Source organism: Myotis nattereri (genome assembly GCF_964212035.1).
Source record: "Myotis nattereri genome assembly, chromosome: 1".
NCBI lineage: Eukaryota > Metazoa > Chordata > Mammalia > Chiroptera > Vespertilionidae > Myotis > Myotis nattereri.
Window position 1 is genome coordinate 37,483,263 of NC_138075.1, and position 144,179 is coordinate 37,627,441.

The following is a 144,179-nucleotide window of genomic DNA, read 5'->3' on the forward strand; positions in this document are numbered from 1 at the left end:
CATTTTGGGGGAGAGTGGGCTGAAGGGAAGGTGGTGGGTTGACTTATCTGCATTCTTTCTTGCCCAAGTTGTGCTGAGCTTGGCTTTTGTCTAATTCTAACCCCTGACATTGCTTGAGTCAAAGGCCTCGTGACTAATACCCCCATTTTAGCTGTGTTATTTTCCTTAAATTATTATTATTTACTTCACCCGAAGCTCCATTTTCAATGATAAACTTAACCAAGGTGTCAGTTTTCACCAGAATTTCTAAATACATCTAGTAAAAATACAGCAATTTCATAGAAAATCCAAGCTATTGAGATCTAATCACTGCGTAAGCTGTGGCTTTATTCAAATCTGGATCACCAATATGGCTTAAGATGTAAATGAAGTGCACACAGTAATAAAGCAAGAAAATCTCCGATGGCCTTTCTCTCTGCTATTTGATGCCTGGGCCCTTATCAGTCAATTAATGCCGCTAAACTTCAGTGGCAGCATCCGAGTAAAAGGCCAATGGCGGCTGTCCTCCTCCAGCCTCAGCCAAACAAAACACACTTTCAGGAGCCTTAATATGAAGCGGAAAAAAGGTCAAAATAGACGGGCTTTGCCAAATAAATCCCGAAGATCCATTCTCATTTCCACCCGTGGATCTTTTAAGTCCTCCCGGATGCTCTTTATGATATGTTGATCCACACTTAGTTTCATTAAAACTTTGTGACTTGGTATTTTCCCCCCTGATAGCTTCACTAAACTAGTTCTCAGAGTGCTCGCTAAGCCGCTCTGCATAAAACTATTTTGCTGTCATGGTGGCTTCTAATATCACCTCAATGCAGGCAGCGGCCGTTCTGGAAATGAACCTGATCTACATGCATTCCATCTGAGCTTGGAAGTGCTTTGCCTTTGCTTTTACTGGGTGTCTCGGGAGGGAGAGGTGCTGTCCTCCGCAGCCCCCGCTCTAAGCCCTCCTGAAACCCAATGCTAAATGATATACCCCCATATTTGTTCTGGAAGCAATCTACACAGAACGAGACTGTTATCTTGCTTAGGTTTCCAACTGGGATTAACAGATGCAAAAACATCTGGGAGGAGGGAGAGAAGGAGGGGCCCAGAGAAGAGACAAGAACTAAAATGAAGGTCTCTTCCAACAATGGTATGGCAAATACACCGGAGAGTCAGACTAAGCTAAAGAAGCAAGAGGATTCCCAGAGGGGCACACCAAGAACCTGGCTTTACTGACGTAGATTTTAAAGTGGTAAATGGGGGGAAAAAGCCACTCTGGGCTCCTGGCTGTCCAAGCTGGCTGAGCCCGCCTCTGTGCAGGAGCTCCCAGTGTGTCCCTCCCCCCAGGATCTGACAGAAGCCTTTATTTCTTTATCAATCGCTGTGGTCAGTATGTGCTCCTGTAGTCCACAGAGCTACTAGCAAGGGTTTCCAAAGAGGTGGAGATTATTTTTCTAGGGGAAAAGGGGATTAAACATAAAATAAATAAATAAACCAGCAAGGTATAATAACCAGTTTTGAGTCCCAGCTGAGTCTGCAGTTGCCATGAGTCCCCAAAAGTTCCACCCATCGTGACAGGTGGACAGCCTTGGTTAGCGTCCACTTTCTGGGGTACAGCGTTGGAAACTGGGCCTTACTTTAGCTGACCTTGCCTTTCTCCATAAGCTTTGTGTCAGGTGTGGGAGGTGTTGGAGGTGTTGGCTAAGACCTGACCAGGCCTGCATATCTATACTAATAAAAGGGTAATATGCTAATTAGACCGGGAGACCTTCCGAACATTCTTCCAGACAAAGCCATGGTGGTGGGGCGGAGGCAGAGACAGTTAGAGGCAATCAGGCCAGGAGGGGAGGGCAGTTGGGGATGAGCAGGCTGGAAGGCAGAGTGGTTAGGGGTGATCAGGCAGGCAGGCAGGCAGGTGAGCAGTTAGGAGCCAGCGGTCCCAGATTGCGAGAGGGATGTCCGACTGCCGGTCGGCCATCCCCCTGAGGGGTCTCAGATTAGAGAGGGTGCAGGCTGGGCTGAGGGACACCCTTCTCCCTCCCTCCTTCCCCCCTGCATGAATTTTGTGCCCCAGGCCACTCGTATATTTATAACCATTCAGGCTTTGCCATCAAATCAACCTGGATTGGAAACCTGGCTCTTTTGGGGACTGGCTGTGTGACTTTCGGTACCTTCTCTGAGTCTCAGTTTCTCCATTTATAAATGCAGATGATAACAGAGCTCTCTGTGAGAGTTGATAACTTAGGTGGAGCACTATCAAGTATGCCTGGCACATACTTGATGCTTAATACATGACAGTTAATATAATGAAACTTATTGTTGTCTTATGACTCTGCAGATACAGAGAGCTGGGCTGTTCACGACTGTTCACTGGGTCTACTGAACAAAACAAGATGCATCCTGAAGCGTGAACCTCCACTCTGTTGTTGAACTGGAACCAAACTGCACCTGGACGCCCCATTAGTTGGCAATCACTCTCCACTCCCATCCCTCACCAGATTGTATGTTGTAGAAAGATATGACAACCAGAGGCAGGCTCGAGTTCCCAGGAATGCTGGGGGAAGGGGCAAAGGCCTTTCGGAGAACTCAGAATGGCACAGTGGGCTCTGCTCGGGGACTGTAGCTCCACCTGCCTTACCCTCTTTGTCCTCCCCAGGACCCAACAGCTATGGAGCATGCTCAATTCTGCTTTCCTTATTGAGAAGCAGAAACCTCTGGGAACCTGGTTCAGAAAAGTGAAGCCTTGTGATGAGAAATTGATGGGTGCCAAGGTCAGAAGGTTGGAGGAGGAATCAACCGTAGGGTGTGTCCTGTAATATGGAATAATCAGGTGTTGAGGTGTGGCTTCACCAGGGAAGCGTGCTGGCCACCCACGCATGAGAAATTGCTTAGTCACCTCCTTGTGGGTTGCATCAAAGTATCTGACATCTGGGGTGCTGGGAGAGGCCTCCTCAGAGTCCTAGGTGGAGAGAGCATTGGGCAGAGAGGTGGGGACCCCTGTCCTTGCTCTGCCACAGAAGGGCCGACTTCACTTTCTGAAGGGCCCAGCATCTTCAAAATGAGGTGGTTGGCCCTAGTGATGGATTATCTCTGAAGCGTGAGACTCTGGGGAGAGCTTCCACTCCCCGCTTTGAACACCTCTTCCTGTTCAAAAAAATTCTCTTTAACAACATAGAATCCTTGTACTATTTTTACAGTATAAACCTGTCTGTTATTGAAAATGATGCTAAAGGGCTAGGACTAAATATTCTATACCATCCAAAGAAAATGGCGGGTCTGGGTTATAGAGGCAGCCGGGGAAAGACAGCATTTGGGACAGGCCAGGAAGTCTCTGAGCTCTTGCCATGACCAAGGCAAGGTGGGACCTGGAATATTATCACCAAGAGCATCAGATGAAATTGGGCCTATAAAACCCAGATCCTATTGAGACCGGCTTCTCACAAACCGGATGGTCCTATGACCCATCCAGCTCCCTCCCCTAACTCTGCTGGTCCTTTCAAACATCTCCGGCCACCATGAGATGGCTTTCTTGGGAGGAAGGGGAGCTGCCCTGCAGTCTCTCTTGGCTTGGAGAGTGGGCCCTATTGCTCAGGCGAGGGGTATAGATGATCCTTCAAGGTCACTCTTTGTACTTTGCAAAGAGTGACCCTGCTTCCTAGCAGCTTTAGTCTATAATTGAGGCCATGGGTCTATGCCTTGTGACCAGCCTTTTCTGGACCGAGGTGATCCCCCCAGGGTACCCAAGCCCTTCTCCCCACTTTATGCCCATGTCCTTTCACCAAAAGGTCACCAAATGGTTTCGATCGCTAGTCTGCATATCAAACCCAGCTGCATATCAGAAGCACTTGGGTAGAGAGTTAACACAGATTCCTGAGTCCCATCCTAGGCAGTTCTGGTTGAATAGGTCTGGGTGAGACCCAGACACCCTCATTTATCATGAAGCGCTCCAGGTATTTCTGATGCCACCAGGCCACTGATACCTACTGTGACACATTGCCAGATGATTTCTTTAGGGCTTCCCAGGTACAGTGGTCTGGATGCAGACAGGTGAACTTAAAACACTAACCCCAACCTGCCAACGCACCACGCACAGGTGGGTATCAGCGATGAGAACTCCACACGAGGCTGCGGGTGTTTTGACAATGCTGAGGGTGCCTCCCACCTACCCTACCCACAATGCACCTCTTCCCCCCTGCCCTCTCCCCTCCACCCAATGGCAAGTTAATGCACAGATGGAACAAACCTCCCAAAGCAAGAAAAGCTCTGCATGAAGCATTCTTGGCTTCCGGAGAACGCAGTCCAATTTGCCACCAATATCCAGGCTGGCTTTTGATTATGTTGATGATTAGGACTGTAAACAAAACAGCCTTTCTCTACTAATTAATTCCCTTCGAAGAACTCTGAAGGTCTTTAATTACACAGTTTGAAAAGCAGCGGTTACCCGATCGGCCGATGGGCCTGTGCGCTCCTCTCTCTGCCCACCTGACGCAGTATTTTCTTGTTTCCCCTGCTTCACACACCTAGGATGGGCTGCAGCAAATCCTGTCAACTAAACGCCTGACAAAAGTGCTCTGATGTCAGGTATAAAGAATACCACCTCCAGCTTAATGTCTGAAAAAAATTCGGAGGGCTGCGAACAATGAAGGTTTTTGTCTTCTTAATGCCCAGCATGCAATCGAGTGGAAATGCTACTTCCATCTGTAATCTACGAATGAAATTAAAGTTGTTGAAAGACACAGAGTGAACCAGAAGCTTTTGTTTCTTTGCAGAACAGGAAAAATCTAAACCATTAAATGTTTTAGCAGATTTACTAAAATTCCAATTAAATCATGAAATCTATTATTGCAGAACTCTGAGAGAACAGTGTCTCCTCTCTCTCTCTCTCTCTCTCTCTCTCTCTCTCTCTCTCTCTCTCTCTCCCTATCCACCCTCCTTTCCTCATGCCCCTCCCCAACACACACATGATATCAGCAAACCAAAGTCTGCCCCTCCCATATTTAGCCTCATTCTAGTCCACCTGTGGGAAAATCAAGGCGCAGAGCGGGGACACGCAAGCTTGCCGGGGAAGGAGGCCAGCTCAGCAGTGGCTTTGCAGCATGGCCTCGGCCAGCCCTTGGAAAAACAAACAAACAAACAAACAAACAAACATGGCAATTTGCCCCACGTGAGGGTTCCAGGGCCCCCAGCGGGAGGAGGCAGCCCGGCGGGAGCAGGAAAGCATCGGGAGCTCATGCGTGGGGAGGGAGTCAGATCTGCTATACAAGAGCACCCTCTGTCAGCTGGCACAGAGGGCCGGCTGGAGAGGCCTGAGGCCCGAGTCAGGGAAAGGACCCGGGAGCCTGGGTACAAAGCTGATGGGGCTGGGGGCCAGGCAGGAGGGAGATTCTATCTTCAAAACTAGACAGAACACTCACCTCTGGAACAATAGGCAGTGCAGGCAGGGGCGATGCTGATTTTCCAAGGGCTCTCCATGCTAATCCGTCCCACCAAATCCAGCCACTGGGAGCCTGAATGGTCCTCCAGACACCCATTCAGTAGAAAATGACGGTGATTTTTGCCCTTGTCTCCGGAGATCTCCGGTGAGCGCCGCTCCTCTGGCTGACATGTGTTTGTAAAGATAAAGCACCAGGCTACTTTGGGGGCCCTCCCAGGCTATTACAAAGAGCAAGTGGTGCCAACTCGGGCTCTGCATGGCTTTTTAGACTTGAGCTGTTAATTTTTTTCATATACGCACCTCTTTCTGCAAAGGATTTGAAGCAACTTGCTGTAAAGGCAAACACAATACGTTTATTCAACTAAGGTTAGAAAAGCAAAGCCATGAAAAGAGGGAAGACACAGGCCCTGACTGTGACATGTCATAGTTACTGTGGTTTAGCATCATAGTAGGTTTGAGCTTCCCGGCAGCCACAGCAAAAAGGATACCCAGTTAGATGGTCCACATACCCTGCTAGAAGGAAGTGGAACAAGTAAGAGACATATACATTTTTTTCTGGCATTAAAGTTTTTTTTTTTTTGGAGACTTCATCTGGGAACACTGAAAACATCATACACTGGGTTTAACAATCATTTTATATACAAATGCAGAGGCCATTCTGATCAGCTGTTTCTTGCTATAATCCGTGGTGCTTGGCATACATCAGTCACAACTCAATGGTAAATTTTAATGAAAGAAAACAGCAAGGGATGAGGAGTAGCTAGACAAATGTGATCCAGATTTTAGCTCTTTGGTATTTCAATCGTTTCTTTGGTACATTAGGTGGTTAGGTACCTACTAAATGTCAGGTTCTAGATGTGGGGGTTAGAGCAGTGAACAAGCTGGCAGAGTCCTACTCTTGAGGTCTGATGCAGCATAACTATGAAAGAACTTAGCATCCTCAGGGGGGTGGGCAGATAGCAGGCAAGCTTCCTTTAGCTTAGTTGCTGAATAAGGACAGGTGCAATAGATAGGATGCTTTCAGACGTAAGTCTCAGAAATCCCACCTCATGTTGCCTTAAACAATAAGGAAATGTAGTGCCTTTGATTAGCAGCTCGACAATGCTTTGTCCACCTTCACTGTGGGCTCCGTCCTCAGGCCTATAGCAGTGTGGCTGAGGTAGTTCTGGGAGTCACACAGACATGGCGACCTTCAGAGCAGGGCAGGAGACCACTGCTTCCTGTGGCTCTCACTTGGGATGGAGGGAGTATTTCCCAGCTCCTGTCCCCACACCACTCAGCAGACTTCCCCTTTTGTCTCATCACCCAGAATTAGCCCACATGCCCATTCCTGAGCCAGTCCTGGCAAGGGGGCTGGGGTCACCCTTAGACCAATCAGGCCACCCCTGGAGCTGGGGCTGGAGTTGGCCTCCCTTATACTTGGCCAGGTGAAGAAGGAGGATACTTGAGCAAAATTGGGGTTATGTTAGGCAGGAAAAAGGGAACTTGTGAAATAAAGGAATGCTGGATAGGCAGCTATCACTGCCTTTTTTCATCTCTAATGCCACCTCCCCGGAATGTCAAGGTCAGTGTAGGCGAACAGTCATCAAGGGTTGGAACATCTGTCTGCTTGGCTTTCTCAGAAAAAGAACATTCATACTATTGCCTTCTTTTTTTGAGTTAGACTTATCATTTATTTCTTTAAAATATATTTTTATTGGTTTCAGAAAGGAAGGGAGAGGGAGAGAGAAATAGAAACATCAATGATAAGAGATAATCACTGATTGGCTGGCTCCTGACTGCCCCCTACTGGGAATCGAGCCCGCAACCTGGACATGTGCCCTGACTGGGAGTCAAACCATGACTCCCATAGGTCGATGCTTAATCACAGGCTAGATTTATCATTTCTCATACCTTCTGCCACTTCCTCAGTTTAGGTCTTTACTTCCATTTGTACACATTAAAAATAAATTCTCCTACCTCCAGTTTTACTCAAATCTAATCCACCTTCCACATTGTTAGTACAATCTTCTTAATAAAGCAATTATACGACATTACTCCTTTGCTTAGCAACTTCTTTGACTTCCTATTGCCTACAATATAACATTAACAGTCTTTGCATTAGCACACAAAAATGAAATGTTTAGGTATATACTTAACAAATATGTATAAGCTCTACATGAGGAAAATAAAAATACTCTGATGAGAGAAATCAAAGAAGATCTAAAAAATGAAGAGCTGTTCATGATTATGGATACTTACTACAAAATACTTAGGATGTCAGTTCTTCCCAACTGGATCTATAGACTTAATGTAATCTCAGTCAATATCCTATCAAGTTATTTTGAGAATACAAACAAATTGATTAGAAAGTTTATATGGAAAGGCAAAAGGCCCAGAAGAGTCAGCACAATATTGAAGAAGAATAAAGTTGGAGGACTGATTCAACCTGACTTTAAGACCTACAATAAATTGCGATAGTGTGGTATTGGTGAAAGAACCAACAAATAGACCAATGAAACAGAATAGACCCTCCAAAACACCCCAGACGCATACGAATATAGTTAACTGATCTTTGACAAAGGAGTGTAGGTAATGTAATGGAAAAAGAACAGTTTTTTAAATAAATGGTGCTGGAACAACTGGGCATCCACATGCAAAAAATAAATAAAAAATGAATCTAGACACAGACCTTACACCTTCATAAAGATGAACTGAAAATGGATCATTGACCTAAATGTAAAATGCAAAACTGTGAAACTTTTAGAAGATAACATAGGAGAAAATCTAGGTGACCTTGGATTGGGTGATGATGTGAAATATAACAGCAAAAGCACAATCCATGAAAAAATGGATAAGTTGAACTTTATTAGAATTAAAAAATTCTTCTCTGCAAAAGCTACTGTTAAAAGAATGAAGAGACAAGCCATGCATAGCTGATAAAGGACTTGTATCCAAAATATACAAAGAGTTCTTAAAATTCAATATTAAGAAAACAAACAGCCCAATTAAAAAGTGGGTGGAAGATCTGAACAGATATCCCGCCAAAGAAGATATGCATATGAAAAGATGATCTAAACCTTAGGCTTTAGGGAAATGCAAATTAAAATGAGATACCACTACACACCTGTTAGAGTGGCCCAAATCGGGAACACTGATAACACCAAATGCTAGCAAGGACATGCAACAACAGGAGTTATCATTCATCACTGATAAGGATGCAACCATGGTACAGCTGCTTCGGGAGACAGTTCTGCAGTTTCATGCAAAGCTGAACAGTCTTACTGTATGATCCAGCAGTTGAGCTCTTTGGTATTTTACCCAAATGATTTAAAAACTTATGTCCATGCAAAACCCTGCCTTTTTCGTAATTGCTGAAAACTTGGAAATAATCAAAATATCCTTCAATAGGTGGAATAAACAGAGGCACATCCATTGTTATTCTGCAGTGAAGCCACAAGAAGACATTGGAGGGGTGGGTGTGCCCTTAAATACACATTGCTATGTGATGGAAGCGTCTGAAAAGGCTACATGCTCTATGATTCCAACTCTATGACATTCTGGAACAGGCAAAACTATAGAAATAGTAAAAAGCTCAGTGATTGCCAGAGGTTTCAGGGGAGCTGGGGAAGGAAGAATAGGTGGAACACGGACGATTTTTAGGGAAGTGAAGCTATTTTGTATGAGACAGTAATGGTGGGTACATGACATCATGTATTTGTCAAAACCCATCCAACATACAACACCAAGATTGAACCTCATGTAAACTATGGCCTTTAGTTACTATTACTGTGTCAGTTCATCAGTTGTAACAAATGCACCACACTAATGCAAGATGTTAATAGTAGGGGGAGCAGTGTGCACTGGGGGAGAGTGGGGAAAGGAGGCAGTATGAGGAACTCTACTTTTTTCCCTGAAAACCTAACATTGCTCCAAAATCCAGTCTTTAGCATGATATGAAGATCCTGTGCTGTCAGGAAGTACCATTTCTTCCCAGCTTTGCTTCACAATTTCTCTTCATACAGCCTTTGCATTTTTAACTTACTGTTCTTCAGCATGCTATGCCATTTTGTGTGTGTCTAACATGTACTAATGTACTTTTCTTAGAATACTGTTTGTTTGTTTGTTTTTATTCACTGACTGGAAAACTCCTATCCATTTAAGTAAACATTGCTTGTAGGCCTACTATGTGCCAGACCTATCAAAGTCCCCATCTTAGAGAAGTCCACAGTCTATTGGAAAGACAACTCAGACAACCATTATAGCTATTTTACTGAAGTGTTCAGGTTCATTTGCTCTTGCTGATCAGTCTACAGTGTCAGAATTAGCCTCGTGGTTCTAAGATGGCTTCTGAAAGCTTCCATGTTTCTTCAGATGGTAATATCACTGCCCAAGGGTAGAAAGATAAATTACATGTTGGAGTATCAACCACTCCGTGTATTACCAATGTATATATTTCCAGGTAAGTGTGTGCCATCCTTCAGGGTAGCAAGTGAGGCGGAGGGCAGCTCAGGAATTTGGGTGATGTTGCTCAACTGGAAGAACAGAGACCTGGCTCCATGACCTGGGAATAGTCAAGCTGTCTGTAGGCCCTGAAAGTGAGGCAAGTTCACGGTGGCACACAAACTGAGTCTGAATCAGAGCTTGAGCCAGAAGAGGAGACAGACCAGCTAAGAATAAGGGAGGAAGGGAAGAAGAGTGAGAGGAGAGCCACTGCCAAAGTCTGGATCATGTGTGTAGCAGCCATGGGTTGTGAACGGGCGCTGAACGAGGGGCCAGGTCGCATTTATGACATCCTGTTATTCTTCAATCCTCTGTGGGGTGAATATCATTGCCTGCATTCTACAGATAAAGAAACAGCAGCTCAGAAAGGTTAGGTAACTGGTCCAAGACACCCCTCCTCACCCACGGCTCGTGCTCCTGGAAGAGGGCGCCCCAAGACACAAACCCACAAGGCTGGGGCAGGCAGGCTCAGGTCCATCTTAAGAATCAGGGAAATAGGCTATCATCTCAAGAAAGCAAACAGGCCTGGCAGTGAAACGTAGAGGCGTGTTAGGTAACAGACTTAGCGGGCAATGTTTGCAGGCTCACGTGGTTCACTGGCCTCCCCTAGAAACAGCTCAGTTTACAATAACATCACACGTTTCGCCCTAAATGTGTAAATAGGAAGCTGTGTGGGACGCTTGCTGCCAATCTCTCAAAGCAAAGAAACGGGGCTGTGGCCAGAAAGCAGTCCTGGAGGGAGTGTTCCTAAGTGGGGGCCCGGGGACTGCGGGAGGCTGGCAGCGCCCTGCTTCTGGCCAGCAGATGAGAGGGAAGAAGGCTGTGTCAGGTGTTGCAAGCACAGGGCCAGGGCGCGAAGGATCCAGGGGCTGTGGGGCAACGCTGTGAGCCTCTGGCACCCCTGCACTGAGCTGAGAGAGGAAGGGCAGCCGCGTGTGAACGATGCTGCAGAGGAAACAGTATCGCGATGCTAAGGCCTCCTCTTTTCTGGGTTTATTAATTCCATTCAGAACACACAGAGTGATGTGAGAGGTGACCCTGTGGTGGGGACTGCTAATTACCACCAGCCTCTGAGGGCACCAAAGGCTCCAAAGCGATCCTGTGGGTTTCTCTCCCGAGCTCCCCAAGGTTCCTACAGATGGTATCTGCAAGCACTTGGGAAAGATGGAGGAAGAGGAAATGTTTTTCATGCCTCCAAATCGGGGACAAATCAAAGATCAAGTGGCAGATCAAGCCGAAGTTAACAGGCCTGAAAGAAGAGTTCACTCCTTGGCTGCGAAAGGCAGGAATGAAGAGGGTCTTGAAGGTGTTGATGCAGCCCTTCCCCCGCATGGGAGTCACTGCCCAGTGTTCTGGGAGGTGGTCTGGACAGAGAATTGGGGATAGTCTGGGAATGGGAGCCTGCTAAGTCACCTCAAACACCACACTTTCAGGTCTGAGCGGAGGCATCCTAACCGGGAAAACAGGCTGTAGAATGGCCCGAGCCTCTCACTAGAGCAGCCGTGGGCAAACTACGGCCCGCGGGCCGGATCAAGCCCGTTTGAAATGAATAAAACTAAAAAAAAAAAAAAAAAAAAAAAAGACCGTACCCTTTTATGTGATGATGTTTACTTTGAATTTATATTAGTTCACACAAACACTCCATCCATGCTTTTGTTCCGGCCCTCCGGTCCAGTTTAAGAACCCATTGTGGCCCTCGAGTCACAAAGTTTGCCCACCCCTGCAGACGCTTAGCACGTGGCTGCTATTTGTGCTCCTGTCTCCTTCTGTGTCCTCTTCTCTTCTTATGAGGACACCGGTCATTGAATTTAGGGCCCGCCTTGTTCCCATATGACCTCATCTGAATTGATTATATCTGCAAAGACTCTGTGATCAAATAAGGTCACATCCTGACATTCTGGGTGGACATGACTTGGGGGGCGGGTGTGGGGAGAGAGGCACTATTCCATCCAGTACAGATGGTAAACCTTTTACAGAAAAATGGAGCAGTTTTTGCACAGGCCCTCCAGGTAGGAAAGAGGTTGGAGGTTTGAGACCAGGAATGGAACAGAATCAGGGGATCATGGAGAGAGAAGCAAAGCCAGATCATGGAGGGGAGAGGGAGAGGAATGAGACGCCAATGATGCAGGCGCGAAGAGGCCAGGAGGAGCAGAGACCTTGAGGAGGTGGCCAGCGTTGGCTTCCAGAGCTGGCTTGTGAAGGGGGAGGGTTCTGAGCTGGAGAAGGGGAACATGGGCACAGAAGCAGGTTGGCCTGATGCAAGGAAGAGAGAAGACATGCTTTCCAATGGCTTCTATTTTCTCAATTAAATAGGAGATTGTGAAGAGGTGGGGGAACAGGAGAGAAGAAAGCTTGTGGTGGCCCCAGGGAGTAGAGATGATGCTAACCAGGAGTGCCAGGCAGTGTCGGAAGCCCTTCCGAGGTGGGAGGGTCACTAGAATATGCCCATTCTGCTTCCTTCCCACTGTATGTACCTGGCTCAGACCACATCCCCACCTCTATGTGACTGCAGCCGCCTCCGATTGGTTTCCCTTCTCCCTGCCTTGCTCCTGCTCCTGCTCTACTCTCCACATTGTGGTCCCCCTAGTCATTCTACATTCACAGGGCATCACACCCCAGTTCAAACACTTCCCATAGTTTCCCACGGCCGCCAAGGTGCACCCACGCTCTTTATTAAAGTTTATTTTTAAATTACAGTTGGCATGCAATATTGTACTAGTTTCAGGTATAATCACCCAAAAACTCTTTCATGTGGCCCTGAAGATCCTGTAGGAGCTGGTCTGTGCTTGCTTTGCAGTTGCATTTCTTGCCACTTTCACTTCAAATTTGGCCTTTTAACCATCCAGCATGCCTGTAAGTTCCTTGAGTGTGCTGTACTCTCTCTCTACTCCAAGGCTTGGTACTTGGGGTTCCCTCTTCCCGAAATAGTTTCTCCTCCTGCTCCTGCCTCCTGCTCTGTCTGTCCTTCTCCTCTCCCCCTCTCATCCTGGTCTCCACCCCGCCCCCCCCCCCCCCCCCCCAGCTTGTTGTGACATTCCTCCACTTTGAGTCTGGGTAGGTCTCCTCTATGCTTCTCTCGTTAGAGCAGTCACTACATTATAATGGAAGCACATCTTTATTTTGATTTGGGCCTCATAAAATTAAAATCCCCTAAAATACCATACCTATCTGTAAGTACTTTTTAAAAATCTGTTAGCTTTATTTTTTCAATAAGTGAAAAGATTAGAACAGTGCATGTCTGCGCTGAAGGTAATTCAAAGCTGTAGAGCAGTGGGCTCAGCTTGCCCTCAAGGCCCAATGCGACTGAACCTTATCCTGGTGACTGTGTGGCCTTCGGGACTCAGCTACCATTTCAGCTCGGGTTCTCCGCTGGACTCCTGACTTTCCCCTGGGGGCTGATGAGCCTCTGTGAGGGCTCCCCTCAGGATAATTGCCGCTGCCTTTAGCTCCTGCCCACCTCCTGTCCCTTTAGCATCCGTGCTCTCTGTTATGCTCTTCTTTACAAACGGTCTTCCGGAGCAAGGCATGTGTGTAGTCTCTTGGGTCACTTGACTTTGAATTTCCAGAAATTCTTGTTTTTGCTGCTCTTTAGCATAAACAGCTTGGCCCCAGGTCTGACACTTGAGTGGCACGACTTACTCTGCCTTCCAGCGGGGTCCCCAGGAAACACTCCACCGACGCCCAGGTTGTCCTAGGATGGTTCTCAAATGCCAGTGGGAAAAGGGCAGATGTGTTTTGTCTCCTTCCTATTGGCAGGCCCTCTGAGTGTTATGGAAGCCCGTCGATTCTATGGCTCATGCAGACCCAGGTCCTACAGACCGACCAGATATTCCTTCCTCAGTTCCAGTCTTCACAGCAGGGAGCTCCCACCAGCTTCCGCGTTCTTAGCGGCTAAATTCAGCTTCCTTTTGCCCTTCTGCACCATGTTCTAGTCATGTATTGATTACCATGCGCTAGACATAACAAAGCAGGCACAATGCATTGGCCTTTGCTAGCTCATCTACTGCTGAAATGAAGGAAATCCTTCCCATCCCCCCGCTTTTGTGCGTGTCAACCTCAGGTCCTATAAACTCTTGTTGGGACAATCCTGCATGACTAATGTGTCCATTTCTGAATGCACACTTATTTTGTGGTTCAAAAGAAACTATTGGCTCTTTTTCCCTCCCCCCAAATGCAGTTTTCGTCTCTGCAATCTGAAGTGTCGTAGATGGCGTACGGATTTGACCATTTCCTCCAGCAGCCTCCGTGCAGCCATTCGCTCCAGGGCCCTGGACGTGAGCACGGGTGGGCCGCTCAGATGCACTCGTGGGAGCTGAAGGCGGCAGCGAGACACAGCCCTCGCCTCTGTGTGTTCTGCTGGCAAGCACCGTCACGACGCACATTTAGTTTCACTGGGTCTGATCACTAGCTTCGTGTGTGTTGAAAGCCGTGATGGGTCAGCCATTTGCTGGTGTGGATTCCAGTGGGCACGTGGGTGGCTTCCTGCAGGTGCCAGTGGTGTCGTGGTTCTGGAGTTGGGGGCAGGGCAGTAGCTTGGCTCTAGCCCGGGGCTGCTTGGTTGCAGAAGGCGCAGCTCTGTGGGTGACTGACTGGGTTCTGCAGAGCAGGATTGGGGGCATCCTGGGAAGGTTAAACTTAGAGCTTGTCTCTTCAACCCCCCCTCCAGTAATTCTGGGAACCTTTTCATGCCTTGTAATAAGTCCCTTTCTGCTGAAAGGAGCTGGAATAAATTCTGTTCATGGCAACAGGATCCTGGCTGATGTGCCAGGAGAGTAGTTATTTGCAATATTAAATATAGCTTCTGATTACAGAGATTTTTAAGGCAAGAGAATCTGTAGGGGGGCACGGGACTTGGTTGGAATGTCTGTAAAGAGGATTCTCCGAAAGGTCGGGGCCCCTTAGGCGGCAGCCCCTACCTTGACTTTTCCAAACCAGTCTGATCCCCGGGGTGTTTTGCTAGAATCTCTATGTTTAGTCTTTTAGACCCAACCTGTAGAAGCATGTACTTTCTCAAGGATGCTTACTTTGCTGATTGCATCTAGAGGTTAATTCTAGCTCAAGCTGTTATGACAATAAAAGCCAAAGGAGGCAGGCAAACAGGGCTACTTGGTGGCGATAGCCAAGTGGTGCCTCAGCCCTCTCTCACAGAAACGTGTGTCAGAGCAATCATTCATCCATTGCTCAGGGTCTGCCGGTCAGCCCCGGCAAGCATCAGCTATGTCAGACGGGAGGAGGATTTGTGCTTTTTATTGGTAGCTGCAGCTAAAGCCTGCCTCTTGCCATTTTGGGTGCATACACAACCTTCTGTGACAAACCACCAACAGGGTTTTTGAGGGGTGGGTGGGAGGCAGAGCTTTGGAGACCTTAACTTTCTCATGAAACTTGAACTCAGCCTTCAAGTTCATCCCCTAAAACTCAACTCTTAAATGTCTACGCCTGCAGGTGGGATTCTCCTGCCACGCCCACTGATGGTGAACGTGGAATAAATTCCACTCTCCCCATTCTCCCTGTTGTCTCCCCCTCCTTTCCCTCCTGCAGGAGACCTTCAGGACCACCCCTCCTCACTTACCACACACACGAGGGAGGAGTCCATCTGTAAAGAAACAGCACAATATAAACAGCTAACGTTTCCAAGGAGCAATGCTGACACGATCTTCAGTAGAGAAGGGTCCCTATTTTTAGGTGAAAAGTCCTGGAGCGAGAAAGTGATGCCCTTGGCGGGGAGAGGGGTTGACAAGGGCAGGTCCGGGAATGGGTGAGCCACTCTTTATCGATTGGCGTGGGTTCCATTTCTCTACAATTTTAACATCAGGAAATACTTGCTCATGGTACAAAAGTCAAAGCTAAAAAGGGGACACAGGGAGCCTCCTGCCTCCCCTGAGCCCCCCTGCCTGGCTCCCCACCCGGAGGCCAGCTCACGTTCCCAGAGGGTGTCTCTGGCCCTGGGACTGTGTGGGAGGCTCCACGATGGTGGGAAGAGCTAGGAAGAGCCTGTGGTGGGGGTGGGGGCAGGACGACAGGGAGTCCAGACCCACCTGGCTGGTGCCTGGCTGAGGGCCTGATCCTGCAGCGTGGACAGGACAGCGTGCCTGCCCACTCCTGGCCACTTGGTGCTTAGGAAATGGCCGATTCTCTGGCAGGAAGTAGGCCTGTGGCTTTTCCTTTAGCACTATTTTCTGTTGGGCTCTATGATGTGGTAGTTTACTCCCACAGCCTTCCCTGCAGCTGCAAACAAGCGTGCTTACAGACGAAGGTGTGTTTGTATCTGTCATGTTTCTGTCTTTTAGGATCCAAATGTGTGCACTGGGGACAGGAGACTGTTTGTTTTTTAAACTAAGTGGAACTGCCAAACATCCTTTACCTAAACCGTGGAAAGTTTACACAAGAGAAATCTGTGCCAGAGAGAGAGAGAGAGAACCTGAATAATCCTTTGGCAATTCCGGGTGTGACACAAGATTCTCTTCTTTCTTAGCATTTCTGCACCTTATTCCTGATCATTTCAGGGCCTGCTATGTTTCTTGCTATGAGAATTACCATCAGCAGCTTTCAAGATGACTTAGCGGTTAACCCCCTCCAGAAATCTTAAGACACTATTCTTTTCTTCTCCAAATTTCCCATCTCTAAGCCTTCTAATTCTCCTTCAAATATCCATCTGTAAAGTTAATACGATCCAATAAGAAAATAACGTGCTCTTGAGACGCTGACATGCTCAGAGCCATTTTATCCTGCCTTAAAGCCTGGAAAGTTTGAATTTTCCTTAGGCTAAGAAGAGGGAAGAAATAATAGAATAATTCACTGTACTGTAACAATTAAATCCAGCAACTTAGCATTGCGCATTGGTAAACATAATGCTCCCAACAACCAAGAGTCTCCCATGTATTGACAGACAAAACCGAAGTTATAAATCTAAACCTCCTATTCTGAACCACATTCCTAAATGTAAATAAGCATCCAAGCATGCTGCTACATATCTTTGCAGAGGCAATTACAAACAAGCCTTATCAGTCTCCGAGTCAGCGACGCACACAACGCTTATCTGCTGTGCCCTCTACTGGATAGAGTACACAAGGCAAGCCGCATTCTTCCCAATTAATTTTTGGCATCATCATTCTGCATCTGCTTTCAGGAATGCAAGGCGTGAAATTCATAGTAGCAGGTTTAATATTCCATCCGGCCAAAATTATTTTGCTACAAGGGCTTACCTTTGGTGGAGTATTTCAGATTAGCGGGGTTTTTGTTTGTTTGTTTGTTTTTTAAATACGTAGATTGCTTTGCTCCTTCTTGCAATCCACCGTCCAGACTCTCAAGCTGTCACCAAACTCAGTACGCGGCAGGAATAATTTCCTGCTGAGTAAAATGTGTTTAACTTCACATCCTGTAAAAAAGAATTACTTAGCATAATGCCACTTAAAATGTATTTCTATCTGCAAATGCTAATGAAGCTACAAAACATGAATCATCTTGGGAAAGAATGAGGGTATTATGGGTGCTTCGCCTTCACTCCCTCTTCTTCTGTAGTGACTGCCTGAAGAGAGAAACTCAACCACAGGCATAATCTGAGACAGATCCTGCTGGTGTCCGACGGGGTGTGAGTCCAAGGATTTTGTGGGGAATTTAATCCCACAGGCCTCTCCTGAGCCTCCCCAAGATGGGAAACCAAGCCTTGGGCTCCCTGGAGGTGCCCGTCCTCACCCAGGACCCACTGGACAGCCACTAGGAGGGGCTCACTCCCAGGGCCAAGGAGGACCACCTACCCTTCCACAGCGCTGGTGGCAGGCCTGTGGCCTTTGGCCTGAAGGAACTGTCTCTTTGATCATTGGTGCGCCCAAGTAATAAAGACCACTGTTCTATTGCTCATCTTGAGGATTAAAGCAGTCAAATAAGAATGACAAAGAGTGAGAGGGGAAAGGAGTGCTTTGCCTTAAAAACATTTTCTTTATTAAAAAACAGCACACCAAACCTTTCTTTTTGAAATAATTTTAGAATTACAGAAAAGTGGTAAAAATAGTTGAGTTCCTATATACGTTTTCCCCAACTTCCCCTTATTGAATGTCTTACATGATACAGTGCAATGATCAAAACCAATACTATTGCCCTAACCAGTTTGGCTCAGTGGATAGAGCATCAGCCTGCGGACTCAAGGGCATGTACCTTGGTTGCGGGCACATGCCCAGTAGGGGGTGTGCAGGAGGCAGCTGATCGATGTTTCTCTCTCATCGATGTTTCTAACTCTCTATCCCTCTCCCTTCCTCTCTGTAAAAAATCAATAAAGTACATTTTTTAGAAAACACACAATACTATTAACTACATGACGGACTTTAACTCAGAGCTCACTGTGTCTGCACCAGCATCTCTCCTCTGTCCTAAGACACAATCCCGGAGCCCACGTTGCCCTCGGGTGTCACGTGTCCTCAGTCTCCTTCAGTCGGGGATGCTCTGCCTTCCCCGTCTCCCATGGCTTTGACACTTTTACAGTTTGGGTTTCAGGCTAAACTGAGGTTATGCATTTTTGGCCAGAATACTCCAGAAGCGTTGATTCCTTCCCATTGCTTTGTGCCAGTGGGACCTGCTTTTCCAGCAGCATCAGCAAGGTGCGAGCTGAGGGCCTGAAAGGGTAAGTGCCCCTCTGGGAACCTGAGCGGTGGGTCTCAGGCACTGAGCCCAAGCACACACATATGCTTCTCATTCTCGCTCTCTCTCTCTCTCTCTCTCTCTCTCTCTCTCTCTTTGTTAATCCTCACCCAGGAATATTTTTTCCATTGATTTTTAGAGAGAGTGGAAGAGAGAGGGAAAGACAGAGACAAATATTGGTGGAGAAACACATCGATTGGTTGCCTCCGGCATGCACCTCGACAACGACCTGGGCCGGGGAGGAGCCTGCAACCAAGGTTCATGCCCTTGACTGGAATCGAACCCAGGCCCCTTTGGCCTGCAGGCTGATGTTCTATCCACTGAACCAAACCAGCCAGGGCACACAGGGGCTTCTCTTACGTGTCTCCTCCTCCCTCTGTTCCTACAGGTGGCGATGGGAGAAGTGAGAGCCTTTCTTTGCTATAGGTAGGCAATGAGAAGTGTTTTTTCTTTTTTAATCCAGTGCTACTGAGATCCGCAGGCCAAGGCAGAGGGTTGTGGATGTTGGGTGGGAGAAGGGGTGTGGGAGAGGGGGACCAAAATGGAAGTGTGGGTAGAGTGACCGTTCTGTGGTCCAGCGCAGCCGTCTGTGGATTCAGGGGGCTCTAGATAACCTAAGAATGAGATGCAGACATCGCCGTGGGTGGGAGACTTGTTAGTTGTGCTGAGGGGTGGTGTAGACCTTTCTCAGTCAGCACCTGGAACACGAGAAGCAGGTTTGATCTCCTCCATAGCGGCGCGGAAGGAGAAGCCTTGGGCAGATGCAAGACTTGCATGTTGGCTTCTTCCCCCTCTGGACTCTGGCAGCTCTTTAGGGGACAGGCCTTTGTCTGTCTGGGTCCCCTGTCCCTCCGAAAACCTAGCACCTGGGCCTGGCACATTGTAGGAGCTCAAAAAAAAAAAGTGTATTGATTAAATGAATAAAAGAAATGTGAGCGAATGGGGTAGTCATGTATAAAACATCTTGATGGGCACTGTACTCCTGCCCACTCGGAAACCTCTGACCCCGGCCCCAGCGGTTGTGAAAGCCCAGCAGTGGCCCTGAGTGCAGGACCCCAAGCTTCCTGTCCTGTGTCTGTCCTCCAGGTGCCTAGAGAAGCTGTGCTGGGAGGAGACTATTTTTTAAGAAGTCTCTGGGACCAATGGAATCTACACTGATTAATAAAGGATAGAATCATATCACATGTATAGATGGCAAAACGTAAGTTTGGGTAAAGGAGGCGAATGGTCATGTTGAAGCCTCCTTCTGGGTGGGCCATGGTGGATGGAAGGGGTGGAAAGAGGGAAGGGCGGTCTTGCTAATGGGCCCGTCCTTGTATGGGTATGTGCATGCACCTGCAGGCTGACAGGTGTCTACCTGATGGATGGGACTGACTTCTTCATCTGCTCAGTGCTTCTTCCTGCTTTCCCTCCTTCCTTCTTTCCTGCTTCCTTTCCTTCCTTCCTTCTAATATATATTTTTTTTATTGACTTCAGAGAGGAAGGGGGAGAGAGAGGGAGAGTAGAAACATCAATGATGAGAGAAAATCAGTTCATAGGTCAGTGCTCAACCACCGAGCCACGCCACACCAGCTAGGCGCTTTCTTTTTTAAAAAAAAAAAATCTATTTTTATTGATTTCAGAGAGGAAAGGAGAGGAAGAGAGAGATGGAAACATCAATGATGAGAGAGAATCATTGATTGGCTGCTTCCTCCATGGCCCTATTGGGGATCAAGCCCTCAACCTGGGTTTATGCACTGACCAGAAATCAAACCACTGAGCCACGCCTGCCAGGCCTTGTTGCTTTCCTGTAATTGCCAGTTTTTCATATAATTTAAATAACCTGATTGTAATTACCATTGTAATTTAAATTGATTTATATAAGTTTTCCAGTTATCTGTTTGGTGAGGACTTTTTTTTTTAAAAATATATTTTATTGATTTTTCACAGATAGGAAGGGAGAGAGATAGTCAGAAACATCGATGAGAGAGAAACATCGATCAGCTGCCTCCTGCACATCTCCCACTGGGGATGTGCCTGCAACCCAGGTACATGCCCTTGACTGGAATCGAACCTGGGACCCCTCAGTCTGCAGGCCGATGCTCCATCCACTGAGCCAAACCGGTTTCGGCTTGGTGAGGACTTTTTAAACATATAAGAGAGAAGCAAAGCAGCAGGAGGCTCTGAAGACTTCTTTTACTCGGGTGTATAAAGCAGATGGAAATGGTTTCATGGGCAGATTATGAGCAGTTGGCCTGCACCAAGCACTCTTCAGTGCACTTGCTATGTACCAACTCGTTTCAGCCTTACAGACACACCGTGACCTAAGTCCCTTTGTCATATCCCCATTCTACAGAAAAGGAAATTAAGGCCCAGAGACACTTGCTTCCAGTCAGCAGCTAGTAGGTGGCAGAGCTGGGAGTCTGGCACTAACCACTATACTGAACAGTGCTTCTGGTACGATCTAGACAAGAGAGGCCTATGCTTTCCAACATAGCCTGTACTCTGGGAATGGGAATGCAAGAGGTGGGAAGGACTAGGTTTCTGCTCTTGGCTCTTCGAGGCACAAACATGAGCCCACCAGGCACCCATCCTGAGTGTGCCTCTGCAGGGAGGCGGTGGGAACGACAGTCGTCCTCCCTCACTGGCAGATCCTAATGAGTCCTGCAGGAGCGTGCACACTGTTAGGAGAGCTTTCAGGACGAATTGAAGGTGTTGGTTAAGGGGTTTATTTATTCTGCCAGCACAATAATAAAAAAGGAACCAGACTATATCTCATCAAAATGTCAAGCAGTCACCCGTTTTACATGACAGTCACTGTGGAATCTCATGGCATTGCTTTAAAACAAAGTTCTAATGCATAACCCATGGACTCAGACAATAGTGTGGTGAAGGCCTGGAGAGGGGCGGTTGTGGGGTGCAGGGGGTCACTGGGGGAGAGGGACATCTGTAATACTTTCAATACTAATTTTTAAAATATAAAATAAAACAAAGTTCCAGTTTTGTTTGATTCTTGTATAGGTTCATACATTTACCTTGTACAACTAGCTCATGGTGTTCAACAGGTTTAGGCTCCGCGGATCAGCTGCTACTTCACTGTTCACAAGGGGACGTGCAAAAGGAGAGGAGAAAAGTATCTTCACGAAGACGCTCACCCTGGGACATGGGTCATCTCCAACAGATGCGCAGAATGCGGGCAGCGTGGTTTGTGTGGTCACATCAGGAGTCGTTGTCTCACGCGGGACACCAAATTCAGTTGTCTCCCAAAGACGAAAGGCCAAATGCCTTCCAAGGCTGACAGCAAATGCAGGTAATTTAAGGTGACTTCAGACCATTGAAGCCATTCAGTAGATAGTGAGTGGGATTAGTTGTTACAACAACAGTAATTGCGATTATTATGTATTTTACAAACCATACATATGACTCAAGAGCCAAATTTGGAAGAAATGGTCACCTACACACTGAATGGGTAAGGCTCATGATTAGAAAGCCAGACTTCTAAGTCTTCAGAGGCCTCTGCCCTCTGGACATTTTTAAAGTGTTTAATAGAGTGGCTGAAGCTAACAGAACCGTCATGAACAGTGGCTCTCGATGGTCTTGGATTCTGGCAGAAAAAGTCAAATTCCCAACTCAGTGAGCATTCCAGTGGAGCTGGGACATATTCCCTTCTGCCAAGTAGAAATACTAGTATGTTTTGAGTCCTGCTCGGGAGGGGAAGGAAAACATGAATGAGCATGACATTTATTTATTTGTTCATTTATTTGTTTACTTATTTATTTTCAGTTACAGTTGACATATAATATTATATTGGCTTCAAGAAGTGCAACATTTTCCAAATGGAATTTTTGGTAGTTCATGCAGCTAGACTGCAATTTATGCTGCTAAATCACTAGATTTCAAAGTGACTTTTTCTTATCACACTGAAACCTTTTAATTTGGATATATATTCCTAAGTCCAGAATGGGTAGGAAAATTCTCTGTCCAAAGATAGAGATGTGCCCTAGCCAGTTTGGCTGAGTGGAGAGTCGGCTTGCAGACTGAAGGGTCTCAGGTTCGATTCTGGTCAAGGGTCAAGAGCATGTACCTTGGTTGTAGCCCCGGCCCTGGTAGGGATGTGTGCGGGAGGCAACCAATCTATGTGTCTCTCTCACATCAATGTTTTGCTCCCTCTGTCTCTCCCCGTCCCTTCCACTCTCTCTAAAAATCAATGGAAAAGATATCCTTGGGTGAGAATCAACAACAACAAAAAAGCTAGAGATGTAACTGGCCCTGCCGAAAACAAAGGGAGAAAGTGAAATTGCATTCCAGAGATTTGAGGAAAGAGAAAAGTTTGGTGCATGGATTGTAAACAATTTCCTATGACATAGTTCCTGATTTCACACGCCATTTACCTCTAGAAAAGTTTATCATAATTTTAACATGTCCGTATTATTTGGGGACTCTAAGTGACAACGTTGGTAGAAGTAGCTGGTTTCATTTAACTGTGACAGAAGAGGGGAAAGTATGCAGACTGAGCCAAAAATCGTGTGTTCTGGGACCAGCTCTGCACTGCCTGGCTGTGTGACATTAATCAGGGTGCTTACTCAGTGCAGGGCTGTTTCTTCATTCATTAAACTAGATTAGTCATGCTAGTTATACTAGGTGAACCCTTACCAGCCTTTTTGGCATTAACATTCAATAAAATTGGATTAAGTTCTCCTAGGCCAACATATGTATGTGTGTAGTATACACATGTAATACATACAATTACACACACATATACATATATGAAATGAGTTTCATGAAGCAATATGTACCCTTGTTACCTCAGATGCATTACTTTATTATTTTAGTTCACTAAGAAAACCTGTTCAAGTTCCACTAACTTGAACCCATTTGACAGTCACCACAGCCAGGCACAATCCTGCACTTTGAGGACCTGCTGCCAAGTGAGTGCAGGTGATTGCATAGGTTAATGGTCAAAATTCTGATCACTGAGAAAAGTTATAAAAACGGTATAGAGACTAGTCCACATATTGAAGAAATATGCTATAATTTTAGAGAAAAGTTATGATGCATTAAATAAAAATAACCTCTAAGTATAAGTACTCTCCAATCAAAGGAACCCTAGTGTTCTGCTAAGTGGATTATCTTCTGTTTATAAACAACCCATTTTAAAGTTTCTGTAGTTTTAGTTAGAGTATTTCAAAAGTCCTTGACTTTTTAAATATTAACTTTTAAAAGCACCGTCAATAATACAATTTATTAATTACACATGTATCATTAATACAAAATTATATAATGTTTCCTTCCCCTCTCTATTTTGATGGAAGATACTGTAAGAAGACTGTAGTCCTCCAATCCTTCACTCTGTCCTCAAATCCTCGATGGGCCCTCTGTGGCACTTCTTAAGTCTCGGCGTGCCATTTACTGGTGTTACTGGGACCTCTTGTGTCTTAGATGAGACTCAAGGGCAGCGGTTCTCAATCTGTGGGTCGCGACCCCTTTGGCGGTCGAACGACCCTTTCACAGGGATCGCCTAAGACCATCCTGCATATCAGATATTTACATGACGATTCATAACAGTAGCAACATTACAGTTATGAAGTAGCAATGAAAATCATTTTATGGTTGAGTCACAACATGAGGAACTGTATTTAAAGGGCCAGAAGGTTGAGAACCACTGCTCAAGGGTCTAAAGCAGCCATGGGCAAACTATGGCCCGCGGGCCGGATCCAGCCCGTTTGAAATGAATAAAACTATTGAAATAAAAGACCGTACCCTTTTATGTAATGATGTTTACTTTGAATTTATATTAGTTCACACAAACACTCCATCCATGCTTTTGTTCCGGCCCTCCGGTCCAGTTTAAGAACCCATTGTGGCCCTCGAGTCAAAAAGTTTGCCCACCCCTGGTCTAAAGTAATAGGTGCTTCTCTTAGGTCCCATCATACCATAATCCAAGGATGAGAAAGCTGGGTCTGATTTCTCAAGCAGTGTTCCCTTTCTGTAATCACACACACTCTTGTATATAAGCAACAGCCACAAGGGTTAGGGATATTTTCAATGGTTCAACCATTGGGACTACTTCATATAGATGAGAGAAATCTCAAAATATCTTCTTTAAAAGGTTACATTACAAAATAACCCCTTTCCCAGTAATTCTTCTAAGTAGAAAATAGTTGTGGTTTGTGTGTATATTTTAAAAAACAGGACATAATCTTCATTTATTAGTTTATAATATTTAATAAGCTTAACAATATAAAGATTGTACTCCATCAATCATACTTTTCCCTCCAATACTATTTATACAGATTTGTAAGAAATTCTAGCCCTGGTCAGGTGGCTCAGTTGCTTGGAGCATCATCCCATACACCAAAAAGTTTGTGAGTTTGATTTCTGGTCAAGGCACATACCTAAGTTGCTGGTTTGAGTGGGGGAGCATATGGGAGGCAACTGATCAATGCTTTTCTCTCTCACATCTCTCTCTCTCTCTCTCTCTCTCAAATCAATAAACATATCCTTGGGTGAGGATTTTTAAAAATCTAAACAAAATTATTAAATCTTAAATCTGGCTTATTTCTGCTTAGTTTTCATTAGACCTTATTTAACATTATTCTCATCCAGTGGCAGATATGTACAAAAAGACGTGGTATCACTTGGGTGCTCTGTGAAGTTGGGTCACTGGGATGGGAACATGGGGCAATTATTTGCCTGTGTGTTTTTTATCTGTATCTTGAAACCTTCTCAACCTTACCAACTTGACGATATTTATATTACCGAAAAGCCTCACCAGTAATACGTAGGATTGCGGAAAAGACCCGGATAACTGCGTGTAGAAAGGTCAATAATTGTGGGTTTCATGGTTACAGTTTTGGAACTTCTACCCATCCTCCCCACCTTTCTGTTTGTTTCCTATATGACATAAGCTAATCTTTCCTGGACATACAATTTCCATCAAATATATGTTACATCATTGAAAAGCAATCAGATTTTTTTTTTTTTCCAGAAAAATCCCTTTCTCAAGCTATAGTCCTACTCGTTTACTTTCCTATATCCAGGTAACCACAGTGCTCTTCCCAAGGCCTTTTTACACCACCCCTGCTGATCCAAACCAAACAGACCTTTAGACGGTACTGACAATGACGTCTTCATCGAATATGACTGCTGCTCAAAGCTTCAGCTCCCTGTTTGCTCTGCAATGCTGTGCCAAGATCCTGGCCTTTAGATGTTCCCAGAATCCCTGGAAACATTCCTTATTTGTTTGCAAGTATAAGTCTTAGAATGGTTTTGCCTTCACAACAAAATATGAGAATGAATACAAGCAGTGTGATCTCCTATGGGTGGGAATATTTTCTTTACCTACCATACAACTTGGAACCAGTTAGAACAGAATTTTAAGTAATAACCCACCTTGGTGCATTTGTAAAATACACCAGAATTAAAACAGAGGAAAAGGATTTACTGTAACAGGTTCCATTCCCCCTCCCCCCATCTTTGGTATTGTTTTCCTTAGTATTAAAAGTACTAACATTTTTAAATTCTGAGAAATACTGGTGGGAACTATGATTAAGGACTCACATTATTTAACCTTTAAAATATAAATTAAGAAAACCACTCCTTATACCCTATCATTAAGGTATCAAACATACCCTGGCACTCAAAATGGGCTGTATTTAATTATCATAAAGGCTAAACATCATGGTTCTATCACCAGAAAATACTAAGAATATGGACAGAAATAACACTTCCTCATTTCTATTTGAGGATTTCAAAAGAGTACACTAGTAATTGATTCCCTTCTATCTTGGCTGCATTGTAATAGAACAAAAGCATTTTGTAAAAAAAAATGGGTCCTTTAATAAGGAACCAAAGTCAACAGCAAGAACCATTCACAGCTCCCATCAGCAGGAACAGGGCAGGGGAGGAGGCTTGTTGGACACAGGCCGCAAGGCCCCTTCTCCACTCACCCTGGTGTGTGCCAGCCCCGGGCCGGGCAGCAGGGCACAGCAGCATGTGGACAGGCAGACAGTTTTGCTGGCTCCCACTGGCTCCTCAGGCCAAAGTCCAGGCAGAAGTTGGCCTTGTGGGGTTCCTGTCGCCCTGCCAAACCCTGGCACTCCGGGGACACTGCTAGGAAAATGCTGGCCAAATCCGCATGAGAAGTCACCTCTTCACATTGTCTTCGACGTCGGGGGTTGGACTGAAGGAAACCCCTTCTGTCAGATGTTATGGTGTCTGTGCACCAGCCAAGGAAAGTGAGAGAGAAAAAGCAAGCAACTTGTTTAACCTCACGCAATGGAGAGAAAGGATTCTCCAAGGTAGTTGTTCTGGGAATGAGGCCCAACAGGCCCAAATCTCAGCTCAGCTTGCTATTTTTTCACTTACTGATGGTTTTCAAAAATTTAAAGAATTATGATCCTATCTATGTTGGGCCATCATATCATTGCTTTCTCAAAGAGGGAGTGGTCCAAAGTCATTGTTGGACAAATATAGAAAAATCTGCGCACCATTTGACAATGGTCAATACACAAAGCACAGTCAGATATACATATATGTATATATCTAGATATACATATCTAGCGTCTAGCCAAATTGAAAAAGCAGATATGCTCAAAAAGGAAAATGTCTTCATTGGCCATTCTTAAGGCTCTAAGTAGAGGAAATACTACTTTTAATAAGGTTCCTTCAATACCACATGTATGTATAGATGCTCAAGGACTTACATCCATGTGCATATAGATGTTTAGAAACAGACAACATCTCATGTATGCAATCTCTTTTCTGAACCAATAAAGACAATGCATGTCTAGGGAACGTTTATGATTTTTATTATACTTGATTTTAGAAAAGTGGAAATCATAATCTTACATACTTTCTTTCAAATGGGTAAACTTAGACAATTTGCCAACGCTTCCTTAAATTTTCACACCACGCTGAACTCCAACAGGTTTTTGTTTTAAGGTAAACCAGGTTTTCGGTTCCTCCCTGTGGAGAAGTTACTTTCAAGTCAGTGAAAGTTCTTGGCCCATGATTAAAAGTCTTTGCCAATTAGTACTCAACAACTTCAATTCATTTTTTTCTGGTTCAAGATGAGTAGGAGCCTAATAAGGCTGTGATAAAAGGGCAAAAGGCACTGAGAGCCAAAAGCGGATTAATGAGCTCCTCCATTTATTTGTCTTCCTAACAGCTGAACTGTTACAACTATTGACACTCTTCAAAAGGTTCCGCTCTGAACCCTGTCCAGGCACTGCAGGCTCCAATGGACATCTTCAAATCCAGAGAATGGAGGGGCAAGAGCTTCCCCTGTGTGGTGCCAAAACCAACAAAGCCCCATGGATCAGGTAATGAAACTTCAGCTTTTCCCCCTTTGAGATTTATTTACTGGCAGCTGACAAGGGGCAAATTCAGCTCGAATTGTGCAGTCAAGGCCCTGTCAAGCTTTTAGAGGCACCCTTGTCTTGAAGCACCTTCATGACTGGCATTTCACTCAAAAGCCCTCGGCGCTGGTCCTTAACAGCTTATGACATCACAAAGGACACTCCAGACAGATGCCTACATGGCATCCTGCAGCATTTTAAAAGAGAATTAGTGGTTTTAATTATGGTCGTAGTATGAAAGGGAGCCATGCAAGCTCCACGGGAGGCCTTTGATCAGCCCCTTTTGCTAGTACAATGCCTCGGAACTGTGACTATTCCCGGTGAGGGGCCTTTTCTTGTGAATGACTCACCAGTGAGCTTTGAATGCAGACAAGCTTCCAGCCCTCCCTCTTCATTAGGGAGCATTTCTATACAGGGGCCTAGACATGCTCGGAGTCTCGGAGCTACACAATCGGGGGGAAAGGATCCCTACGGATTCGGGCCTCCACTTAGGAAGTGCTGAAGGACTTTGAGTGACTTTATTCATTAAAACAGGTTGCTATTAATTAACTGTCATAATAAAATAAAGAACCATTATTTGCATTTCTTACTATGTTCTCTTTAGTAATATGTATAAAAGATCCTTGTAACAAAAATGAATTTATTGAACCATTTCCCCATCCTCCCCCTCGAATCCCCGCCTTTTTTTTTTGCATTTTGGCAGCAGGAGCCTACTAATTATTGGGCCCAGATTTATGAGCACAAACAGAAGCAAAACATAAATATAAAATTAATTAAGGAATTAAAAAATTCTTTTTACTGGCCAACCAGTTTACACGACTGGAAAAAAGCAAACAATGAATTAGCTTTATTTTTCAGTGCTTTCAGAGAATTGCCTAAGACAATAAAACCCCAACTTTTTTCAAAATATCATCGGTTGGGGTTTAGCTTGAAACAGGAGATTATGTAACAACCACATAATAAAAAATAAAAGAATTCTGACTTGCAGCAAAACAAGATTCCCTTTTTTTGTGGTTTTTTTTTAAAGCCACTTTTGGGAAACAGAAAATGTCTTTGGTATGGTATTAATGTTTGAAGAATTTAACCTTCAAAACTGATCCCAATAAGCAGGGCCCTTAAAAGATGCACAGTCAATATTTTAAGGATATGAACAGAGTCCATTCTCTTTTAGAATCTAATGGAGCAACATCATTAGGTGAAAAGTTGCGAAAGTGGGAAGGATGTTCGGAAGATTCTCCCTGAAATGCTAACTTGGGGACGGGATAAACAGATTTTGTATAAACAGCACAATTCAGTCACAACCACCCCACCCCCAGCCCTCCCAATTACTTCTATCTGGGAAGTGACTTAAGTCTTCAATTTTTTATCAGTTTCTTTTCTCTGAAGAAAAAGTTTTGGACCTCAAAAATTTGGAAGCAGGATGACAAGCAGGTTTTCCACATTTTGCTGTCTCAGGCATTTTTCCTATTTCTCAGACTCTGCAGTTCTTTCCTTAGGTGCTTTAGGGCGGCTGAAATATCAGCCAGCTGCGGGTCATTCTGTGCTCTCTGAGTGTAGAGGCGGAAATGTCTGATGGTTTCCGATAACAAGACTTCAGGGTCTGCGCCTCCTTCCTGAAGGTGCAGCATCCGCTCGCAGGCGATGGCATAGTTCTTATGCCAATTCACTGGGTGTTCCTTTTGTAAATAGACAATCTCCTTATAAAGCTGGAAGACAGAAAAATGATGGTATTTCATTCTTATCCCTTTACTTCCCCCCCCCGCCCCCCAAAACACCAGAAAACACAGAAGAATTAATAACACAAGAAAAAAAAAATCCAAGCAGCCTGCGGTAGAAATCTAATCGTTGCCAGGCCATGCAGAAAATGCAAGGATGCTACTGTAATTACTGCAGTGGCAGGAGGCAAATGTGCTCCGTCTAGAACTGCTTCTGGGGTTTTCAGATGTTGCAGAGGAAGCCCAGGACACACTGCGTCAGGACAAATGCTCTTCCCACAGAAAGATGTTCCGGGAAAGAGATTTAGTTCTAATTCATGGAAAGCTATTTACTCACTAGGCAGAGAGGTTGAAACTCTAAATTTAGCTGCTGGAGAAAAAAAATAGCTTTCTTTAGAAAACTGCATGGGAAAAGAACTTGAAGGAATTTAAATTTTGTCCCTCATTTTTACATAAATTTCTCTCTACATTTAAAACAACAGCAATAACAACAGCAATATTAAAACAAACCCAGCATCGAACAGGCCAAGCATAATAGACTTTAAGAGATATCTTTAGAATAAAACATTAAAAATCTTCATAGTATCCTATAATTACAATTTTGATAGTGAAAACTTTGCCCACAGGAATTAGAAATTTTATTTCTCAACACCAGAGGTAGTAGTAATTAAACAGAGTTGGAATTTTTTTGGATACAGTTTTCTGGTGGAAAACCATGGAAATTTAACAAAAGTAGATATATATCTGCAAAATGGAAGATTACACTTGTTGCATGGGAATTTCAGCCTTCCTGGGATTGTCAAGTTGGAGTGGGATCCATAGGAACTTGAGTTTACAGAAGACTCCATGAGAGCACAGAACAGCAACCATGTTTTCTCTAGGGACAAGTGCTTTCTGAATTACGACTGTATTCGCCATATCACTCACTTGAAAGGAACCCAATATATTATCTATTTCCCCAATGCCTACTCTAGAGCAGACAAATGCATTTCTAATTTATTTTTAAATAGCATCCACATGAAAAGTTCCACAATCCATGCATGATATGCCATTTTGACATTTTATAATCTTCAGTGTTTAAGTTGTTTTTTAAAGCAATTTCCCCCGAAGTTTCCTTCACTTCACAAAACAGGAAAGTCATCCCGCACTTCCATGAATATACTTTCAAATTCACCAAAGGTAAGTAGGAAGTTAAACCCCTACTCTTTCTTTTTTTTAAAAAATTAAATTGTTTAATTTATTGATTTGAGAGAGATTTGTTGTTCCACTTATTTATAAATTCATTGGTTGATTCTTGTATGTGCTGTGATTAGAGATTAAACCTGCAACCTTGGTATATCGGGACAACTCTCTAACCAACTGAGCTACCCAGCCAGGGCCTGCCCTCCACCCTTTCATTCGCTTGGCATTGTTTTCTAGCTTTCCCCATAGTCTTTTTCCTCTTCCTACTCTCTTCCTGATCCTCCCTCTGATGGGGGACACATGGAAAGGGCAGGGCACACTCCCCAGCACAGAGCAAGCGCTCAGGAACTGTTCCTGTTCTTCACTTCATCAAGTTTTCAAAATTCTACTAAGACCTTTAGTGTGGTTGGGTCTCAACGTTTGTTTGGCTTCCTGGGACCACAGTCAGAAGACAAAGCTATGCTCTTCCCCTTCATCTTTCTCATGAAATCTCCACCAGGCATGGCCTGTCGTTTTAAGTGTCGCAGGGTCATGACTCCTGCAATAGAGGGCGGCCTCTCAGAACTTCTTTTCTAAATAAAGTTAGTTTCCCATTACTATGGTAACAAATCACCACAATATAGTGGCATAAAACAATATGAATTTATCATTTTACACTTCTGGAGGTCAAAAGTCATAAAATCAAGGGAACTGTAAAATCAGCAGGCTCTAGAACCCGTTTCTTTGCCTTTTCCAGAGTCCAGAGGCTGCCTGGACTCCCTAATTGTGGTCCCTTCCTCATCTTCCAGGCCACCTGCATAGCATCTTCAGATCTTCTTCTTCGACCTCTGCCTGCACTGTCGCATCTCCTTCCCAGACTCTGACCCGCTTGCCTCCCTCTTCATGAGGACCCTTGTGAGGACACTGGGCCACCTGGATATGACCCAGGATAATCTCCTCACCTCCAGATCCTCAACCACCTCTGCCACATCCCCGCTACCATCTGCCACCACGTAAGGTCACAGGTTCTGGAGATTAGGATCTGGACATCTTCAGGGGGACCATTATTTTGCCAATGACAGCCATTTACTTTAGTATTATTTGTAATACATGAGTATTTTTTCCATTTACACTGCTTTATAATGGCAAATAAAGCTGGAAACTAAAAAGTAAAAACTCTGTGACACACCCTCTCTCCATCCCAACAACTCCCACCCTCCCACCAAATCCTACATAATAAAAGGGTAATATGCAAATCAACCAAACAGCGGAACGACCGGTTGCTGTGACACACACTGACCACTGGGGGCAGCTCCTGCATTGAGCATCTGCCCCTGATGGTCAATGCGCTCCCACAGGGGGGCACCACTCAGCCAAAAGCCAGGCTGATGGCTGGTGAGCGCAGCGACGGTGGCAGGAGACTCTCCCACCTCTGCGGCAGGGCAAAGGATGTTTAACTGATGGCTTAGGCCCGCTCCCCATGGGCTCCCGGACTACGAGAGGGCGCAGGCCAGGCTGAGGGACCCTTCCCCCACCCTGAGTGCACGAATTTTGTGCACTGGGCGTCTAATATACTGATATATGTAGAAGTATACCATACATCATATGCGTGAGTGTAGAGTTGAGCTTTCACATTTGAAGGCACATTTACAGTTTCTGCCAGGTTAAAAATGAAGAACGGTGTTTTCATCCTGGAAGGGTGAAGGGGAAACACTTCATTAAAATCATGCTGTCAATTTCAAATTTATCTGCCAGACTTTTCCACTGATAAAGAACACACAAAACCCTTTATTGCATCATTTTTACTTCTCTCAGATTCAAATATTTACTCTGCACCAACAGTAACCCCTTCTTCCCCCAAATGCCAAGACACTGCTTTCACACTGATTGCCAGATCTTTTAGAAAAAAGCTATGTTCATCATCACTATTATACATCATTTCCCCCCCAAGATGTGCACTATTGTTATGCAAGAGAGGCAGGGAGCGGGGGACTTGCTGAGTTCGGTGCCCATCCCAATGGCTCAGGCCGTGTGTGAACAACTCCTCAAAGGTGGCTGCACGCTTTGACCACGCGAACTCATCCAAATTGTATTCAGCACACCAATTAAATCAACACCCACCCGAATAATAACCGGCTTTCTTCTTTTATGTGACTGCTTCCCTAGCTTTCCCGCATTCAATCATAGGGAAGGATTGTGCAAACATATGGTATATCTTTGTTCAGTTCCTGATAACTTGAAATATTCCGTTTTCTGTTATTTTCATAAACACTACTGCATAAGCTATAGTATATCTATTTTTATAATTGTTAATTTGGAGCTGGATTTCTTAACAATTTTTTTTAAACGTCTTTAAACTTATAAGTAAACCCTTTATACACCGTAAGCCAAGCCTCAGTGCAAAGCACAGTCCCTGGCCCGGAGTGAGCTTCCTGCCTGTGCAGCAGGGAGTACGTCCTATGTACATGGGACCCCCATCTGTATCATTTAGAACTTTTACATTAATATTTAGGCCAAAGTCTGTTAGCATTAGGGATTTTGAATTATTTTTAAATGACAGGATCCAAGAGAATCAATAGCATCCCATGAAGCGTTCCATACAGAAGAACAGAAATGTATAGCATGGAGCACGTTCATATTCAGATCTCTTTTAACGTATCTGATTGCTCCATAGTCTGAGCGGCTCGAGGGTAGGGACTGTGTCGTATTCACGTGTGCAGTCTCTGTGCCTGGCACAGTGCCTGGCTTCTAGGAAGTATGCAATACGTGCCTAAGAAATTAACTAGAACATTACACGTGGGCACGGTCATTATCAACTTCTCCTCCATCACACGCACTCTGGCTTAGCTGAGGCGGGAGAGGACAGGTCCGCGTCAGATCGGCACTAGCAGCTAAGTGGCTTTGGACAAGCACCCTCTCCGCCTCCAGTGTGGTCTTTTGTAAAACGGAGATAATAATAACTTTCAGATAGGTTGTTGTGAGGATGAAATGAGGGTACTCATCATAATGACTAGTACACTGCCTCAAACAAAATGATTGCCCATAAATGTCATTTTTATTGTCACCACCAACCCCTGTTTCCTCAATGAAAAGTGCCACAGGCTACTTCTCTGCCATGTTAACAATAGGCCACAAACACAGACGTGCAGATTAGTCACCTTGCTTGCCACATCTCCTCATTGGCCACAGATTCCCAAGAAGATGGATCAAACCTGTAGTTACAAGAAAACAGTGACGTTTTTCTGCCAACCACATTTATTGCTATGGACATGTAATCTTTTATAATCTTATAAGGCAAATGAAATAGACTGGATCTTGCCCTGGATGGGTTTACTCAGTGGTTTAGAGTGTCAGCCCGTGGCCCAAAGGGTCTCGGGTTTGATTCCCAGGCAAGGCACGTATCTTGGTTGCAGCTTTGCACCCCACCCCCAACAGGGGTTCGTGCAGGAGGCAATCAATAGGTGTCTCTCTCTCTCCCCTCCTCCTCCCTCCCTTTGACTCTCTCTAAAAAAATCAATGGAAAAAATATCCTCGGGGGAGGATAAAAAAATAAAATATATAGACTGGATCTTGATGTACCAATAGAGACTGAAATAAAAAAACCTATTCTCCTAGAAAAGGTGGATTGTTAGCAATTTGAAGTTTTGGTAAATGTGTTCTTAATCTGCATAATGAGCCCCAGTGCCTCATGGGAGCAAACAAAGGATTGGTGGGAAGAGGCTGGAGGCATTTAGGGAGCCAGCTGTTCTAAGAACTGTCACTGTCAGCCAGGCAAAGGGGCAGGGCTAAGGCCTCAGCCACTCTATGGACACAGCTAAGAGCCAATGAGCGGAAGCAAGGGGACAGGCCTGAAGAGAAGGGCCTCCTGGCTTTGCTACATCACTGCTGGAGCTAGATGCTGCTCAAGTAACACTGGCTAAACTATTTACTGATTTTCTTTCTTTCTCTTAATTAAACGTTCTCTTATGTATCCACTTTGACTGAACGAAGATGATTTATGCTGTGTCCTTGTACTACACTGTCATCAGCTGTTTACAGAAGAGGTTATTTTCTATCTTCTCCCCACGGTGGTCTCAGAGTGCTCTGATGTAGACCTACCTACCCACCTCTGGTTCATGCACAGCAATGTGGTCCGTTTGCTCGATTTGATTAAAAAATCCTTTAGAGCATTTTTCATATGATCTTGCCTGTTGTCCTGGAACTATAAGCAATAATTATCTAATCTTTAAATAATTCATATTTTAAACATAGGCAATAGAGGCACCTTTCTTTAGATGGTGACTCAGTTTCCATATGGGAGAAAGTTGCTTCAAGGAAGAGTAGCCATGCCCAAAACAACATAAACAATTGTGAAGAAAATTTTAAGTCCCAGTCTTCCCTATAGAGAAGTTAGCTGCCACTCTAGAAGAAAGAAAAATATGACCAGTGTATGATATGCAAACTATCACATGCTACAGGGTGACTTTCTTTTTGTTAATCTTCACCCGAGAATATTTTTCCCATTTTTTTTAGAGAGAGTGGAAGGGAGGGAGGGAGGGAGGGAGGGAGGGAGAATAGAGAAAAAGAGAGGGAGAAACATTGATGTGAGAAACACACATCAATTGGTTGCCTTTTGCACCCACCCCGACCAGGGCTAGGAATTGAACCTGCAACCCAGGTACATGCCGTTGACTGGGAATGGAACCCACCACCAGAGACGGCCCACTCTATAACCATTGAGCAACACTGGCTAGGACCCAGAGTGACTTTTAAAGCTCAGCCGTAGTTAATGAATCTCTTCCACCTTAAGGATACGAGATACAGGCTGGCAGACAATATGCATTACAGGAGTTCCATGCATCTAACTATTATGTCCACTCAACCACAACCTCCCTTTCCCTTCCATTGTCCCATTGTTCTTCAAACATGAGGACAAGAAATACATATTCTCTTTCTCTATTATGATACTCCATGGGCAGCAAATGACTATATTAATAACTAATAAAAATAGAAAATATCCAAAAAATTTAAAGGCATCTCAAAAGAGTGTTTTTTTAGGCACACAAATTGCTATACTCTGATAAAAAATATTACTCTATTCATACCGTCCATATTCTTCAGTCCAGTTATAGATATTTCTTGTAAGTTTAATCCACTCCTCAGGGTTGAATACGATCTCTGAAGGAACCAATTTGTCACAAGAGCCCCATGGCCAAAGTGAATAGTTCTTTTGCCAGGTTGGGTCACCTTCATGAATTCCTATGCAAACAAACGTTTCTTTTCTACAGAAAACAGAAAAAAAAAAAGATATATTTTTACCTTAAAGTTCTAAATGTTAAATAAATGTAACTCATGATGGGTCATTTTTGACTCCCTAAACCTTAGTCACCAATAAGCCAGTTGCAACCATTTCGGTTTATTTAAATCTTTCCCAAACAGACTGTTTGAAATTTACATTAGTGTGAAAAAAGCTGTTTGGAGGGCTGGGGAGAAGTAAACAGACATACATGATAAAACCTATCTGTTTGTAACATTATAAGAAACCACCTGTGGAGCAAAAACATTCATATCATCAGAATTCTAAAAGAGAAAAATGTTTAAAAAATAATGTCTGAAAAGCTCCAAAATTTTGGAAAAGACACACCTTACTGATTCAAGAAACTGGACTTGTATGCATGCATTTAAGCCTAACCAATGGACACAGACAACAGGGGGGTGAGGGCATAAGTGGGGGGGTGGGCAATGGAGGTGATAAGGACACATATATGATACCTTAATCAATAAAGAAATTAAAATAAAATAAAATTGGAAAAAAAAAAGAAACTCAATGAACCCCAAACAAGTTAAATTCTAAGAAATCTATGGCCATGCATACCATCAACAAACTTCTGAAAACTAAAGACAAATAATCTTGAAAGCAAACAAGGAAAACAACACATTTCATCACACAAGGAAGCAATGATTTGAATGATCTGGATTTCTCAACAGAAACCATGCAGGTCAAAACTATGTAAAATAACATTTTTAAAATGCTGGTGGCCCAGCCGGTGTGGCACAGTGGTTGAGCATTGACCTATGAACCAGGAGATCATGGTTTGATTCCAGTCAGGGCACATGCCCCAGTTGCGGGCTCGATCCCCAATAGGAGGCACGCAGGAGGCAACGGATCGATGATTATCTGTTATCACTGATGTTTCTCTCTCTCCCTCCCTTCCTCTCAGAAATCAATAAAAAAATAAAAAATAAAGTGCTGGGGGTGGGGAGAAAAATTATCAACCCATTATTCCATATCTAGAAATATACATCAAAAGTAAAGGTGAAATACATTTTCTGATAAAGGAGAACTAAGAAAATTCATTGCATAATAGTCTTGATGTAAAAGAAATGTTAAAGGAATATCTTCAGATGCGAGAGCAATAATTAATACAAGAGGGAAACTCGGAATATCAGGAATGAAGGGAGAGCAACAGAACTGGTAAATATATGTATTAATATTTTAGACAATTTTTCATCTTAAATTTTAAATATATATGTACCAGAGGATTGATGCATGAAATTCGTGCAAGAGTAGGCCTTCCTTCCCCCGGCTGCCAGCACCAGCTTCCCTCTGGCACCTGGGACCCAGGCTTCCCTCGCAGCCCTGGTTTTGTCTGGAAGGTTGTCCAGGAGAACGTCCAGGAGAACGTCCAGTCTAATTAGCATATTATCCTTTTATTATTATAGATGACAGTTGAAAATGATCACATGTTCATATAATACATATGACAACACAATCAAAGTGGGATGGTTAAAGGGACTTATGTAGCAGTAAGTTTTCTATATTCCACTTGAAGTACTAAAATATGATCCTAAATAGACTGTGAAAAGTCTTACATTTATAAGAAAAGTAAAGTATGTATACTGTAATCCCAAGAGCAACCACTAAAAATAATTTACCAAAAGACATGGTAAAAATCCCAATAAAGAATTTAGAATGGAATACTAAAAAAATCAAATTATCTAAAAGAAGGCAGGAAAGGGCAAACAGTGGAATAAAAAAGAGGGAACAAACAAAAAGCAAATAATAAATGGAAGACATACATCTGAACCTATCAATATTTACACTAAATGCAAAAGGTCTAAATGCACCAATGAAAATCAGATAAATGAAAAGTAGATATATTGTCAGAATGAATAATAAAACATGATCCCACGTATATTTTATCTAGAAGAAACCACATGAAAATACTATTTAAAAAAACCCCAGAAGGATTTTTTTTTTTTTAATACACAGAAAGGTACAAAGGCAATTCAGTGAAGAAAGGATAATGTTTTCAACAAATAATATTTGGAAAATTTGACATGCATATGCAAAAACACTCAGAATGTTCGTCACCATGCTGTATTACAATAGCAAAAGTCTAGAAACAACAACAATATCCAACAATACTTGGTAAGTTATCATGAATCTATGTGAGAATACTATATAGCTCCAAAAATGATGTTAATGAAGACCATTTATTGAGTGCGTGGGGGAATGCTCATAATAAGATATTAGGTGAAAAACTGACCGGAAACTCGGTAGTACCCCAGCGATGTGAGATATTTAATACAAGTGTCTGTATGTGTGCATATAAGTAAGTAATTCATTAAAAATAAATGGAATCCCAAAAAGCTTCCTAAAGTGTTAATGTGATTGTCCTTGAAAGACAGATGATATTGATCTTCTTTGTACTTGTCCGTATCGTCTATAGTTTCCACAAGGAGCACGAGATATTTCCATAATGAGGAAAGGCCTCATCCATGCCTACAGAATAAATCCCTTCATGACCAGGGCCCCACCATCCCTCGACACTCATCCCCTCAGCTAGCACTCTAAGCCTTGACCTCTGATCTCACTGGGCCACCCCTGTGTCCCTGGAGCTCAGTAGGTCCTTTCCATGACTCTGCACATGCAACTCCCTTGAGTCAGCCTTCTCCCACCCACTTGACAAATTCCTACTTAGCCTTTAGGTCTCCAACATTCTGCACATACTAACATTATCACACTTACCAGATGATACTATAATTTATCTGTTTCATAGTTAAGATAGCACCTCTAAGCGTATCGGAAAACACTGTAATTGCAGGGATATCCATGCAGCTGTGGCTAGTATAGTTGTTTGGACACATTGGACACCCAATATTTATTAAATAAATGTTGAACGAATGCCCCGAGGCAGAATTCATTGCTTCCTCAAGCATGCTCCTAGAACACTCGGCTTATACTGTCAGTTAAATCATCCATTCAGGAGACACATACTGAACACTTACTGGGTCTCACACTTGACAAAGCTTTGCTAGAATAGAGCTTATCCTATCATATTATGGCCAGTTGTATTTGTACCCATGTTTATATACAACTGGGTTGTGGTCTACTTAAATTTGGAACTGGTCTCATTATAATGCCAGGGCCTAATATAAGCTAGAATAAGGCATATTCAATAAATGTTCAATAAACACAATACACACACTCACACACACACACACACACACACACACACACGCCTATTTGGTGATGCTAATGGTACTTAGAATTTTAATCCAAAATAGAACAATTAAATGTTACTGTCACAGCACGTTTATATCCATTACCTTCATATTACTTCATGAGGCACAGTAAACTCCAGGTTCTGAACACCAAAAGTATATTATTATGTTCTTAGTAAGGGATAATTTAACTTTGCAATTTACAAAGTATTTCTGAAGTCCCCTTTAGAAGAGAATAGAAATTACGAAATAAGTGTTTCTTCTTCACACTCTGGACAATTGCATGCATTTCACAGACAAGAGAAATGTTCAACACCATACTGTTGGAGGAGTTATTTATTCTTGACCTTAACAATGAATAATTTTATGTTCTCAAGTATGGAATTCACAATTCTCATGTTATCTTAGCCAACATAACTGTAGGTGTTTTTCTTATTTATAAAAATGCCTTATCCTTTATAAGAAATCCTTAAGCTATTTTTATGTCGTGATTATTCCTGGAAGCCATTTCCTTTACACTTAAAAGGGGGCCATGGTGTTGATCAGAGGGAAACTATAATTGCTTGCGATTCACCTGCAATGATTTCAAGTAGGAGGCACATCTCCAACTTCTCTGAATTGTACTAAGATCTTATTTGCTATTCTTGCTAATCTGTCTTTATTTTTCCTTTACCCAGAACAATAACATTTATTTCTGCCTGGTCTCATTTATGCACAGATATTCAATTTAATTACAAAGATAATCTCACCGGTGACAGGAAAATAGGTGTAGAAAATTGGTCTTTTGGATGAAGCACAGCTGCTACATAAACAATTTTAGAACAGCTTAAGATTTTAGAAAAGCTATTATATTAAAAGAATGCTTACTGTTTATTTATTTCAAGAAAATGATAAAGATTAAATGTGACCATTCCACTGGGTAATACTCCTTCCACAGGATTCCACCGGTTCCCAGGAAAGTTGACACCTGGTAAATGCTTTGCCATCTTGGGTAAATACCACTCATAAGTCATCATCTGCCAGAAAAATAACATATGATGTCATGCTTTTATTTATACCTCTTTAAGAAAAATCAAATTTAGCAAGTGCAAAAAAAGTTCTAAAATGTGGGTATATGCTCATCGAATATAAACATAATGGGCCTGGCTAGTGTGGATCAGTGGTTGAGCATTGACTCATGAACCAGGTCATGGATCAATTCCCAGTCAGGGCACATGACCAGGTTTCAAGCTCAATCCCCAGTAGGGGGCATGGAGAAGGCAGCCGAAGGATGATTCTCATCATTGATGTTTCTATCTCTGTCCCTTTCCCTTCCTCTCTCTGAAATCAATGTAAAAAAAAAAATCTTTAAAAAAATAAACATAATTGAAAAATACATACAAGCACAACCAAGGTATGTGGCATTGACCACTCTTGTAATGACTTAAAACTAGGATTTCATGTCTTAAGTTATGACTCTCATGGGTAAGGTCAGCATCTAGTTTTATTTTGCTTTTGTGCATTTGAGGTACTATCCAGAATGCCCTTCCCCCATTCTGGAGACTGTGTACTCAACTTTCAAAACCAGCTTACATATCACTTCCTTTAGGATACCCTCCCCAATTTCCACAGCAGAATGATATGCTACCGCAGCACTTGCACCTACCTCTAGTATAGCTTTTAGACTATTCCTCGCTAGACTGTATCCTCTCTTCTTTGTGCTTCTGCACCTAGCACACTGCCTGGCATAGAACAGTTCTCAAATTATGTTTGCTGAAGTTGGAATGTCTTTGATGGCCAGACTAGATAATCTAGGCAAAATAAAGATGTGCCATTACTCCGTTCTTTCATCCATTCTAAAAAAATATATTGTTCACCTATAAAGAAGAAGCTATAATCCCTGCCTGGGAGAAGCTTGATCATATAATAATCTAGGCTTCAAAGATAAAAACCTTTTGGCTAAGTTATCTGAATTTATTAGTATCTCCAAATTAATTACATATGCTGACATTTAAAATAAATCATTAATATCATAAAAGTCATTTTTCTTAATTCTATAGTTAATATATACTTAGCTATACTTTTATTTGTACAGATTTTCTTTTAAAGAAAATACTCCTAGTCCAGCCAGACTAATTTTAATGTAAGTGTATATGGCAAATATTCACAGAATACTTAATTTTTATTGATTTCAGAGAGGAAGGGAGAGGGGAGAGAGAGATAGAAACATCAATGATGAAAGAGAATCACTGATCAGCTGCTTCATGCATGCCCCCTACTGGGGATTGAGCTGGCAACCACAGGCATGTGCCCTTGACTGGAATTGAACCTGGGACCCTTCAGTCCACAGGCTGATGCTCCATCCACTGAACCAAACTAGCTAAGGCACAAAATACTTAATGAATTTGATTTTATTACCTGTTTGTTCTTGGGATATTAACATTAATTAAATACCCACGGTGTGCTATGACATTGTTTCTCATTTAATTCTCATAACAACCTTATATGTGAGAACAATTGTATCTGACTAGAGGCCTAGTGCACAATTTCGTGCACTGGTGGAATCTGGCTGGCCCACCCCGATTGGGGCCAATCAGGCTGGCTGGCCACAGGTAGTTGGCCAGCCGGGCCCCACCCCCTGGTCAAACTCCTGGTTGAACTCCTAGTCAAGGGGACAATTTACATATTAGCCTTTTATTATATAGGATACTGTGAATGCTCACTGAACAGCTAGTACCTTCTTCTTTCTCACGAACACAATCCTGACTTTGATCAGTAACCAGGGCAGCAATATGCTTGGGTCTAATCATTCCCCTTTGTTGGTGATAGGTTAGGAGTGGGCATATGACAATTTTGGTTAGTGTGGCCCAAATGGAGGTCCGCTTGGGGCTTCTGGGACACATGTTACTCCCAATAGAGAAAGGGGATGGGGCAGGCCCTAGAAGAAGTCTGTGGCTAGGTTTCATGATGTGATGTTTGGAAGAGGGCACCCATCAGGTCAAGGTACCTGCAGAGAAGCTGCTCCAGTACACAGACATCACTGAATTGCTTATAGTAACCTAAAACCAACTATCTCCAGACTACTTGTCATGTGAGATTAAAAACCCCATAGTTTAAACTACCTTAATCAGGTATTTTGCTTCTTGCATTCAAAAACATTCTATGTTTATATGATGGTCATTTCCGTTTTATAAATAAGGAAACAGGCTCTGAGAGAAAAAAAAATCATTAGTTCCATGTCACATATTCAAGAAGTGATGAGGACTTGAATTTTGGTCTAGTTAACATTGAAATCCATGCTTCTCAACTACGTATAGTAGTTGCCAACTCAAACAGTATTTAAAACCATACTGTGATACCATATTATCAACAAATAACCTAGCTTTTATCAGAAGCTAGATTGAAGATAAAATTAATCAGTGTACTAGGTATAGATGTAAACTGCTTATAAAAATGTATCATTTGTAAGTTTCTCTATATTTGCAAATCTGTTTATAAAGGTTTCTCCAAAAAAGTTTTAGTTATTCACTAACTCAACAAAATTTGTTAAATAAGTGATGCATCTAATAATTTTCTCAACCAAACTAATCATAGTATATTTTTTAAGATTAAGAATTTCTCTTTTCCTATGACTGCTCTAAAAATAGATATATTTGTTCCCTTTTAAGTATTTATGATTTAAATAATAAATCTTATAGTTTAAATATATTTCTTCAGTTCTAGAAGATTCACTTCTAGGACTTTTCACAAGTCCTTTCTGACCATATATTTTGCATATGATCAATAAAGTTCACACAAAATTCTATAGCAGCCGAAACCGGTTTGGCTCAGTGGACAGAGCGTCAGCCTGCGGACTGAAAGTTCCCAGGTTAGATTCCGGTCAAGGGCATGTACCTTGGTTTCGGGCACATCCCTAGTAGGAGATGTGCAGGAGGCAGCTGATCGATGTTTCTCTCTCATCGATGTTTCTAACTCTCTCTCTCTCTCCTTTCCTCTCTGTAAAAAATCAATAAAATATATTAAAAAAAAAATGCCGAAACCGGTTTGGCTCAGTGGATAGAGTGTCGGCCTGCGGACTGAAGGGTCGCAGGTTCGATTCCGGTCAAGGGCATGTACCTGGGTTGCGGGCACATCCCCAGTGGGAGGTGTGCAGGAGGCAGCTGATCGATGTTTCTCTCTCATCGATGTTTCTAACTCTCTATCTCTCTCCCTTCTTCTCTGTAAAAAGTCAATAAAATATATTTAAAAAAAAATTCTATAGCAGAATCATGGTTAATAATTTCTATTTTGAGTGAAATGTTTACTTACCTGCAGTATGACTTATTTTATATTCAACCTAATTTATTCTAATCCCTGGGCCAGTGGGCAGTGTTAATTTGTATATAAAAGAACAATTTAAAAATAAATTTATAATAAAATATTCCCATGGTTTGTCATGTGAACTAGAGACCTAGTATGTTATTTGAATCTAACATGAAACACATTCTTAAAATGTGTTTTAACATTAAACACTCAGTTTAAATAATGCAGAGGCAACTCATAGGACTTACACCATTAGTTAAGAAATAAACAAAAGAATATGATATATATTCTAAGAGTGATCATGATAACTGTACCCATACACTGTTAAAATAGTTTTTTTTTAAAAAAAAAACATGTTTTTAAATGATTACAATTACTATATTCTCAGTATATTTTCCATATACTCACTTCCTGATCCACTAATGAAATGTCTGGCCTCAGTCCTTCACAATAATGCATATAACGGAGAGAATTTCCTGGCAAATCTCCTCTGAGTAGGATAATTGCATCATGAGGCATAGAGGCTAGAAGGTTCTTTGCAAATTTATCAATCACATAGTTGGTCTTTTGGTCACAAATGCTAAATAAAAGAATAAAAAAACACATTAAAATAGCAGCATATTGCTTCAGATTTAATAAGACTGGGCTTATTTTCTGCCTCATTCCTTCCCCATCACATAATCTATATTTAGTGCTTCAAAGTATTCAAATTTATATTTTCCAACAACATGCTTATATTTGAAAGTGAACACTATCATCTGAATAAAAAGGAACTAACTGTGCACTTGAGAAAAAAATCAATGTATTGTTTCAATTCTGGAATTATAATCATTTTCATAAAAAGAGAATCAGTTAGGGCTCAAGAATAAGACCTTTTACTTTTCCTAAAAGTGTATCCAATTTAACCAAAAAGAAGTAAGGTTTCTGATTCCACCTGGAATTTAAGGTAATTTCATGTTAATTCCACTTAGTGCAAAGGAATATCCAGAAATGCAGAAAGAAATCTGCCAGTTTGTACATAAATTGGGATGCCCTTTGTCTGACTCTTGCATGCCAGACTGACCCTTTGCACCACTTCCTGAGCTACAGGTTCCCTGTGTTTCTCTCTCCCTTCCAGACTAAGAAATCATTAGAGAATGGGGCCAATGAGAAGAGAGGGAGGAAGAGAGGGAGGAAGAGAGGGCTGAGCTGTTACTTCTCTCCAAGCATTATAGCAAAAGCAGTGCAATTCCCTTCCATGATGAAGTGAAGGTTCTAACTTCAAAGAAAAACTGGCATGAATTCTGAGCACTTCCCATAAAATAAGAAAAAGACTACAAAAGCAAAAGCATCAAAAAACTGAGCAAGCAATGTCCTTCCTGGTCTCCTCAGGTCTATTACATTTAATGATACTGAGAAACACAGCCGAAACTTGAATCGGTAGGCTAGTCTCACAAAGCAAATAAGCCCTTCCAGGAACAAAATATTATCCTTGCCTTTGTAACCGATGCAACTCTTTCCTCCTATGATCCCCTACTTTGCAGGATGATGCTTCACGTTTACCACCCAGCAGTGTTGCTATCTATTCCATTCACCTGGGGCAAATAAAAGAATCAAAACAAAATAAAGCCACCCAGCCTGTGCCGACATCCCTGGTGTTGAACCTGGATTGCCAAAAGATCTGAGCCAGAAGACTGGGATAAAAACAAGGTTGGGTAAACACACACTGTGGGCTTGGCAAACCCTTCTGAGCTAGCTATGGAGTTGGGTCTGGAATCCCACCAGGTGTCTGCTGATGCAGCCTTCCTAACACGGGCTCTTCCCAGGTATTATAAAGAACATCAGTTCTTAAAGCTAAGTTGACAGAGGAAATTTAACCTTGTAAAATACCAATCAAATCTTATTACAAAACTCCCATGGACTCTTCCACTTCTGTAATGTTTACTCAATACTGCTGGAAATGAAAAAATTACCATCTAAAACTTGGACATCTTTTAAGTTAGACCGAGATTTTCATTAGCATGATTATTTAAAAGATTTTGAAAAATACATACAATACTAATAATGCCTAAGGGTTAAAGAAGCTTTTAGACCAAGCATGTCAAACTCAAAGGCTAAGTCGGGCCAAATAAATAAGGTTTAAGTTTATGTGGGCCGCAAAAAAACAAAAGCTTCAATTTTCATAGAAATGTAGGTTTATTTCAATAGAGACACACTGAATACAAAGGGCTGAAATAAATGAGTAATCGTTAACATAAAGTAATAGAACATTTTAATAAAAATTAATTAGTATTTTTTTCTTGAACATTAAGTTACCAGACACAGAATAACTGCACAAATAAGCATAACACAAATAAACCTATTTTCTAGTTCTCTGAGAACAAAATATTTTTTGTTGTGCACACCAAACAAGTCAGCCCAAGATTAATGACGTGGCAGTCGGTTGCTAAAATATTCGCTGCTAGTATTAGTGGAGAGAAATGGTGCACCTGCGCATAAGGCGTGTAAGGGAAATGAATGCAACACGATTATAGTAATAAGTCATTAGTGAATGTTGTAGCTCGTTATTAATAATTATGTATAACAATATTGTAAAAATTAAGTTATGAAATTTTTACTAAAACGTTTCTTACATACTGTTATATTGGCTGGGCCATAAAAATATTCATTGTGGGCCACATGAGGCCCGTGGATCGCGAGTTTGACATGCTTGTTTTAGACCTTTACTTTAAAACTAGAGGCCCAATGTACGAAAACCATGCAAAAGTAGGCCTTCCTGCCCTCAGCTGCTGGCACCAGCTTCCCTCTGGCACCCAGGACCTGGGCTTCCCTCACAGCCCCAGCTTCATCCAGAAGGTCATCGGATCTAATTAGCATATTATGCTTTTATTATTATAGATGATTAATATTCACTTCTACAGTATGAACTAGGTTAGGACCAGGTACTACTCAAAAGATGAAATCTTTGAAGCCTAGAGTGAATTACTTTAGGGCATACGACAATGCCCAAATATCTTTACTCTCTATCTAAGTGGTCTTTTACATCATGGAATTTTACACATACTGCAGACTCTACAACTCTCTCCAGAGTTCCTTAGAGGAAAATACACAAATGGTTTACATGCACCACCCTGTTTGCAATGCCCTGAACTACATATCACTCATGCTGAGATTCTGGTTCAAAAGTTTAAGGACCACAGCATTCAGACCAAGCTGTCTCACTCTGAAAAATGGTAGAAGGCGAAGATGAAATAAAGTTCTAGAATCTAAATATCCAAACATCTCTGGCTTGAGTGCTACCTTACATAAAAATAACCACTTCCTACCTGTAATTATAATATATTTGGTAAATTACAAAAAGAGCTGCTGAAAGCCACTCCAGATACTGAAAGCCTTTGATGTTCAGCACTCGGTTACTCTCAGAAACCAGTGTGGCCAGCCCGATGCCAGCGAGGACTGCCACCACAGCATTGCTCTGCATCCAGAATCGCTCCACCTGCGAAGAGACAAGCAAGGTGACTGATCTGCAATCAATCTGGTACTTACATATCTTACAAATATACTGCTTACACCTAGTTGCTTATGCCTGCTGTCATTCAGGTCTTGCTTACTGACTTCCCCAATCCAACTCCATGTTACTTTAGTTTTCAATTTTCAAACATTCCTTCCTCCCAGTTTGATATGTGAAGCTCCCTTTTGGGACCCACACATCCTTTTCGGTACTATGGACTTGGCGTTGAACTCCTGCAATATGTAAAGTGGGAGAGGTGGAGAAAGGCGTTTGCCTCACTCCTGATGTTCCCGTCCATATACAGAAGTGCTGTTAGTTTAACACTCGCCGCCCTCTCACTTATTTCTTCCTGCAGGACCGTATGGACTGAGGTTACTGGGCAAGTTGGGAGCTGGGGCTGGACCTGCATTGCCCAGTGGCAGACTCTGTCCCTGTGGCACCTGTGGGATGGAGTGGGGTACAGAAGGCCTGGCCTGTGCAACACTACCTGTGACTGGTGGGTAGGTTGCCTACTAGTATTGTGGATGCAGAATGAGGAAGCCCCTCGCTCACAGACATAAACCACATTCTCCAACATGAGCATTATCAGTGATAAAGGTAATTCTACTACTTGTTATCTTGTTTCTCAACTGATTCTGAACTCAGGTGATTAAATAGGATACTATCTACTGGGCCATTTGAACACATAAAAAATTGTTTCAGCTGTTAAGAAAGAGTTGTCTACATTTACAGAGTTTCTACTATGGAGAATCTCAGAAATGGTAGCCAGTTAAAAACAGAAATGTGGTTGCTCTTTTGCACAGGCCTGGACAAGTGAGGTAAGAAATAATAAACTATGTTGATAAGAGCCCCCAATTACAACTCATATTTCTTTGCTATTTACAAAAAATCCAGGAAAAAAACAGTAGTACCTATATCTATTACACACATAAAATGCCTAACTTAAATCTACCTTACATTTATTTTTCTATTTAACTATTGTGTTAACTAAACAATGCATTTTTACCGAAAGGGGCCTTTGCCTTACTAGTTCAATAATTTAATTTTTGATTATTATAATGCACATATAATTTCAACTATTTCTGAGATAATCTGCTTTTCTACAAGATTCATGAGAGACAAACTGATGTATCTTTTTTTTTTTAATATATTTTATTGATTTTTTTACAGAGAGGAAGGGAGAGAGATAGAGAGTTAGAAACATCGATGAGAGAGAAACATCGATCAGCTGCCTCCTGCACATCTCCTGCTGGGGATATGCCCGCAACCCAGGTACATGCCCTTGACCGGAATCGAACCTGGGACCTTTCAGTCCGCAGGCTGACGCTCTATCCACTGAGCCAAACCGGTTTCGGCATTTTATTTTTTTTATTTTATTTTTTTTACTGATATATCTTTTGACCAGAAAGTTTGTGAAGAATATATCTAAATAAAACTTACCACACCCATGAAAAGTGGTTTTGAAATATCTAAATTTGCCCTCCAAGCAAAGAACAATGAATAAATGCAAAACATTCCAGTAAAAAGCCACACTAATGATGGGTTCTGTCTGTCCCTATAAAAAATTAAAATAAGTCCAAAATTATTTGTGTACAAGAATACCAATACTACTATTACATAGTTTTAAACTATAGGAAAATATTTGGAACTCTAAACTTTCCATTTTTAAGTAGGACTAAAGAAGGATCTCAGTGTTTCAAATCTGAATTGGAATAGATAACCAAAACATAGTCATAAAATACACTGTCTCTATATTCTAGACAGCTAGGAAATATGCAGCAAAAGATACAAAGTTAAAATTTGCAGAAGAAATACAAATTATTAATCTTGTTAAATTAAAATGTAATTAACAAATGCAAAACAAAAGGATAATTTCATGCACCAAAATAATAAAATGACAAATCTCAATAGTATTGACGAGAATGCGGTTGTATGAGAATGTATATTGGTACAGTCTTTAAGAAAAGTTAATTTGATAATATATATGAAAAGTCTTAAAAAGATTCACATTTTGACCCTATAATGTGACATGTAGGCATAAATCTTTAAACAATAACCAGAAATGTGGATAGAGATTAATCTCTAAAAATGCTTTGGTATCACTTATAATAGTGGACAAACTGGAAGCTATCTGAAGATCCTGAAAAAGGAGAATATTTAATTATAAAGACATTTAAATGATTTTAAATATTCTTATGGTATAGGGAAATGCTCACAATATAATGTTAGGTATTAAGGAAACAAAACTATAAATATATATATATAAATATATATATATATATATTTGATGGGCTAAAAATTAATGAAGGTTAAGAGTGATTTTTTTTAGTTTGTTTGTTTTTTTATCATTGGAGGTTACTTTTATCTTTAGAGGAATTCAAATAGTTGTTTGCTTCTTTTGTAAAGCAATAATAATTGGCTATGGGCAGAGTAAGGGATCAAACCGAAGTTTAAGACATTAAATGACTCGCCTAGTTAGACTGTAATACACTGCTCAATCTTTCAAAATCACTAATTTATAATGAGAACAAAAACTATCAAGAAAATAATACATATTTGCCTTCATAGAAGTGGTTAAATTTATTTGAAATATAAAATACTAGTGGCCGTGTTCTACAATGACATATTGAAAATATGAATTTAATTAATAAACATGGGAAAAATAACAGGAAATATTATATTACTCACCTTCTTACTAAACATATATTAGCCCAAACTGCAAGGGCTTGGATGTTGAAGGAGAGTTCAGTCCTCATGTTTGTTATTTGAGAACTGTAAAAGACAATCGAACTTATTGTTGACAGGAAACAAATTTGGTTAATTCCAAATAAAACATTCTTTGTAAAATACATCAGATTATGTACTGAGAAATTTTTTTAAAATATATTTTATTGATTTTTTACAGAGAGGAAGGGAGAGAGATAGTTAGAAACATCGATGAGAGAGAAACATCGATCAGCTGCCTCCTGCACACCCACTACTGGGGATGTGCCCACAATCAAGGTACATGTCCTTGACTGGAATCGAACCTTGGGCCTTTCAGTCTGCAGGCCAATGCTCTATCCACTGAGCCAAACCAGTCAGGGCTGTACTGAATAATTTTAAGGGATGAAGTCAGATTGAAAATTATTTTTTCTTCTTTCAAATTTGGGAGAAAAAGTACTTCAAGAAAGAGTTAAACAGTTCTAAGATATTTTCCAATTGTAACATTTGATTATCAATTTATATAATTTGGGATAGCATCAGAACAAATAATTTTCAGTGTTTCTGATACTAGTATACTGTATTGATATTATAAAACAATTTGCATTCCTGATTGGCTTGATAAGAAGTCATCTGAAATGGGTTTCTGAACTTCTTCCTGGCCTCCAGTGATTAGCAATTAAAAACAAAATTAATTCAAAGCATTTTTTGGAGATCCAATCATGAATTTAAAAAAGGACAAGAGAAATGATCTCCAGCTATTCATTTCTGGGTTACCTTTTTCCTTAAAAAGGTTTCCTTGTTTTCTATATTTGGTTCAAAAAATGTTCAAGGAATCTCTGAGAAATGCATCATTTTTCATTATAATTACACTAAATTCTTCCATTGGCTTCATAAAACTAATTAACAAGCATTTTCCAAGCGGTATCTGAGCTCTAGCAGTCTCCATTTTTTGAAAAATAAATGATTCGATATACCATCTAAAAGAACTTTCTTCTCCCTACTGGCAATTTTACTGGAGAAAATGTGATGCCATAATTATGGAAACCACACAATGTGTATTTTACTAATGGAGACTCATCAACTACGGGAAGACATCCTTACTCATTTTCAAATACACTTAAAAAATTGATTCCAGCATGAGGCCCATTTCAAGCCATTCTTCAAAAGGAACGAAGTCAGCCTCAAAATTAATTCTTGGAGATATGTTGCTTAAATGTAAGCTCTAAAACATGGTCACTGCCTAGGGTTAGATTCAATAATTTCCTTGTACAGGATTGCAATTTAGAGATACGCGTGGGGAAAGAATTTAATTTACTCGACTGGCAAAGGGTTGATGATTAGGTTCCATCATTTTGAAGGATTTTCTAGTAAGTTAATTATGAGTTCCCTTTCTCAACACTCTTGTCCACCTGAAACAATTAAACACTAGAAATTCTCTTAATCAGAGAGTATAAGGATTATGCCTCCATTTTTACATTATAATCTTGTCCAAATAGTGTAAGTGGTCATCATTTCTGTCAGGTCTTTTTTCTGGGTATATAGCCAAACTGCTATTATTTCAATGTAAAGGGGGCCTACAATTACCTAATAGATGACTTTTATGTGCAACTTATAAAAGTTAGATGTCTAGTCTAGGGTTGCTCTTGAGAGTTCTTTGGAGTCCATGTGGGATTTGTTAAAGCAAATACACCAGTAATCCTGAGTGTGATAGCAACCCTGAAAGGTAGGTAAAAAAAGAGCAGGCAGTGGGTCTTTGACACGGAGCAAAGAAGGGGAAAGTAAAAGCCCCGAGACACTGGCAAAGCTGTCTTTAGCTTTAAAAGGGAAACTGAGCTTCTTTGCTGTCTCCTCAGCAAAACAGGAATGTGGGCTGTAAAAGTCTTAGACATAAACAGAAATATTTAAAATCAGCTGTGAGAACCATCAAAGGTTATATATAAATAATTGGTGGTAGGAAAATGTTTTCAAAATAGAGTATAAAATGAAAAACAGAAGGCTAATAAATCAGTATGTACAGAGGTGGACAAAAGTAGGTTTATAGCTATTAGTATGCAAAAGTTTATTCTTGTATTATTATTTTTCCATATAAAAAACTATAAGTCTACTTTTGCCTACCCCTGTATATTATGAGCCTATTAAAAAAACATATTAAAAATATTGGAAGAACAGATAAAAACATTAATGGATTAATAACAGTGATTACCTTTACATGCTGGAATTATAATAATTTTCATTTTTGTATTTTTGCTTAACTGCATTTTCTGAACTTTCATAATAATTTTGTATCCTTTTTTAAAAAAAGAAAAGGAAGGATGAAAGAAAAACAAGCTAGCAAGTAAGATAGAAATTCTGAGAACCTATGAAGTGATTTATATATAGAGTTGAAATATTCTCGATAATTTACATAAAAAATTTTAAGTTGATTTTTAGAGAGAGGGAAGTGGGGGGGGGGGGGGAGAAACACTGATAGGAGAAACATTGATCAGTTGCCTCCCGCACGTACCCTGACCAGGGATCAAACCCACAACCTACGTATGTGCCCTGATCCAGAATTGAACCCCTCACCTTTTGATGTATGAGATGATGCTCCAACCAAGTAAGCCACACTGGCGATAACCTGCCCATATTTTTTAAATGGTTTTCAAATTAATAATTAGAATCCAAAATTAATAATTATAGATAACCTGAGTGTTATAGAAAACTATTCTTCCCTAATTTCATATTGAAAATATTAAAAATATATTACAGGATTGGTATGGATATTTTCCAAGTTGTCTTAATTTGTGTAGATTTTAAAGCAGATATTAATCCACTTTTTCAAAAAAAAGCTAATAGATAATATAGATAAAATATATTTGCTTGAGCTGGCTTTAATAAGATTGAATGTTAAAAAATGTATGTCAACATAGAGCTTAAGGATAGTCTACAGGAAAAGTCTTAAGAGACATTAAATAAACTAAGCTCTAAAGAATTAAAAAAGCATAGCTCACTTCAAGATAACAAGAAAATAATTGTTCATGTTGATAAATACTATGTTATAAAATGTCTGTGGAAGAAAGAAGATAGTCGAAATCAGAACAAAGCATGAACTTTATTAAGAAAGGAACACTACATTCGAAGCATTTTAGTTTTATAGGGTCTATGTAGTCTCCTAATAGCCCCATTCATTGCTGGATTTATTGCTCATTTTCAGTTTTCTCTTATTGAAGGAGATAGTAGAATACTTGACAATATGCAAAACAACTGCCAATTATGTGGCTGAAAACTACTCACAGACATACCACTTTACAAAAAGAGAAACTCAGAAATACCTCAAACCATTCCAAGGAACAAATAGAGAATTCATTTTAAAATAGTTCCAAATATTACATACTCACAGTAAAATTTCAGACATACTGGATCCTATTTCAGATTTAGCCTAAACATAAATGAGAAAAGTTTATTTGCATAAGCATTAAACTAAAACTCTGCTAAGCTATCGTATTTAACTATCTCCATTTAAAACATACAGGCTTTAAATATACAATGCAACATTTCTCTTCCTTCCAACTCTTTATTTCAGAGCCTTACTGAATTTTTATAGCAAAGTCAGTGAAACTAAACATGAACATTGTTTAGGAAGAAATTCAGAAATAATAATTGGCTAAAAATCAAACTATTCCAGCAGAAATGTCTAGCACATTAATGAATTAATAGTCTTTACTCTTAGAATCTCTTTAGGCTCGTTTTTGGGGCACTTTGATTAGAGCTCAGTATCACTTGTTAGTCTATAATTTCACAATTGTGTGTGAATTATACAAATTTCAAATCTGAAATGGTCCTCAAACAATACTTTAATGGAATGACCAATATAAGTAAACCAGATGTGTTAAATTCTTAAGTAAAAAAATAATTATGCTTTTATTAACCTATTTCATTATTAAACTAGAGCCCCAGTGCACGAAAATTCGTGCACTCGGGGGGGGGGGGGGTGTCTCTCAGCCCAGCCTGCACGCTCTCACAATCTGGGACCCCTCGTGTAGGGTCCAGTTCCATCACGACATGGCTGTGGTTCCGTGGTCCTGCGGAATGGGGGGGGGGGGGGGAGTGTAAGGGGGAGGAGAGACTAAGAGGCCAGTCCAATCGCAGCATGGCTCCAGTTCCCCGGAGCCTTGGGGAAGGGGGAGGGACCAAGATTCCTAGATCACAGCATAGCTCTGGTTCCCCAGAGCCTGTGGGCAGGGGGAGGGACCAAGAGGCCAGTCCGACCGCAGCATAGCTCCGTTTCCTGGAGCCTGTAGGCTGGGGGTAGGGAACAAGAGGCCAGTCCGATGGCAGCATGGCTCCGTTCCCACAGCTCCCTCCCGCTACCACACAGCAATCGGCCAGGGCCCATAGCTCCCTCCCACTGCCGTGCCACGGGCAGAGCAGACAGGACCCAGGACTGACTCCCACCGCGGGCGGCTAGGACCCAGGGCTGACTTCCACCGCTGGTGGCTGGGATCCAGAATTAACTTCCGCGGTGCAGGTCGGGACCCTAGCCTGTGTTCGGTTGTCCTTCCGGATGTTTAGGTTGTAACGGACCCTTGCTCTTTATATATTAGGATATCTTTAACATACAAATAACATATTAATATACATAAAAGCCAAAGCGACCGACCGACTGGTGGGCTGGTTGCTATGACGCACACTGACCACCAGGGAACAGACACTCAACACAGGAGCTGCCTCCTGGTGGTCAGTGCACTCCCATGGCCAGCCAACCTCCCGGTCCCTCCCCCTGGTCAGCCGGCCCCTATCGGCCCCAATTGGAACTGGGCAAGATGGCTCCGATTGGCCCCAATCACTGGTCAGGCCGAGGGACCCTACCCATGCATGAATTCGTGCACTGGGCCTCTAGTATAATGTATATTTAAGTGATAGTTTTTAAAAATCTATAGATCTACCATTCATTTAAGAAACAGAACTACATGAATACATAAGGTATCTCACACAGCCTGGCCTTCCTCATCTCCCATAAATTTTCTAAAATATGTAGGTTTACTACTTTTGTATATATCCTTGAGAAATAGATTGTTTAATTTTTGCATGGCTTAGAATTTTGTATAAATGGTGTCATATAATATGTATTCTTTTGAGATTTGCCTTCTTAAGACACAAAAAGCACAAACCATGAAAGTCTGATACAACTGTCTATATTAAAATAAAAACCCATCTGATTATCTTTTTATTTTTCAGATAACCTATACGGTAACCACTTTAGTGTTTTCCTCTAATATGTTTTAAGAAAAACAAGCCCTTTTGACCTTCTTTAGGAGATAGTAAATTTTACACACTTAGTGAAATTATCTACACTAATAAAAGAGAAAAATGGTAATTGGTGTACGACGATACCCTTTTCATTGGCTAATCAGGGCTATATGCAAATTAACTGCCAACTATGATTGGCAGTTAACTGCCAACTAAGATTGGCAGTTAACTGCCAACAAGATGGCGGCTAATTTGCATATGTAGGCACAATGCAGGGAGGCGAAAGGGAAAGCAGGAAGAAGCCCCCTGCCACTGACAGTGATCGGAAACCCAGGGGGAAGCTAAGAGCTGGGGGGCAGGGCAAAGGCGGCCCTGGGGCCGCCTTTGCCCTGCCCCCCAGCCATGATCGGAGAATCAGGCGCCTTTGCCGCCCTGGCCAGTGATAGCAGGAAGTAGGGGTGGAGCCAGCGATGGGAGCTGGACACGGTCGAAGCTGGCAGTCCCAGGAGCTAGGGGTCCCTTGCCTGGGCCTAAAGTGAAGCCCACGATCGCGGGGCCGCTGCAGCTGCGGGTCCCCGCTGCCCGGGCCGGATGCCTAGGCCAGAGGCGTTAGGCCTGGGCAGGGGCGGAGCCTGCAACCGCGGGGAGCTGGGGGTCCCCTGCCCAGGCCTGACACCTCTGCCCGAGGCCTCAGGCCTGGTCAAGGGGCCGATCCGGTGATTGGTGATCGGAGGGTGATGAGGGTCAACTCCTCTGGCCGCGGCATCAGGCCTGGGTGGGGGGCTGAGCCGGGGATTGGGGGGATATGATGGTCCCCTTGCCCAGGCCTGAAGCCTCGGTCAGAGGCATCAGGCTTGGGCAGGGGGTGGAGCAAGCGATCAGAGGGAGATGGGGGTCCCCTGCCCAGGCATGATTCCTGGGCCAGAGGCCTCAGGCCTGGGCGGGGGCCAGAGCCAGTGATCGGGGGGAGATGGGGGTCCCCTGTCCAAGCCTGACACCTCTGGTGGAGGCGTCAGGCCTGGGCAAGGGGCCGATCAGGCGATCGGAGGGTGATGGGGGTCTACGCCTCTGGCTGAGGCATCAGGCCTGGGCAAGGGGCAGAGCCAGCAATCGGAGGGGTCTGGGGGTCCCCTGCCCAGGCCTGACGCCTGGGCCAGAGACATCAGGCCTGGGCTGGGGGCAGAACCAGTGATGGGGGGAAATGAGGGTCCCCTGTCCAGGCCTGACATCTCTGTCAGAGATGTCAGGCCTGGGCAAGGGGCCGATCCTGCGATTAGAGGGTGATGGGGGTCAACGCCTGAGGGCTCCCAGTATGTGAGAGGGGGCAGGCTGGGCTGAGGGACACTCCCCCCCACACACACACACACCCAGTGCACGAATTTCATGCACCGGGCCCTTAGTATTTTATAAAGCCTTTACACATAGGCATTACACTAAATACTAACATGAACACTATTCATCATATATACAAAAAGAACGTTTTGGTCAAAGTAAATTAAAAATCGAGTTTTCTTTTTCCTTTAATCTTTTCAGATATTTTAAATTACAGACCAAGAGCCCAAAGTGACCCCCAGCACTACGGAAATGCTTCCAAGTGCTGGCGGCAGAGCCTTTTGAATGCTTGTTACTCTAAAATACATTCAGGATATATAACGGTATAACGTCAGGTTAAGGGATCCCATTTTTTTTTCTTACATATATTAAAGGTCACATTTCAATGGGCAAATATGTTCCATAAATAACTGAAATAAAAATTCTACATACTGCCATTGACAAACATTGTTTTTTTCTTTCTTTCAATCGAGGTCCAGGCAGAACACAGAAGTTTTGCCACTTATTCCTTAAAAGAGCTTTAAGTATAAATTTACCAGATTGAATGTTCCATATTCTTCCCTGAGAAAATGAGTCAAAAATCCCAGCACCGTTGTCTGGTCTCCCCAGGTCCAGCGGGCTTGATTGAGGTAGGATGAGATAGGAAGATAGATGTAGGGCAGCAAACCAGCAGAGAAGCACAGACTCAGCTTCAACACAGAGCCCCGGGAGAGTTCCTGCATCAGAGCACAGGGTGTTGTATGACAATGTTTATCCTAGTAGATTCATCCTGGAACTTCAAGAACACATCAAGGAAAACATCAACTATGTTTACTCAGCGCTGATCTCTCAATTTATCTGAAGTCACCACAGAATACTATGTCAAACCTTCTGATTACCAGGGATTACTAGAAAATTGCTCAGCCTGAACTCCTTTGCATGGCAGGTGAAATCTGAGTGAAGCAAATAATTTTAGCGAAGACCCTTAAGTACCATTTTTATTGCATCTTTTAAAATTAAAACCATGTCATGACATGCAGCATTGCAGAGATAACCCAATTGGAAGTGATTACGCTGTTCAGTTGATTTTGAATATGCCCCCAAATATTGTCCTAATGCAAACTCATTTCATCACCTTCATCGGGAGTAGACTTTAGCTATATGCTCTATTATGATTATACATTATAATATGAATCTTTCTACAAGATTTTGGGTCATATCATGGAAATATTTGGCACAAATGAAGCTAGCTTTTAAATAACCTCCCAGCTCACCCAAATGCTCTTTATCCTCAATTTACATATAGAATGAAGTACTAAAGGATATGTGTTGTTCTATATAACAAGGTTGCCTCTATAGAGACTATATTTCTCATTTGCACACCTCTAAAATGAAGGATAATATTGACAAAATCTTATAAAGATTAAGTCCAAAAGAATTCTGGTGTACTACTACAAAGATTCAAATAGTGTTCGCTGTAGTAATCGGGAAAGGGGGTCTCTTACAAATATCATCATTGGAAATTGCCAATTTTTTCTTTACAAAAAAAGGGAAATTCATATGTGACAATGGATATAAGAATCAAGATTCACATTCACCAGACATACAACAAGCAGCTGACTTATATCAATATTTTCAAATAAACATTCTTAATTGATTATGGAGTGTTTTTATTATAGTACTGATTTGCTATTCCTAAAGTGGTAATGAGATACATAAAAAATGTCAGCATGAAAAGAGTGTAAGAAATAACTAACTGAACAACATGCCTTTGCTATTCTTAAAAGCAGTCTTAAAGAAAGTGAATGCTTGCATTTTGGCAGTTTCTGCATATTACAGAATGGCAAGATGCAACTGCTGCAGAATTGTGCAGGAAAGAAACAGGAAACAGTTACATGAAAGCTATCCACAGGGCCCAGGAGAGTGGTTCCATGTCCTAGCTGCGCATACACTAGAATCACCTGGAGAGCTTGTAAATAATATCAGTGTCTAAGCCTCACCCTGTATACACACACACACATAAATATATATGCGTAAACACACAGATACATACATTAATATACAGGGTGTCCCAAAAAATGTATATACACTTTAACAGCTGATAGCTCAATTCTGAAAATGAAATGTATTTTAATAAACATGCTTTATAATTATTCAGTGTGTGTATGCATTTTTGGGACACCCTATATGTACACACATATAAAAACACATTCACACTTTCAAAGCTTCCCAGATCATTCAAGTGAGCAGCCAGAATTGCAACCAACTAACTGACTCAGGACTTCTTCCTCTGCCTCAAATCCAACTACCCTGTCTCTCCATGGGTAGACCTTATTTTCTAGCCTCTGTTATTTAAATAATGGAAATGACAGGTCCTTTGAAGAGTCTTTCTTCCCAAAATTTCATCCTTCATCAGTAGCTGGCCTCAGTACAGGGCCAACAGGCTCTCAAACCAGCCTCCTAACTTGCCAGCTCTGAGTCCTGCATGTTTTACACAAAGCATGGCCTCCCCTCTCAACCATCTAACACTTGGTTGTCAGGTTCTTGCCAGAGGACGCACCTCTCAGACATCTGAATGTACCTTCTCGGACGTCAGACACCTGGCTAAGAGTGACACCATTAAGTTGGTAACATAGATCATTCCTGACTTCAGTCTCCTCACAAAAAGACCAACCAGCAGCTATCCATAGACAAAACACCATTGTGCAAGTGCCCGAATCCAGGCTGAGGCCGAAGCCTGTCCCTGGAACACAGAGACTGAGGACTGCGATGGAAGCGACTGCACCACCCCTCCGGTGGGGCCAGCACAGCACTGCAGGAGAGGACGCCCTGGGGCTACGGCTTCCCAGTGGACATCCAGCTCCTCCGGCATTGCAGGACGCTTTCTAGGAAGCCTCCTCCTCGAGTCTCACCTCATGGGGACCACTGGGGGCATTTGCAGGGCTCAGCTGCTGAGGATCAGACAGAGATGGAGAAGGGAAGCTGGGCTGACAAAGCAACCAGTGCTCAGATCTTGGGAAACTGCATTCCTGCTGCCTGAGCAGAGATCCCAGCCATTCATAATCCATAAGAAAATTACAAAATAGGCCAGATGCCACTGTAATCAATACGGCAGAATTTTTGTCAAAAATCCTATTTTTTCAATGTTGTTAGGACCTAAGGTAATTTAAACAATATATAAAACTGAAAATAAAAAGTAAATTCCCATGGTGACATATGTTGTATTGGGCCTAAATAAAATATTATGAACTTTCATTTTTACAAAATTCAAAACCTACCTTCTCTTTGCAAAGTCGAAAGAGAACCCATGGTATTATGCACAAAACATAGAGTACTATTGTGTGCTGATTACATAAGCTAAGGCCACAGCAGAAAGCACCAATTTTAGCTATCTGAAAATAAAGTAAAAATAAAAAACAAGTTAAATATTAACCTAAAACTCTAAGTAAGCACAATAGTAAAAAACTATTCTGTATATTAAAACTAGGCATACTACAGGTCAGATTAAAAATCAATTGCTTAGACACAAGCAGTCAATTTTTACCAGTCACTAATATTTATCACCACTATTTTTATTAATATTTTTCATTCTTATCAAAGTATTTCAGTTTGACCTTAAATAATTGTCTTCAAACTAAATTTCAGAAAGTCCTGTATGAGGACTAGATAAGTCCTAACAGTAATAGGCTGTCATATAATTCTTATTTGAGTAAAATCTATAACTAAAATTCAACAATATTTGCTTTACTTTTTCTCCCAATAAATTAAATAAATGAAATATAACACTATTTATTTAAAACCTGGTTATCAATGGGTGGTGGTTTTACTTTTTTTTTTTTTGAACATGCATTATTTTCAGAATCAGAAAAAAGTTTATTTTAAACAACAACAAAACTCTAATAGTATCACAGATGTGTTACAGAAGCCACAGACAACCACAATGGTTTTTTTGGTTCTATATTCCCTAACAACACAATGCTGCCTATACAGAGATGATTTGACATTTTCCAATGTGTAGACTGTAAGCTCTTAGGAGACAGGCTTCATTCCAGCTTCAAATTATCTTGACGATAGTGCCTATCATAGAATTCATTGTAATCTCTTCTGAACTACTTCATTCTTACATTTGGTTCTCTCCTCTTAAAAAGTACAAATTTGGGGAGAGGTCAACAGGGAAAAAAGGAGATATATGTAATAGTTTCAACAGTAAAGAATTTAAATTTTTTTTTAAAAGTACAAATTTGATCCTTTTTTTGGAATTGGGTAATAAGTCACTCTACCAGAATTGTATATAATTTAAAGTGGTAATTTAAAGTGGTCAATCTAGAGCTTGGCATATTACAATCTTTCTCTCTCTTGCGCGCGCGTGCGCACACACACACACACACACAACACACACACACACACACACACACACACTATGGTGGAATTAACCAACAAGCCTATCTTTCCCATAGGAATCAAAGGGGATTTCAGAATTCCCTCCTTCTCCAAAAAACTTTTGAACTCCAAGGGGGGGAAAATCCCATGTTTTATAAAGTCTCTCATGGTCCACAATAAAAGACCTGAGAGTATTTTCTCCCTCAATATGCCTACATTACCTTGACAGTAATCAAAACAGATAAACAAGATCTAAACCAAAGTTTAAAAGAAACACGCATCTATCTAAAAATAAAAACCCAAAGTGATTTCACTGTGCTCAAAATAGGTTACCTTTGATCGTTCTTTTGCGGTTGCTGCCTCCTCGAAATGTACAGTAAGAGCCATAAGCAGCCCCACAAACAGATTGTTTAAGCTAAAAACCTCCGCTGCGATGGACCACTGCCATGTTAGACGAGAAAATGAAAACACCCCCGCAGCAAGGATTCCTCCCGCATGTGAGCCAGAAAGCCTGCAAATATAGATAACATGAAATCTTCTTTCCCAACAAAAAGAACCGACTTTATTCTCCTTTTTGTAACTGTAGCAGTGGAAATTATGACAGTCACCCAGCACTATCCCAACACACTACATGGTTAATATATTCCTCCACGTAATAATATTCTCCAACAGATTTTAATTAGAAGTCCATATGTTAACCTACTAACACAAATGAACAAGCCTGCTTGCTATCCTGTGGATGACATGAGATTTAGTTCTCAGATGTAACCTCTAGGGTTCAAGCCAGTTCAGAAAGCCTGAAGAGTTAGTTGCTAGAGCAGTGGTTCTCAACCTTCCTAATGCGCGACCCTTTAATATAGTTCCTCATGTTGTGGTGACCCCCCAACCATAAAATTATTTTCGTTGCTACTTCATAACTATAATTTTGCTACTGTTATGAATCGTAATGTAAACATCTGATATGCAGGATGTATTTTCATTGTTACAAATTGAACATAATTAAAACATAGTGATTAATCACAAAAACAATATGTAATTATATTTGTGTTTTCCGATGGTCTTAGGCAACCCCTGTGAAAGGGTCGTTCAAACCCCAAAGGGGTCACGACCCACAGGTTGAGAACCGCTGAGCTAGAGAGATAACCTGTGTCATTTTTCTTCCTATATCCACAAAGAATGATGGTCTGGTTAAGACTGAAATATGCTTCATTGTAAAAATTAAGGAAATGGCAAAATATCTGTTCAGGAACCCTCATTCTCACTCCCCGGGAATGTTTGGATCCAGGTACTGTCTATACTCATCTCCCAACATATGGCGAAGCATCTCTTGGTCACAGTATTTGGTGATTTTAAGGTCTTGTTAGGTAAGTGCTTAGTTTCTCATGATTTCTTCTTTACATAGAGTTGAAGTTAAAAACAAAATATTTTTAAAGAGAGGAACAGGTATGGGAATTTGAATAATGCAGAAAGAATCAAATGCTGCACTTAGAAACAAATTCCTCATCCCCCAAATGCCAACAAGAGCCATACATTTCAAATCAGTCAGGAATCTGGATGTCAATTCAGACATGATTCAAGACTGGTAATATGGTTGAATATACTAGTGTATATCAAACCAAAACAACTTCCTATTTCACTGTAAGTCTAAAGCTATGAAAATTAAAGCTATTGTAAATATGTCTAGCAAGTGTTATAAAATTCAGCAGGCACTTCTGTTCTAATAATTTTGATTTATATGACCCCACATCATTACTTTTTAATTGTACTGTTTCGTATAAAAAATTATGTAGTAATTCTATGGTTCATAATCAACCATTATAGGGGAAAACAGTCACTAATAGTCTAACCATATCTTCCTTTATATAGACTAATTACAAAGGGAAAAGTGGCAACTCTACAGTGGCAGACCCCATCTTACCCACATGATCAAGGTTAACAGCCCAGTAATGGGACAAACACAGTGTATCTATGATATTCCTACAAAAAATTCCTTACCTAAGTCTGAACATGAGGGAACAAACTCAAATTGAAGAACATTCTACAAAATAACTGGCCAGTATGTATGAAAAAATTTCAAGGTCTTAAAAGACCAAAAAAGCCACGAGGAACTTTTTAAGGAATTAAGGAGAATGAAGGGATATGACAGTAGAATAAAAGGCACAATCTGGGATTTTCTTCTGCTATAAAGGGCATTATTGGGACAACTGGCAAAATCTGAATCAAGTCTATAGATTAGACAATAATGTTGTATCAGTGATAATTTCCTGATTTTGAGAACTGCCCTGTGGATACATTAAAAAATGTTCTTGGTTTTAAGAACCACACTCTGAAATAATTAAGGGTGAAAGGGTGCAGTGACTGCAACTTACTCTTTAAAAGTTAAAAACAAAATGATACACACAGAAACAAGGACAAAGCAAATGTGGTAAAATATTAACGTTTGGGAAACCTGGGTGGAGGTTATACAAAGACTGGGCTATTCCTGCCACTTCTCTATAAGTCTGAAATTATGTCAAAAAATAAGTTAAAAAATAAATCAATAAACTCCAGAAATAATTTGCTGACATTTATTGAGTTTTTTGCCTGCCAGGTACCAGGTATTGTTCTAAGTGCTTACCTTATATAAATTCATTTAAACAGATACTATTTATTTCTTTTCAAAGAAAGAAACTGAGGCCAAGAGAAGCAAAGTGATTTTTCCAAGGCCAATGGCAATTAAGCAGCAGAACCAGAATCCAAACAGTTCGTCTAGCTATTTAGTGCCATTACATTATGGAGTAAAAGGTGGTTATTTCAGTTTTAATGCCAAATAATTCATTCTATATTAATGATATAATGTACTTTATTGGTTAAATATGTACTCCCCTGGAGTGAAGAGTAGAATAAAAATTTTATCAGTTATTAGAATTGTGTTTATTTCTCTTTCATCAAAACAACACACTATCAGCTTGAATGGTATTCAACATCTCTCAAGACTGGTTTTAACACTCCACACACACACACACACACACACACACACACACACGCCCCCGAAAGGGCAATTAGTCAAAGTTTAAAACCGTCAGTTAATTAAAGAGAACTGAAGAGATGACAGTCCTGATATGTCTGCATCCTCAGGAAGAAATCTCAAGACTCATTAATCTATCATGATTTTTAACATGTTATTATGCTCAGGAAGACATCCTAAAGTGTTTGAATTGTTGACATTAATTATTGGAATAACTGTCTTTTCACATATTTGATAAGGTTTTAAAAATTGAAGAGTAAGATAAAATGATAAACTTCAGTGATAAAAGTTATCCAGTTACCTTAGACTATTACAATTACTTATATACATTAGCATTTTTATTGAAGACTAATCGTACATCAACAAGTTCTATAATCTGAATTGCCAACTCCCCATGCCAAGGTCAGGATGGTTTTGCAAAGAATAATCCATAGATTCTTAACACCCAATTTTCCTTGGTACCAGAAATGATTTATTAGACTACTGAGTATGGTTATAGAAGAGAGGTAACATCATAAAACCAGTAATGGAAATCAAACCTATAATCTTGATCTTTTTAGTATTTCAAATGAGCTTGCTTAGAAATCAAACTAAGTCTTACCAGAGTTTGGGTTGTAGTCCTAATATAAAATGAAAACAAAGGGGTAATCTAAAACCCCTTTCTATGCTTGAGGGATTCCCAGCTAATGAGGCATAGCCCTCTCCTATTATACATGCTGAGAATACAAAATACTTTTCCAGCCTCCCTTGCAGCTAGAGCATGGGTGTATGACTTGGGCTCTGCCTATCAGAAGCACCCATTCCATTCTTTGACTTGGAAACTGGTGAGGCGAAGAAGCAGGGATGGGGACAAAATACATTCAGGCATGGCTGGTGGCATTTCTCCATAATTTCCATAGAAAATGACGGCAGCACCTTCAGGGGCAATGTTCAGAATCCAGGTCAGCTGGTAGTGTGAGCTGGGGTGTCTGGTGCCCAGAGAGGACAGCTAATGGTGTTTTCACTAGTGACTAGAAGACCATACCTGCCTAGGACTCTGGATGTTTCAGGCTCAGAGCCTGGTAATCCAGCCTGGCTAGAAATTCCCTGGGCTCTCCAACTTCCTTTTCTTTTCTTTTTTTTTTCAATTCTAGATTTGAGTATTTCCTTTTGTGAAAAATAGCTTTATAGAGATAATCCATTTAAAGTGACATAAAAGGTTTTTAGTATATGTTATAAATCAAACTGTGACTGTCCCTTAAAATACACACACTTGAACACACTGCCTTTAAAAGTTTGCTTTATGCTTAGATTCAGAATCTGTTGACACTTACTGACCACATAACATGTACAGATGAGTGGGTTAGGAAAATGGAGATACTTTACAAGCTGCAGAGGGATATATAATGAGGACTCGTTGGTAGCACTCTACGCTCAGCAGCGGCTAGAGACTGCAGACTGTGGACGTGGAATGGTAGCATCAGTCTGCATGGCTGCGGCCTGAGCCAGGGTGAGGGGCTTCACTAGGTAGGTAAGTCAGAATGGCAAGACGGAAAGAGAGTTAAAGGAATGAACCATGGGGCCTGCATTAGATAGGGAAGTAAAGCCACAGGTGGCAGGTGGAGGAGACAAAAAGGATGAGCACAGGGTTCTCAGTCTCAGTTCAATGGGAGGCAAGTGTAGGGGCATCAAGGAAATGAGCGGCCTGACAGCTGAAGTCCTGCAGGGAGTGAAAAGTAGGTTGGAGAAGGAGACATCAAATTGCTGAAGGATGCAACCGCCTGTTAAATAAGACTGGACTCTAATGGAAGTTTAATGTGAAGCTGTTCTCAAAATCTTAAAATTTTCATTAGAACTAAGTATTGGTCCTCAAGACAAGCCACACATGAGTAAATCTGCAGGGCGCTGCAGTGTGGGAAGACAGGTGTGAGCCCAGCGCCACAGCATCGCATGCGTGCTAACAAGGGGCTGGAATGCCCATGTCAGTGCACAGCAAGCTGAGTCTGTGCCTTGCTGACAAATCAATGATGTCAGCAACGGTAAGAATGAGGACTTTCTGAAGACTTTGGAGAAGGTCTTCAATTTATTCACTGACTCTATAAGTAGGCAGTCTCCTTATATTGTTCAAGGCATATTGCATTATCTGAGCATGCTTCCTTTCACCTTCCTGGTCAGAGATAACTGACTAAAGAGCAAGCTGATGTCAGGATGCTCTCATAAAGGGAAGTTTCAGGGCCATGGCTAAGCACAGTGTTAGCCTCACAGGGTCCACATCTGCAGCCTCTACCCTCCATTCTCACCCTACCCCTCTATGGACATTGCTCTCGCCAAGGTCCCCAGTGACCATCTAACTGCCTCATACGATAGGCTTTTGGGACCTCTCTGCTGTCTTGATTACTCCCACAGCCACACTCTACTGAGCTGACATCTGGGACCTCACATCCCTCTGGTTTTCCTTCTATAGCTTTGATCTGCCTCCTGTGTTTTCTCTGAATAGCTCCTATTCTTGCATGAACTCCTTTAAAGTCAGTGTTCCCCAAGATTTCATTACCAGGCAATTGTTCTTCTCACTCTACTTACTCTGCCTGGGTGGCTTTATCTACTCTCTTGATGTCAACTGCCAGCTACAAACTGGACAAACCAAACCTTTAGCACTGCCTCTCCCTTAATTTAGAACATACATATCTCTGACTGACTGCTGTACACCTCACCACAAAGCCACTCCGACTCTGGATGTCCTGGAGAATTTCAATGTCAACACGTGCAAAACTAATTTCTCATCCTCTTTTCCTAAAATGGCTCCTGCTCTGAGGTTCTTTTAGTGATTTTCATTATCTATCTAGTTATCTAAACTAAGAAACCTAGGAGTCACCATCAAAGCTCCCTTCCCTCTCTCCCTGTTGAACACATCACACGCTGCCAATTTTACTTCATAAACATTTTTAAAAACTCATCCTCTTGTCTCCATCCATATCACCACTGCCCTATTTCAGCTAGTACCATCACCTCAGGCTCACACCAAAGCAACAGCTTTGTATACTGTCTGCCTCCAGTCCTAGGCCCACCATTGCCACCAGAGCAAGGGATCTAAAACATCTGATCTTGTACTTTTCTGCCTCCAACCATTTAATAAGTCTTCTTTGATTATAAAACACTACAAGCTCCTCATCATGATACACAAGACCTTTTATGATCGGATCTCAGCTCACCCATAGCTTCATTTTTTGATATAGCCCATCTCACACTTTGTGTTTCAGCAACACTAAATGACTTGTAAGTCTCTGTACTTATGCGCTATCTCTATCCATCTCTGGGTTTCTTTGCACATGAGGTTCCCTGTATCCGGAATAGTTTTGGGCCATTTACACCAGAATAGCCATGTCAGCATATTAGTGCATTTTTAAAATTAAAAGTATGACTGAAATAAATATATAAATGTGGGATATGTGTGTGTGCTAGGAAAGCTATTTGATATGTTTATGCTTTACCTTTAATTTTCAACGCTCTATTGCAAGAGTTTCTATTTACTTCAACCTAAGTCAATTCATTTCCAAATAATGCTTTATAAAATTACTTCTGCCATTATCTAGAAATTCAACTTTTTTTAATTGTTATGGTATTGGGGTAAATTTTGTTTCTTTTAAGAGCTACATCCTATATCATTGCTATCCTTTACTGTTATAAAAGTGGTGTCTTAGTAACAAAATTAGGGGGAAATTGAAGGATTCATTTTTATTTTTTTACTTAAATTTTTTTAATGAAGTGACTTCCATATGGCTATATCTTACAGATACTAAGGAATAATCATTTCAGCATTCTGTACTTTAATTCAAGTGTTTAAATATTCTTTCAGCAAGAGTATAGAAATTACAATTTACTTACAAAGCATTTTTTCATATTGCGATTTATTCCTTGTCTATAACATAAATATCTCAAAGGGAATGATAAATAAAATACAGAAGGTTCACATTACTCCTATTGCCTTTCACATACTGCTATGTAAAGGAAGCCTTTACATTTTCTCAAATTTTTATATGTTAAACAAAATACCTCAGAATTTCCATCTTATACCTTATTGAACCAAATATCAATGAACCTTCCCTATCGGTAAGCCATGTGAATTTGAGATAAAAGAAGATATTAAATGTACAGTAAAAATGATGCTAAGTGATGCTGTAAAAATCACTTTGATGAAAATGTCTAAGACTAATCTAGTCTTAAACTTGTTGAGCAAATGAGGTGATGAAATAAGCACTTCTGTTATCTTTTTATTTATGAGTTTTTAAAAAAAGGTATAAATCCTATGAATCTACAGGATTCCTAGGGCCTACAATTAATCCATTACCTGTATTGATTGCTGGGGCCTTTGTTATCCTAGGAGCCAATTAGAATCCCTCTCAGTGAAGGGTGCCCTGGAGTGAATGATTAAAGAAGTGAGCTGTAATCTAACTCTTTGGGGGAATAATTCTAACCAGAACACACACTCTATAGAATTTTTATTTTCCTGAAAAGGCTACAACAATATATTTACAATATTCTTTGGGAAAGTTAAATTGTGTACGTAGAGTGAAATACTATTCATAAACCTGACTGCATATCTTACTGTTAATTGGTAGTACAAATTTCTGGTTAAGTAATTTTTTTTTAGAAATATATAGAAGAAATGTCCAATCTCACATTATTATTTAAACACTAGAGGCCCGGTGCACGAATTTGTGCCTGGGTGGGGTCCCTTGGTCTGGCCAGCAATCGAGGTCTATGGGGGGGCTGCCAGCCAGCAGGGGGGGAGGGACCGCAGGAGGTTGGCCAGTAGCCCCCCGATCAGAGCCGAACGGGGGAGGGGGGCAAATAGGGGAGGGGCCGCGGGAGGTTGGCTGTGGGAGCACACTGACCACCAGGGGGCAGCTCCTGCATTAAGCGTCTGCCCCCTGGTGGTCAGTGCATGACATAGCGACTGGTTGACCGGTTGTTCCAGTCATTCTGGTTGTTCTGGTCATTTGTTTGTAACAGTCGCTTAGGCTTTTATATATATAGATGAAATTTAAATAAAATTGCTGTTCTGAGGCCACAAAATGAGCTGTTTGGTATCATCCATAAAGTCAAATGTACAGACAGACTATACATGTAAGTGTTCCTCAAATAAGACAATTGTGATCTACCCAGAGACTAAATCTGATGTTGCTTTTTTCAATTAAAAATGACATAATCAGAAGCATCTTTGTGTTTTCACTTGGCAATCCAGGAGCCCTACTTTCAATGTTCCTTTTATTGTTTTAAATAAATATGCTTAGTAGTTATTTTTTAAGAGACAACCAAGAAATAAATAAGCTTTTATCTACACTTAGTGTGTAGAGTGGCATCTTAAAATTAAAAGATACACATTTTTCTACTGAAATTGATGAAATACTTCAACAAAACTAATAGTAAACTGGAGAAAGAAAAAAAAATTCAAATGATATTGTGAATAAAAAGAAGTCTTTTCACCAGAACTCACCTCTAAATTGCCAAATAGTCTAAACTATTTTCCATGTTAACTTAAGAACACCTTATGATAAATTAGATATAAGATGAGAAAAAATGTTTTCTATTCTCAACCTAATTCTCATAGAGCCTCACAGAAGAAGCTCAAGGGAGACATTTCTTCAAACGAAATACATATTTTTAGAATCTAACCTGACTTATAGAGATAACATCTAATGAGGCTATATGAAGATCACCTTCAAACACCATTACTATGATTATTTTAGTAATGCAATATTGTATTGTAAAAGACACATCAATACTAATAATGAAAAGCAAATTTTTACATTGTTACAGAGGTATGATCAATTTTCAAGGTCTCATGCTAACAGAGTATATCAATTATATGGATGATTCAAAATAGCAAATAATCCAAAATGTACTGAAGTATCTTTTCTTTTATATAAATAAATTTTGTTACATATTTATTACATATTTATTTTTTAAATATAAAATCTATTTTGCAGTATATGTGCAGTAAATGCATCTACCTAATTGCTTTTTACTTGGATTGACACTAAAATCATGCAGCTCACGTTCTAAGACAGCAACTGGGTAGTCAATGAGGAAAGATACACCAAGAGTATGATAGCTGTATGGGAAGGGTGATCAAGTATTTAAAATTTCACCCAGATAATGCAAATGACAGAGATTCTCCACTGGGGGGGCGGAGATGGGGTAAGGAACATGGGATGCTATTAAGAGCATCCTAACAAATGCGAAGCTCAGAATTCCATGGTTAAAACATAACTGCCTTCTCTTCAGTACACAAAATCCATGAGGCCTACATAAGATGCCTTAGAGAGGTAATGATTGTGCAATAGTTTTCTCACTGATGGAAAACTATTCATCTGTTGACACAGTGGATAAATCAGGAGGTTACAACTTACACCACTGACACAGGTTGCTATTGATGATAAGTATATTTTTCTTTCCACTACCTGGCATTTGATTTTCATGTATAGTCACATGTTTGTCTAACCCTCCATCAAAAGGCAAATAACAGAAACCTGAGATTCTTTCAGAACACATATTTGACGTGCTTCATTAAATCCACGAATGTATTGTCTTCAGTGTTACTTGCATGCAAAGAATCCAACATGGAGAGTACACTACCTTCCTTCTACATAGAAAACTCCTTGAAGTAAGTGGAGTGGAGTAGAAAGACCACAATGCAGCATCTGGGCACTATTGGTAAGTAAATTACTCTTAGTGTCAACGCATACCGACGACTAAAACAATGCATTGGATTATAGTGTGGTAAAACAAGATACAATTAATAGCAAATCTACCACCTCCATCCTCCCAAGTTCTTATCTTTCTGGGCCTTATTCATGAAAATTATATAAATGTTACCTTCTGGCTCATTCACATAATCAACACCCACCTATTTATCTCTTCACTGTACCTGGAGAATGGTCGGAGTGGGAAGCTAAGCTACTGAAAAAGAGGTGCACTGCTGAACCTTTCTCTGTCTGTGGCAGGCAGTTAACTCAGCACCCAACAAATACACACTGAGCATCGACTATGCGCCAGGTAGTCTGCAGGCAAATTATACTCAGTGGCCATTTAGAGAGCAGTAGAATCTAAATTTTTTCCTTTCATTTTCAAGTTTAGATTTAATGAACATAAATCAATAATTTAGGGCATGGTGTATTAAAGTTATATCTATCTCCGAAGCCACCACCACGGCGCCTAAAAAATGCCAAACATTTCCATCTTTAAAACAAATTTGCAAATAAGTCCTTTTTCCACATTTTATAAAAATTTACTTTCACTCGAGATAAAAATCCTACCAAGGTTTGTTTTATTTCATGAGACTCAATCAAAAGGAAAAGAATTGTTCTACCCTGAATTTTCAGCTACATGAATATCAAACACCAGTGCACAAAAAGGAAAAGTACGAAGTATTAGTCCTGATTTTAAACCAAAGTAAAATTGGAGGTAAAAATGTAAAAGCGTTCAAAACAAAAAGAGGAAAAAGCACCACTGAAATGGAGGGAATAAGATTATGAATAGCTTCCATAAATAAAATGCAATCACACAATTTCCATTACAAGTAAGATTTATGCATTAACCAAATAAATGAGAAAGCTATTCACAGCTTAGAACAATTCACTTTATTATATCCCATCAACTTATACCTGAATATCTAAAAGAAAAATCCTGGACTGGGCTTTATAGAAATCACCATCATTTACTTTGCATTTTACTAAGTGTTCATGGTATGCCACATACCCTGCACAACGGGAGGCATTATCTTCTTAAGCACAACCTAGTTTAAAATAACTCCCAAATTACAGATTTTCGTCAATATTGTTTGAAATGCTTAAAAACACACAAGACCTCAATATTAGCTTGTTACTCAATTTTGATAGTGTATTTTGTATTCAGTAGCAAAATCGAAATTGGTTGAAAGTATATTCCAGCATATTAGTCTCAAAGGCATGGGCCAACGCATCATAGTAAGTTATTTTTAACTCAAAACTTAGAAAATGCTGCATAATTTTTAAAGTGTTAAGTTCCTAAAGGTGTATGAATAAACTTAAAGGATAGAAATAATAAAAATCAACAAAATGAGGGTATTAAACTACTTTCACTAGCAACCCTAACCAACTTAATAACAATAGAAAGTTAGTATTCAGTAGTCTTGTTATGCAAAGTTAAGAAGTATGTCTTAACATTTGAAACCATCGAGCCTGTTTCCTATTGCTATGGTTTTGAAAAGCAGCAAATCTATAGGAGTTATGATCTGTAATTTTATTTGTAGTTTTAAGAAATATATGCATTTATTATTATAGCCATAATGACTGATGACTAGTTCCAGTGGCAAAATCTCGGCAGGAAACAGATTTAGCAATTTAAATGTTTTATAAGTTTTTGTAATTGAGGAAACTTTTCATAATCTGACATTTGTTAAAACCACTTATTAGAAATTATGCAGCACAGTAGCTGTGGAAATATGAGCTAGCTTCACAATTATAAAGTCAGCCTATGTAGCCCTTTCCTATTGTATATAGTGGCATAAACCCCACGGCGGCCTATCAGCTAACTGGCAGGCAGGGGGCTGCTCTATTCAAAGTGAGAGATACAAGCTGCAGGGCAAAAACCTGGCAGCTCCCATCTGACCCCACAATCCCCTACTGGTGACAGCTCCAAGCTCCATGGCAAATTAGGCCTTCTCATATTACAATTGGAGAAGACAGATTCCATTAGCAGTATCTGAAATTGAGTGGAGAGCTGCACTGTTATCAGACTTGACTCATAAGCACTGCTATTAATCAGAGCTATGATAGCATTTATATATTTCAAGCTATCTGCTGCCGCTGTGATATTCTGCTACAAAGGGTTGATGGGACTTAGGAAAGTGAACAATAGAGCTTTCTGGGAAAAGCAGAGTAAATCAAGAAAGTCTATGACTTCCGTACATTCTGAAGGGATTGTGGTTTACATAAATTTTCTCCCAATTGGAGATTGAGCTCTTCCTCATCTTACACATGGGATTTAGTTGTCACTCAATGGTAACAGCTGTGAAAAGGTGAAGCGGCCCACCGCTCAGAATATTGCCTTCGCTTTTAAAGCAATTAACCCATGAACAGGAGGATACCTGGTGATATCAAAGGGATTAGGCCAGGCGGTGCATTATTAACATTTCCTTGAACTAATTCTAACTCTGACTAGCTGTCAGAAAAGACTCTACAGTCTTAAAAAAGAGTTTTTGCCCTGCTTTTTTCCCTTCAAAATGAAGTGCTGCTATTTGAGCCTAATATGTCCCTCTACTTATAAGAAAATGCAAATGAACCAAGCTCTTAATATGCTTACCCAGTCTGAGTCAATGCAATTTCAATACAAGTATGAGAGAAATGTATGATCAATTAACCAGGGATCAAGACAGATAGTCTCCTGAATGGAAATTAATGCTCCAGTACTTTTCATTCTTCTTCAACTACAAAAACTTGGTGACTACTTGTTACTTAGGCATAGTTACCTCTGAAATTAGGCAGAGTTTCACATTATTCTCTACCGCAATCATCTAGAATACTCTTTGATTTGGAAAATCCAAATGTCCCTTAAGCAGAAGATTCTACATTCTCTAAGGTATGCCATTTTTCTATTCTTTATTGAATGGAATCTTAGCTGAAGCTCTAAGAATAGCAGGCAGAGTGCTCAGAATCAAGTGTTCCTTTTCCTAATGAAATTAATTTTTAGCAGCAGCATAATGTTTAGAAACATACAACTTATAAAAAATTAAATACCCCATAAATAAAGTAATGGCACAAAACAATTTGCCAACAGATATTTAAATATTACTGAAGTTGGTTGCAGGTTCTTTGTAGTAAACAGGCAGTTTCCATACACCTTTAATTATTATTAATATTCATATATTCTAGGCAACCTGCTTGACATTAAAAGATCTGATTTCTTACTGTGCAATATTAATGGTCTCAAAGTTTTTTTATGCAAGTTTCCTGAAACAGTGCCTTTTAGAGAAAATATTTTAAAAACTGCCTGTTTAAAGGTTGGTAATTTTGTCTTTCTTTAAAATAAGCACTGAATTTTGATTATAAAAACTAAAACAAGTTTACTTTCGACTGACCTGGGTGCTCAACAAATATTGCTGAATCAGTCCTTCTATAGCTCCTTTTGGCCCCTAACAGTTTGAAAAGGATGTGCTGACTCTCAAACCTGTTGAGATTAATTCCCTGCCTTGAAGCAACCAAAGTAAATGATACAAGATATGCCCTCATCTGAGATCATAAACTATTTAAATTTTTCCTGAGGTAAAGAATTTCTATGCAATGCTATCCATTCTCTTTTAGTGATACCAGGATATATGAAATGTGAGCACACTGATGTTTAATGATAGTGATTTCACTATTCCTTCCTTATTAGTATACAGGACCTAGTCTGATGTTTCTTAGGAAATAAGTTTGAAATTCAAGTACAAGGCAATGCTAAGTGGTGTTCATGTTAGTGCTTTACATTTTCTATAACTTTTTTTATGTTGTATTAATGGGACTTGTGAATTTCAAATGTAACACTTTAAATATCATACAATCAAACTCAAAAATCATTTACTTTAATGGCCTTAAAAAAAGAGAAAATCCCAGTTCCTATAAAACGCTAATGTATTACAGTCTTAAATGCACAGATGCACACATTAATAAAATGAATACTATGTAATATAAATTAAATGTATTACATTAAACTCCCTTAACATAATGCATGCTTAAAAGTACCCCTGAAGGGGACAATATATAAATACATACAGAAACAACTGGTACAATCTTACTATTTTTAATTCAATCAACTACAGTGACACAGATAGCTTTCAATGTGCTGTTTTACTCATATGCTTTCCACATTAGGGCAAAGCAAATATATAAATGAGTTCTTGCCAACCACTAGAAAAGATTGACAAAAAAATGCAGTGTTAATGACATCTTACTGCTTTTAAACGCAAGAGAAAGATGGAAGAAAGGCAAAAATTACATAGTAACTGGAAACAACGAATAAATCCGTCTCTCAATCAAGTCATGTTTACTGAAAAAAATGGAGCTTTTTACATCAACACATTTAAACAGAAATTTGCTTTTGAAATACAATCTTTGTTTAAAAGGTACAGAAGGTCTTTATGTCCACCCAAGAGCTAAATATAGTGAATGCTATGTGAACAATTACCTGAAGAAAAAAAAACCCAAACCTGTTAAAAGAATTAATTTACTGCACACCAGTCAGCATTAATCCCATATGTACAGTAATGTTCTCTTAAGTGACAGGAAAAAAAGAATAAAACAGCTTCCTGGATCAAAACCCCTCAATATGTAACAACAAAATACAATGATGATTTGGTGTGTCAATGAATAAAGTAGTGAAATGTCTCCTCAACGAAGTCTGATAAAGGAGTCAACCTGCAAAGGAATACATTTACTGTATGGTGGGACTGGAAAAAAAGCCGTCACTGTAATGGCTGTACAAAAACTGCATCCTGCTGTTGGGTTTATATTCACAGAAGAAAGGTTTTAAAGGTTAAGTTCAGGTCATACAACAAATGAAATTGTAACAAGCCAGCTGACATTGTATAATGTCTTCTTCCACTCAATCAATAGGCTACTGTTAGTCCTATTACCATAGAGATGGCTTGCTCTTTCCTGAAGGGTGTCTATTGTTTGACAAAACAGATTTGCCACTTGAACTAGGTTGCTCCCAAAGGACGTGTACCTTGTCAATTATTTGTATTCAAAATAATGAAGTATTTTCATATTAAAATGCATGTAAGAGATAATATTGTTAGATCCCTTTTCTGAAAGAAAGCAACTTTTTCAAAGTACTATATTACTAAAACAACTTAAATATCCAGTTTATCATATTAAGAGTTTTTGGTTTAAAACATGTAACAGCAAGTACATAAATTTATCATTAAGACTACATATTAAAAGAAAAGGGTTACAGGCTAGTGTGCTAATCCAAAACCCATTAGAGTCAAGCATAATAATTAATAAAAGCTATTTTAAAATCTAGAAAACTCAAAGGGAAATTATTGTCCAGAAGTATTTGGATTCTATAAAGATAAAGATTTTTACATATGATTTTTATAGTGGTTTCCATGTAGAATAGCATCAGCAATTCATATACTGAAAAATATGGAAAAGTTTTAGAAAGAAAAGCTCTTTATTTGTATAAAAGCTATTTATATCCACACAGCATTTAAACATATGTATATGTTATAGAAATGGTCTTCTAAAATACAGATGAACTTCCTAAATACAAGTATTAACTTTCTTTACATGTCTGTCTTAAATGTCTTGTGAAAATTAATAACTCACACATTCAATATAGAACAGGTAAGTCTAAATTTCAACCTGAACACTTAAAAATAAAAAAAGATCAGTTTTCCTATCAACAGAAATAATGATAGATTCTTAATTATAAAAGACTCAGAAGGAGCAATCTAAAAAGATTATTCTAATTATTTAAAATAAGAAAACATTAATAACATTCATAATACAAATAAATCCAAGCAGAGATGCTACTTTAAACATTTCATGCTTAAAAAATTCGCTATCGCTGAAAACCTGTAAGACTGAAATAGAAACAAATTAAATAATATAGGTAAAAATTTAGTGAATGATCAACTATTATAACATCTGAATCTGAAAGCTTTCTACAAATAGATTTAAAAGCATAAAGTCATAATTATGTTAACTTTTACCTTACTATAAATAATTAAAAGAGAATTTAGAAAATATTTAGCTGAGGGGCAATATTATGACTAAAATAAAAACATTCGTCTCCAAAATGACATTTAAAATTATGTCTGTTCAAATTCTACTATATTTACATACAAAAGTTATTTGTTTTATAATCAAAACTACAATAGTTTTTGAAAGAAGTGTTTTAATTTGGCATTCCCTTTGCAGGAAGTATAATTTGTATTTTTCACTCTAATCCTCTTAGGCATAGGTTAGACTGAGTTAAGAATGAAGGAAACAGAAATAGCAAAGACAAATGAGTTCACCAATATCCTTAAACTAATGACCCATTTTTTAAAAGCAGCGCTGTAGCCTTCAAAACTAAGAAAGCCTTCCATCAATGAAATAAGTGGGGTCTAATTTGCCTATTTTCCCTACAGCTATAATGGAACAAAGTGAAACCTTACTAAAACCACATCCCAAATGATTTCTTTCGTTAATAGCCTCATTTCAAAAGGTATACAACATGTGCATATTTAAATACAATAGAATTCAGTATTAGCTCTGAACCTGATGGGCAGCTGCCCATCAGCAATACTGTGAGTAATTAGAGGACATTTATCATTTACCCAAAGATGAACTTCATATGGTTGGGTTAAACTGGCCCATCTGCATTTTCATAAAACGACGAACCTTATTAGTTCTGCCTAACCAGAGAACTGTGATAATGAACTGGTGATACTTTCATGCCATTGTATGAAGCAGAATTAACTGTGTAATCATTTAGGGGTCAAATGCATATGAAATTACTGTAAATTAAGAAAGTGAAATCGCATGGGTTATATTGGAAAACCATTCAAACAATAACAAAAATCATTTTATAATGTATGTATTTGGGCAATAAGAAAATTACATCTCCAGTTAGTCCAAGTGGATTTTAACTAATCAACTACTTTACCTGAAAACGGTGAAAAAAAGTAATGATGCAGCTGCTGCTCCAAATAAGCCACACAGAAAATTGACTCGATAGGCAACGGAGCCAAAAGGAAATAGTATAATGGCCAGTTTAGCCACCAGAGTGAACAAAGGATAGCCAGGAGGATGGGCAACCTGCGGAAAAATTCACAAGTTAGAAGGTTCTCATCTAGTAAACGAAGGGTCACACTGGCTTTAATTAACAAGTAGCCCTCTCCTCAGGCAAGTATAAGATTAAGAGCCAATGACTAACTGTTTGAATAGGGGCTTTCTATTGTAATCCTTTTGTGCCAATACAAATAAATATTTTCTTTAGTGGATTTGGCAGCGTCTATCACATGGTATGTCACCTAGAGAAAGGGTGACATATTTCATTGTCAATTCTTAAGCAGTTTGTTCTCTGGGTTCATAGTACATTAGGGTCATTTTAAAAGGCTACTGAAAAAAAGAAGCAGGTTCTGAAATATCGTATTGGTGAGAAAGTGGAAAGACCACACTGCTATCGGATTACCACCATGCTGACAGGCCTAAGGTCTTGCCTAAAGGGATCATGCACCATAATAAAGTTTATTAAATAATAAACTTATTAGAACTGTTAACCCGATTTATTTTATTCTCCACAGCTTATACAAAATTTAGGGTGATAATAAGCCGGCTACTGTACATATAGTAAAGACTTTGCTTTATAATTTAGTTTAATTGGATTTAAAACTTAAAGTAAATTGTCACGTACTGTACTTATAAGTTACTAAAAACTGGGGTTTAAAAATAAATTAATCTACTTTATTCCATGCTTAATTAAACTTTCTTAATTCCTAAAACTGTTAATGAGAGCATTGATTAAACAATAAAACTAATACTTACTCCAAGCTCATGTGCGGCTGTGATCAGTTCCCCTGTGAAAAAATAATGTAAAACCAATAATGACTATTAGAAAATGACACTCCTCCAAAGTTTTCAAAATCCAAATGCTTGCATTGGGGTTTTGCATTAATTTGACTGGATAAAACTAAATCTGCAGAGATTTAACAGCGTGAATAGTCTAAGAATATTTTCCACCTTAGGTCTTACTGACTAAGCTATCTTTGGTAGCTTTTAGTAACTGGTCAGTAAAAAAAGGCGAATTCTATTTTTACGAAAAATGCTTATTTTCCCTCCCGAAAGTTGTACACACTTGCAAATATATTTTTTAAAACTCTTAGAGAGCATTAATGTAATATGCTATATTATCCCTCAAGAATTTAGTACAGAACTGTCTATAAAGATGTAACCGTATGAAATGTACAATGTGCAGACATCTGAGGTTTGGACACTCCAAAGAGTGTGCCATCCTGCCCTACATCTGACATTTGAATACCTTCTCTACATTAATTAGGTGGATACCTTTAAACAATTCCCAAGTGTTACTTTGCCCCAGATTATTTTGGTAAACTTCGATTACTGTAATATATTTTTTTCAAACTATTAAATCCTTATACTATTTACCTAGCCCTCTATAGTTCCTTGCCATTAGTAATTATTTTTAAAATTATATTGCATTCATTCAATGCCCGTTTTGTTAATATTGCTTTTTGGCAGAATTTTATGATTTTATTAACACAAATACAATGTGTACACCATCTGTCTATTCGTTTTCTTCGCTGCGCAGCCTGGCCTTGGGATTGGTGACTCTGGGGCCAGCCGGGCTGCTCTTTCCACAGGGGCTTTGCGGATCTTTGAGGAGACGTTGTGAGCAACCTCAGCACAGTGCGATCCGTTGCACATCAGCAGCACTTCAAGCTCCTTGACATTATGGGCCGGAAACTTCCGAAAGCCACTGGGCAGCATGCGCTTTGTTGTCTTGTTGCTCCCATAACCAATGTTGGGCATCAAGAGCTGGCCCTTGAACCTTCTACGCACCCTATTGTCAATGCCTCTGGGCTTCCGCCAGTTCCGCTTAATTTTGACATATCGGTCTGACGGGTGCCGGGTGAACTTCTTGGTCCTCTCTTTGACAATCTTGGGTTTCACGAGGGGTCTGAGGCCAGCGATGGTGCCCAGTAGGAGATGGCTGCCACCTCCATAGGCAACGCAGAGGAAGGGACTGTTTTGTTAGTATTTTAAGTATCCAGAGCATGGGGACTATTTTTGACTCATCCGTGTATACTGTAATACAGTACAATGTAAGAAATCAATCAATATTAATTGATGATTCATGAAAGTTTTATTACCTATTAGGAAATGTATTAATGTCCATTTTCTATCCTTCAATGAATATCAATATTCTTAATCTTTACTGACTACCCTAGCCACAGTGTAGACCTTTACCTTCTCTGGCTTGGACTACAAAAGCATTGACCAACCTTCTATTTCAATTCCTCTTCATAATGAAATCAGTTATTAAATGCCACCCCCAACCTACTCCCCCAAACCTCAAAAGGCTAGATCATATCCCTCATCTAAAATTTCTCAATGGCTGCTCTCTACTTACTCAATGAAGTTCAGATTCCTCAGCGTGACATGCAAGCCCTCTATGGCTTCAAGTTCCCTTTGCAAACCTACGCTCACCTCAGTCAAATCTGATTACCCACTGTTCCTCTGGAATGGTCCTCTTTCGTGCCTCTTATCACTCATTTCCTCACCTGCTATTCTCTTCTAAATCCTTCAAGGCCAAGTTCAATTGCCACCTTCTCAGTGACATGTCTCCTTACATAAACCCGCTCTGCAGCTAACTCCCCCATCAGAACTGATCACTGCTTCCTTATAGAACCTGCCTGAACCCCTCTATTTAGCATTGATTTAGATTGCCTTTTATTCTGGTTAGTTGCTTTCATTTCTGTCTTTTCCATAAGTTACAAATATTATCCTAATCAGTTCTGGATCTTGTCAAGACATCACCACCTCTTCCTCTTCTGGCCACACACAAAGACTCTAATTCAAGCTCTGGACATAGAGGTTGACTGACACCTATCACACTGTCATCCTTGCTCCTCAGACACCCCTCTTAGGTAAGTGACAGCTTACATCATGGAACCCCCATAAAAGCACCTAAAGACCGATATTGCTTATTTAAGTCAATTACTTATGGGCATATTTTAAGTTTTCTGAAGATATTCAAGAAAACCTTAGAAACCAAAGGTAATTTTTGTATCTCACATACTTTTCAAAGAAATGGTTTATGATCTAAAAATGTCTAGAATAACTGTTCCCTTTGTAACTATTGTCAAGTATATTGTTTTGTTCTAGAATAGGATGGTTCTAATGTCTTTAGTCCAAAACTATTTTAACCAAATTTTTTGTTCTTCCCCTTCTGTAGGTGTAATGAAGTACAGTGCAGTTCAAAATGTCAAGGCCACTAGTCATTCTCTTCCATTTAAAATGTTAACATTAACAAAAATAGCCCATCTTCTCTATTTATCAGTAGAAAGTCAATATGCTGTTATTCTTTGCTGGTGTTCTGTTAGTATAAGGATAATTCTGGAATATGACAAATTTCCATCAACTCTTTATCAAACGTTAAACTAAAATCTATACAGAGAAGATACTACCATTCAAAGCAAAGCCTATAACTGTATCTGTGATAAAGAGCTAAAGGGAACTATTACTCTTTTTTGTTGTTAATCCTCATCAGAGGATATTTTTCCATTGATTTTTAGAGAGAGTGGGAGAGGGAAGAGAGAGAGAGAAACATCAATGTGAGAGACACATGGATTGGTTGCCTCCTGCAAGCACCCCGACCAGGGCTGGGGAACCTGCAACCAAGGTATGTGCCCTTGACCAGAATCGAACCTGGACCCTTCAGTATGCAGCCTGATGCTCTATCCACATTGCCAAACTGGCTAGGGTGGGAAATATGACTCTTAAAATTACGTATGATAAAGAAAAGAAAGGACATGAACAGTCAAAAACAACGAAGAGCCTCCTGGGTCCTTGCTTCCTCCCAGCCTCTCACCCTACTGAAGTGTAAGTCCTACTACCACCTGCAATCAGAATTATCTGGGTGCCTTATAAAAATGACGATTTCTTGATCATACCCCACATCTACCTACACTAAGACCCTCTGGCACTGGGGCCGAATTTTCCCAGGCAGTTCTGAAGATACTCAAGTCTGAGAACCACAGCTTTGTGTCTTTCGTGATGTCCTCCTTCATGCTTTTCATCATTGTCTGGGACACAAATGGTAGCAAGCTTAGAACTGTCAGCAGATGCCTACTCATTAAAAATGAGTTCCTTTACATTATAATTCTTAGAGTAATGATATTGTCAAATATCAAGTCTGTTAAAGATGGTTTTCGAATGTGAATTCATTTTCCCCAAGAATAACAAACTGACGTGAAGGCTAGATTCTCACCCTCTCCTCCGAAGGACTGAGCACTCCTACCCATAAATCAACTATGTGTATCAAGTGGTACAAAAGATTGGCAAGGCCACACAACAGGATGGATTGATGGAGTATAGTTTAAGACTTATCAGGAAGAATAATACATGCTTTTTATTGGTTTTGAGATGGGTTGTTTATTGATATAAAATATATTTCATAAACACAAATATTCAAGGAGAACAGCCCATTCAACATAAAATTATCAAAGATATGATTATACAATTTATCATTCCCCGAAATGAACAAAAATACTAGAAGTGACTACTATTTAGTGTCAAACTAAACAAATACGAGCACCTAAAAAGTTTCTTGGTAACTCAGTGAATAGATAACTTTATTCTTTTGGGAAAAATTAAAACAGCATTAATAAAGACAAGGCAACAATCACAGATTTCAAACACTCTAAATATCACTATATATGTGATGACGGATTTAACAAACAATTTATGAAATTCTTTGACAGAGAGTAAAGGTTAAGAGAGCATGTTTTAAAGTCAATCTTTTTGGATTCTTTCCTTGACTGCCCCTACTTTCTAGTTGGGTGACTCTGGACATCTCTTATCTTTAGTTTTCTCATTTATAAAGATATTTATTTTTTCCATTGATTTCTAGAGAGGGAAGTGGGGAGAGAGAGAAACATCTACATGAGACACATGAATTGGTTGCCTCCTCTACCCACCACAACTGGGGCTGGGAACCTGCAACCGAGGTAAGTGCCCTTGACCAGGAATCAACCCTGAGGCCCTTCCGTCCACCAGGTGATGCTCTAACCACTGAGCAACCTGCCGGGGCTATACAGATATTGATAGTAACTACCTTATAGTTATTGAAAGTAACTACCATATTGGTAGCTGGGAGGACTAAAACAACAATCCATGTGAAGCACTTAGAATTATACCTGCACATAGCAAGTGCTCAGTCAAGTATTAGTTATTATTATTCATCACACCCCCCATACTCAGTTTCAATCAACCATGGTAAGTCCTGTCAGTGGTTTTCTTTTGGAAAAGGTACAGAACCACCCAACCCCTGACTAATGCTCTCCAATGTCAAAATCCTCACAAAAATAAAGTTATTTCTCTTATCCTATCTAATAATAGACAAACATGGTAACTGACTGTACCTCTGCTATGCCTCCCATTGGCTAATCAGCGCAATATGCAAATTAACTGCCAACAAAGATGGCGGCTAATTTGCATACTGCAGGCAGGGCAGGATAGCGCCATCCCGCCTGCTCCACCGCCATCCAGGCCTGCTATCTGCAACCCGGGGTGGCAGGCATCCTGTGTGTGACCGGGGGCGGCCGGGGCGGGGGCAGCAGCGATCCGCTGGCCCGCCCAGGCGTCCCGTGTGCGACCCAACCCAGGGTGGCGGGGTGGGACAGCGTGGCTCCTCTGTCACCCCAGCTTCCTCATCACAGCTCCTTTGGGGGCCTAAGCCTTTAGTCGGACATCCCCCGAGGGCTCCCTGGCTGCCAGAAGGATGTCTGACTACAAGCTTAGGCCTGATCCCCTGGGGAGTGGGCCTAAGTAAACAGGTGGACATCCCCCAAGGGGTCCTGGACTGCAAATGGGTGACCAGGCTGAGGACCCCCCTCTCCCCCCAGTGCACAAATTTTTGTGCCCTGGGCCTCTAGTTTAATATAAGCCTTGGAAGCATGGTAACTCCATTCCCCACTATACTCATGAAACAATCCTCCTACATGTTGAACAGGATCTGAAAGAATAAAGGTAATGACTTGAAAATGGAACATCAAGGATCCTCAAGTGTGGCAAGTGGCCCTGAGGATGACTCCTAAGGACCTCCAACTCCTGGTATTCTCACTGTATAACCCTCCCCCAGAGAGCGGGCTTGAGTTATGGACTAACTGGACTAACTTCCGTGATCAAAATAGGGCAGTGGTATATCACTTCCAAGATTAAGTTACAAAATGATGAAGGGGCCATCTCTTCCTCCCAACAGAGGTTAGCTCACCCGGACCCACTTGGCAAAGAACTGGATTGAGCTTAGAGGCGAGTCCTCCCAGAGCTGAGCCTGGAGAGGACTGCAGCCCAGCCAAAATCATGACCGCAACCTTGTCCTGAGGAAGAGCACCCAGATCCCTGCTAAACATAAAATATGAGCTAAAAAATATTCATTGTTTTAAGCAAGTATCTTGTTATGCAGCGAAGGTAACTACAGATTCACTATCTGAATATAGGGCACAGACAAAACTACTGGCCATTAGTGGACATTATTGCATGATCACTCAAGTTGGCAGCAAGACAAAACCTATTTCTTATTTCTTCTGGGGCCAAATACAAAACAAGAATTCTCGTGATTTAAATGGCACACGAGTCATGGATTTCTTTTTAATAGAAGTAGCTTGCTTTAAACTACAACCTGACTTCCACTATTTTAAGTATTCTAAGTATTCTCCCCCAAATATTCTGCAAGACTGGTTCCGATTCAATAGTCATGAAAATACCACCTCTTCTGTGGCCTTTCCTGACTGGCCATTCAGAAGGAGCCACCAGATTTAAAAAAAGAAAGAAAGAAAAAGCAGAAGCTGTGTGTAGTACATTTACCCAATGGAATACTACTACCCCGTGGTAAACAAAAGGAGGCCATCTTACTACCCTTTGCAACAGCCTGGACGGATCTGGAGAGCATTATGCTACGTGAAATAAGCCAGAGAAAGAGACACACATGATCTCACTCCTGTGTGCAACATGATGAACAAAATAAAACTAACAAACAAAATAGAAACAGGCCGATAGGGAACAGGCTGACAGCTGTCGGAGGGGAGGGGACATGAGGGGCTGGGTGAAAAGGTGAAGGGAATCAGTGGTTCTCAACCTTCTGGCCCTTTAAATACAGTTCCTCATGCTGTGACCCAACCATAAAATGATTTTCGTTGCTACTTCATCACTGTAATGTTGCTACTGTTATGAATCGTCATGTAAATATCTGACATGCAGGATGGTCTTAGGCGGCCCCTGTGAAAGGGTCGTTGGACCGCCAAAGGGGTCGCGACCCACAGGTTGAGAACCGCTGGATTAAACAAAGGAAAACTCCTGGACAAGGACCACGGTATGTGAGTACTGAGGGAAAGGGGTGCTGTGTGTGCGTGTGAGTGTGTGTGTGTGTGTGTGTGTGTGTGCAGGTGGGGGAGGTAGAGGGGTAGAAGAGGATAAAGAGGTGATACGCGGTGATGGAAGCAGGCGTGCCTTGGGGTGAATACCAGTACAACATACAGACGATGTGTTATAGCATTGTACACCTGAAACCTACGTCACTTTATTAGCCAATGTCGCCCCAATAAACTCAATCGAAAGAGAATTTAAAAAAAAAAAAAAAAAAGAGCTACTAGCCACCCCTTCGCAATCACAGCCCCCTCACTGTCCACACTGACTTATCGCCACTTCCCGGCACCAGAGTCCTCCCCGCGAGACCGTTCACCTGTCACCTCTGCCGTGAATGGCTCGGCCCCGGCACAACCCGCAGGGGAAGCCGTGTGCACTGAATGGGAATGGAAAGCAAAAGGGTCCAGAGCAGCGGTTCTCAACCCGCGGGTCGCGACCCCTTTGGCGGTCAAACCACCCTTTCACCGGGGTCGCCTAAGACCATCCTGCATAGCAGACATTTACATGACGATTCATAACAGTAGCGACATTACAGTGATGAAGTAGCAACGAAAATAATTTTATGGTTGGGTCACAACATGAGGAACTGTATTTAAAGGGCCAGAAGGTTGAGAACCGCTGGTCCAGAGAAATGCCCTGGGGACGTGGAGAGTGCGGTCCGTCCCAGCAGAGGAGACGGACAAGCCCGGTCTCGGAAGCCGGAGGACTAACGAAATCACAGGCGGGAGGAGGGGGGCGCGAAAGCCCAGGCCTGGCGGGACGGTGTCGACCCGGGGAGAGGGGCAGGAGGGGCGGCCCTGAGAGTACTTTACCCGCGTCTCCCCCGGGCACGGAGGGGGGCAGCGTGAGGGTGAACACTGCGGCCACGGCGGCGAACACGGCGAGCCCGCCGCACAGGCCCGCGGAGCTCCGTGGCCCCGCTCGGGCTGCCCGCCCCGGGGCCGGGCCCCTGCCGTCGCTGTGGAGGCCCATAGGCCGGTGGGGACCCAGGACGGGGGGCCCAGGAGGAGGAGCGGCGAGCCCACGGACTCCGGGCAGCACAGCTCTCAGCTTCCCGCAGCGGGGAGAGCGCCGTGCGCGCGGCGGCGGCGACTTCCGGGTCGGCCCTCCGCAGGCCGGGCCGTACCTCCCTCTGCCGGAGCGGGGGGGGGAAGGAAAATGCTGGGCCTCGCAAGGCCAGGCCCTGGGAGTGTTCTCACGCACTGGGGTTTACACAATTATAATATGTTTTTTTTAAGATCTCATAATATGGAACATATTTCTCTTGAGAAGGCAATCCTGAGCATAAGTCGGCAGTCTCCATGGCCATCCCCCCTTTCTCACTGACTTGGTAGGGTCTGACAGAGACAGAAGCTGGCGGGAAACCGGAGTGAGGAAAGCCTGCTTCTGCCCCATCTGGTGTGGGGTGGAACTGCACATGAGGACCAAGATGAGGAGACCAGAGCCCAGTGTTTGTTATATGCTTACAGCATGTGCAAGGAAATCGATAACTAATTTGATCGCTTGTGTTTACTACGATTGACTATAAGCCCGTGTGCTAATTATTAAATCGCTGAGTAATTTTCAGAGAGATTAAGTCAATTGGTCTTTTTTTTTTCTTATGGCAAGAGGAAAACTCAGCAGACGAGCTGAGGAACTTGAGTTTCTGTGTTAATGCAAATAGTAATTCATATCCAAATAGTGTTGTCTCCCACTTTTTAAGGAAGAGGGGTATTTGGATGGAGTTTTGACCACCAAGTGAGAAGGAAACACTGTCCTTCCCGACTAGCAGCAATGCACAAAGGGGGATTCTTGCACAACCACATCGCACACTCTCAGTAAGAGTCTTAAGCTTACATTTGACATTATCATCGCAGTTCTTCTGGAACGGGAGGGGAGGAGGGCAGCCTCTGTGACATGTATCTCAAAGTACAGTGCAGGTCGGTGACCACCTAAAACTCATTACAAGCAATCTGACAGGAACGCAGTGACTCCGCTGTAGAGTAGCGTACATCTGCACTGATAGGCAGTCACTGAGCCAGCACACCTTAGTCTTGCTCAGGCACCTACACAATGCGTTCTCACCTATGCTGGGAGTCCCTGGAGGGCAGGAGCTGTGTGATAGGCTGCTCCGAAAGTGGCTTCCAATGATCCCTGACTCCTGGTATTCTCTCCTTTGTGCCATCCTCTTCCACTGCATGTGGGCTGGATCTAGTGACTCCCTGCTAGCAACAGAATGAGACAACAGTGGTGGCTGTCACTTTAGGCCAGTGATGGCGAACCTTTTGAGCTCGGCGTGTCAGCATTTTGAAAAACCCTAACTTAACTCGGGTGCCGTGTCACATATAGAATTTTTTTGATCTTTGCAACCATAGTAAAACAAAGATTTATATTTTTGATATTTATTTTATATGTTTAAATGCCATTTAACAAAGAAAAATCAACCAAAAAAAAAATGAGTTCGCGTGTCGCCTCTGACACGCGTGTCAGAGGTTCGCCATCACTGCTGTAGGCTGACTTTCATCTGACTTGCATGTGCTCTGGTGGTCACTACCTCTCTTGCTGACTCTGATGAAGTCATCTACTGTGTTGTGAGCTGCTTGAGGTCCCCATGGCAAGGAATTGAGGGTCATCTCCAACACTCCAAGCCAGCAAGGATCTCAAGCCCTCAGTTCACCAACCTGTAAGGAACTAAATCTGGCCAATGCCATTTGAAGGAGGCAGGAAACGGATCCTTTCCCAAATGAGCCTTGAGATGATGACAACTCCGCCCCAGGCCTGGATTGCAGCAGGTGAGGATCCCGGATGCAGAGGACCTGGTTGGGCCTCACACAGATTGCTGTCCTACGGAGACTGGGAGCTTGGCACTGTTGTCGTTTTAGTCCACTAACGTGTGGGGTAACTTGTTATTCAGCAACAGATTCCTAAGACAGGCTGCATTCTGTTGTGTGTTTTTTTCTTACAAAAATATGCCAGTGAATAATACTGTCTGAGCCAAGTATATATTTCTTTCCTTTTTGATCCATTCCGTCTTTTTCTTGTTTATGAGCTTTCTAAAATGATAAATGTTTATCATGGCAAATTACTTTCAAAAAGGCATAATTATTTGCCTGTGTTTGGGAGGTAGAGAGCCGTGCTGGAAGTATGCATTTGGGAATTATTCATGGAAGGTGATATGAATGAACAATTTCACAGAGGCTTAGGGTCGAGGGAACAAGGTTGAGGCCAAATGTTAGCCCATATCTTCAGTTAGCGAATGGTGAGAGAAGAGACGCGTGGAAGAGAGGGATGTGCCAGAAGAAGCTAAGGAGGAAATAACGTCGGTGAAATATATGTTGTCATGGAGAGGTGAAGGATGATGAGGAGGGACAACACATCTGGGTTTTGTGGGGCTTGAGTTTATACAGTTTGGAGAGTCGTCTAAGCAAAAGAATATAAAACTGCAGATACAAAATTAGGGACAGGCATCGGAAGGAGCCTGTGCGAGTGACCATCTGTGAAACTTAAGCTTCATTAGTTTCACAGGTAATTTCCTTTGTGGGTGAAGAGTGGCCGGTTCTGTCCAGCTCTGCCTCTCAGTAGGCCTCTCAGTAAGCTCCTCCCTGAGAGCTTCCTCCTCCAGCTTCAAGGACAGCATGCTCCTTTGGCCCCCTCTCCCCCCCGCCTCTCCACCCTGGCTCTGCTTGTCAGACCTCCAGTTAGAAAGTGCACCAGGGCTGAGCTGTAGACTGATTATCTCTCTTTCCGCTTCCTTTCCCACAAGTGTTTCACCAAAACTGCAATTAGTAACTACGGGGTGATCACTCTGAAAGCTACATACCACCAACCTCTCCTTTAAGCGACAACTTCTTTTAAAAAAAACAACTGCTTGTGATTTCTCCATTTCCATGTCTAAACATCATGTCAAACCCGGAAGACCCTGTCTATCTTATTTCCATGGGATACCTGTGCCAAAAGTGGCACCTGGAACAAAATGGTACTTAACAAATATTTATGTAATGAATGAATAAAATAACAATAATAGACCATCCGTGTATCCATTAGGGATCGCATTTAGGAACTGGTAACAGAGACCCTGCTGCTACCATAAAATTTGACCTAAATTGTCAGTAAACATATGAAAATGTGTTCGACTTTATTAGTAATCAGAGAAATGCAAATGAAAACCACAGTGGGATATTACATACCTACCAGGTTAGCAAAAATGAGAGTCTACATGTAATGTGGACAACTGTGGAGAACAATGGAAATGTTAGCAGGAATATAAATTGGTAAAACCATTTTGGAAATAGACATTTTTCTAGTAAAGACAAAGATGTGCAGAGCCTATAACTCAGCAATTCCCCTTCGGGTTTGTACCTGGGGAAGCCAGAAGCCAGATATAAGATGTTCATAGCAGTATTGTTCATAACAGTGCCAAATAGAAACAACCTCAAACACCCATCCACAATGCAATAGAAAGTATGCCATTCCTGGTATATCTATACAGTGAAACACAACAAAGAGAATGAACAAACTACAGCTAACTACCACAGAATAATATGGGCGACTCTCGCTCAAAAATTCTAGCACTTAAAGTTGAAGGACTTTATTGTGAAACTAAACTATATTGTGTAGAGCTATATCCATAGAGTTTAAAACTATAAAGAAAATCAGAAAACCAATATTATGGATGTTGGGATAATGGTAGTTACCTCTGGGGCTGAGTGGGGGCAGTGACTGGAGAGGGATACATGTGAGTTTTAGGGTGTTGTCAGTGTTTCTGTTCTTAACCTGGGCTGTGGCTACATGGATATTTCCTTTATAATTGATCTTTAAACGATTTCTAAATCTTTTATGCATTCTTCTATCTGTATAATATGCTACAAAAGTATTTCACTAAAAATAGTAGACAGGAAGGAAGGAAGATTACGCAACAGTTATCTAGTATCTAATGGACATATTTATATTGAATGATAACCAGAATATTACCCGTAGTTAGCATGAGACAGCTCATGAGTTTTCCTTCATCTTTTTAGTTCATATAAGATCCAGACATTGCCTTTGACTCATATGTCTCTGAAGTCTGTTTTAATCAATAACATTTCTTCCTCCAGAATGTGGGGAATTCTACGGGACAGAAAAGAAATTGGATTATTCATTCTAAAAGGGTTTTCCATATTCTGTTTTTTGTTATCGTGTTCATGTGATATCACTTAAACATTTATGCACCAGTCATCTATTGCTTCAATAATGTTATGAGCTCTAGCTGGTTTGGCTCAGTGGCTAGAGCAGGGGTGGGCAAACTTTTTGACTCGAGGGCCACAATGGGTTCTTAAACTGGACCGGAGGGCCGGAACAAAAGCATGGATGGAGTGTTTGTGTGAACTAATATAAATTCAAAGTAAACATCATTACATAAAAGGGTACAGTCTTTTTTTTCAATAGTTTTATTCATTTCAAACGGGCCGGGCTCGGCCCGCGGGCCGTAGTTTGCCCATGGCTGGGCTAGAGCATTGGCCTGTGGACTCAAAAGTCCAGGGTTCGATTCTGGTCAAGGGCACATACCCGGGTTGTGGGCTCGATCCCCAGTAGGGGGTGTGCAGGAGTCAGCCAATCAGTGATTCTCTCTCATCATTGATGTTTTTATCTCTCTCCCTCTCCCTTCCTCTCTGATATCAATAAAATATATATTAAAAATTAATAAGGCTGTGAAACAAAACACTCAGTGGCATATAACAATAGGGCTTATTAGTGCTCATGCATCTGGGAACATTGTCGTGGTGACTCTGCTGGTCTTGGCTGGCCTTGCTCACATGTCTGAGGATGGGCTGGCTGCTGGCTGGTCTAGGGCATCCTTGATTGGGAGGCTGTAACTCTCCATGTGTCTCCCATCTTCCATCAAGCTAGCACAGTCATGGTCTTCTCATGGTGATGGCAGAAGAACAAAAAGACGGTGATGGTAAAGGAAGGCCTCACAAAAGAGCTCTCAGGAGTAGACTGAGTCGGAGGGAACCGGCTAAATAGACAGGTAGTAAGGTGGAGTCTTAGAGAACAGTAGGGAGTACAGCTACAATTGGACTATAGGATAAAGGACTAGTCCCAGTGTATAAAATAAGAGCCCAGATTTTGGGCCCTAAATATAAACTGAGTCAGAATCAGGATAGACACAGATTTTCTTTAAATGAATGTTTGAGAAACTTCTGTGTGCCAGGCACTTCATCAAGGAAGTTACGCAAGTTATGGCGTAGTAGCCGGGTTGGAGCCCTTCCCCCAACGGTGAAAGGTGTTAATTCCTGCGCAATGTTTAAAACACTGCTTGCTGCATCAATAAACACTCAGAAAAACGTTACGTGTGATCTCATTTTACATCCCCAGCAGCCCTGGGAGCTGGAAAACATTTTCATTCCCATTTTACAGATGAGGAGAGGGAGCGCTGGAGAAGTCAGGTACCTTGTCCAGGTCACACAGCCAGTGAGGGGTAGTGTAGGAGTTCAGATCCGCGCATTTCATCCCACTCGTGAAGCACGATGGGCATCAAGGGTACAGCTGTCTCGTCTGGACCCCTTGATGTTTCACTGAGGCCCTGAGTTAGCTTTGGAAGTGCCCTTGTCTTGGGCTAGGGTGGGCCCCAGAGCCTGAGTGTGGACGTGTAGGTGGGGGTGGGTGGGAGGGACTGGGTTCAGTCTGAGAAGTGTCTTCGCTTGTGGGGATCAGTGAGCCCTGGGGGCAGGAGCCCAAGCAGTCGGAACAGAATGGGGCGACCACGGAGAAGCAGAGGTGTGTTCCTAAGGCCACAGATGCACAGGCGCATGCTGTGAAGTCTCTCAGCAAGGCGCGGAAGGTGATGCAAGAGACCAGAGGTGGATGTGAGAGAGATTTTTTCTTTTTGAGTGAGTAAAGAGGCATTTTAAAGAAAGACCAAATCAGGCCATTGTCTAAGGTGCTATTTCCTGAACCTGGAAATACCAGCCAGATTATCGGAAACAGTTGGCAGACTTTTTTAAAATTGTGGATTCCTGGGCCCACCCTTGGAGATTCTAATGAGTAGATCCAGGTAGATCCTGGATCGCTGCACCTTTTCAAAGCTTCCCAGGTGATCCTGTTGATGAGCTTGGTCTGGGGCCCCCTGATCTAAATCTAAAGTTACAGCCCTTCATTGTGCAGATGAGGAAGCAGATACCAGGGAGGTTAAGTGTCTCACGGAGCCACCCAGCTGGTTGATGGCAGAACTGGAACTGGGCTTCAGTCCAATGCTCTTGCTTTTTTAAAAAATATATATATATTTTTATTCATTTCAGAGAGAAAGGGAGAGGGAGAGAAAGGGAGAAACATCAATGATGAGAGAGAATTATTGATTGGCTGCCTTCTGCAAGCCCCCCACTGGGGATCGAGACTGCAACCCAGGCATGTGCCCTTGACTAGAATTGAACCCAGGACCCTTCAGTCCGCAGGCTGACGCTCTATCCACTGAGCCAAACTGGCTAGGGAGAATGCTCTTTCCATATTATTCTATATTCCTGTCACTATATTGGATGGGAAAGCTGCTTCAGGGTGAAATACTCCCAAGTTTATATGCTGGCATGAGATTATCAAAGTGTTCACACTATAAACTGTGAGTAACTGTAATTATGCACAATAAATTCTATCCCTGACCAGTGTGCCAAGTGGTTAGAGCGTTGGCCCTCACACCCAAAGGTCCTGGGTTTGATTCCCAGTCAAGGGCACATACCTGGGTTGTAGGCTCCATCCCTGGCCCCCTCAGGGCGCTTTTGGGAGGCAACCAATAGATGTGTGTCTCTCACCTCCATGTTTCTCTCTCTTTCTCTCTCTCTCTCTCTCTCTCTCTCTCTCTCTCTCTTTCTCTCTCTCTCTCTCTCTCTTCCTCCATTCCTCCCTTCCACTCGCTCTGAAAAAAAATCAATGGAAAAAATATCCTCAGGTGAGGATTAACAACAACAAAAAATTCTGTGTAACAATCTCCGTTGACAGTGCCTACTACGGATTCTGTTCCCAGGAGGGGGGATGGGAGTGGCTCAGACGTAGGAACCATATATATCTTTTCATTTTTTTCTGTCTCCACCTTCTCCCACAGTACACTTCTAAATGACAGTGAACTAACTGCAATGAATTTAAAAAGCCCACAGATTATAGAAGATGTTTAGTGGTGAAAAGTCAATATTGTGGTAGGAAAACATTTATTTGTGTCGATCTCAGACATTCTTTTTCTTTTCAAGTCTGTCAAACCTCTGTTGCTCTGAAATGACAGCTTGCTTGGTAAATAATATCAGCCCAAGATGGAGCAACACACTAGTTCCTTCTGGAAGGCAGCTGTGACCCATGGGGCTGAGTCGGCCCCCTGCAGGCGGACGGATCAGTGAGCGCGTGAGCCCAGGGGCCTGAGCGCTGCCTCCTGAGAGCACCGATTCTCCCTTTTGGGGAAGCAGGACGGTTCTCGCATCACCTCTCCGTATAAAAGGGGAAACCGAGGCCCAGAAAATCTGAGTGAACCTCCTGATGACACAGCGGGGAGCGGAGGAACTGGGGGCCTGTGCTCCGCCCGGGACCACACTGCCGGAGGGTATGTTGTGTTTTGGTTTTGCTCTGCAAAGAGCATCTGCAAGTCACACACGCACAGACGCTGAAGGACCGTCCGAGCAAGAGGAGAGCCAGGCTCAGCTTGGGGGCTTGGCCACCACAAACACCCCTAGGGGGTTCTCAGGGCCTCTCGGGTGCCTCAGACCTGGCATTCTCGGGGCCCCTCGTCCTGACAATCCCGGAACCGGGAGGAGGACGGACAGATGGTGCTCATTTGCCCCAGGAGGCGCCGAGTCCGGCAGCGCGGCTCCCCGGAAGGGGCGCTGCAGATGAACCTGGGCTCACGGGTCCCTGCTGGTGGGGCTCTGCTTGGAAGCTGGAGGGGCCCCTCATCACATCACTCGGCTTAACGCTGTGCTTACATCGCAAAGGCACTGCTTTTATTTAGATTCTGCTTTATATGAGGTGGCTTTGAAGGGGCTGGGTGGAGATTATTGGGGGGGGGGAGAGGGGGGTCCTGAAATCTCCCGAGCTGCCTCCTCCTGTCTCCACGGTCTGCTGCAGGGTGGCCCCCTAGGGCAGGACCTGAGCTGGGCCTCCATCCTGCCTCCAGGCGGCTACGCACTTCTGTGAAAGCGCTCTGATTGGACTGTTGGGCCTTGGAGGGAAGGTAGGGGAGGGTGGGGGCAAGGGGGAAAGATCAACCAAAGGACTTATATGCAAGCATATAGGCCTAACCAACGGACACGGACAACGGGGGGGGGGGGGGGGGTGAGGGGATGAGCGGGGGGGGGGAGGGGGGGGGTGGGGGGTGGGGGGGGGCGGGTAGAGGGTACACATATGTAATATCTTAATCAATAAAAAATAAAATAAAAAAAAGAATTAGAAGCCAATAAAACTCACAAGTACTTTTTTAATGAAAAAAAAAAGAAAAAAAGGAAAGCGCTCTGGGGGTACCTCTTGGGCCCCGGAGGTGATGGTCTCCGAGGGTTTTAGAGATCTGGGGAGACCAGGGAGTCCAGCCACAAGGACCTTGTTTCAGACTTTGCTGGAGCAACTGTGACTCATACCCAGAGAAGGAAGTTACATTCCACCTGGAGCTGTTTAAAGGCCCGAGAGCAGAAGGGTCCTGGGTCACTGGAGGTGCCAGGGGCCTGAGGGGCCACAGTGCCTGGAGAGAGGCTCGGCGACCTGCTTATTTCTGGGGAGGAGTGCCCAAACGCAGTGCTCTGTCCCAATGGGCTGACGGAGGAGGTGCTAGAATCGCACTGCTGAGCTCAGTGCCGCCAGCATGACCAGCCTCCAACGCTGATGCCGGGCCTTGCTCTCCTCGCTACCCACATCCACCATTGCGGAGGGGTCTTCTGCCAGGGACTGGAGACAAGGAATAGACACTCAAGGAGTTACTTCTTCCCAAGTCACCCCACATTCATGCACTGGGCCACAGGGACACTAATTTTATAAGTGAAAGAGTTATTGCCTGAAAACAGCTCACGAGTGGAGGGGAAGTACTATTTCTTAGCACCCCGTTAGAGCTAAGTGGGGCGAATTCAACTAGGAACATGAAACTCATCCCAAACATTATCCAGTGTTAGTACTGAAGTAAAGCCATGAACAAAATCCAGTCTTACCAAGACACTTAAAGGGACACATATTAGATGGAAAGACGTTTTTCTAGGTATTTCATCCATCTCCTTCGCCAACCAGCTGCAGAAACTCCGAATCTCATGACACTAGAGCACACTCTAGTGGTGGTGAGGCAAAGCGCACACTTGTTTGGGCGAAAGGTTAGGCAGGCTTGCCTCAAAACAGCAAAATAAATTAATAGAATATTATATGACGACTCCAAGCCTATAATTCTCTAAGAATAAGGCAATTTGTTTTGTTCAATGCTCAATGCCAAGGGCAAACAAACAAGAATTATTAAACATCTCAAAACAATCTAAAATAACAACCAACCCAGTGAGAGTTTAGGAAAGCTTTTGTTTTCTGTTTTCTTCTTAAATCCGACTTCCTCCTTGGAGACTGGGTTTAAAGAAGGGAGAGGAAGCCGATAATAGATATAATACCTAAAACAAACTCCCTTCAGCCATGACGGTGTTATCACAAACTTGAGTGAGTACCATTCCTGCAGATAAATAAAAACAACGGACCAAAACCAATTTTGCATAAGGAAATACTGTGCAATGTGTTGCAAGCCTCGGTGAAGGCTTTTCTCTGCTCTATCAAGTGATGCTTAATGTACACAAGAAACTTGTCTTTGGGTACAGATCGCAAGGGCTCTTATAAAAACACACATAGATGTTTAACCAAGTACCAACGTTGCACAGACTGTTTTGTGTGTGTGTGTGTGTGTCTAGAGTAAAGGAAACATATTCACTTGGTTCGACATGTAAATTATACTCTTAAAATCAAACCAACACAAACTGGGGGAAAAATTCAACAACACACATTAAAAAATAAAAAAACTTTTTTTTTTAAAGTCAGAAGCTTTGTGTTCTATTGTGTTTAGACTTAAAATATAGAACTATTTAGAAAGAATTAAAGAGATTATGTTTATTTGATTTCAAGTTATCTCAGCAAGAAACACATTTTTCATACCTCTTTGGAAGAACAGCAGGTCAAATGACACATTTGTGAGTGACTGTGTGAAATATTTCAGCCACGCCGCAGGGTCCACCTGACCTGAGCGCCACAGATGGAGGGAACAAAGGCTTGTGTTTTAAATGTTCCTTTAAGAGCCTTTCTGGGGAGTGGAGGGGACGCAGGAAGCTCTCACAGGCCTCCCTTTTTATTTTTATCCCATGACACTCATCAGTTTAATTCTATTCCTGACCCATGACTTAGGCTCATAATTCATTTTCCCAAAGGCAAACACTATATGGCATAATTCTGCCACTTTGCAAGAATAATAGAGTTTGTTTCAAAGTCACCCACATTCAACGCCCAAGCGTTTCCCCACAGGTGCCCATTTATTCCTCGAGTAGGTTTTGTTTTAGAATCTGCTCAATAACCAAGGTAGGGCTTTATTTTTAATGCTAAAATGAGGAGCAGAACAGGTTTGTTAAACAGGAGATCCAGGATCTAAGAAGTCATTTATTTTATCACTTGGCTAAGTGAAAATGATACATTTATGTGAGCTTAGTTCCCTGATTAAAGGAAACAATTAATATAGCACGTGTCTGAAGATCATGCTCAGAGGATTTCACTGAACGTTTCTGAGAGTAATTATTCCAAACAGCAGAACGTAACCCCTGTTCAGGGTGTAACTCAATATAAAGACTTGTGAGTCAAATTCTGAGCCCTTTAAAACTACACACCTTTGTCTGCGGCCTTAGTAAAGATATTCTCCCGTCTCCATGTAAAGGGATAGATTGCCAAGGCCTGAATAAAACGCCAGCACCGAAAACGAAAACGGTCTGACCTCACTGCTGCACCTGATACTTCCAATACCGATTCCCTCCGAGTTCGCCTTTCTTCACCTCCTTTGCCCCAGGCTTTCCTAAGCCAGACAGATAAAAACGAATTTCACTTCCCAAATGCTAAGATTGCTGGTGCAGAACGGAAGTAAATATCAGCAGCTGTGCCAGGGAACCTGGGGCCATATAAGAAAACTGACAAAAGGCTTCGTTATGAGCAAGGCCTGGCTCTCTGCTCATCTTGGTTTCCTGTGCTTTCAGAGCGGCAGAGAGAACTGCAACGGTGCTCTAAAAGAAAGGACGAAAAATTACGTGTATGGGAGAAATTCATAGGAAAAAGAGAATAAAACAGATGTTCTTAAAGCCACACAATGGGACGAGTAATGCCAAGGATACTGCTCATGGCCACGGCTTCCAAACTCTACTGTATGAATGTACCTGGCGGGGATCGTTTAAGACGCCGATTCTGAATCGCAGGTCTGCAGTGGAGCCTAAGATTCTAACAAGCACCACGGGATGTTGGTGCAGTTGGTCTGAGGACCACGTTTTAAATAATTAGGGCTCAGGCCATTCACTGCCTTTCAAATAATTTGCCCTCCCTCCCCCCATATTACTATTCCAAAGTAGTTTCATTTGTTTTGTTTTTCTGCAGCAGGTTTGTGATGACAGTGTTTAATAAATAAAACAATACATGTGTTTTATCAAGCATTTAGGTATATGCAGCGATTGTCTCAACAAAATTAATGTGGTTCCTGCCTTCCTGTGACCCCCGTTTTCGCCCTGTAGTTTGCAACACTTGATTGAAAATGGTTTCCCCTGGCTCTGTTAAACAGATAGTCATGTCACACTACCAAAACCAATCTATGGTAATAAGAAAAATACATTTTATATTACTGAAAGTCCTATTAATATTTTTATTGTTAAATGTTTTTTATTTTAACTTTTTTTATTGATTAAGGTATTACATATGTGTCCTTACCCCCCCATTGCCTCCCCCCGCCCCGCCAGCTCCCCTCCCCGCACATGCCCTCACCCCCCTGTTGTTTGTGTCCATTGGTTATGCTTATATGCATGCATACAAGTCCTTAAGTAGTTTCGTCCTTAGCTGTGTTTCTCTGCTTTATCCCTTAGCTCCTTGCGTGGCCTTGTTGTAAAAAACGAGAAAGAAGTAAGTGCTAACAGTAACAGGGGCAAACCCTCATGGCAGCACACCCGTGAGGAAGAAGACTTGGGTTCAAGGACAAGCACATGGTATTGGCAGAAAAGGTGTCGGAAAGCCTTTACAGTCTGTCCTGAAGAGAGTTTGGGAAGGTCATCTCTGTCTCTTTCTATCTGCCAGTTAGTTCAGTGTGTGAAATGCTGGTGCCCTCCTCGTCCTCCCTGTTATGGGCCAATGTTCGCGAGAGTAAGACCACCAACTCCCATTAGGTCTTAAGCAGCAAGTGAGGATTTATTCAAAGGTGGCCAGTGACTGCCATAGGCGGTTTTTCCCACGACAGCGCCGACCCTGGTTCCATGCCAGCCTTTTATTACCCAAAACCATACAACGGTTGGCTAAACACACACAAATTTACCTGGGATACATTCATCAATACTGCCCAGTTACCAAGGTATTCATTAATCAACTTGCCCAGTTGCTGTCTAGCTACTAATATCAACTTGCCCCGTTTCCCTAGCTAATAATATCAACTTGCCCCGTTTCTCTAGCTACTAATATCAACTTGCCCTGTACCGTAACTACTAATATAAACTTGCCCCGTACCCTAGGCTACCCTCACCACAGTTGGTTCCATTTCCCCAGTACAAGAGGGGCTGAACTGTAACACTCCCGAGAGGCAGTTTACAGCAGTAAGGATTGGGCTTGGGGGCAGCCCACAGGGTAGACTCTGTGACCTTGATTTAGCTTTGAGGCTTAGTTTACTCACATATCAAAATGGGCTGAACACACCCACCTGCAAGCTGATTTTAAGGAGTTGAAAGGACTCATATAAAGCACCCAGCACACTGCCTGTAGTTGCTCACAAAATATTAGGTGCAATCAACTCTGCCTCAGGGCTTGCTCTAACCCAGGTGTTTTTACCTTGGCAGCTGCACATTAGACTCACCTGAGGAAGCTTTTAAACATCCTGACTCCCCCTCCCAGGTCACACCCAGATCAATTAAATGATAATCTGAGGAGGTGAGGGGCCACTTTTAAAGCCCCCAGGTGGTTCCAAGTTCAGCCATTAGTCTACGTGTAGCTCAGGAGCAGTTGCTTCTTAGGGGCCTAGTAATAGGACCAGCTCATTAGCCTGCCCCAGGGGTGGTGGGGAGGGAAGGAGAGGGGGAGAGGCTCCCCAGCCCCCATGCACACCCCAAGGCTGTCTTCCCTTTTCTCACCCCTGCTGGGGCGGCAATCTGCCCCTCTCAGTGCTCATCAGTTTCTTCCTAGTTACTGATCTGCCCCAGGGGACATAGCACAAGCCCATCCCTTCAGATATTCGAGCTTGGACTACTTTATCTGTGTTCTCCTTAACCGATGGAAGTGTTTTATTATTGTCACTCACATCTTCTGCGGTTTCACCAACAGTAAAATCAAATAGGGTCACATGAATAAAATAACCACCAGAAAAACTCACCCCGATATTTAGCCCCTGGAGAGCTCAGCCCACAGTGTGTCTGGAGTTCTCGGGGAGTGGGGGTGCCTCACGTGTGTGCTTGAACAAATGAAGTCAGCTACCATCCTGGTTCTGTCACATCGTATCTGTGAGGTCAAATGACCTCAAAGGACTGTGACTGTAAATAAATAACATATGTAATGTCCATTAGTCCAGTGCTCAGAACGAGGTGTATTTTCAATAATGTTAGGGTTTTTACAATTAATAGGTGGCACCTGCCCAGCTTGGCTACCTCTACCAGGCACCATTTTCCTTTCTCAATGCTGAATTTTTAAAGTAATTATCATTATTATTATTTTTTACCGGCAGATTGCCCTCTCATGGTGCTTCTCCCATGGTCTGAAGACTGCACAGGAATTTGTGGCAGAGCTGGGCGGAGTCCCAGTCTTTTGGGAGACACGTTCTGTTTCCAGGTACTATGCGGGGCAGCTTGGGCCCCAAAGTCTCACTAAGCTTTTACTTCCTTTCCTCCCTCTGCCCCAGGCATAGTCCCCACCTTGTACTTCAGCAGCTTTCTGCCCTTTATTCCTGAAATGTTGCTACCAGGTCAGGTTCCCAGGCCAGATTTTCCCTTTCCCTCCTCTGGTTGGGCCAGCTGCATTGGTTTATTAGATATACCAACCAATCAGAACTGCTTCATAATGACCAATCAGAATGCAAAATACTGACCAATCAGAGCCACATGGTCACTGACCAATTAAAACTGTTCCAATCCGGAAACTTAATTTGCATAAATTAGACCAATTGGGAACCTGGACAGGGACTTTCTCTATAAAAGGGATCCTCCCTGTGGTCTCTGTGGAGCCAATTTTCAGTTTCTGCTGGAGGCTGAGGTTATGTTTCCCAGTTTGCAAACTGTTCACCTGAAGATCTCCTTTTCTCTCCTGTCTATTCATCTGAAGAAACTCTCTTTCCTCTCTTTTCTCCAGTGCCTGGCACATTCCAGGTTTCATTGAAATAGGGCTAATTCAGAGGACTTTTAATGACTATAAGAAGTCACAGAAGAAACAGATCCTGCGAGTCAGCTTGACATGAGCTAGTCAGAAAGACTGTCGATAAGAGTCTAAGCAAATGTACACAGTACAAGGGGGTAGGTTCATGAAAGTGGTCAGCTGGGTGTGTAGGCAGAATGGAGAGAGTTAAAAAAATCAGCTTAAAGTAGTCCCCTCTTTATTGTCAGCAGCAATTCTAGACAAGAAAAGACTATCCTTGATTGCCTTAGTAATTCTTACATAGTGCTATCAGCTGGGTGCTTTATGTTTATTCTCAGAAATCAGTCTTTTCGCCTCGTGTTTGACCTCTTCCTTCCTTCTGTCAAATAAGTTAAGATTTGTGTTTTTAATTTTCCACTTGATACCATTCAAGGAGTCTGGTACTTTTGGGGTCCTTTCTGGAAAGTATAGTGTTTAGTGAAAGTCAGTTTATTGTAATTTAGGATGAAAATGGGACATCAGAAAGGGGATTCTGGACGGAAATAATTGGGGAATGGGCAGAGGGTCCAGAAGCCTAGAACTTTGCCTTCAGTCTTTACTTTCATGATAACCTTCTATAAAGCTGTGTTTCATCCAAAATCAGTCTGCCCATGGTTTCATGGAATTAGACCTTAGAGGGTGGGGGTCTTTGTACTATTCACTGATGTACGCAAAGCCCCGAAATTAGTGCTGGGCCAGAGGAGGGGCTCAACAAATACTTGCCGTGTCAGGGAAAAAGAAACGATTCAGGTATTTCTAATAGAGGTGAGGTTAAAGGCTTTATTCAGCTGATGCAAATCGGGACCTGAAACCCAGAAACTCTCCAAAATGATGCAGGATTGAGGTCTTCTGGGTTGACAAGAGACGGGTGTGGGACCTGTGGTCTGGCCTAGGCTGCAGTTTTCTTTATCTCGAACTGCTGTAAAGTTTGCGTTGTGACAAACAGTTGACAATGACTCTGGGTTTTCATGACTCCTGCTGGAGATCATTAGAGTAATCTTATTCCAGAAATTCAGAACAGTTCTTTCAAGAGCTGCTTTTGTAAGCTTGGGGGTTGTGTGTTAATCAAGGCTCATGGAAGGGGAGATAGCAAAACAACAAAAAAAGGGGGGGATAGGGAAAGCAAAAATGGAAAAAAGAAACAGGAAGGAGGTAAGAGTTGAAACAAGGAAAATGAGGTCTGTTTTAATCTTTTTCTTTTTTTTTTTTTTTTTTGTCAAATGAATGAATAGGCAAATTGCCTTTTCTTCCCCTCAGCTATGCATCTGCCCTTGTGAAATTGCTAGAAATATTTGCCATGTTAATTTTGTTTGAATACACACATATATCCCAAGCAGCTGCTGCCGAATGTCCCCCTAAGAGCTCTGATCTTATACGGGAGATTTGTTTCTGTCTTCGTTTCCAAAGCCTCTGTTTTAGTAGTCATGGTGAATTAAAGTCAGCTTCACCAGGGGCATAACATTTCTTAAGCGATGAGATCAGGACTTGGGGTCCCCACTGAACACTTCAAATATATAGGCAAGAGAGCAGTCAGCCAAGTTCTACCAAGTTGAAAATTCAGTCTAATCCTGTGCTTGTATGTAACTTTGATCTGTTCTGGGGACATAGCCTGTACTTCTAATCTGGTCCCATCACCTTGGAAATGTGTACCTTGCTCATAAGAGACTTGAGAAAGAAGGGGTAGGTAGATCAGGGTGAGACTAACACCACCCCTGGGAAAAGCAACTTCAAGGGTAGCACTGGCACTGTATCAGCATTAGTACCTGAAGTATGAAAGGTCCTTAATGTAGGTTCAAAGGTATTTGATTTAAATTTAGGACTGTGCTTGAATTTTGGAATTAAAGAGGGGAAAGAAGGCAAAATGCTATTTTATTTCTTAGGAAAACCCTAACACACACCATCTTCTCTTTTTTTAAAAAAAAAAATTCTGCCGAAACCGGTTTGGCTCAGTGGATAGAGCGTCGGCCTGCGGACTGAAGGGTCCCGGGTTCGATTCCGGTCAAGGGCATGTACCTGGGTTGCGGGCATATCCCCAGTGGGGGAGGTGCAGGAGGCAGCTGATCGATGTTTCTCTCTCATCGATGTTTCTAACTCTCTATCTCTCTCCCTTCCTCTCTGTAAAAAATCAATAAAATATATTAACAACAACAACAAAAAATTCTTGTTACAATGAATGAATCTTCACCACCTGTGTGTAGAGTCATTGGCTCACAAGAGCCAATTGTGAACATCTGTTTCCCACTTTACATTCAATATTAGGTTGGTAGTTTTAAATTAGCCAAAGGGTGGGAGTACTTATGAAAATTGCAAAATCAGGCTCCCTGTTCTCCCCCACTCCTCTGCTCAAGAGCTGGTTTCCACCAGCACGCCACTGCCCCATCCATCTTCCATGAACTGGCTTAGTACTCATCCTATATAATAAAAGGCTAACTGACTGAATTGTGGAACGACTGGTTGCTATGACATGCACTGACCACCAGGGGGCAGAGCTCAATGCAGGAGCTGCCCCCTGCTAGTCAGTGCGCTCCCACAGGGGGAGCGCCGCTCAGCCAGAAGCCCTGACCCGGGCTCACAGCTGGCGAGTGCAGTGGCAGTGGCAGGAGCCTCTCCTGCCTCTGTGGCAGTGCTAAGGACTTCTTGGGGGATATCCGCCTGCCGGCTTAGGCCCACTCCCTGGGAGTGGGCCTAAGCTGGCAGGTGGACGTCCCCCAAGGGCCCCCCTCCCTCACTCCCCGCCCCAGTGCACGAATGTCATGCACCGGGCCTCTAGTTTCCTAATAAAGCTTCAACGGACTATTCCAAGCCAACAATGATTTCCTGCCTGTCAAAAGCTGAGAGTACTTACATGATCTACTCCACTTATTTGACACTTAAACAATATATTGTGGCTTGGATTGTTGACTTTGCATTATTTTAACATGTCAACATTTTACCTTTAAGGATCCTTCATGTAGATTGTAAGCTCCATGAGAGGAAGAACAAAGTACTGCATATCTATATGTCCTTTGGGGTTTGCCAGAATGAAATGGCAGGGACCAAAATAATGTGTTAAAGACATGTTATTGCCCTGGCTGGTGTGGCTCAGTTGGTTGAGTGTTGTCCTGTGCACTGAAAAGTTGCTGGTTTGACTCCCAGTCAGGGCACATGCCCAGGTGGTAGACTCAATCTCAGGTTGGAGGGTGCGTGGGAGGCAGCCAATTGATGTTTCTCTCTCACATTCATGTTTCTCTTTCTCCCTCTCCCTCCTTCTCTAAAATAAATAAAAACATATATTTTTTTAAAGAAATGTGTCATTGAGTAATATTTAGGTGCTGGAAAAATGTAGGCAATTGGAAGGAAAGGAAAATACATTTTGAAGTATGTAAAATTGTATTTTTGGGAAATTTAAATCGACCACATACAGCCGTATGCTATGCCACTTCCAAATTGTTGATAATTGATATGGTTTATGGTTTTGGGAAACTTTGACATGCCTTTGTGCTAGTTCAGGTGTGTAATCTGAACATTGATGCCCTGTTTGCTCATGCCAGATGTCCTTCAGCACTGAAGCCAGGCATTCAAAGGCAGGGGAGCAAAATATGTCACAAGGTACCCTCTTTTTAATCTGCTGTCTCACTAATCAGTTCTTAAATGGCCATTAATCTTTCCTCAGCTAATAACTGAAAAAGTGATGTAAATTATAATCTGTGCTCCCTACCCAGCTTCACAAAATCATGATTTCTACTAAATGTGTTTGGGGTCAGGATATGTCTTAATACCAAGCAATAAAGCTTCATACATAATGTACCACAGTAATGGATACACATGTTTATAAATGTTTGTTTTAATGCTAATGTCAGATTATTTAGAGCCTAATCCATTCTGTTTATTGAAACTAGTATAAGTGGAAATATAAAGATTTCTATCCCTACATTAACACATTTTATGGGTTGCAAAGCCCACTCTTTCTCCTAAAACACAAGGTTATGAACTAACGAAATCCTCACTTTCTGAGGGTTTTATTTGACTTAAAAATAGTTTTAAAAAAGACTAATCTACAAAACAGGCTTGTAGGAGTACTGGGTAAATAAGATATCCGAGTTTATAAAATGTTGCTTTCAAATCAATGTCTGTTCCACAAAACATTTGTTAAATGGAGTAGAAGTAAATGTTAAGAAGCACTCTGCTCAAAGCTATTTATATTAATGTGCTGTCACAGATTACAATTAAGTGACTTGAGGCAATCTCCCAAAGAACAAACAAAAGACTAAGAGGAAAGACTCTTGGATTTCTTCACATCCTTTCCCCTGAAATGGCTAAAATTCCTGTCTTATGGCCATTAATAGTTGTAATACTATGATTTATTGTTACTGGGCTCATGGTCTGCTTCACTTTTCCCTCTACCACATGTTCTCCATGCAGCTGTCTTTACATCAATAAATGACAATTTCGTGGATTATTAAAAAAGCAGGACAACCACATACTTAGCACTCTGCTTCTCAAAAACAAGATGGTCCCGTTTCCTTCGTGCTCAGTTACTGACAATCTCCTGCCTGACATGAAAGAGAATTTTCTCCCTTTCCTCTTAGTGTACAGGTTTCTATTCTACTAATTTCTTGTTCCTCCAGAATGATCCATTTACAACGGACAAAAGTGCTGGAAACTAGGTCTGAGCCAGGTGACCTGACCCTGTTTTATCTGCCTGTCCTATCTGCTGCTCAGGCCTGGCAGCTGATGCAGGACTCAAGGCTTACAGCCAGCAGATGGAATCCATTTCCCAAGAAAACCTGGGCTAACCTATCTCTTTGCTTGGGATATTTGCTTTGAATTGTACCAGGATAAATATATGGGGGGCAGGAAGGGGGAGGGGGTGGTCAAAGCAGGTTTACCATTCATATGGAAAAAGCCATGCAGGTTATGATTATAATGATACAAGAATGAACTCTGTTTCGTGTACTCACAACTGTAAACCTAGTGTTGCTCACCCCTGTATTGCAAACTTTTTCCTTCCTAAGTAGGAAAAGGCTACTGTAGGGGCATTACCAGAGCTGAAACAAGTTTCAGGTGCTTAATAAATTCTATTTGCCCACCAGGAACTTAGTGAACGCTGGGTTTTAGTTTTTAAGAAAATGGAAAATCTGAAACTTTAAAGTATTTTTCCCCAGTGAAATAATGGAGATAAAGGGACGCTCTGGATTTGTCCAAATAACTTTGTATTGCTTCTCTTTGGATTATTATGTAGCACAAGCGTTTTCTTCCTGCCCATAGAGTATCATTTAGCAGCCCTTTTCTTTCCAATTCCCAGGGCATTTTCTTTCCTCTGTTCCTATTGGACCATCTGTAGCCAGTCTCGCCATATTCAAAACCATCCTCCACATAGCCACTTGAGGGGTGTTTTCAAACTGAAATTGTATTATGTTATTCTGCTTTTTAAAACTCTTTAACATATAAGTCCTAGCTCCTCAAAACGGCCACCAAGGGCCTGGTCCCTTGAGAAAGTAAAAAGCACCCCAGGAAGCTAGCCTGTGGTGTTCCCACTGAACGTACTGTGCTCACAGAACAAGGATCAGACAGCTCCTCTCTGCAACCACGTCTGGAACACACAGACAAGGATATTCTAAAATTTAAAAAATGACTAAATATGCCCGTTTCCCAGCTAACATGGAAGACTGTACAATTGACAATGCAAGCCCCACTTAATTCTTCCTTCTCCTAGATAAAATTATTACATGCCCAATTACTAAGTCAGCCCTGTTTTTGATGGCACTCAATCCAGAATGGGCCTGCACTTTCTTAAACCCTCCTTAGAAAGACTCAGCAAGAGCCCCCATCCTGTCATGAGCCCTTCCCAACTCCCTTTTACTCAGCTGCTCCAGGAATCTTCTGCTGTTCATTTCCTTGCTAAATTTACCTTTTTTTTTTTTTTTTTTTTTTTGGCCTAGGAATAAGTTATCAATAGTTTTGATCCATTGGCTTTAACATATCTCTTCCCTCCACCTGCCATTTCCTTGGCTTTTTATTCCTCCCGAAATCCAACTCTCATGTCAACTCATGTAAACACTTCTAAGACCCTACATACTTTCTTGAGTCAAGTTCCCATTGTCTTGTGTTAACTCTGAGCTAGAGTGTGTGGTTGTAGAGACTCAACATCTGCCAAACATTAAAAGTAGAAGAACAGGTTCAAGTTCTGGCTTTGGCAATACATGACCTTATTACGCACATCAGGGATGAACTGAAAAATGTCATACCCCTGACTAATTACTATTTTCATTACTACCCATCGATACTTAAATGACCCTGAAAGCAACTGCACAATATCCACGGGCCTGAAGCTTAGAACAATGTCTTTTTCTTATTTGGAGCTTAATAAGACAATGCCCAAGATTACTAAATAAATTATGTTCATTTCCTTTGCCTTTTTGCTTCCCTAGTTTGTAAACTGATATCTATCAACTTTATTCTAGAGCACGGTTGTGAAACACTTGTTGGCTCTTCAGGGACGGAACCAGCAGAGGGTCTGAAGAGGAGGTGCAAGTCTCAATCCCCATACTCTCTCCTGACCATTTGAACCAGCCAGACTGTCTCTACCTAAAAATTTGTGATCATTCTCTGAAAGTTAATGGGATGGATGTAAAGACTCTCTAAATCAGTGGTTCACAACCTGTGATGCACATTAGAATCACCTAAGGAGCTTTTACAACATATGCCTGCGTTCTACCCGCTCCAAATTCTGGCATGGGCCTGTTCATTGGTAATTTTTAAAAAATATATTTTTATTGATTTCAGAGAGGAGGGGAGAGGGAGAGAGAGATAGAAACATCAATGATGAGAGGGAATCATTGATCTGCTGCCTCCTGCACACCCCCCGCTGGGGATCGAGCCCATAACCCGTGTATGCGCCCCTGACCGGAATCAAACCTGGAACCGTTCAGTCCTCAGGCTGATGCTCTATCCATTGAGCCAAACCAGCTAGGGCTCACTGGTAATTTTAAAAGGTTCTGTAGGTGATTCTAATAGTGCAGAGCATCACTGATCTAGTTCTTGGCAGGAAAGTTCCTCTAAAAACAAAGTATTCTCCAGAGCTGCAGAATGGATAACGGAACAAGCATGGACAAATGATTGATAAATTATTAAATTTTATGAAAACCCCAAACACCTTCTCACAGGGCAGGATTCCTCCAAACCAAATAGAAGTAAATGATGGAAAGAATCATAATAAAATTCAAGCTGTAGAAATGAAAACATTAGCAAATTTGGAAATGTATACTATTGAACAGATCAGGGAATTTAGAAATGAAATAGGGCCAGAAGCTAATTATATGGAAATATTTCTATTTGCACATTTCTCCAGAAGGCAAAGTAGAGATTGCAACCAATATATCTAAATAAGTGACAAGAATATTAAGTTTTCTATCATCCCCTAGTGCATTACTTTTCTCAGCGTGTTTTCTGTCCTAGTTCTTGTGAAGGTGAGAATAATATCAAACTCATTAATTGTCTACATTTTAGATACGATAAGACTTTAGTGGATGTTGTTAATTAAACTACAAAACAACTCCTCTTGCTGTGGTGCGCATTCCAAGTTAGAGCAATTAATTCACTCGCTTAAACTGATCAAGATTTAATTACCATCACTCTGTGCAAATTACTCCATAATTAAAGTAATTTGGTTCATTCCACTTGCTGACAGTGTCATTGAACAGCCATTCACAGAACCAAAAGAAGTGATAATTAACTTAAAGAATAGCTCAGGGCAATTTTACACAGACAAGTTCACTGTTAGTTATTCCTAAAACACCTAAAATGGGGTAGAATTGGGAAAAGAAAAATTCTGAGAGAATTCTTAAACAAACATAATAAAAATAAGATTTCAGGGTTTTTTCCTCCCCAAAATAAGAGTCCCAGCAATTTAAATGATTGTGGTAGCTATCATTATAACCTAACCACAAATTAGTGTCATGGCAAAACAAATAGAACTTGAAAATAAATTAAGCACTTAAATACTGGTTAGAGCTAAAAACATTGTTGGGGATTACTGCCTACCTGGGGGTACAAAATATCCTGGTACAAAAGGAACACTCAGACTCTTTTGAGAGAGCAACCCAAAAGGTGTTTAAAAATTGCAAACCTCAAGTTTGAAAGAAGCTTTGGGACACACACACACACACACACACACACACACATGGGCCATGGAGATGAACTGTTGTCTCTACTTACCTGTGGAGTCATTGTTTTATAGAGTACCTAATTCATTAGTTCTCCAACCAGAGGAAATGGAGAGGCTAGCTGGACCTGGGGCTAGGATTTGTCTGCCTAGATCAGTGATGGCGAACCTATGACACGCATGTCAGAGGTGACACGCGAACTCATTTTTTTGGTTGATTTTTCTTTGTTAAATGGCATTTAAATATATAAAATAAATATCAAAAATATAAGTCTTTGTTTTACTATGGTTGCAAATATCAAAAAATTTCTATATGTGACACGGCACCAGAGTTAAGTTAGGGTTTTTCAAAATGCTGACACTCTGAGCTCAAAAGGTTCGCCATCACTGGCCTAGATCATGCCATTGTCACTGGTCAATGACTAATGCAAACTATGGCACAAGTGACTCTCCATTAATCAAAACATGGTGTGTTTTCCCATTCATGACATTTCCATGTACGCATAGAAAATTTAGCTTAATGCATTGCTCAGCCTTCTCTTAGAAAAATTCCTTTTTCTTTACTGATCCCATTTGAAAATATGAGAAACGACTGTACAACACTGTTCAAAACTGACGAACATTAGGTGTCAGTGTCTTTATTCTGCTCACTGTGATACTGCAGAGACATTATTTTTCACCACTGCTCAGCAAAATCATCGAATATGCTTAATGCTTAATCATCACTTGTATTATTTCATTTTATTTTTCCCAGTTTCCTTGCATTACTGGTTTTTAAGAGCTTGTTTATGACTAAAGATGTTAACCATTTTCCATGCATTGCAAATGAAATAACCATTTTTCTTGTTATTGTTTTACTCTGGTGTGTTACTCTTTGGTTGTATCATACTTGTGTATTAAATATAATCATGTTCTGTTTAACAAAAAAGAAAATATGATAAGGGGATGTTAAAATGTCATTCGAGAGATAAGACATAACCTCAGAAGATTCTTACAAATTAATGTCATCTATTTCCTGAATATAATGAAAACAATTAAAATAAGGATCTATGGGCATTGGATTAAACGTAACAATAATTTCATCTGTTTCAATGGTCTCCAATACATTTAAAACTTTGTATGTGGCTTGCATTATGACTATTGGGACAGCACTTCTATAGATTATTGGCAAAAGGCTTTAATAAAGTGAAAAATGCTAGAAATTTTAAATAAGAAAGTAATAGGAATTTTAAATAAGAAAATAATAGGAAAAATAAAAGGAGGGGAATGATATGGTCACCTGAGTACATGTATGTACATTTTAGGAAAAGGTGTGAGAGTTATTAAATGTACAGGTGTATAGAACATCTTCCTGTTAAATGCCCATTAAGAACATTTAGACTGAATATATCTCATGAATGAAGTAAGTAGTTATCAAGTACCAAGCATTGTGCTTGACACTAGTTTTCAAAAGCTTTATCCTCTTCTTACATCTCATTGGCTGGAACTGCTAATCCCCAGAGGATAATAGGATCACCATAAATCTGGGGGAAGAATCTACCTTTCAAGGAATCTCTACCTGTTACCTGAACAAAGTCTTGTTATTTTTAAGACAATGTTTTTATTTTTTAAAATCAGGATTTTTTTAAAAGCGGAGAATGAAGGTAACATGTCTGTATACCACAATGTGTGCCACAGTATCCAGGATTTAAAATGAGCAGGTTCACAGCAATGGATCCCTTAAATTAATAACTAAAAATATCATTCAGACAAAACCATCGCCTGGGTTCATTCCCATTTGATCATCATCTTCCCAAAACTTCAACCACAGACATAGAGTCCTGTGTCAGCAAAACTGAACTTTAACAACATATTTCATTTAGGTTTGGATTAGGAAATAAAAATGGTTTCAAATTAAGATACACTGAAGCATTTGGTCTGGAACTGGGTAAACCTTAGCAATGACTTATTTATTGGAAGGTGGAAGGGCAGGTGGGGAGGCTCAAAGCTTTTATAGAAGATAGATTTTCTTGGGTACAATATACTTACGATTACATTTGTAATAAACTACCACAATGTCATAGCTTTCTCTGGTGATGAACTCTTTTGTAGCCACATCCATCATGGACTGATGTATAAATTTATATCTTTAAACACTTGTTGACAGGTGTAGTAACCCATCTTTTTAAGGCTTCTAAGGAGGTATTTTAGAATTTAGAGGATTCCACGGACTTGGTTCAATAAGCTTTCTTACACAAGGATGGAGCACATTTAGTAATAGGTAGATGTAGACATTATTCATACTCACCTTGCACATTTAATACCATTAATTTGTCAGAACTAATAATATTAATTCATTCAAAAATGAGATTAAACCGGGCACCCCTGGCAGCCATAATCCATGACTGATGGCTCTGTGACATGGATGGCACAGCCCCTCCAGCAGAGCGAGCAGCGCACATGCGGCAGGCTGCAGTGAGAAACCAGCTAGTCTCTCCTGTCTTCAGTTAAAGCACCTTCAAAAAAATGTGCTTGTCTCTCTGCGCTCCTTGAATATTATATTTTAGCAGCCAAACTGACTATTTATACTTAAAGCCAACAGGGCAAAGTCACACAATTATTTTTCTAAACGGCATTTAATGGAAATCAGCAGGTAAGAAGAGTCCAACCAGGCTCACAAAATGATGGTCGCTGCAGTTGACTTGCTTTCTGACCATGTAAATCGGGCGTCATTAAATGCAGCCGACCAGAAATGGTGCAACATGGTGTCACTCTGAATTATGAAGGACACCCACTTGTTTCTTATTTCCCTCTCTTCTTTGCAATATATTAACACACCATACCTACTTTTCTCTACTTTTATTCGCTTACTGAATGCCTCCTATGAGTGAGGAAATGGACTGGAGCTGGGAATATGAAGATTAATAGGAAATGGAGATCTTTCCCATGGAGAGCTTTGCCTGTTGGGAGCCATTGTGTTGCATAGAAAAGAGCAAACAGCCGTACCGCAGTCTGGCAGCTCCAGCCTCTAGTTCTAGCTGGAGATAGAATAACTAGCTGTGTGACCTTGGCCAAATTACTTAGCTCTCTGAGCTTCCATTTCCTCTTCTGTAAAACTAGAGGCCCGTTGCACAAAATTCATGCACTCGGGGGGTGGGTGTCCTCAGCCCAGCCTGTGCCCTCTTGCAGTATGGGAACCCTTGGGGATGTCTGACTGATGGCTTAGGCCCGCTCCCTGCTGCGAGCGGGCCTAAGCCGTCAGTTGGACATCCTTAGTGCTGCTGTGGAGGCAGGAGAGGCTCCCACCACCGCTGCTGTACTCACCAGCTGTAAGCCCGGCTACTGGCGGAGCGGCGCTCCCCCTGTGGGAGTGCACTGACCACCAGGGGGCAGCTCCTGCTTTGTTCCTCTGTTTGGTCAATTTGCATATTAGCCTTTTATTATATAGGATGGAGATAACTACCTACATGCTGATCACCTTGTCATGAGAATAAACTGGAAAAAACACATAGGTAAGACAATTAGTACAATGCCTAGCACATGGTTATTTTAAAAAGGATAGCTAACATTGCTTTTATATAAGGTTCCCAGCAAAGCATGCGTGAGGTAGACACTCCATAAATATTCACTCCCTTCTTCCTTGTTATTTAAATTGATAATTTTCTGGGCAATGGCCTTAGGCTGTGCTGAAGTGGGAGCAATTTATTTTGGGTGCTGTCCCCCTCTTCCTCTGGGAGAGGGTCCTCTCCCCATGCTTCTGTGTCTTCTGTTGGGAAAAGTTCTGAAATTTCTCCTGGCTGAAACATGTGAGTAAAAAACTGATGAGGAAATTAAATTCTAATGGTAATTTAGTCACCAGCGTATAGATAGGGAAGACTTCCGATTTTTTTCTTTCTTTTCATAAATGGATTAAAAAAGTATGTTCAGCTAGAAAAATGGACTCCAGCCAAAAATACAAGTTTCAATGAGCTTAGATTTCCTGTAAGGTAGTAGCAACACACTGTCCACATACATGAGCATGTTTCTGACCCAAGCTAAGGGGCTGGGAAAAGCAACCCAAGTGAATTTGGGAAGCCAGCGCAGTGATGAAATCTAAGATTTCTCAGAAATAGTTTTAAGTGGGGGTAATCCTAGCTGGATGGTGCTTTTCTGTGGGTTTCTAAGCATGAGCCCAAACTTCACAAAGCACCGTCAAAGACTGGGTTGCCCAGTGTCCCAAGTATGGCAGCAGGTCCAAAAGGCTGGATACATGGGCCATGTAAATAACGGTAAAAGCAAATCAAGGCCCAAATGCTGAGACTTGCCTGCATGTCCCACAGCTGAAGAATAAGTAGTTGAACTTGAAGTAGTTTTCCACTTCTTGGCAGATATCCATTCAAATACATCTCATACCCCAGCTGCCTTTTGTTCAAAGAACTTCGTGTTCTGGGCACTCGCTTGGCCCTCTGCTATGTCAGAGGAGGTGCTGTCCTGATGCAAAAGGTGGGTGTGTTTGGGACCAGAGTGCCCAAAGTTCTTGACCTGCATGACTTTGGGAAGAATGGTTTTGTTGAAATGATCCGCCCTAACTGGTTTGGCTAAGTGGATAGAGCGTTGGCCTGCGGACTGAAGGGTCCCAGGTTTGATTCTGGTCAAGGGCATGTACCTTGGTTGCGGGCACATCCCCAATAGGGGGGTGTGCAGGAGGCAGCTGATAGATGTTTCTCTCTCATCGATGTTTCTAACTCTCTATTCCTCTCCCTTCCTCTCTGTAAAAAATCAATAAAATATATTAAAAAAAAAAAAAAAAGAAATGATCCTCCAGGGTAGGTGCACTGAAGTCTCTTCATCCTCAGCCATGAAGAAGGCACCCCTGGGATCATACTTGTGTAAGAACTTATATTTGCCCTTAGCAACTTTGTTGATAAAACTACTATTTGCCCGAAGCTCAGCTGGCCTCTCTTCCTCAGTCAGGTTTCACATGCATTCAGTTTCTGCTTTCTCCTTCTCAAGCGCTTCTCAATCTCCTCTGTCCTTCTTGACTCTCTTCAGCTCCCAAAGTTCCCACGCCTCATATTTCTTCTCATTTCATCACCAGTATTCAGTGCATCCAGGGATCGCTTGTCCTCCCCCAGCTCTTCCCTGGTCTCGTCTTCTACAATCTTGAGTGTGTGCTTGCGCCTCTCCTCAGCCATGTGTTTTGCCTCCTGCTCCAACTCCTTCTGTTTCGTTGCTTCCGCCTCATGTTCTTGAACTATTACTCGGTCCTTCTTTCGAATGAAGGCTGGTTTAAGGCGAGGCTCCATCTCATCTTCATCTCCTCATCCTCAGACTCTGATTCTGATTCCTTCCCAGAGTGTCCCCTCATCTTCCACTTCCATGACGTCCATCTCTTCCTTTGTTCTCTCCGGTGCTCTCTGACCATCATGCCAGAGCGCCCCTCTATCTCCTCCTCAATGGTTCCCTCTTCTTCACTACTATCTTCTTGTTTCGTGCACCACGCATCTCCTCCTTCTGAGTCACTTCCTCCTACCACTTCGGGTTCCACTAGTTTCCCATATGGGGCCAATCTCTCTCCCACATCTTCACAGATACAGTTCTGCAGACGCCATAGGTGAGGGTCACCTTTCTCATAATTCCTCGTGGATGATGGTGAATGCAGCACACTTGGCTGCTGATCAGTTGAACATTAAAATAGTCTCTGCTTAGGGAAATTTTTTTAAAAAGGGCAGGATGCGAAGCCTTGCTGCATTGCTAAGTGATGTTTTTAGAAGATTTGGAGACCATCTACATGAAAAGATTTCCCGACAGCTAGATATAGAAAACAATTCCAAAAGTATTCTTGTCTGTTCTTCTAAGTCTTTGCTAATATGTTTTTAGCCCCAAACACCTGCCTCAAATCCTTTGCATTTAAAGTAGCAAATTATTGGGACTAAGTTTTGCTTTTTGCTGAAATAATGTTTTTCCCTAGGGGACATGGGATGCTAGTAGATGAAATGAGGAATATTTTTGTAGTTGGAAAACAAATCATTTTTGTGAGCCTGTGTATACACACACGTGTAGACATAACAGCTTGGGGGAAAGACTTTTTTAGACAGCCGTTGATGAGCCAGACCTCTGGCAGAGTGCTGGAAGGAATGGGTGAAGCCATCATAAATATGACTTTTCTTCTAGGATAGTGACAAGTCCATCATAGGGAAACCCTATGGTTTAGTCAGAGTTTTTATGAGAGAGTCTCACTTTAATCTGTCCCTTGGTAGATCAAGTGTTTGTCTTGATCTGTCATGTGTGAAATATGAGCTACTGGTGATCATTGGTAAGACTTTCACTTAAACATGGTCTGAACCCATTTTGGCTCAACACTTATGAGGGATTCAAAGTTTGGCCATTCCCTCTCCTCTGGTCTCTTATTTGTAATACATTTCCAGGGGTGTAGCTCACATTTTCATGCCAAGCCACTTCTGTATTGAGACCAGAGTGCTCACAGGGCCAGGCAGTTTCTTAAATTAGGAATCTTCTTGGGAATTGCTAATGATTAACAAACACACACACTAGATCCACTTTATCTGAAACCATTGCACTTGGTTACACATATCTGATCAAATGGGTGTAGTTATAACTACAAATAAAATAAGCAAAAAGAAAGTTTTACTTTTTAAGTTTTATATAAATAGCATACCTTTAATTCAACTCTCTGGGCTGCTTGGCTATTAACTAGGAATATCACTGCCATTATAAGAGTATAATTATTGTATTAATTTATGCCCACTGGTCAACTATATTTTCTATATTTGCCTCCAATTTCATCCAAAATATGATTTTTTTTATTGCTTAAAGTATTACAAAGGGTATTACATATGTGTCCTTTTTTCTGCCCCGCCTTTGATAGTCCCCTAGTCTCCCCTAACCCCCTGTGTCTTATGTCCATTGGTTATGCTTTATTTTGAAATATGGCCACATTGTCTTCACATGGGGCAAGGAAATGACATTTTACTCATTTTATGATAAGCTAATAAAATTTTATTCCAGTTTTTTTGGGTTTTTTTTGTTTGTTTTTTTGTTTGTTTGTTTGTTTTGTTTGGCCTTCCCCCCTCCCTTCCCCTCCCTTAAAGCTCTTACATTTGGGAACTTTGACTAAAATGCATATTTTAAAAGACACTACAGTGATCGAGACATTCTTTCCAGGGCTTTCTTTCAAATTTTAATTTGAAAATTACAACAGACAAAGCTAACAAAGAGCAGTTCATCAGTGCTTTGCCTCATCTCCTGGCCTCTCAGTTCCAAATTTTCAGTCCAACAAATAGCAGTTTGGGGTGTTTCTTTATTGTGGCATCTATCTGGCTGAAGGGTTCTGGAGGCTCTCTCTCCAGTCAGAACCACAGCATCTCAACACACCCGCATCCGTCATCCTAGGGTGGACTCAAATGCAACTAGACTGTGTGAAATGTTTTCATTTCCTATTGACTGGTTGTGTACTTCCCTTGTGTTAATCCCTTGTTAATGGACACTTTCTTTGAGCAGCTGAGATCGGAGTTGTGTTGTCTTTGTGATTCTAGCAGATTTTATTTCTTGGATATCTTTGTTTTCATTATTTTGAGATTTGGGGATTTTGTCTGTTTCATTGATATCGATTCTCTCAGTGAGAGATGGCCGGGCCTCCCTCTGTTTCTGTTTGTGTTTGATCTACAAGCAGTGGGAGGGAATCCTCAGGCTGCAAATGTTTTGGTTCTGTGCTTCAACTGGGAAAGGCACGGTAAGAGCCATCAGCAGCTTTCTCAACTGAAACCAGATGAATGTGGCTTTCAACCTGGGTGAGGGACTAGCATTTTGTCATTTAAACGACCTCAGGTGGTGTTCTGGGGCACTCATTTTGGAGAGCAATGTGGAATTTTGAAGAGTCTTGGCCACCAGTTTATGAGAAATCCAAAGAAAAATAACAGTCCCTTCCTTTAGTTGTTAGCTGTGCCTATCTGTAGCTGTGTGACTTTGGGCAATTCATTTAACCTCTCCAGGGCTCACTTTCATTACCTTTAACATGATGATACTAGACCTGGTGATATTTAAGTTCTCTCTCCCATTGATTAATATATGGAAAAGAAGTAACATTTCTTAATGCTCAGGTGCTTAAATATTTCATTCATGTCAATGACCTATAGTTATTTCACTTAGCAACAACCCTGTGGTTAATTATCCCATTTGCCAATGAGACAACTGAGTTAGAATATAGGTATATGTTCTGTAATTTGTGCTAGAGATATAGTTTGCTATATAGCTGCTTAGTACTGTATGGGGAAAGGGACCTTCTCTCCATTAGGATTATAAACTCCCAGAGAGGAGAGACACCACTTTGGCAGCACCCCAAGCAAATTGGGTCATGACATTGAACATGCACAAAGCTGTGGGGTTGCACCAGGCACCAGGCCTACTTCAGATGGCAGTTAGGAGAACTCTGGCTCTTCACTGGGGATTCTAGCTGTTTATTGCCTTGTCATCTGACTAATTGCCAGAAAGATGCTCCTTTCTGCTCATGATCCCTTGCCACTTATATATCCTTTCACTTATGTATCTCTTGAGAAAGGTTAAGCATTGACTTAATATGCATTTTTAAAAAAAATATTTTTTTAAGTATCAGCATTAGTAAGGAATTTTAAAAATAGAAAACATGTTGGGGAAAAATTTAATAGCCACACAATTTAAAAAATCTAACCTAAATTGGCTACAGGTTTTACAATCGTAATAAAAACGCTGTCTGAGAACGCATGCCTCTGAGCTTCCCCTTCATTATCACTGGCAGTATGGGCTGGACGTCTGTCTGTCTGTCTGTCTTTGCAGGGGGTCAGGGCCAGGGGAAGCAGGGGAGCAGATGGGCAGGTCCAGACCGAGACAGGACGACTTAACTTGGATCCCTTCCAAACTGATATTCTTTACATTTAGGTTCAATATGTAGAAAAGGCTGAAGGCTTATGGTGGGGAGTTGGAGAACACCAACTGCTGGTGTCAACAATTCAGCCTTGGCTGCACAATCTCTAATTCCCATCCAGCAAAACAAAACTGGTTAACCAAGCTCGTTCTTCTTAGTGTGGAAACCCTCAAATGCCCCCCTAGCATGCCCTTTGGGGTTCTGATCATTTTAAACTTGAAGCGATCTATCGAAGAATTCTTTCCAGCCTGAAAAGTGTTCTTGTAAGTGTGGTTTTCTCCATCGCCTTCCAGTGCTGGAGATGCCACAACGGGGTTTTGAGCAGCTGTTTTGCTGAGCCACCCTTGAATCCAGCTCTGGGCCCTGATGATATGGTTTGATGCCCTCCTGCCGTAACTCCCTTCCACGGACTGACTTGTTGGGATGCTTGAAGATTACCATTAGAACTTCTCAGTGGATGGCATCTCTAGATCAGTCATTCTCAACTCTGACGGCACATCAGAATTCCCACAGGAGCTTTTAAAAAAAATCCCCAGTGCCCAGGCTGCACCCAGACCGATACCTCAGAATCTCTTGACATGGAACCAGGCAGGAGGACTCTTAAAAACTCCCCAGAGGATTCCTGTGTGCGGCCAAGGCTGAACCCCATGGCTTGGGAAGGACTGTGCTGACATGGCTCTTACCTGGAGTTTGCACTATATTCATCTGGATCTATTTATCTGGCATTTTCGATACATTTAACTGTTGAAAATTTTGGCTGCTTCATCAGCTGGTCTGTGGAGGTCTGAAGGAAAAACGTTTCTATTTTTAAAAAGAGGAGTGGAGAGGAGCATGCAAAACCAGAGTGTAGCAAACCACAACAAACCGTGAGCTTGTGGTGATGCCAGCTCTGTACTCACCGGGGCTACAAGGGTAGCTAGCCTAAATGTGTGGCTAAACCCTTCCTGGAGAAGCGATTAGGAAAAGTTGCCTTGTGGAAAACGAGGACAAGAAAAAGCTGGGGGAAGGGGCAGAGGAGGGCTCTGAGTCAAGGATTCCCCTGAGAGGCTATATTGGGGAGCAGAAGATTCAGAATGGCCCGCGTCATTGTACCCCTCCCCTCCTCTCCCCCATCCCAGGATGTCAGTGCTCCTTTGGATGGAAGTAGCTGCCCATTGTCACACCCAGTGGCTTTCCATTGCTCTGCTCTATCTACACCCCATTCCCCCCTAGATATCTACTTACTCAAAAAAATTTAGTAAGTGATATGCCAGGCTCTTTTCTAGGCCTTCGGCAATGGTTTCTTCTACTATAATACACATCAGAGTTACCTGGGGAATGTGTTTTAAATTCTGCTTCTGCCCTGCCCTATCTGATTAAAAATGAAGATTTCCAGCACTCACCCCAGAACTGTGATTCAGCAGAGCTGGGTGTGCAAAGAGAGCTGCATTTTTAAAATGTTCCCCCTGTGATTCTGATGAAGTCTGAGAACCTCAATTTGATATGCTATCCCAGAGGATATATAGAGAGAAAGCTCATGCAGTCCCTGACCTTGAGGAGAAAAACAATTGGTATACCGAAGAGTTATGAGAGCCAGAGTGCAGGACCACAACATAGGGCACCCAGCCAGGAGCAGCAGGGGCCGGTCCCACCTATTCTCCACTCATCCAGAGAACTGTCCTCTTCACTAGAAAGAGCCCATATGGGCTAGTCACAGCCTTGCCAGAGGGTTAACCCAAGACCAGGGTAAGATCCACAGAACATGACTTGCTCTTCCCCAACTGGGCACTTTGGTGCTTGGTTCCTTCTGCCTCATCTGCTCTTATCTATCTGGAGAATCCCATCAAGTCTTCAACATTCAGTTAAGTGACCCCTTCTGGAAAAATCTTTCCTGATCCTTCCAAAGCCTGGTTGATGCATCCTGTGGCTCTCATGGCGTATGTTTTGTGCCATGTCTACATGTTTGCTGCTCACTCTGTCTCACATGGTCTCCAGAGCAAGTAGTGCCGGCCAATCTCAGTATTACTAAGACCTCACTGGGCACGTAGCAGGTACTCAATAAACATTTGTTGAGTGAATTCCTGAGGATAGAACAGGTGACCACTGGGCCCCTTACCACAGATAGGAGCACCCTGAGCAGTGGGAGTGAGATGGGAAGACACTCCCCTCCCTATACTCCAAGAATGAGGAACCGCCCAGCTGGCGTGGCTCAGTGGTTGAGTGTGGACCTAGGAACCAGAAGGTCATGGTTCAATTCCCAGGTAGGAAATATGCTCAGGTTGTGGGCTCAATCCCTGGTGTGGGGCGTGCAGGAGGCAGCCAATCAATGATTCTTTCTCATCATTGATGTTTCTATCTCTCTCTCCCTCTCCTTTCCTCTTTGAAGTCAATGAACAAAAGTTTCTTTTAAAGAATAAGGAACCATGGGATGCGAGCATCCCTCTGTGAAGACCAAGGCATCCAGCATGCTGACAGATGCATTTCCTGCAGAGCTCACAGTCCCAAAGACAGCGCTACCCAACAAGCCAAGAATGCATGTGTAGCAAATAGAAATAGCTGATACACAGTGTCTTGTGTGCTGGCCCTCACTCTAAGCCAGCCGTGGGCAAACTACGGCCCGCGGGCCGGATCCGGCCCGTTTGAAATGAATAAAACTAAAAAAAAAAAAAAAAGACCGTACCCTTTTATGTAATGATGTTTACTTTGAATTTATATTAGTTCACACAAACACTCCATCCATGCTTTTGTTCCGGCCCTCCGGTCCAGTTTAAGAACCCATTGTGGCTCTTGAGTCAAAAAGTTTGCCCACCCCTGCTCTAAGCACTCACATGAGTGACTCACCTATTGTCCCTTTGTTTACAGATGAGGAAACCAGGGCAGAGCATTTAGTTGATGTACGCAAAGATGTTTCTCTCAGAGTGACAGGACTGCAACTCAAACATGGGCAGCCTGGCTCCAGAGTCTGGTTTAACCACTGTGCTAAGTGGTCTCTATAAATATTGGAAAGTGTTCATTTTTTTTGGCAGAAGTGGGGGAGAAGCTTATCATTTGTGCAAAACCCAAAGTTTTCATTGTATTAACTTTTCGTATCACTAAAAATTGTTTAAACCTCTTTGCCAATCCATTTGCAGTAATGATTCATCATCTTCAGGTATTTAATACCACCTCCAAATCTATATTAATTCTCTAATATAGAATTCAACATTTTTGTTTACCTCTTCAGCTGCTACATGGGGAAGCAAATTGACTGTGTAGAATCCTTTCCAGTATTTTGTATGATTTTATAGAATAAATTATTTGTTATTTAAGCTTAGTTTTCAATGCTCTCCACTGAGTTTGCCTTTTTTTACTCCTTTTCATTGCTTCAAGGTACTCATTGGAAAGGATTTAAAATTATTGCTTAGAATGCTCTCTCCCTCAACCAAGAGTTTTAAAGAACATTATGTATCCAATAGCCTGTTAACTCACCTTTTCCATTTAACTATCAGAAGTTACTCATGCTTAATATTTGAAGCAGTAAAGAAAAAAGCTTGTATATTGATGATTTCAGGAATCAATGCAAGTGAGCTCAGGGGGAACTGGCAGGGGCACAACACAGAAGAAAAAAAGCTTGGGAAAGTCAGAGAGGCGGTGCTGTCCTGAAGCCCCCTTGGCTGGCACTGGGGTAGGGACCTGGGCATTGGAGGATGCCTGAGGCCAGAGCCTGCAGCAGACAGCTATGACCTGTTGCCCAAAGTGTGGGGCATTCTATATCAGCAAGCAAAGTTCCAGAGACTTAGAGCTTTTGCATTTGTCAGCAATTATTCACTAACTCTGAATCCCTTTTGTGATGAAGGAAGGAGGGAAGGAAGGAAGGAAGGAAGGAAGGAAGGAAGGAAGGAAAGAAGGAAGGAAGGAAGGAAGGAAGGAAGGAAGGAAGGAAGGAAGGAAGGAAGGAAGGAAAGAAAACACCCTACAAAATACACTCCAAAAATGGCAGAAAGAAATGGTAAGCCTACTAAATCCTACATATTATCTATTATTGTGACTTTAGTTCTAGATTTTTTTCAAAAAATACTTAGAAATTTGCATTCTTTTCTGTTTTTGTGTTGAATGATGAGTTGATTCTTGGTCTAGAAGTTTTCTGGAGATGGAGTAGAAGGATATGGGATGGTTTGGGACTCCCCTAGGAAGCAGAATAAGATAGACTTGCCAGAGGGTTATAAACTTACCTCTTGGAAAAAGACAGAACATTTCACATCTGGTGTGGGGGTGATAGTGGTAAGAGCAGCATTTAGCACTCTCTAAACAAAATTCTAGCAAAGAAACTGCTGGATTGTATAGTAATAGTATGTTTAATTTTGTGAAAACTCTTCCAAAGTGGCTTTATTATTTTGCATTTCCACCAGCAATAAGGAAGAGTTCCTGATGCTCCACATCCTTGCTAGCGTTTGGTGTCAGTGTTCTGGATTTGGGCCATTCTAATAGATGTGTAGTGGCATCCCATTGTATTAGTTTACAGTTTCCTGATGACATATGATGTGGAGCATCTTTTCATATGCTTATACCATCAGTATATCTTCTTTGATGACATGCCTGTTAAGGTTTTTGCCTATTTTTAAATCAGGTTTTTTTCTTATTAAGTTTTAAGAGTTCTTTGCATATTTTGGATAGCAGTCCTTTATCAGATTGGTCTTTTGCAAATATTTCCTCCCACGTTGTGGTGGCTTATCTTCCCATTCTCTTGGTATTGTCTTTCACAGAGCAGAGGCCTTTAACTTTAATAAAGTCCAGCTTATTTCTTTCATAAATCATGGTATTGTATCTAAAAAGGCATCACCATACCCAAAGTCATATAGGTTTTCTCTTATGCTATCTTCTATAGCTCTCTATTTTCTGTTTAGATCTGTGATCCATTTTGAGTTGATTTTTTGAGTGGGTGTAAGAACTGTCTAGATTAATTTTTTTCATGAAAGGAGGCATACTATTCTTTGACTCTTCCTTCTGCTTGGAAGGTGCACATCATGGCTAGGACTTGAGTAGCCATTCTGGAACATGAGATGGCATACAAAGGATGCCAAAGTGTCCATCTAGACTAGAGAATGCCTCTTCCTAGACCATGGAGCTGCTATGCCAGCACTCAGTTGCCTTCCTTTGACTTCTTTGAGGTGAAAAAGAAAGAAAGACACTTCTATCTTATTTAAGCCTCTGTCTGATTTTTGTTTATTTGGTTTTTGTTGTTGTTGTTATCCTATTTACATGTAGCCAAAGCTAATTTTAATATATGCATCTGATTTTTATAGCTTATTATGGGCATTATCAAATTAGTTACACAAATCTTTTTAGATGGAGAAAGCTGAGACAGATTTTCTCAGAGACTTAGAACTTATACCGCAGTGTATCAACAAGTTTCTATCTAATAGGCCCTCTTTTGCCCCTAAATCAACAAAACGTAACTGAATTTGATGGCTAAAGAAAAAAACGCATAAACATGAAGAAAAGCCTAATTCCGCAACCCTTGTGGCGGGGGTTCAGGATCTGAAGGAGGGGCCGATGCACAAATGAAAATGCTGTACAAGAGATGAATTTAGGAGGCATCGGGGGCCAGGTGGAGCCTCTTTCTTGAAGAGACACACGACTTCTGGCCTGGTCTGCTATTTATTTACTTGAATAGACATTTGCCCTTTAGCAATGCATACAGGCATATCAGAGTAAAGTTTGGTAAACAGTAAAAGGATTATCAGGATAGAGAATTGCCTTGAGCCACCACTATCTCAACAGAGGAGGTGCTTAGGGTCAGCCCTGCGAACGCCCAAGGTCCAACAGCTTTCCGCATTCCTTGGTGCACTATCGCGGCAGTATTAGCAGGCAGTGGCTTCCCACAGCTTAAATAAAATGTTTCTGAAGAGGGAAATGATTTGTCAGTTTAAAATTCCCCTTCCTCCTATCAGCAGATCTCCTGAAGAGGAACCCATTCTGATATCCTGATGCTTAATCATCAACATGGCAACTTCAAACTGACCTCTTGGTCTTAGCAATAGCTGCTGCTAGCATTAATCCTAACATCTCAATACTTTTGCATCAATGCAACCCACCTGCCCCTTTTTCTTGCACTAAGTGAATTGAAGCCTTCAGCTGGTGCACATCACACTTTCAGATGTGTGAAATGCTGACACAGCATAAATAACCACTCCTTTCTCTCCTGAAACCATGCCCATGATTCATCATATACATTGGGGCTGTCAGGAACACACCAGCTCAGTATCCTATACAATAAAAGGGAAACATGGTAATTAGTGTACAACCATTACCCTTCCCATTGGCTATCAGGACGATATGCAAATTAACTGCCAGTCAAGATGGCGGCCGGCAGCCAGACAGCTTGAAACTAACATGAGGCTTGCTTGCTTCAGTGACGGAGGAAACCAACGTTCCCCGCCTGCCTTGCCGGCCTCTGAGCCTGCAGTTTGAAACATTGTAACAAATATAGAAGCTAAACAAAACCCCAGAAATCTGTTTTCAGCGAGCCGGGATCTCAGAGCTGGAGTTATACATTTTTCGATTATAGAACCCAAACAAACCAGATACCTGCTTTCAGCAGCAGAGGCATCAGAGCTGGAGCCAGAGCTAAAGCTGGCCCAGAATAAAAAAAAAGAAAAAAAGGAGCAGTTGGGAGCTTCAGCCCTCAGCCCCTCACCCAGACTGGCCAGGCACTTCAGTGGGGACCCCCACCCTGAAGGTTGTGTGACCAGCTGCAAACAGCCATCATCCCCTCACCCAGGCTGGCCAGGCACCCCTGTGGGGACCCCCACCCTGAAGGGTGTGTGACCAGCTGCAAACAGCCATCATCCCCTCACCCAGGCTGGCCAGGCACCCCAGTGGGGACCCCCACCCTGATCCAGGACACCCTTCAGGGCAAACCAGCCAGCCCCACCCATGCACCAGGCCTCTATCCTATATAATAAAAGGGTAATATGTCTCCCAGCACCGGGATCAGCATGACAGGGGGCAGCGCCCAAACCCCCTGATTGCCCTGCGGCTCTGTGTATGACAGGGGGCGGGGCCACAACCTCCCTATCCGCCCTGCTCTGTTCGTGACAGGGGAAGGCGCCCCAACCTCCTGATCAGCCCTGCTCTGTGCCTGATATGGGAGAGCTCCCCAACCCCCTGATCACCCTGTGGCTCTGTGTGTGACAGGGTGTGGCGCCCCAACCTCCCCACCCACCTATGGGCCCTGCTCTGTGTGTGACGGGGTAGAGCCATAACCTCCCCATTGGCCCTGCCCTGAGTGTGACAGTGGCGGCACTCCAACCCTCTGATCGGCCCTGCTCTGTGGGTGATAGAGGGCGGCACCTCAAACCGCCCCCCCCCCCCCACGGGCCCTCCTCTGTGTGTGATGGGGTAGAGCCATAACCTCCCCATTGGCCCTGCCCTGAGTGTGACAGTGGCGGCGCCCCAATCCCCTGATCGGCCCTGCTCTGTGGGTGATAGAGGGCAGCGCCCCAACCCCCTGATCCACCCTGCTTTGTGTGTGACAGGGGGCGGTGCCCCAACTCCCCTATCGGCCCTACTCTGTGAGTGACAGGGGGGAGCTCCCCAACCCCCTGATCAACCCTGCTCTGTGTGTGACAGGGTAAGGAGCCCCAACCCCCCTGATGGGCCCTGCTCTGTGCGTGACAGAGGGCAGTGCCCCAACTTCCAGCTTGACCCTGCTCTGTGGGTGACAGGGGTGGCGCCGCATCTCCTTATCGACCCTGCCTTGAGTGTGACAGGGGGCGGTGCCCCAACCCCCCAATATTCCCTACCCTGAGCATAACTGAGGATGGCATCGCAACCTCCCGATCCGCCCTGCTCTGTGCATGACAGGGGGTGGCACCCTAATTCCCCAATCGGCCCTGCTCTGAGCCCGACCAGGGGCTGCACCTAGGGATTGGGCCTGCCCTCTCCACCTGGGAGCAGGCCTAAGCCAGTAGGGCGTTATCTCCCAAGGGGTCCCAGACTGCGAGAGGGCACAGGCCAGGGTGAGGGACCCCTCCACCTTCCCCCTGAGTGCACAAATTTTTGTGCATGGGGCCTCTAGTCCTATACAATAAAAGGCTAATATGCAAATCAACTGAATGGCAGAACGACCACTCACTATGACATGCACTGCCCATAAGGGTGCAGACGTTCAATGCAAGAGCTGCCCCTTGGTGGTCAGTGCACTCTCACAAGGGGAATGCCATTCAGCCAGAAGGCAGGCTCATGGCTGGTGAGCTCAGTGGCGGTGGCGGGAGCCTCTCCTGCCTCTGTGGCAGCACTAAGGATGTCCGACTGATGGCTTAGGTGGGGAGCAGGCCTAAGCTGGCAGTCGAACATCCCTTGAGGGCTCCTGGACTGTGAGAGGGCTGAGAGACCCTCCCCAAGTGCACAAATTTTGTGCACCAGGCCTCTAGTTAGGAAAATAATCCAACACCATCTCCTAGACACAAGATGTCATTCCACAATGCATTTTTTAAAAAGCCCTTATACTTTCTTCAAGCAGGTGGATGATTGAAGTGTAAGTTGGCTAGCCCCTAAGAATGGCCTTTTCAACAGAAATCCAACACAATTGGCAATGTTGTTGGCATTTCTTTAGAAAGACGATTTGTGAAGAGGATCCTATTCTCCAGGGGGAGAGTCCTGGGGGAGATCAGCAGGACCGGTGGGACTTAGTTGATTCCTCCACAAGGCAAGGGGCATCTCGTTGTGACCATGAGGAACTGGTGCTAGGGTTGAAACAAGAAGGGTGCACTGGATGATTCATGCCATTTTGTGGGAATAAAAGCAGACTGGAGCTTAGAGTTAAAAAATAATAGAGCTAAAAAATAAAGAGTTAAAAAATAATAACCAGCAGTTAGAATGTTTGGTTTTTCATTTGTGTTTATCTTTTTTTTAGATCAGTCACGGTGAATATGCAGCACCTTTTTCATTGTTTCCCTTTCACACCCATGGAAAAAAATGTATTCTTTTCATGCATGCTAAGTCCAGATGTAACTTCAGGGTACCTCTCAACACAGCACTAGGCAGATACTACCAGTCCATTGGCTTTGGATGATTACCGGGTCCCTCTTTTGGATGCTTGAAATTCGGCGAATGGTATTTTCGCCAATGCAACTGATGTTGTGTCTGAGTCCACTGGAGTTTCTGGTCAGCTAGGCTTAGAAGACGTCCAGAGTGCCTCATCCATGGTTTCCCGTTTCAGTGTTTATCAAGTGAAGTAAAAATGTAAAAGCAACTGTCAAGCAACCTCAGTTCAGAATGCTTTTTTATTGTTAGAACTTTCCCCCTGACTTTGTCCACACCGAGTATATCTGCAATATTTTTTTTAGGGCTCAGTTTCATCAAGTTTTACTAAGGCATTCAACTGGGTTTTCATAGAAACAACTCTTTGTGAGCTCACATTTCATTGACTTACATAATATTTAATTAAATTGCATAATTAAAATAGCCTGGTGTAAACAGGTTTGGGAACAATCCTAACCAAACCTCAGGAGGCATACAACTCACCAGTGGGAGATCAGATTTCACTATAGATAACACTGGAGCATGTTTTCTTTAAAAAAATAAATAAATAAAAGGAAACCCATTAGCTCTGAATGTCGTCATTACATTTTTTCTTTTTTGCAGGAGTAAGGGAGCAAATAATTTTTTAATGGAGTGAGGTGTTTTTAAACAAACACATTGGAGAATGATACCATGCTTCAGCTTTGGACACAAGTCTGCAGAACACCTTTGCAACTGGTTCTATGATTGCAGAACCTTTCATCTCACCTCTGTTGTTTACTACCATTTACTATGACCCCCACACAATGATCCAAATAAAGAAACGCAGTGTTTCTTCAGGATGACCTTCGTGGTTGAGTTCACTAGGTGTGCCTTCTTTCCAAACTCTGGTTTGTTTTCTTGACTATGGCCATCACCATGTCGGCCACAGCAGTTCAGGGAAGTCTTTTGGGCCATTCCTCCATCCACTTCACAGAAACATATAGAATTTTGGCTCCTGTGTTGTCAGTATAGTTGATCATGATTCTTCCAGGAAAATACAAAAATCTGCACATCCTTGCCTCCATATCTTGAACATGGGAAAAGGCTACCTTTCTTTTTTTAAAATGTGGTAATACATATTTATATGATATGTAATCAAATTTACCCTTTTAACTCCTTTGAGTCTAAGTATTATGTTGCACAACCAACACCACTGTCTACCTTCAGAACTTTTTCATCACCCCTAACAGAAAGTCTGCATTCATTAAATGCTAACTTCCCATTCTCTCCTCCCCAGACTCCTGGCAACCACTATTCCACCCTCTGTCTCCACGCATTTGACTACTCTAGGCACCTCATAAATGGAATCATACAAGATGTGTCCTTTTGTACCTGGCTTCTTTCACTTAGCATAATGTCTGTGAGATTTACCCATGTTGTCTTACTGCTTTTTAAATGGCTTTCCCACTCAGACCACACCATCATAGCCTAGAGTCTTCCATACACCCCCCTGAAGACCATTTTGAGGTTGCCTTTCTTCCTTCAACCTCCTGAAAAGTGGTAATCACCTGCCCCTCCGCCCCCCGCCAAAGTGTGAGTGCCAGCTGTGGGCCTTTTATGGCGACCACCCTACAGTCCCCCAGACGTGGTTGCTGGGCTGCATTCGTCCTTTCCAAGGTTCTAGGATTTTCAATTGCCCATTAAATCTTCTGCAACAATCAATTTAAATGCACAAGTTTGGCTATTCAAATTACTTTTTCCAAAAGTACTTTAAAATGCATTAAGTTATTAATTGCCTGCTGGCACTTTAATCAAATGGGAAAATTGACATAGCCAGAGGCGTGTATTTTTGTGGAAAGAAAATTTATTTAAGAAGAAACAGCAGCTCTTACTGCTTAATTTAAACTGAGAAAACTGTGGAAAATCAACTGCTATGGAAAATTAATAAAACATTTCCAGCCGCAAACAGTGACTAATTGTACAAGGTGAAGGCTGCCCGGAATTAATAACTCGCAGTCTTCTGTGTGGGGAACCCCCCACCACTTTAATTTACCGGGAGATTAAATGACTTCTAAGTTTGCCACATTAAAACAGAACATGAATAAAACGTTACTGAACGCACATCTATTATTTACTGTCTGTGATATGGATATAATTATTTCCAAACAACTACAAAGTGACGTGACCAGTCATATTTAAATGACTCTTTTAGCAAGAGAATCTACTGAAACATTTTTCCCCCCTGAGGGAAAAAAAATATCCTTCTTACTTGTAAAGTAGTAAAACGATGCCTGGTGGACGTCCACAGATGCTACGTCCCTGCCCTGATAGACTGAAACATGCTCAGTGTTGGAGCCTCGCCTTCCCCCTCTCTGCATCAGAGAGTGCTTTGGGGGAGCATGTGCAGCAGAAAATCTTAGCCACTCATTTCTGAGCTCTGATCTTAAATGGACGCTGATCCCGCAGCCCGGGGAAACCGATGCCAATGCTTATAGGCTCCTCTGGTGCCTGGTGTGACGGTGTGACTGTGAGCACAGGGGCCCAATGGAAAAGATTCCTCTGTGGGAGGCAGAAGGGAAGGCCAGAAGGATGTCCAGAGGAAATGGGAGTCATTCACAAGGGGCGGACCCTAGCACAGTCCCGTCGACATCATGGCCATATTCTCAAGCTTGCTTAAGACATTGCATTCCCTTGTAGGCCTTAATTTTCGCGGTGATAAAATGAGGATTAAATAACACAAACAAGTTTTGTCCTTTTTCTATCTCTGTTGTCAGGATTGGATTATTTTCTTGCCCCAAAGAGCCACCAAGAGAGTCTGTCCATTTGCCTGATGCGCCGACACTTTGAGATTTTGTGAAACAAGATCCTGCAAGGGGACGCCATGCAATGACCAGGAGAGATTCAGGCAAGCCAGAGATGGAGGAAAGGGATTCAGAAAACCAAGAGTTCTATTTTTATGGAGTGGTGGGTTTTTTTTATGTTTGTTTACTTGTTGTTTTAATTTTAGAGATTAAAAAATAACTCAAGAAACCGAGAGGAACGCGGCTATTTGGTGTGTGTGTGTTGAGGAGATATATCAAAAGTGGAGATTGGCTCAGTGGAGGGGCCCTGCCTCTTGGCCCTTATCCTTTAATGCTCTCACAGAGGGTACATTCAGCCTCTTGCTACTTGATATTGCCTGCAGGAAGGTCCGAGTATTGGCCTGGAGAGAATAAAGGCATGTTGTTTAGAAATGCGGAGGCTTAACCTGAAGCATAACTGGTTAGGGGTTTACCACAGAAGTTATCTGGACATATCATTTGATTTCCAGGTTTTAAATGTAATTCTAAACAAGATCGGGCTGCACAGTCCTCGCTGTGTGACACAGAGAGACTTTATCTGCCGCCAAATGCCATTCAGGCTTACGGCTGTAGTAGTGGTGAATTGTATAAATTGGGGCATACTTTGAGGCCTGAAAGCATTATGGCCTCTCGGAGGAGGAGAAATGAGGCCTGCTTCCTCCTCTTTGCTGCTCAGGCAAGACACTCTTTAGGTCTATTTGAGTTTATTTTGACCCTTTTTTGGAAACACTTAAGACTTACTTTAGCAGACCACGACTTGTGTGCGGGCCGGTGAACAGCTGCAGATGCCATTGGATCTGAGGAGTCATGGGGAAGGTTCCTTGACCTGGGAAGTCTGCCCTCCCTGCTGGCAGACAGGAGGCAAAGACTCCCAAGAGAGGCAATGAAATGATTTGTGCTTCTGCTAGTGACAGCTCTCAAGCAGGAATCGAAAGCATGAATCACTAGATCCTGAAGGGGAAGTGTGACTAGGGAAGGTGCCAGACAGGGAGAAGGGAGACATGGACATAAAACCAAACTGCCTGGACCCAAACGGCTTCTGCCCTTTAGAAGTGGCACATGTCTTGTACATGTAGTTCTGATGCATGGAAGGCACTTAATAAATATCGATGTAACATTGAAGGAACATAATGGTTGAGAATATTTCATTCCATTCAATGTAGGGATGCCCTCTCTTTGCAGAATATGTGCAGTTGCTATGGTAGGATCATATCGTACCTAGGGATTGGGCTCTTAAAGTCTATAGATTCCAACGTACTTGTTTCTGAATAAGACCAGCTAGTCTCTTCATTAGTATTGGAACAGAAATTGATATATCTTTGGTTGAGCACCAGATGAAGTTGTTGGTTTGGATTAGGAGCCAGGATGTACAAAAACACACATTTTAAACACCAGCCTCTCATACTTGGGGTGGGAATGTGCACACACTCTGAGAGGCTGATGGCAGTCAGCAACGTGGACTCCTGGCTCCAGTCTCCTGGCCACACACGCTCCAGGGCTCATGCCTGCTCCCTCCTCGTGTCAATCCTATTAACCTTACCCATACCTCTATGAAGCATCCCCTAACTAAGCTCTTTTCGACTGCACCTCTGTGAGTGTGATATTTGTTTTCCATCAGAACTCTGGCTGATAGAGAGGTGGAGTAGTATGGCGAGAAAAAACCAATTTGGTGTCAGCCATGAATTTGAGCATCAACCCCACCCATCAACAGTGGTGTGACTGCACATATTTTTATCTCACTGATCCTCAGTTTCCCCATTTATAAAACGGGGATGATAACACTGTTCTCACAGGGTTACTGAGAAGAATAGGATAATAGATAGTACCTGGCAAATAGCAGGGGCTCAACAATGGTATTACAGAAGTCGAGGGAGTATTCGCTCTCATTTTACAAGATAGTCTTGGAAATATAAAGCTTAAGCCCAAAGGAACGACTTTCTCATGAGGAAGTTTCAGGTGCCACAGCAATATCAAAGAAAAGATTGAGGCCCTGACAGGTCCCCTGGGTGGGGAGGGAGGAGCAGAACTCTAAAATAGTCCCCAAGTTTCCCAGCCCATGGTGTATGCGCCCCTTCTCCCAGTCATTCAATCAAGCACTAATATAGTTATTGTTTTGAAGGGGTTTTGCAAATCTAATTGAAGTTCCACATCAATTGACCTTAAGAAAGGGAGATTATCCACGTGGCCTGATTTAACCAGATGAGCCCCTCGCAAGCAGATAGTTTTCTCCAGTCACAGGAGAGGAAGACAGACATGCACTCCAGATGGTGTGGAGGAAAGAAAACATCCAGATTATGCTGCCTGTGGGGGCCACATGGTGAAGACCTGCCGCAGCCTCTAGAACAGCGGTTCTCAACCTGTGGGTCGTGACCCCTTTGGCGATCGAATGACCCTTTCATAGGGGTCGCCTAAGACCGTCCTGCGTATCAGATATTTACATGATGATTCATAACAGTAGCAACATTACAGTTATGAAGTAGCAACGAAAATAATTTTATGGTTGGGCCACAACATGAGGAACTGTATTTAAAGGGCCAGAAGGTTGCGAACCACTGCCTAGAAGCTGAGAGTGGTCCCCAGCCACCAGCTAGCAGGGAAGCAGAAAAACAAAGACCTCACTCCCACAACCACAAGGAAATGGTTTATGTCCACAAAAGGACCTTGGGCCCCTGATGAGAACTGTGGCTTCAGCTGACACTTTGATTTCAGCCTGATGCACCCAGATGAATAGAAACTAGAAGATAATAAATTTGTGTAGCTTGAAACCATTAAGTTTGTGGTCATTTGCTTCACAGCAATAGAAAACTAATTCATTCCCAACCACGATGCCAGCAAGTTCCTCTCCTGACTCTAAAGAAGATGCATTCTGGTTCCAACTCGGTCACTGAACTGCTCCATCCTCCGGCTTCCACATCAGCAAGTGACACACACTCTCCCTAGGCTTCCAGCTCACTCATCTTGAATAGTTGTCCCCCAGGAACAAGATTTCAAACAATGTCAAATAATGACAACCACACATCAAACTTCTACCCGTGCTGGGGGAAAAATCGTTTGCACAGCTATTGGCCAAAGGGATAAACACTCGAGGAGAAACAACGGAGAAGAATATCTGACTTGAAATGACATTTTTAGTGAGCTCACTTAATTTCAAAAGTGGTAATGGAAGGCTTTGGAAAATTTCTCAGTTCAAGAAAGAAAAACGAAGGCTTACCAAAAGGTGAATGTATTGGCACATACGGTCTTGTCTGCGCTCCCTGTTTCTTTAAGCTACTATGCTCTTTCTCAGGGGACCATTGTGCAAACACCTAAAATATTAAAGAAAATTAAGTGAAATAAAGCATATAGGGGACTTTGTTTATGTGGTGTGCCTGAAAAAAAATGATTTTAAATGACTATTGTGGTAAAGTAGAGTAGATATTAGCCTTAAGAATCAAGGCTACTGTTCAAGGAACCTTTTGAAGTCTGTAGTTATACGAAATTATAGGCTACAACAGAAGAATCTTATTTATGATTGCATATATAAATTTATTTATCTATATAATTTATCTATGTAATTATATATTACCTTATAATATACAAGCTTAATGACATATGTTTGATTTTTTTTTCCTAGTAAGGCACATTATTGAAATTGTATGCTTCAGTAGATTTTCATGATAGATTTTTAAAACATTTCCTATGAGCACGGAAGGGAATCGACGTCCTTGTTGTTTCTCTGTTCTATGGAATCATGTGCAGAATTGAGCTTTGCAAAATAGTGCTAATGGCTTTGTTCCATCATGGGGCTAATTATTACCATAGGTCATTATAAGATAAGAAGCCACAAATACATTAGTAATGGCAAAGATCTAAGCAGCTAATGCAGTGTACATGCTTGGATGGTGAAATATTCTTGCAAAGATATCTTTACATTTCAGTAATTAAGTGTGTCATATTAATTGCATGGCCCTTTCACAAAACCTTGCAAAAAAAAAACCCCCAAAAAACCCCACAACACAACACCAAGAACTTTCTCTTGATATCAGATTACAACTGATTGCATAATTACATTACCTGGATAATTAAATACACATTTAGAAGCCTCAGAACTGTACAATATTGTGGTTTCATTTTCTAATAGAATTACCCTGCCTTTGGTGTAGAATTCTTGCTAAGCAATGGAGATCTAATTACTTAGCGACATGATATTAACTCCTCAGGGGCCTTTCCTCAGAGAAAAGGCTCAGATTAAAAATGATTCAGGGAGCTTCTTTCTCATTTCATTACTGGCAGCCCAATCAGAGGAATTAGAGATACGAGAGATCTATTAGGCTGTCTTCTCTCTCATCCAGGGGCCAGGAGAAGAGTGCCACCAGATTTGACCTAAATAGAGTTAAGTCCAATTTAGATGATGAAGAACCAGTTCTGGATGCAAGACATTGTTGGGGCAAGTCCCTCTGCCAGTCCCTGAAAGACACATCATTACTGTCACCTCACAGATCCTAGAATGATGATCCAAGGACACACTTGTTTGGCCACGGTACAGAGTGGTAATATGGGTGTGTTCCTGCCAGAATGACAATTCCCTCATGTTGGAAATGATTTTAGGCATAACTAAAACAGGAATGTCCTCAAGTGAGGGGTACCTTCCAATAACTCTGAAAATAAATCTGTGTAGCATTTGAAGCCCATCATCATTTGGTTTGGTAAACAGACTTTGAAGCCACCTTTGCAAGTCAGAGCCCAGATGCTTTCATAGTTGTCCAAACTTCTACCAGCTTCAACTCTGAAAAATTTTCAATCAGGTGTTTGAAGAATTATCATCCAGACTGCTGACAAGAATCCTGTCTCTGTCCTGCCTGGGACTTCTGTCTCATTAACTAATCTCAGTCCATGACATGGTTTGAGATAACGCAAGTCTTTTAACTCTGGGAAGATAGAATGAAATGTGTAAGTGTTAAGAGACTCAAATGTGTAGTTTTGGTATCTTTGAGTGAAAAGGAATCTGTGCACATTTGATGCATATTACTATTTGTGATATTTAAGAGAAACTATCCTATTAGAGTAATGGGTCAGTTTTGCAATTCCAGTGTTAAAATGTATGATTCAGAAATTGGTTTAAACTTGTGATTTTAAGTTGAAATCTAACTAAGGTTATAAATAGTGTTAGACTGTCTAAGGGAGCTTAAGAATCGCCATGTACCTTGACACTGAACTCAGCCGTGTGACTTGCTTTGGTCAATGCAATGTCAGTGGGCAGGACCCAATCAGAGGCTTGAAATGGGGCTGTGCATTGGTTTGCTCTCCCTTGAACTTTTGCCACCACCATGGGGCCGTGCCGGGACCAGCCTGACAAGAGCTGACTCACACCAGTCACACCAGCAGCCAGTCTAACTCTAGACATGGGATGGAGCCAAATCAAAGTCAGCAGGGCCACTTAGCTGACCCTTGGATGGTCGCAGATGCATGACCTACAAACACAGACTGCCACAGACTTCAAATGTGGGCAACCTATGCTCTAACTGGTCATTTCCACTAATAGAGGCAATAAATGATGTTTGAGTGCAACAATTGATGAATACATTGGGTATATATACACTAGAGGCCCGGTGCACAAAATTCATGCACGGGGGGAGAAGGGGGTTCCCTCAAGCCACCTGCACCCTCTCCAATCAGGGACCCCTTGGGGGATGTCCAACTGCAGGTTTCAGGCCCGATCCCTGTGGGATTGGGCCTAAACTGACAGTCGGACATCCCTCTCACAATCTGGGACCACTGGCTCCTAACCACTCACCTGCCTGCATGCCTGATTGCCTCTAACCCCTCTGCCTGCCTGCCTGATTGCCCCTAACTGCCTATACTTGCCTGCCTGATTTCCCCTAACTGCTCCCCTGCTGGCCTGAATGCCCCTAACTGCTCTTCCCTGCTGGCCTGATTGAGCCCAACTGCCCCGCCATGCCAGCCTGATTGCCCCCAACTTCACCCCCCCCCGCTGCTGGCCTGGTTGCCCCCCAACTGCCCTCCCCGGCCAGCCCGGCCCCTCCCCAACTTCCCTCCTCTGCCAACCTGGTCACCCTCAACTGCTCTCCCCTACAGGCCCAGTCCCTCCCAACTGCCCTCCCCTGCAGGCCCAGTCACCCACAACTGCCCTCCCCTGCAAGCCTGGTTGCCCCTAACTGCCCTCCCCTGCTGACCATCTTGTGGCTGTGGACGCTGCCATCTTTGAGGGCATGGCAGTCAATTAGCATATTCCCTCCTTACTGGCTGTGGGCACCGCCATTTTTGCAACAGCATGAGGGTCAATTAGCCTTTTCCCTCTTTATTAGCTAGGATTGCACCACTTTCTTACATCTTACACCAAACAGCTGTTGCCCTTAAAACTCCTCCTCGGCCCCCACCTTAGGTTCTGCCTTCACCGTTCACCCAGATTAGGTTCTGATTTGTTGGTTTCTATGGCAGTCAGCGTCAAAAGTGCCGCCTCCTAGGCAGCCATTGGCTCTTCTGGGAAATCCAGAATGGCCCTGCTGACAGTTGTCTCTCTCTCTGGGACTATTTCTGGGCCTGATCCACAGCCTCCACAGCATCTGTTGATCAGGCTCTGTCTCTCTCTTTCTCAGGCCTTGCCAGCAGCCATGGTGGCTGTTGATCAGGACCTGCCTCTCTCTCCGGGCCTCTCTCTGGGTCTGATCTGTACCCATGCCCACTTCGCTCTCCCCACCGCCCTGCCTGCCTGCCTGCTGCCAGCCTTGTGGGCCACGGGGGAGGGACCAAGAGGTGCTCCATGTACTTCCTGGTGACCAGTCGTCTGTCTGGTTGTTTAGTCATGATGGCCCTAGGCTATTATTAGTATAGATATATATGAGAATATATATGTACATATATCTTACCAAGAATACAAAATGTTTGAACTCTCAGTAGATAAGCTATGTTTACATATGTGCTATAACATTGCACCAGGGTATTAAAAATAAAGCCAGTTCTGAGCCAGGACTGTAAGTCTAAGCACTGAGGTGTGGTAATCCCTCTCCTGGAGTATACCAGTAGGTTTCTTTAACTCATTAGGATACCCTGCTTCTCGTTTGCATTTCTTTTCTTGGCATTTTCATGCCAAATGCAAGCAGGAGATTGGAGAGTTCAGTCTGTCTACTCTGCTGGAGGGATCTAAACAGTACTCCCTGTGTCACCTGCTCACTGCCACTGTTACACGGCTGAGCAATGGGAACCAGGAGGTGCCCTAACATGGGTGTCATTTGATCAGGGCTTGTGCCTGGTCTTTAAAAACAAACAAAATAAAATCATTCTCACTCTGATCCTCTTAACCTGAAGTTCTTACCCTGAGGAGGGCTCCAGGAGCCAGGGGGGAAAAGAGAAGAGGAGGAGAGCAAATTGAAAGTCACAGAGGGGTGTTCCTCAAGGCAGTTTGCAAATCCACTTTCTTTGTCATAACAAGAACAAATCCCACCTTTGAAGTTTTTCCTTCTTGTTACAAGGGGAATGTCTTTTGTTTAATCCATTTAGCCCTTAATACCTGACCTGATCAATCCTGTTGGTTAGATTACACAGCATTCATGCTGATTTTAAACTGGCCTGGTCAGGGGAGGGTGCCAGGTTCTGCCTCATTGGTTGGAGAATCTCAAGAATAGTCAACATCTATGCCCAGACCATCTTTATTTTGAGGAAAAAAAAAAAAACCCAAAAACCATCTCTTTATACTGAAGTGCTTAATCTTAATGAGCGTTGTTAAATAGATTTTGGTGTGTTCTATAAATGGTGTGTTTTCAGTGGTCCTTTAAAAACTTTCTTATTCACAATGGCATAAGGAACATAGTGTCTTCAAACAAAATTCAAAACCACTTTTTCCCCCCGAGACCCCACATCAACTGTGGGTGCAGTTTTGAGTAGCAGTGGACACAACTTCTCAACCCCTAACCTCACAGTGTCATATCTCTTTCCCAGGGATCTGATTTTTGAATTAAAAAGAGAAAAGAAGGAAGAGAGCTTGTCTGTAAAATGCAGCCTTATTTCTTCCATTTTTAAGAGCTTTTAGCTCCATTCCTTGCAAGAACTCTCAAAGCCAGTGACCAGCGGAGGTGAGGAGCCCTCGGAGTAAGCCTCAAAAGGACCACTTGCTAATTCAGAATTTCTCTAAGCAAGTGGCCATGAACAATGCCTGTTGTTTCACAAATCACTTCAGGTTGCCTGGGAGTTGAGAAACCTTCCCAGAAAACCAAATGGCTGAGTACGGAGGAGGACCTGGGCCAAGCTGCAGTTATCAGGGGGCCTTCTGCTTACCCTCTTGTCCTGAAGGAGCACAAGAATTCCCAATGACTCCCTACTAGCTTGGCTTGTTTTTGAGAAAAAGTCAATAGAAAAATAAAAAAAGAAATTTTAAAGAAGAAATAGTCAACCACATGACTAGAAAATGGTCCAGTCCATGGGGGCAAGGGATACATATTTGATACTTAGATAAAGAAACGGGCCATTGGCCAAAGAGCAAGATGGGGTGGCTCTGGTTTCTTCTTTGTGTCTGTGCTGTGCTTGCTTTGATAGTTGGTCCCAAGCTTCCCAAGGGCAGAAACCACATTTATTCATCTCTCCAGTCACAGCCACTTCGCAGGGCTTGGATCTTTGTCAAGATTTATGAAATTCATGGGTACCCGAAAAAAATGATTTTGAGAGGATATTTCAATTTCTAGAAGAAAGTGACAATTTCATTTGTTTTGTCACCAATAATCACATGAAGTAACAAATGTGGAACATGCCACTTTTTCTCTTTAACCATTAGAGAGAGAGAGAGAGAGAGAGAGAGAGAGAGAGAGAGAGAGAGAGAGAGAGGAGACTAAGTTAATGGTATGTGAGAACTGAAATTAGTTAATGGATATCATATTAATCCATTGATTCCCATGATGTTTTTTCACTCTTTCCCATTGGCAGTGGAATGCACTGGTGCTTGTATAAAATAAATACATGAAATGATCCTCAGAGAGAAAGCAGAGCGTCTTGGCCCACTTGCTTAAGTCACATGGATTAGATTTCAAAGTTACTGATTTTTAAATTTATCTTAATGTAAAATGAATGTGGGTGTGGAAGTTGACAAGATGATTCTAAAATTCATGTGGAAATGCAAAGAACCCAGAATAGCCAAAACAATTTTTAAAAAAGAAGAACAAAGTTAGAAAACACTTCCTGATTGCAACACATCACAAAGCTGCACTACCAAGACCATGCCATGCTGGCAGTAAGTGAGATGTGGGCTGTGATGGTCAATTTCATGTATCAGCTTGGCCAGGCTACTGTCCCCTGTTATTCAGTCAAAAATAATCCAGGTGTTGCGGTCTAGGTATTTTGTAAATGTGTCTAAAGTCTATAATCAGTTTACTTTAAGAAGGGAAGATTATCCTAGATAATCTGGTGGACCTGATTCAATCAGTGGGAAGGTCTTAGGAGAAGAATATAGGCCTCCCTGAAGAAATGCTGCCTGTGTGTAGCAGCTTCAACTTGTGCCTGATAGTTTCGGCCTGCCTTCCTGTCAATCTGCCCTGTGAATTTCAGACTTGCCACAATCGCATAAGCCAACTCTGCAATAAATCTGTGTGTGTGTGTGTGTGTGTGTTCTACTAGTTCTGTTTCCCTGACTGATACATAGATCAACAAAATAGAATTGAAAGTCTAGGAATCACCCTTACATTCTTATATTTATGATTCCATTTATATGAAATATCTGAGATGGGCAAATCCATAGAAACAGAAAAGAGATGAGCAGTTACCAGGGGCTTGGGAGAGGGGAGTATGGGGAGTGATAGCTAATGGGTACATGGGTTTTTTGGGGGGGTGATGAAAATATCCTGCAGTTAGTGATGGTGGTTGCAACTCAGAATATAATAAATCTACTGAATTGTATGCTTTAAACTTTAAACGGTGAATTTTTATGGTATGTGAGTTATATACAGTATATCTCAATGAAAGAATGAATAAGGGGTAATTATAAATTATTTTACATACATTTAGAACATATATAACTTTATTATATATTACCTTTTGTGACAGCATGGATGACCTGGAGAATATTATGCTAAGTGAAATGAGCTAGTCAGAGAAAGACAAATACCATATGATCTCATTTGTATATGGAATTTAATGAATAAAATAAACTGATAAAGCAGAAATAGAAGCATGTACACATGAAATAGACTGACTGCTGTCAGAGAGCGGGGGCCTGGATGAAAGTAGGTGAAAAGTTAGCCAAAGAACATATATGCATAGCCCATGGCACAGGCAATAGTGTGGTGTTGGCCAGAGGGAAGGGCGGGTGGCAGGAGCTGGGTGGAAGTGAACAAAGGAGGGGAAATGGGGACATTTGTAATAGTGTAAGTAATACAAATAAAGTTAAAAGATTTACATGTAAAAAAAATACAGTGGTTGCTATGGGCATTTCCTACGACCTTTCCTTTAACCTAGGGATATAATTATCACCAGGTTTTGTTTCTTTTTTATATAGAGCTGTCTAAATATGTGCATGATATAGAAATAAGACATTTCCAAACTTCATTGTGTGATATAGAACTTTCTGACTCTAGGGAAGTGAAAACATCTTCAAAAAGAAAACTTTGACCTGATAAAAGTATACCATTGAAGATATAAGACATTCACTAATACTTTCTTGAGCATCTACCATGTGCTGTGCACCTTACATCTGTAGCATCATTTAATACTCAAAACAACCCTCTGAACTGTTATTTTCTCATTCTACCAATGATCAACCTGATGATCAATGAGGTTCATTAACAGGTTGACTCATGTTACTCTTTAGTAGAGTGTGACCATGGCTTCGCCAAGGTTCAAACCTCCAAAGCTCAGGCTGTTTTTGCCTTCTCAGAGAAGGCCCATGGATGAGAGCACGCTCCCTCCACCACATGCATTTGGAGAGCTGGGATTGGTGAAGGGGTGGAAGATGTCTGCTCGTTCTAGAAGATGGCCGACAAAAGTAGAAAAGCCAAACTGGATTGTGTTCTCTTTGAGATAGGGTGCTTCTTCCTTGAAAAGTGTGCTTGCTGGGGTCCAACCCCAGCAGGTCCAGGGGTCCCCAAAGGTGTGGACGGAGTCGGCAAAGAAGGAATGACATGGAGACAGCGTTCAGTTGATCAGCAGCCTAGCCAGGATCTCTAGCCAGGATCTCCAGCCAAGTTCTGGTCTGGATCTCCAGCAAAGTTCTGGTCAGGATCTCCAGCCAGATTCTGTAGCCATGTTCCCTCGCTAGGTTCTCCAGCCAGGTTCTGTCCAGGTTCTCCAGCCAGGTTCAGTCACCAGGTTCTAGTCAGGTTCTCTTGCCAATTTCTGTAGTCAGGTTCAGTCCAGGATCTTTTGCCATGTTCTCTCCAGCGAAGTTCTTCTGTCTCTAGGTTCTGTGTAGATTCTGTCTTCTAAGTTCTGTCTTCTTAGTTCTGTCTTCTAAGTTCTGTGTTCTAAGTTCTGTGTGTTGCTGTCTTGTTACATCTGTATTTATACCAGTTGATTCAATCCTATCAATCTCTATTACAAAGGTTAGGGCGTTTCTTATCTCCATTCCAGGGAGTAAAGATTATGTAGCTTAAGCATGATTGTTCGTAGTTAAAGTGATTAATTACCCGCCTGGCACTTAGTTGAGGGGTTTTATTCCCTCCCTAACTTCAGGGGAAAAATCCCTACCTGGGGAAACAATCTTTCTCAGAGAGGAGACCTTGGTTAAAACACATAGTGCCAAGAAGGTGAGCAAACATTTTAAGAACAGTATGCCATATATGCCAGGTCCTTTGAAACAGCAAGGATGGACCGGCTCCCGGCATGTGCTCTTTTACCATCCCACATAGCAAAGTTTTCTGTGGGTGCTTTATCCAGCAACATCATTTCTTAAGGAATTATAACATATAACAAAACGTTGTTTGGAGTTCTCATTGATTCAGCTGACTGTTGGGCACTAGACTCCAGGCTCACGGCTGGCAAGCGCAGCGACAGTGTGTAAGCCTCTCCCACCTCCGCTGCAGCTCTACAGAGTAGCGGCAGGCACAGTGGGGCCAGGATGAGCGGGAGTGGCGCAGCACCTGGCCCAGGCTCGGGCTCCTTCCCGGCCATCTGCCGCTTCGCACACTACTACATCCCTGAGGGGATGTCAGACTGTGGGAATTGGGCTGAAACCAGCAGTCCAACATCCCCCGAGGGGTCCCGGATTGTGAGAGGGCACAGGCCAGGCTGAGGGATCCCACTGGTGCACGAATCTGTGCACCAGGCCTCTAGTTTCTAGATAAATACAGAACACTTCCAAATAAAACAGAGAAGCAAAGTTTCTCCCACCCTTTAAAAAAATCTCCCCATCACCAACTTTTCTTAATTTGGTGCATCTGATTGACCACTACTGAGAAAGGCTGAGCTCCATGGGTGTTCTTCCTAACGTTCATTCCTTTCCAACTCCATCTGCTCTGGGAAATTGCAAGAAGGACATGGCCATTCTGCCTTGACAAATTCATGACAATGCAGCACCCATGGCAGCCACCATATAGTATAAGGTCCCTTCAGTCATTCCAGATAGCTAGTAAATTGCTGTGGTGAAGATGGTCCACAATCCTGAGGCCATGCACATAGCAGGTTGTAATTACCAGAAAGATTTCAGCTTCTGCTCCTGGCAGAGGGCCTTGTTTATCTTTGTCACTGGCACCATTGCGTCATCACTGAGCCAAAAGCTTATTAGCCACAAAGTTGGCAGAGGCTCAGAGACCAGAGCAGCTGGCTGTGACATGAAGAGCTGATATTCTTGCAGCCTGAAGTGTCTCCACTACAGCTTCACATTGGCCATGTTGGCGATGACCCACCTCTAACAAGGGGCAACTGACTAGGTGTCGTCATCTGTGTCACATCCATCTCCAGCCCAAAAGACAGAAATAACTTGATACTAGACTTAGATATTTCCATCAGGTTTTTCTTTCAAGCTCAACGTAAAAAAAACCCCACAAGAAAAGCAGCCCAAGATGACTTTTTCCCCTGAGTTGAAGCCACCTAGTTTTTATTTATCATTGAATGTTCTGAGAAATGGCAGTCTTATGAAAACACATATAGTTCTTCTTGTGAATAAGAGACTTGGTTATGTATAATCTTTAGGAAACCAAGAGCTTGTCAAGGGAAGAAGCAAGGCTTTATTTTAGCACCTGCCCATAATTCAGTATTCCCTCCCCACAATGTCAATTTGTACTGATTTTGTCCTTACTCTTCTCCCTGTCTCGCCTCCCTCATCCCCACCTCTTGCATCATTTCTTCTCTTGGAGGTTTCGTGTCCCTACATATAAAGATTTTTTTTTAGTTTATCCAGTTCTGCATCTCCACCTATTACTAACACAACAAAGGCTGGCTAGCCAAGTAGTGCAAACAGAATCGAGGGAGGGGAAAGTTTGAACATTTTTATCCATGTAACCCTTGTAAGTCATAATAACTGATAAATGTACACCCCTACTTAAAAACCCCCATGTGTCCCCCAACTTCTGAATCTCTCTTTGCATACCAAATAAGTTCCATCCCATTCATCTGACATTTAAGGTGCACCTTGACCAAGACCAACCATCCGTAAAAACAGGGTTTCCCAATGCTGGCAGTTACAGACATTTGGGGCTGGATAGATGTGGCAAGCTGTCCTGTGCATTGTAGAATATTTAGCAGTATCTCTGGCTTCTACCCAGTAGATGCCAGTAACATCCCCTAGTAACAAGTTAGTTAGGGCCTAGTTAGTTATGAAAAACAAAAATGTCTCCAGATATTGCCAAATGTCCCCTGAGTAGCAAAATCTCCCTGAGTTCAGAAACACTGCTTTTAAAGCCTTCTCATGGACTACTTCCCGTACTTTGCCTATAATCTCTCTATATACTACACACTGAATTATCGCTCCTTCATACCTTTGCTTACTCTGTCCCTTTGGTTTGGGATGGTCTCTTTATCACTCAACTCCATCAACCTAAAAATCCTATTCATCTTTTAAGGTCAAAGTTATTGCTCCATGAAATATTACTTGATTTCCTTTTATGGAGAGCTTAATGTATTCTTCCTTTGAATTCTCAGTAAAATTTTGTTGATACCTCTCATGACTCCATTTCCACTTGACTTCTTGAATGTAGTAACTATTTTGCAAGTGCTCAACAAATGTTTGCTGAATAAAAATATAATGCATCCTTTGTGGTGGGAAAATTAGAGCATGAAGGTAGAAGATAATGTTCTCTCCCCTTAGTGAAGGAGATCACAGGGGGCTTGTTCTTGTTTTTCGCATCCTTCTTGCTGAGTTACCAACAATCCTATCTAATAAAAGAGAAACATGGTAATTAGCGTATGTCCGCTACCCTTCCCATTAGCTAATCAGCAAGATATGCAAATTAACTGCCAGCCAAGATGGCAGCCGGCAGCCAAGCAGCTTGAAACTAACATGAGGATTGCTTGCTTCAGTGATGGAGGAAACCAACGTTCCCTGCCTGCCTTGCCTGCCTCTGAGCTTGCAGTTTGAAACATTGTAACAAATATAGAAGCTAAACAAAACCCCAGAAACCTGCTTTCAGCCCGCCGGGATCTCAGAGCTGGAGTTGATACAGTGTTTTGATTATAGAACCCAAACAAACCAGATACCTGCTTCCAGCAGCAGAGGCCTCAGAGCTGGAGTCAGAGCTAAAGCTGGCCCAGAATTAAAAAAAAAGAAGAAAAGGAGCAGTTGGGAGCTTCAGTCACCCGCCAGCCTGAAAACAGCCCTCAGCCCCTCACCCAGACTGGCCAGGCACCCCAGTGGGGACCCCCACCTTGATCCAGGACACCCTTCAGGGCAAACCAGCCGGCCCCCACCCATGCACCAGGCCTCTATCCTATATAGTAAAAGGGTAATATGCCTCCCAGCACCAGGATCAGCGGAGCCGCGAGGCCTCCTGGCACCGGGATCAGCGTGACAAGGGGCAGCACCCAAACCCCCTGATCGCCCTGTGGCTCTGTGTGTGGCAGGGGGCGGGGCCACAACCTCCCTATCCGCCCTGCTCTGTTTGTGACAGGGGAAGGT

At 42.1% G+C, this 144,179-nt stretch overlaps 1 protein-coding gene and 2 pseudogenes across 4 annotated transcripts; all 3 read right to left on the minus strand.

The window, feature by feature from the left end:
* Positions 1 to 27,293: 27,293 nt before the first annotated feature.
* Positions 27,294 to 85,772, minus strand: TMEM260 (transmembrane protein 260). 2 transcript variants are annotated; one of them, XM_081091730.1, is made up of 16 exons: positions 85,596 to 85,772; positions 78,163 to 78,194; positions 77,282 to 77,433; positions 60,958 to 61,135; positions 59,523 to 59,636; positions 56,802 to 56,981; positions 53,082 to 53,122; positions 49,687 to 49,770; positions 48,439 to 48,553; positions 46,814 to 46,983; positions 43,917 to 44,088; positions 40,095 to 40,243; positions 35,825 to 36,001; positions 33,899 to 33,952; positions 32,341 to 32,431; positions 27,294 to 29,570 (listed from the first exon to the last, which is right to left on the minus strand). In XM_081091730.1, the coding sequence occupies exons 1-16, from the start codon at positions 85,753 to 85,755 to the stop codon at positions 29,316 to 29,318; spliced, it is 2,124 nt and encodes a 707-aa protein (XP_080947856.1). In that variant the 5' UTR covers positions 85,756 to 85,772; the 3' UTR covers positions 27,294 to 29,315. The 2 variants fall into 2 exon arrangements, with proteins under 2 accessions (XP_080947856.1, XP_080947855.1); XM_081091729.1 differs by having other exon boundaries at positions 60,958 to 61,204.
* On the minus strand, positions 78,923 to 79,978 carry LOC308527174 (large ribosomal subunit protein eL32-like; annotated as a pseudogene). Its single transcript has 2 exons — positions 79,920 to 79,978; positions 78,923 to 79,381 (listed from the first exon to the last, which is right to left on the minus strand). The product of its transcript is annotated as a large ribosomal subunit protein eL32-like (transcript).
* Positions 85,773 to 94,536: 8,764 nt separating the features above from the next.
* Positions 94,537 to 115,160, minus strand: LOC308516004 (microfibrillar-associated protein 1-like; annotated as a pseudogene). The gene is made up of 3 exons: positions 115,107 to 115,160; positions 113,264 to 114,101; positions 94,537 to 94,653 (listed from the first exon to the last, which is right to left on the minus strand). The product of its transcript is annotated as a microfibrillar-associated protein 1-like (transcript).
* Positions 115,161 to 144,179: the final 29,019 nt, after the last annotated feature.

Coding starts and splice junctions, on each gene's coding strand:
- TMEM260 (XM_081091729.1), bottom strand. CDS start 85,755: ATGGGCCTCCACAGCGACGGCAGGGGCCCGGCCCCGGGGCGGGCAGCC. Junction 40,244..43,916: donor TTTCATTAGTGGATCAGGAA/GTGAGTATATGG, acceptor TTTTTCTGGCAG/ATGATGACTTATGAGTGGTA. Junction 33,953..35,824: donor TGGACTGAAGAATATGGACG/GTATGAATAGAG, acceptor TTGTAACTACAG/GTTTGATCCATCTTCTTGGG.